We start from the raw sequence: 144,179 nt of genomic DNA, 5'->3' as shown, positions 1-144,179 counted from the left end.
GCCCTGCAAAGGGGAACAGTGCGGCTTGCATTCAGCACCTCTCTTTCAGGTTACATCCAACTAATGAGAAAATCAATTCTTAATGCTACACCACTGCTCAAGCTAGGATTTAAGCCTTGCCTCCGCCACCCCGGCAAAATAGCACAGGTGCCAAGACAATAATGAAGTGATTCAGAGAACCTGGTATGGAGGCTTAGTAACTTTTGTCATGCAGTCTTATATACATTTCATAAAATTAATGCTGCTTAATTGTTTTGGCTTCCTGCTGCCTAGCAGGGAACAAATTCTGGTGTATAACTCCGAATGAATCTGAAGTTGTCCTTCAGAAGAGCCCTGGTATTTATTCTGGATAAGGTATGGCTGTATACAGACCCACAGCGACTTTTTCTCTCTTTGTACATGAGCGCACCACTGATTTAAAGAACTATTATTTGTACATACGTTCCAAAACGATCAACCCTACATATACAGTTAGAAGTTAAATGCAGCACATCCTGCATTGTCCTTTGAGCTAACCTGAAAAATTAATGCAAAAGTCTCTTTACCTCTTCCCTCAACTTTCGAATGAGTTCTGTGTCATTGTGGTGAGTCTTGATTACTTCAGCTTTGCCGCTAGCAACAACAGAAGCACTTTCAATGAGGTCAGGCCTTAATGTTCCCTGAGCAAGGAAGACTTCTTCTGGTTTCAGGTTCATTTCTCCAATAACCTCATTTGCAATCTACAGGAGTGAGAAAAAAGAATGAGAGAGAGAGAGAGAGAGGGATGGGGTGGGGTGGAGAAAATACTTCTCTATAAATCAAGTCCCAAAACTTTATTACCAATTGCAAGCTTCAAAGTCGTTATCAATTGCAGCTTTCTACATGGTATGGGACATATATACTAAAATGCACCTGCCAGTTTAGAAAGAGAAAATCTGATCTGATTCGCCATTCATACTTCCCCCTTTTGCCAAACAAATTCCACCAAATTCATCAAAGCTATGGATTTTGTTACACTCTCCATGTTTCTACTCAGCACTGTAGTATAGTTTTGTTCATTTTTTGCTCCAGAAATTGTACTACAGAAGTATGCTTTTTCTGAGGGGAAAATTTGACACTATTATGGATTCATGCTTAGCACTGTTTTTTCCACCGTCCTTCTATCACCTTTTTCATATCACTGTCAACATTCATTTGTTCATGAGTTTTAGCTAAGTTGGCAGTACATCTATTTGAAGAATGTGTTGCAGCTGAAATACAAAGCTCTTTCTAAATTATAGAAGCATTCCTATCATAGAAATTTGAGAAATAAGGAGAATTGGACTCAGGCTTAGAAACATGCCTAATACCCTTTAACTACTACTGACTAACCTAACAGGGTTGTGTTAAGCTTACACAACGGAGTGGATGGTGAGTGACCTCTGCTGGACAAAATGGTGGGTTTTACTCAAGTGCATCTTTTGTTTCATCTATTTAGAGAAGCTGTGCACACAGGGAAGCCAATACGGGTTTATGAAGAAGAGAGCTGGACTGGTGGTAGCAAGCATGACTTACTTTATTGATTGATTATTAAATTTATATATCACCTTTCATTAAAACAATCCCAAGGCGGTTTACAGCAAAATTTAAAAACAAGATGGTAAGAAAAACACAATTACAATATTAAGTGAAAAATATAAAACAAATCTGATTAAAAATTTAAAACAAAAGCATAAAAGCAATACAGAGTACAAAGAGCAGCAGCAGAGACTCAAATAAATGTCTGGGCAAAAAGCCAAGATTTTACATTCTTTCTAAAAGCTGTGACGGAGGCCGAGGCGCGAGTAGCAACCAGGGGAGCATTCCAGAGTCTGGGGGCAGCAACAGAGATGGCCCTGTCCCACATACACAACAACCAAGCCTCCCTCATTGTCTGCACCTGGAGCAGAGCTCCCTCAGATGACCTCGTCAAGTGGGCAGTAACCCTTGGGAGCAGGCAGTCCCTCAGGTATCCCCTTAGCTAAGCAGGGTCCACCCTGGTTGCATATGAAGGGGGGACTAGAAGTGTGAGCACTGTCAGATATTCCCCTAGGGGATGGAGCCGCTCTGGGAAGAGCAGAAGGTTTCAAGTTCCTTTTCTGGCTTCTCCAAGACAGGGTTGAGAGAGATTCCAGCCTGCAACCTTGGAGTAGCCGCTGCCAGTCCGTGAAGACAATACTGAGCTAGATGGACCTACGGTCTGACTCAGTATATGGCAGCTTCCTATGTCCCTAACTACCGTACCATCTCTGTGTGGCAGCATGATACAGGCTGCTGTTAAGGCAGACAATGACGACAGAAAGATTAAATACCAGGAAGCCCAAAATGGTTCTGTTTAGGGAGGCTGTACAAATCACAGAATGGAGTGGGTAACCATGGTTCTCATAAGCAATTCCGTCTACTGGGGTTTAAAATCACAGTGGTAGTGTTTAGGTCATGCAGTGGTAATGTTTAGGTCATACAACAGGGATGCATCCAAAAGTGCTGAATTGCTGCATTAGTAGAAAAGCTTTTAAAGCTGCATGTAGAAACTTGGATTTGAAACTAAAATGTCCATTTCAACCAATAGGCTAGTGGTATAACAACAGAACTGGTGACTATGAAACATTAAAAAGAGTCACAATGTAATATCCTCTTCGTGAAGTCTAGAGGAGGAGCATGTTAAACATTTCATCTGAAAATGTCAAAACAGGTACCTTCACAAAGGTGTCGCCGATAATTTTTCTTTTTTCCTCAGGACTTGTAGTCATATTCAGTGTTTTACTGATCCTTTTTCGTGGAGTTCTGTCTTCTTCAGAGATAGGCAGAGTTGTGGTGCCATTGTAGAATGAATGAGCTGCATTTACCACTGTATAGCATACAATAATTTTTTTGTTGAAAGAAAGTTTCCAAAATGATTTCAAAGCCAACACACACTGGCATTTTCTCACCCACATTCAGAATCTGGAACCGGAAAATTAATTCTAAATCAAAACACCTCTTTTCCCCTTCAGTGATCAAAACCTTTCCTTTATTGTCTTGAATATTTATAAGCCTTACTTACTAAAAATTCAGTTAACACTGGGTACTAAGCACAAAGAATTTGGAAATATAGTGCAAGAAGAAAAATTACATTACACAAGTTCTTATATTCACTTCTTTATAGATTAAAAAATATTAAGTAAGCACCGCAACAGGCCATTACAAACTACAGGGCTGACATGACATGCAGCCTCTCAAATGGTCCACTCCGGGGCTGCTGCAGACTTCAAACACAGCCCCAATGCTATTTTGAAGCTTCAAAAGCTATTTTGAAGCGGCAACTGCAGAAGCTGCAATGCATTTTTTACTTGATTCCCTATTCACAACCAGTCCTTCCAAACAGTGTTGGGGCAGCCTTTGGATGCTGCACATCATGTCAGACATTAGTATTTGTGTTCTTGGCACTTTTTGCAGTAACATAACTAATAGACAGATCCCAATTTTGAAGATCTTACAGTAAATTTAAACATGGCACAAGAGATGACAACGCAGAAGGGGGAGCAGGGAGGGCAGGATTAATAGGGGACACAAATAAATTTACATGCACTTAAGATCATTGCAGCCAGGGATAAGGGCTAAATCAAAATTTCACAGGAGAGGTTGGTTCTGAAGAGGAATGTGAAAGGAGAAACAGATTTGATTTCTTAAGGAACTTCCAGGAATTAGTGACAGAAAGGGAATCTCTCAAGTGATGAGGGGTGGTACTGTAGCTTTTAATATCATGCTAAGAACAACCTTGGTTGGTAATCACTGGACAGCAGACTATTTAAAGTTTCAGAACACTTAAAAAAGGAGAATAATCCCCAAGGGTTAAAAGGAACCCTATTTCTTGGGTTAGGTGACCAGATAACAAGCGTGAAATCAAGTGTCCACTTGAGTTTACTCTAGTTTTTAATGTCATGAAACAAATGCAGAAATGCATTTTATGAAGCTCCTTGGGAGAGTTAGTGAAGTTAGTGATTTTACAAAGCTTAGATTAATATAAAAAGGATTAATGTAGTACCTTTGACTTGAATCCCCAATTTCTTGAGTGCCTCCTCCACAGATTGACTTTCTCTCTTGCGCATGAATCCGTTATCTATGTGCACTGCTATCACCTGGTCTTGGTTTAAAGCACGGTTCAGTAAAGCAGTACAGACTGTTGAGTCCACACCTCCGCTAAGTAAAACCTGAAAGAATTGAAAGAGAGAGGGAAAGCATTAAATGCACTTAGTAAATACAGGAGTGTCATAATCTCAACACTGCATTCCGTTTGCTTAACTAATTTTCATTGTTTGTTACCACAACCAAGTAACAAAGCACTGAAATCACTGAGGAAGAAGGTAGAAGAGCATTCCTCTTTTTAAAAAGAACAACTAATATCACAACTAACAAAGCAGATGCACCTCTTACAACTCCTCAATCTCCTTGAGTGTATGCTGTCGCGCTGGAGTCCTTAGAGTACAGCACGTCTCCTTTACTCTGGAAGGATTCAACAAGATCATAAACACGTCGCTAAGGGTGAGCAATGTATCCCCAATCATTGTATTCCCGAATACATTCCCAATGTTGTATTCCCAATGTTGTATTCCCAATGTTGTATTCCCAATGTTGTATTCCCAATGTTGTATTCCCTTCTGGGTGTGGGGAGTGCTCGGCACTCTAAGGGCTTCAGGACGGGAGGAGTTTCACGAGGGCTCCTGGAACATCCAAACTGTCCTTTGAAATGCACTTGCTTCATTAGTCGGGATGTCAGCCAACTTATGTTAACACAAGAAGATAGGAAAGCATTCCCCTTTTTAAAAAAGAACATATGCTAGAACAAGTGATATCACATGCTGTCCCTAATAAGAATGACAGACGATCAAACTTTCAACCCTTACCAGGACTTTTGAAGACCCTACTTTCTCTTTGATATCTTGAATGCACTCCAATTCTCTGTTTTGAACTGTGAAGGTGCCGCTGCACCCAGCAATATCATAGAGGAAGTTTTTCAGCATTGCTTTTCCATTCACTGTAAGGCTAACTTCAGGATGGAATTGTGCACCGTACAGTTTTTTAGATTCATTTGCTATAGCTTGGAGAATATTAACACAAAAAAGATTACATCAGTATGAAAAAAGATTAAGTTTCATCATACAGAAATAACAGATGTATAGAATAAGGTATTGATGAGAGTACTGTTAGATTTTGTGTCTGACAAGCCCTAAGCACACTACTCTTATCAAAACATTCCCTACCAGAAACAAGCCAAGAGGATCAGATGAAGCTAGCCCAAGTAATTCTTTACGTTAAGATGGCAAACTGTTATACCTTTGTGTTCCAGAACACCTTATTTGTTTCATTTCCTCATGTCAGAGATACACACATGGAAAAATTTGTTGGTACCCTTACACCCTTACAGCTCACTGAAAGAGTGTTTTATGCCTCCTGAAAAGCGATTAAGTGAAAAGCAATTGTCTCATGTATACCTGCATGCCTTTGATAGGTCATCGAGTAAAGCAAAGCAAGTGTGAAAAGAGATAAAGTATTGCTTATTCTACAAAGATATTCTAAAGTGGCCTGGACACATTTGTTGGTACCCCTGGAAAAGATCATAGATAACTGGATTAGAGTTATCTTTCAAATTAGCTGTTTTCTTTAATTAGTATCACACATGTCTCCAATCGTGCAATCAGTCATTCAGCCTACTGAAATGGAGAAAAGTAGTCACTCTGCTGTTTGGTATCATCGTGTGTCCCACAATGAACATGGACCAGAGAAAGCAAAGGAGAGAGTTGTCTTGAGGAGATCAGAAAGAAAATTATAGACAAGCATGTTAAAGGCAAAGGCTATAAGACCATCTCCAAGCAGTTTGATGTTCCTGTGACAACCGTTGCAAATATTATTAAGAAGTTCAAGGTCCATGGGACTGTAGCCAACCTCCGTGGACGCAGCCGCAAGAGGAAAATCGACCCCAGAATAGGTAGAAGGATAGTGAGAATAGCAGACAAAAAGCCAAGGACAACTTCCAAAGAGATACAAGCTGAACTCCAAGGTCAAGGTCCATCAGTGTCTGATCGCACCATCCGTCACTTTTTGAGTGACAGTGGACTCAATGGAAGAAGACCCAGGAGGACTACACTGTTGAAAGAAAAACATTAAAAAGCCAGACTGCAATTTGCTAAAATGCATACTGACAGGCTACAGTGCTTCTGGGAGAATGTCCTTTGGACAGATGAGACAAAACTGGAGCTTTTTGACAAGTCACATCAGCTCTATGTCCACAGACGAAAAAAATGAAGCTTTTACAGAAAAGATCACCATACCTACTGTGAAACATGGAAGAGGCTCAGTTATATTTGGGGGCTGCTTTGCTGCGTCTGGCACGGGGTGCCTTGAGTCTGTGCAGGGAACAATGAAATCTCAAGACTATCAAGACATTCTGGAGCGAAACTTACTGCCCAGTGTCAGAAAGCTCTGTCTCAGTCACAGGTCATGGATCCTCCAACAGGATAATGACCCAAAACACACAACTAAAAGCACCCAAGAATGGCTAAGAACAAAACAGTGGACTATTCTGAAGTGGCCTTCTATGAGGCCTGATTTGAATCCTATCAAACATCTATGGAAAGAACTGAAACATGCAGTTTGGAGAAGGCCCCCTTCAAACCTGACACAGCTGGAGCAGTTTGCTCAGGAAGAGTGGGCCAAACTACCTGTTGACAGGTGCAGAGGTCTCATTGAGAGCTACAGGAATCACTTGTTTGCAGTGATTGCCTCTAAGATTGTGCAACAAAATATTAGGTTAGGGGTCCCATCATTTTTGTCCATGCCATTTTCATTTGTGTTATTTGAAATATTCTGTTGCATCAAAACTCGAAAGCAAAGTCTGATTTTTGTTAAATGCGGAATAAACGATGGGTGCCAATTACTTTTGTCAGTTTCAAATTATTTCAGAGACAATTGTGGGTTCTTCCTTTTTTGTGGAGGAGTACCAACACATTTGTCCACGTGTGTATGGGCCTGGAGTCAAACGGCCATCCATGTACTAAAGAGAAACAACTGCTTGCACATTCTGCATGCAAATGTACAAGAACAAGGAACTGAACTATGCAAGGCTTAAAATCTATTCCATCTGAGGCAATGAAGCAGAACAGCTGCCACATGAGCAGAATGAGCTGGCACATGCTGAACAAAATCTCTGGATAAGACTTATTTTTTGAGTGTAAGGTTCTATTGAACACTCCTAAGAAAGCACTTCCATGAGTGATTGCTACCATAAGCAGAACTTCATTATAACAATGTATGTTGATTATCCCTTTTCTATGACACTGGAAAGTGTCACTCCAAACTTGCTTAAAATTTAAAACTATCCTTAAGATTTCTACAAAATGTGAAAATTTAAATACATGCAGCTTTACTGAAAGTTAAATCAAGTCTTTCAAAGTTTTTTTAAAAAGTTAAATATTGCATATTCAAAACAAATCTCAAGTAACAGGTAGCTTGCCTGTAACTTTAGCACTTCTAGTGGTCTTCTGTGCTCTTACACAATTGGGCTTTGCGCCTGTGCAGAGACCACATCGGAAACTCTCCAAGCTGATAATCACGCCTCAAGGTTATTCATTATTTAATAAATTTTTATGCCAGCCACAACCGAAGTCTCTAGGCGGTTTACAACATAAAACAAACCAAGAATTTAACAGTTAAAATATAAAAATCTGATTTCCTTCCATCCATCTGATATCCATTAAAATACCAACTAAAAAGTTTGGCTGAAAAGGTGTGTCTTTGTTTCCTAAAAACCAACAGGGATGAAGCAGCTCTAATCTCAGCAGGAAGTGCATTCCACAGTACTGGGGCAACTACAGAGAAGGCATGCCTTTGAGTCGCCACCAGACAGCTGGTGGCACCCTCATACAAACCTCCCCTGAAGATCTAAGCAGCAGGGTTCAGAACGAAGGCGGCGTTGTCAAATACTGTGGGCACAAGCCATTAAGGGCTTTATAGGAAATAACCAGCACTCTGTATTTTTCCCAGAAACCTATTGGTAACCAGTATAGAAATTTTAGAATCTGAGTAATGTGGTCTCTACGGGATGTCCCAGAGACCAATCTGGCAGCAGCATTCTGCACCAATTGCAGCTTCTGGACTACATGCAAAGGCAGCCCCACAGAGAGTGCATTGAAGTAGTCAAGCCCGGAGATTGCCAGCATGTGCACCACTTTCTTAAGGTCACTCAGTTTCAGGAAAGGGCGCAGTTGGTGAACCAGTTGAAGCTGATAGAAAGCAATGCTGGCCACTGCCTTCACCTGACGTTTCAGAGAGAGGATTGAATTTAGAGGTACTCCCAAACTGCGAACAGTTCCTTCTAGGGAAGTGTAACCCCAACCAGAACAGGCAGATCTATCCCATTTCCCAAACTACAGCTTCCTACAGTGAGTACTTCCGTCTTGTTCGTATTCAATCGCAATCTCTCATCCAGCCCATTACTGCCTCAAGGCAAGCGTTTAAAGAAGTTAAGCAGCTGCCTGATGAAGCTGACATGGAGAAGTAGATTTGGGTGTCACCAGCGTACTGATAACACCCTGCACCAAATCCCCTGATGACTTCTCCCAGCGGTTTCATGTAGATGTTAAAAACCATTGGAGACAAAATGTAGCCCTGAGAAATACCATATTAAAACTTTCACTTTGAAGAGCAGCCGTTTCCAAGTAACACCTTCTGAAATCTGCCCAAGATATGTGAGCAGAACCACTGCAAAGCATTGCCTCCTACAACCAGTCCCCGCAGGCGACCCAGAAGGACACCATGGACAATAGTATCGAAAGCCTCAGAGAGATCCAAAAGGAGTGACCGTGTCACACTCTCTTTGTCAATTCCCCTTTGGAGATTCCAACAGGCCGACCAAAGGAGGCTCCACCCCATAACTTGCCCAAAAGCCAGTTTGAAATGTGTCTATTTATTAGATTTATAGACCGCCCCATCCAAAAACTCTGGGCAGTGCACAAGAAGTTTTTTAAGACATAAAACACCATCCAAAACATACTGCTTAAAACAATTTTAACACAATTCAAAACCATTTAAAACCAATTAAGATGCCAAAAAACTATTTCAAAACCTGGGAACGTCAGGCCAAACAAGCAAGTTTTCAGGGCTCTCTTAAAGGGCACAGTGAGCCTAAACTGCGGATATCTGCCGGGAGTGCATTCTATACATGTGTGGATTGCGAACTGGTTGAAAGACAGGAAACAGAGGATAGGTATAAATTGAGAGTTTCCACAATGGAGGAAAGTAAGAAGTGGGGTCCCTTGGGGAGCTGTACTGGGACTGGTGCTTTTTAATGTATTCATAAATGATCTAGAAATAGGGGTAAGCAGCAAGCTGGCCAAATTTGCAGATGATACCAAACTCTTTCGGGTAGTGAAATCCAAAACGGAATGTGAGGAGCTCCAGGATCTCTCTAAACTGGGGGAGTGGGAGACAAAGTGGCAAATGCGGTTCAATGTTGGCAAGTGTAAGGTGATGCACACTGGGACGAAAAACCCCAACTTCATGTATACGCTGATGGGATCTGAGCTGTCGGTGACTGACCAGGAGAGGGATCTTGGGGTCATGGTGCACAGCTCGTTGAAAGTGTTGACTCAATGTCAACTCAATGTTGACTCAATTCCATGCTAGGGATCGTTAGGAAGGGGATTGAAAATTAAAAACTGTTCATATTATAATGCCCTTATACAAAACTATGGTGCATCCACACTTGGAATACTGAGTACAATTCTGGCCACCACATCTAAAAAAGGACATTGTAGAACTGGAAAAGGTGCAGAAGAGGGCAACCAAGATGATCAGGGGCCTAGAGCACCTTTCTTATGAGGCAAGGCTACAACACCTGGGGCTTTTTAGTTTAGAAAAAAGACTGTGGTGAGACAAGATAGAGGTCTATAAAATCATGCATGATGTGGAGAAAGTGGACAGAGAGAAATTCTTCTCTCTCTCCCATAACACTAGAACCAGGGGTCACTCCATGAAATTGATTGCCAGGAAATCTAGGACCAACAAACGGATGTACTTTTTCACAAAACACATAATACACTTGTGGAATTCTCTGCCACAAGATGTGGTGATAGTCAACGACCTGGATGGCTTTAAGAAGGGTTTGGATAACTTCATGGAGGAGAGGTCTATCAACGGCTACTAGTTGGAGGGCTGTGGGCCACCTCCAGCCTCAAAGGCAGGATGCCTCTGAGTACCAGTTGCAGGGGAGTAACAGAAGGAGAGAGGGGATGCCCTCAACTCCTGCCTGTGGCTTCTGGCGGCATCTGGTGGGCCACTGTGCGAAACAGGATGCTGGACTAGATGGGCCTTGGGCCTGATCCAGCAGGGCTGTTCTTATAGGCCAGGAGCAGCTACAGAGAAGGCCCAGTTCCAAGTCGCTACTAGACATATCGGTAGTAACTGGACATGGACCGCCCCAGATGCATGGGGAGGTCATGGACATGGACCTCCCCAGATGCATGCCATGGGGATCATACAGAAAAAGGAGCTCTCTAAGGTAGCCCAGACCCAAGCCGGTCAGGGCTACAAAACACTTGGTATTTTGCCAGCACTTTGTATTTTGCCCAGAAACATATCAGCAGCCAGTGCAACAGTTTTAAAACAGGCATGATATGGTGTCTCTGGACTACCCCAGAGACCAGTCGGGCTGCCACCTTTTGAACTAACTGAAGTTTTCGAACAACATACAAAGGCAGCCCCACATAGAGCACATTTCACTAGTCAATCCTGGAGATTACCAGCTGATGCAACACTGTTTTGAGACCATTCTCTTCAAGAAATGTACGCAGCTGTCAAGTCAGCCGAAGTTGATAGAAAGCACTCCTGGCCATTGCCTCCACCTGAAATACCAGGGTGAGGCCTGGATCCAAGAGCACTCCCAAGCTGTGTACCTGTTCCATCTGGGGGAGTGTAACCCCATCCAGCACAGAAAGATCTAACTCATCCCTCAAGTTCAACTCCCCCACAATGGGCACCTCCATCTTGCTTGGATTCAGCTTCAATTTGTTATCCGCCATCCAGCCCAATACTGCCTGTAGGCAGGCATTTAGGGAGTGAATGCCATTTCCTGATGATGATGATGATCATCATCATCATCAGGGATGTGCACAGACCTGTTTGAAGGCCCTTTTAGGGGCCGCTGAACAAGTTTGAAAGACCGGCAGTTCGGCTGGTTCGAAGGTGGGGGGGGGGACACCTTTAAGGCCAGGGAAGGGTGCTCTTACCTCTCTCACTGCATTTCCCCTGCCAGCACTGCACTTTAAAAGGCCCATTACCTCAAACATGAACTGACTGGAAGTACCCGGTGTGCATGCACGCGCACCCACCCAACGTGCACGTGAGCCGAGTACTTCTGGTCCGAGACAACGGGGTGGTAGGGAGTTACACAGTCAAGACATGTTGGGGCAATAGGGAATGGAATGGGGTTCCTACAGTCAAATGGTGACTCTGTGTCCACCAGTATGCTGATTGGCGGACAGTGTCGCAGCAAATCGAGTCATTTTGTGGGTTGAAGTGATAGAGAAACCAGTGGAGGATGATCAGGGATTGTAGGTGTACGTAAGGAACGACATGGGTCGTGGGTATAGCCTAGCAGTTGTTGGATTATCCGGGCCTGTTGATGGTGTTCTTGAGCCACTCTGCTGGCTGGGGAAGATATGGTCTGGATCCTTCTTTGTGGCAGGTAGATCTCGGCATGAGTAGAGTGGAACAGGAGTCCTATGAACTCTATTCACATAGGCGCTGTGTGTGAAGTTGGATGTTTTGTAATTGCTCCAGAGACCCAGGCAAGCGAATAGGTGGTAACAAGGGCTGTTTCAGTTTTCCTGTACACCCCCTGTATCTGAAGTTTTCCTGTACACCCCCTGCAGGGTATTTCCAACTATCAGCCAGTCGTCCAAAGACGAAAATATTTCGATGTCCTTTTGTTAAAGGAAGGCCAACACCTGATGGTGGAAGTCATGCCGAAGGGTAGGGATTTGAATTGATATTTATTTATTTTTATTGTTAAATTTATATACCACCTTTCATTAAAAACAATCCCAAGGTGGTTTACAACAGGTAAAAAACATAATAAAAATGACAGTTAAAAGTATTAAGTTAAAAATATAAAAACAAGTCTGATTTAAAATATATAATATACAAACATAAAAACTGTACATGGGTAAAAACACACAGAAGCAGCAATAAATCATATACAATAACAATCATGTAAAGGCCTGGATAAAAGGCCAAGATTTAACAAGCGGTGATGGAGTCCGAGGAGCGAATGGCCACTGCGAGAGCATTCCAAAGTCTGGGGGCAGCAACAGAGAAGGCCCTGTCCCGCCTGCATAGCAACCAAGCCTCCCTCATTGTCGGCACCCGGAGCAGAGCCCCCTCAGACGATCTCGTGATGTGGGCAGCAACCCTTGGGAGCAGGTGGTCCCTCAGGTATCCTGGGCCCAAACTGTTAAGGTCTTTAAAGGTCAAAAATAGCACCTTGAATTGGACCCGGAAACACACTGGTAGCCAGTGCAGCTCTTTCAAAATAGGTGTGATATGATCACATCGGGCAGCTCCAGATAGAACCCTAGCTGCCGCATTTTGTACAAGCTGCAGTTTCCGGGTATTCTTCAAGGGCAGCCCCATGTAGAGCGCATTACAATAATCCAGCCGTGACGTGACTAAGGCATGGGTAACTGTGGCCAGATCTGCCTTCTTAAGAGACACAGCTGGCGCACCAGCCGAAGCTGTGCAAAGGCACCCCTGGCCACTGCCTCCACCTGAACCTCCAAAAGCAAAGCTGGGTCCAGTAATACCGCCAAGCTGCATACCTGCTCCTTCAAGGGGAGTACAATCCCATTTACAACAGGTAGAATCACCTCATCCCGATTGGCTCTCCTACTGACCAACAGTACCTCCATCTTGTCCGGATTCATTCCCAGTTTACTAGCCCAAATCCAACCCATCACGACCTCCAGTCCCCGACTCAGGACATCCACCGCCTCCCTAGGATCAGGTGACAAGGAGAGATAGAGCTGAGTGTAATCTGCATATTGCTGACAACTCAGTCCAAGTCTCAGGATGACCTCTCCCAGTGGCTTCATGTAGATGTTAAACAGCATGGGGGACAAGACCGAACCCTGAGGGACCCCACAGACCAATGGCCACGGGGCCAAGCAGTAGTCCCCCAGCACCACCTTCTGGACCCTCCCCTCAAGAAAGGAACGGAGCCACTCCAACACAGTACCTCCAATGTCTCCATCCCAACACTTTGAGATATTTTCAATGTAGAGGCCAGATAGATAGGTGGTAGTATGAATCTTGGAGGTCTAATGAGGCAAATCACATTGTTTTCTGAAGGGCAAGGATGGTTGGTACCCATGATGATCCGGAAACGTTTGTAGATGATTCAATGGTTCAGGTCTCTGATGTCTAGAACGTGCTGAAGGTCCCCATCGTTTTTGCAGATGGCAAAATAGGGAGATAAGAAATCGTCACCTGCCATCTCTGGTACCTGTTCTATGGCATCCTTCTCCAGTAGGGAGACGACTTCTTCCCTCAAGATGTGGGTAGGGGTGGTGGTGGTGGTGGTGGAGGGTAGGGATACAGGGGGTGTACAGGAAAACTCCAGTGCGTAGTAAATACTTGCTAGCCGACTCAGCACAGGCCACCTGTGCGGTGCTTTGGGGCCGGCTGTCTCCCCCTACCTCTTCCTCCTGCCCCAGTCTCTCCTCTCTTTCCCTTCCCTCTGGCCCCACGCTCTCCGGCGCTCCTCCCCCCCCACAGAGCCGCACCAGGTGGCCAAGAAGGGCACCAGGTGGCCAAGAAGGGCACCGCCGCCGATCCCTCCCGTCTGCCTGCCGCCACAGCTTTGCCCTCCCACCGCCGCTGCTTTTCTCTCCCCCCTGCCCGCTGTCGCCACCTTCTTTCTCTCCCCCCCTTCTCCCCCCCCCCCCCACCGCAGCCCGACGCCACATTTCTCTCCCCACCGCCGGCCAGCTTCCCCCTCTTCTCCTCACTCTGCCGGAACTCTCGCAGCATGTTGCGAGAGTTCCGCCGCCAAATTCTGGGCATGCATGTCCCAAGAGAATTAAATATATAGATGGTGAGGACTCACAAATCGGAAGTAATGTTTCCCCATGCATGTAGGAATGGGAGTATTTGGGTTGCTATACGTTCGAAATACTGCAGTCATTGTTTTTGGAGAGAAGGGGGTAGATGGCTTGTGTTTCGGCACTGAAGTCCTCTGTGTGTTGTAAGTTTGCCTTTTGCCATAATGGGTGAATCTTTGGCCTCAAAAGGAGCAATCAGAAGGTGAGAATTGGGTAGTGTCTCTTGGTCTCTTTCAGTTCTCTTGGTTGGCTGTGCCAACACATTTTTGCCATTTCCATGAGTGCAGTATTTATAGACAGGGAAATTGGGGGATGAGAGACTGAAAAGTGGGTCTAGTACACTCTTATTTTGTTGTGTTAACTGGACTCCCAGGGAGGCCACCATCCTGGAGATGTAATTGGGATAAAATTTATAATCCTCTGAAGGAGAGCCTGGCTTGGGGTCAACCAGCAGATTGTTGGGTAATGCTAAATGGGTGGATTGTACCTTGACTTCCTTGCACTCAAGTCCTGCTCCACACTGGAGCCACCCTCACTCTGGTCAGGCTGAGTGTTCAGTTGCGGTTGTTGTGGTCCGAGTGATTTCAGGGCCAACAACAGGGGATGCCTCTTTTGACCTGATGACTTTGTAACTGATGGCTGTGGTATTCAAGGCCGCTGAGTTGTCAGCGTTGGGTTCGATTGTGGGACTGCCGCTTGTCTCTGTAGGAACGATGCGTTCCCTGGAAGCTGTTATGGTGGTTTCCTGGGATCCTGTAATGTATTCGCTAGATGCCAGGCCGGTGATCTCGAGCGAGGTGTTAGTCTCTACTGGGAACCCTAGTGGTCCAGATGAGGTTGTCTTTGTTGATTTGGGTACAGCTCTCAGTACCAATATGTGGACTTGTACCAGTCTCGGTCATATCTTCCTTGCTTGGGTTCATAACAATGTTAGTACAGGCCCATGTCATGGTAGCATCTGTAGTCTGTGTGTCTGTCCCAATTTCTGTAATATTGTTCTTGATATTAACCCAGTCTAGGATCTGGGTAATAGTCTGGCCCAGGATAGGTGGAATGGGATCGATGGTAAGATTTGTGTCTCAGTTCTGGACTAAGTTCCTTGAGTTCAGAGCCCCAGCTCTTCAGTTCCGAGTTGACTTCTTCCTGTTCGCAGCAGGTCTCCTCTAGGGAAAGTTCCTCAAGTTCAGAGCAACTGTTGGGCTGTGAATCCCCGAGGATGGGTTGTAGACAACCCTCCATATCAGATTGGAAATCCGGGACTGGATGCACCAATCTGGGAGAGTCTGGTTCCAAAGGGTAGCTCTCTGGAGGCAGAGAGGTCCAGAGGAAGCAACTCTTGGTGTGAACGACAGAGACTGCTTGGCTGGAGTGGTTTGCATTGAGTGTGCAAGCTTTTTCTTCTTTTGTTTAGATGGAGCCATGAGGTCTTCCAGTTGTGGCCACTTTGGGGGGATTTTCAGAAGAGTGGTGCCCGCTGTGCGTGCGGGATCAGGCAAGGTCTCCGAGCCCAAGGGGCAAAATCACTTTCTCTTTTTCTTCTTGAATATGGTGCCCTGCGTAGTCGGGACTGATGTGTCTAGTATCCTTTTCTTTTGTGAGTGTGGCAGCCAAAGCTGATGGTACTGAGGTGTCTTGTGTTGACGTGGAAGCTATTGGAGCCATAGGCTCTAAAGAAGAGGAACAGGATGGAACTGGGAGTCCACAGTGGAGACTATGGCAATCAGAAAGATGACCAGTGTCAGGGGCAAACCTGAGGATGCAGTCCAAGAGTTCCCTGGAGTCTCCTCCGCCAAGCACTGCATTGTAGCAGCAGGGTTCGTATCGGTTTGTGAGGATCATAATACCTGCTCCTATAACCAACAGTGCAATAATAAGAACTGTCCTGCTGGATCAGACCCAAGACCCATCCAGTCCAGCATCCTGTTTCACAGTGGCCTACCAGATGCCTCTGAGAATTCCACAGGCAATAGGTGATGGCAGGCCCTCTCTCTTGCTATTGCTCCCCCGCAACTGGTATTTAGAGGCATCTTGCCTCTTAGGCTGGAGGTGGCCTATCTGGAGACTCTGTTCTTGCACGCCTGTTTGGTAAATTTCAAGCAGTGTGGTCACATGCCCACAATATGGGCCTTGCCAAACCAAAACAGGTCGCAGGTCCATCTGTGGAGGGCAGTGTGGTTCTGCACCGTGAGCGCTTCTTGAATGTGACTTTGAGGGGCATACACCAAGATATGGTGATTCCCCCGACTGCCCCGGGAAGTGGGATGCGTTGGCGTGAAAGAAACTAAAATGCAAAACGTGGAAGTACACTAAATTAAGTAAAGTAAAGAGAGTGAGAGAGAAAGGAGAAAAGGGAATAAAGAAATTATGAGGGGTACAGCTCAGAAAGACTGAAGGGAAAGCAGACACAGGCACATATCAACGGAGGAGGCAGGGCTCCTGCCAAAAACCCTTGAGGGAGATATCAGCTTGGAGAGTTTCCGATGTAGTCTCTGTGCAGGCGCAAAGCCCAATCGTGTAAAGCACAGAGAACTTATATAAACATAAAATAGGAAAAGCACACGCATAGAATATGTGACACAACAGTAATTTATACATATAGTAAATGAAATAATGCCACATAGATCCACACTCTTTAAATATTCAATGATTAATAAAACTATGTATGCATAAACTATACAGAAGCTCTTTGATTTAAATTAGCAAGCTACTGAAGCACTATCAAATTTGTTAGTATCTGGGGTGTGTTTATTGGACAATAACGCAGCAAACGGTAAGCAGTTTTTCTAAAAGTTTGCAACTGTCTATAATCCCTCACTAACTTGTGAAGAGGTGAAGTTTTCTAAAAACTCAGAAACAAAATTCAATTCCGTGTTTTCCAACACATCTTTTGAGTCAGTCTTTTAGAACCACGCAAAAAACCTGAAATTGAACATGTGATCAAGAGCATCGAAAATGGAAAACTCAAATTCCAAATACATTATATGGCTTGGACACACACCTAACTTTTTAAAGAGCCATCTTGGATGCAACCATCTTGCAGAAAGCACAACACGTGTGCTTCCTCTTTATAACATTTAAAACACACTTAAAACCATCTAACTCCTTGTAATCTACTGCTGAACATTCAAATAACCATAACACAGTCTGCTTCAACTGAATCATGCACACGCATGTTTACAAAATAGTATTTTGTCTGGAATCCAAGATGAGACTTGTTTAGAGTTATACATGTACAATATACATTTTTGCACATCTGTTCTATTTCCTGGTTGACAGGTTCTCTATGATCAAGTTAAATGCTAACAGTGTGGAAACTACATACCTGCTATAACATTTCCAGATTGCGCAACAACTTTGAATCCATCTGCTACTTTATCAACACTATCTCCATGAGTGAGGAGCACAATCTCTTCCTTCTGAAGCCCCCTAAGTAGGAACATGAGAACAAGCGTTTCAGAACAAAATGGGAGGAAGTGAACCAAATAGTTCCCTTGAACTCCATTTTTCATCCCCCCCCCCGGACAAATAGAAGGGTCTCAATAGAACAAATGTTATGTATGCCATTCGTGCCTTTTTCAGAACTCGGAGGAGGGAAGCAGCAGAGGGCACTCATCTTGTAGTACAGCAGAACAAGGGGGGCTTTCCTACTATTTTTTTTTTTAATCATCTAAAACTGAAAGGGTGGCAAAACACCTTTTGGCAGCTGTCATGATTTTATTCCCATTATGCTTTGGATGCTGCATTGATCTAGGGCAGGGCTACAGATCTTTGGCATACTGTAGATGTTAGGTTACAATTCCCATATTCCCTGACTATTGGCCATTGTGGCTGGGGATGATGGAAGATGTAGTCTAAAAACAACTGGAGGATAAGAATTGTGCAGTCCTGACCAAGGACATTGGTGGCGTGGAATAAGGCACTCTGACATGTCTTAAATTCAAACTCTTAAGTAGAGTGTGGGGAAGATAAATGGATTCTTTTTTTTTTAAGCACTGCACTGCCATACTATGAAAAATTCCCTGTTCTGAATAAGAATTTGATTGATTGATTAAGTCCCGTCAAGTTGGTGTCGACTCTTAGCGACCACATAGATAGATTCTCTCCAGGATGATCTGTCTTCAATTTGGTCCTTAAGGTCTTTCAGTGGTGCATTCATTGCTGTTGTAATCCAGAGTCCATCCACTTTGCTGCTGATTGTCCCCTTCTTCTCTTTCCTTCAACTTTGCCCAGCATTATGGACTTCTCCAGGGAGCTGGGTCTTCGCATAATGTGTCTGAAGTATGATAGTTTGAGCCTGGTCATTTGTGGTTCTAGTAAAAATTTTGAATTGCTTTGTTCTATGATCCATTTGTTTGTTTTCCTGGTTGTCCATGGTATCCTCAAAAGTCTTCTCCAGCACCAAAGTTCAAAAGCATCCATACTTTTCCTATCTTGCTTTATTACATTTATAGACCGTGCCATCCAAAGGCTCTGGGCAGTACACAAGTTTAAAAGGACATTAAAACAAACACCATTTAAAACACACTGCTTAAAATATAAACATAATTTTAAAACAATTCAAATCCATTTAAAACCAATTTAAAAACACAATTTTAAAACCTTGGAAGGCCAGGGCAAACAAGCAAGGTTTTAGGGCTCTCTTAAAGGCCAACAGTGAGCCTGTTGAGGATATCTACAAGCCTAAACTGAAGATATCTGCCAGGAGTGCATTCCATAGGCCAGGAGCAGCTACAGAGAAAGCCTGGTTCAGAGTCACCACCAGACATACCAATGGTAACTGGAAATGGACCTCTCCAGATGACCTCAACATGCGATGGAGATCATACAGAAGAAGGTGCTCTCTAAGGTAGCCCCAGACCCAAGTTGTTCATGGCTTTAAATTTAATAACTAGCACTTTGTATTTTGCCCGGAAACATATCATTGTAGTACTGCTCCTTGTCACTTCTAACAATTTTCTGAAATTCCCTATTAGGTTTCTTCCTAAGGTCTTTTTCTTGACTTTGACTTCTCTCCTCTTCTTGGCAATTTCCACCGTCTGTTCTGACATCCATTTTGCTTTCTTCTGTTTCTTGATCTTTGGCAGTCTCTTTTCACATTCATCCTTCTTTGATTTCATTCCACAGTTCCTCTGGTTCCCTATCAATGAGGTTCAGAACTTCAAAGAGGTTCCTGATGTTCTCCTAGAAAATGGTGGGTACATTCTCAAGATCATATCATGGAAGCTGGCTGAATAGCTTTGTTTTTCTGCTTTAGCTTGACTTGGAACTTGCACATGAGCAGTTTGTGATCTGTTCCACAATTGGACCCTGGCCACGTCTTTGCTGTTATAACTGAGCTCTTCCACCTCGTTGCACCAATAAAGTTTCATTTCTGTGTACTCCATCTGGTGATGTCCATGTGTATAGGTGCCGCTTCAGTTGTTTGAAGAATGTGTTAGCAATGAAGAGATCATTGGATTGGCAGAAACTAAGAAGTCGTTCTCCTGCTTCGTTTCTGTTTCCTAGTCCATACAGTCCAACTGTGTTTTCCTCCTTACCATTTCCAACTTTTGCATTCCAGTCTCCAACCACCAGCAGCACATCTTGCTTGCATGTTCTGTCAATTTCAGACTGGACTTGAGCATAAAACTCATCCACTTCCTCTTCTTCTGCATCAGTTGTTGGGGCATAGACTTGAAGAACTGTCATGTTAAAGGGTTGTTCACAAAGTCTAATTGACATTAGCTGGTTACAGATCACATTGTACCCAAGTACTGTCATCGCTATATCCTTCCTGACTATGAAAGCAAGACCGTCCCTTCTTTGTTTTTCGTGTCCTAAATAGTAAACAGCATTATTTTCTGACTGAAAGTGTCCCATTCCAGTCTATTTTAATTCACTGATGCCCCAGGTGTCAATCTGTAGTCGATTCATTTCATCTTTCACTGTGTCAAGCTTCCCCATATTCATGCTTCTTACGTTTCACGTTCCCATTGTAATTCTGTCTTTGCAGCTTCAGATTTTCTTTTCTCTCACGACAACATCAGCCACTAGAAGTCCAAAAGGCTTTAGCTTCAACGCATCATAAACACCATCGATACTCAGAGATCCTCAGCTCTTCCTCAGTAGCATGTTGGTTACCATCCAACCTGAAGGGCCCATCATCTGGCATTACATCAACAATCATTCTATCTTGTCTGTCCCTGTGGTTTTCTTGGTAAAATACAGGAGTGGTTTACCATTGCCTTTTTCTGCACAGTATAAAATGATGCCTTTGTCACTGTCACTAAAGTTACCGTTCTTACAATATCACGGCTGCCCAATATAGGCGCCTTACTTTAGCAGGGCAGCTGGGATGACCTTCACACTTTGGGTGACCCTACTGGAGTATACCTCCTGGCGTACTTCGCTCATCCCTCCCAGGAACACCACCCTCTGCCACGTTGAGGGAGCATAGCAGGACCCGCGGAGGTGGGCGTGGGAGATAAGAATAGGGAAATGGAAAAAAGCTGCCATTTGTTACCCATTTAATACCTTTTTAACCCAACTAACCTAGATGGCTCTAGGCAGTTCTGATGAATTTAAAAAAAATCAACAACTCATTAACAAAATTAAAAATTAAAACTATTTAAAAGTCACTGAAGGCCAGGCTAAAAAAAAAAGTGTGTTTTTAGGACTCTTTGAAAGGTTGCTAATGATCATAAGCCTTGGACTTCTATACGGAGCACACTCCACAGCCCAGGAATGACTACAAAGGTAGTCTTATGGAGAAAATGAATGGCAGATGCAACGAACAAACACTGAAATGAGGACTAATTGTTTTAAGTTGATGACAGTCACGTAATTATGCAAAAGATTTTGTGACAATATTTTTTAAATCATTTGAAAATCTGACACATTAAATTTCAGTTTTTAAAACTGCTCCTTATCTTATCTCCAAGAATCCCCAATTCATCCCCCCAACACTGGGTTCTGTTCTGACAAACGTATCTGCATACCTGAACAGTGAGCATGTGTTATCCAGAGTAATACTGAAGACTCCATCTTCTCGAACGTCTTTTTTGTGTACTGTACCTCCAAATACCTTATTCATCATCTGTCACAAAAAGAAAAGCTAATGAGTTATCACAGTTCACTGTTATTCTCATCATACTATTCTCCTTTGCACTAGTATAATTATGCACAGATGAGCCAGGGATTGGACAATTTGTTCAGTATACCAGAAACCCAGAGAGCTGCAACTAATTTGCATATTTTAGTTCAGCACTGCAAATAATGATCCTAAGGTTGGTCAGTCACTCACACTCACACACTTGCATTGCTTCTCCCACTTATGGTGCTACAACTAGTTCCCCCATTCTTTCTCATACCCTCAAAGGGTTTCTGGTTCTTTAATGCTGGTGGGGGAGGGGGGAGGCAGCAGGGGAGAGAAAGTGCAGTATGTGCAGTCTTCATAGCATTGTGCCTTTCTCCAGGTATCTAATTTAAGGCATTCTTCAGAACAGAAGGGTTATTTAAATAGCTACCAATAATAGTTCCTCTGCTTCCATTTCTGGGAGAGAAAAAACTAGGTTTAAATGAGTCATTTTTCTTTTGTCTTAGTTACTCCTGAGGAGCCTCAAGCAGCTTGCTTCTTTACTGGGTGAGATTTACTAGTACTACAAGAACCACTGATGAAGCCTATAATCTTCAGCCTCCAATTGAAGCTGCAATATTATGCCCATTTACCTGAGAGCGAATCACACTGAACTCAGCATGCCTGCTTGGCAGCAAACTATGCTATAGACTGAGCTGTGCAACAGCCTGGAATGTCACAGCATGGTTATAATTTTGGTAGTGTTTCCACTAAAGGATAATACAGAATATATGTCTTCAGTTTCTCCAAGATGCCAAGAACAATTCACATTACTGTATTAAACAGCGCTATATGGTTAATTATCTAGCCTCAACTTTGGCAGCAGGCTTGGCAATACAAATACATGCATGCCTAGAAATTTTATATGCCCTAGTTAGCTCTTTTACATTTGATCCCATTCTTGGATGTCTCTTTGGCATATTTCAATACATGTTGATAGAATGCATTCCAAAACTGCAAAAATCTTAATAGGGATTTCAACAGAGTTAGATCCACACATACAATGGTGTACATTCTGAACAGCTGTAAAGCACATAATTGCCACACACTCCTTACAGATATTCAGAATACTATTATGTAGACTGTGTACGGATCAGGGAACAGCAGACACCCCCATTTTAGAACCAAGACCAAATCATAGGCACTCCTGCCTCAGCTGAGATTGAAATCTAGGATCATGATCTACAGACTAATCTACTTTGCTAATTTCTCCAACAACTGCCCATCGAGCTTCCAAACTTTTAAAAACTCCTGAGTTGGGGATTTGAGTGTGAAAACTGATTTAAAGCAGAACTCTCAGGAAAACCAGTCAGGAGCCATATCTTGAGCCATCAGATAGCCATGGAGCCTAAATATTTTTACTTATATACATTTATGCCTAGCATTTACATACAGCAGATGAAACAGTAAATCTGTTTCTTAATTGTACCACTTTAGAGTGCAAGTGAGGGTTGACATGCTTGATTTTCCACACCAACAAAACTCATTCAATGAGTTGCCTGGTATTAGTATGCAGGTAATTCTTTACTTAGAGGAACATGCAGACTTGTAAATCCCCCCTTGCAATCTCAACACTACAACCCCAAAACAGGTTTTCTACTCCATCTGTGAGATCCAGGCATCAGTTATGAGTGTAGTTAAACCCAGGTATCCAAACAGTCACAGAAATAATGCAAAATGTATGATTGCTCTGGACATAAATAAACAAATAATTGTTATGCCTGGCTTTGGAGATCCAACTCCCTTAGTGATCAGTATTATAAGGAAACAGGATAACACTATCCCACTTTTATTATAGTGTTCAGCCAGATGTGAAAAAGACATTAATTATTCTTTCACTATCACATCAAAGTGGAAGATTATCTGTCCCACTCAGGCCACTAGTAGGCCAATTTTTATCTTGGATTACAGGCTTCACAACACAGCAGACTTTGCCTTGTACACATAAACATGATGACGACAGTCAGCAATTTAAGCACTTTATTATTTCTCACTATACTATGGTTGATCTTTCATGCAGCCTTGCTGTTGGAGGGAGTTCTGTTTTGACATGGCATTTATTGCACTCAACATTTTCTGCATTGCTACAGCAAACTTTAAGCGATAGTATTTTATTTTTGCATAGAAGCTGCACAGTGTTGTGCAAGTTCACTCAGGTTCAGTCCTGCGTCTGACCTTGAATGGGTGCTCCTCATGAGGGCAATACAACTCTGGGACAGTTCCATTTATCAGAGCAACATATTTGCCCATATTGATACAAAAAGAAGATACCTTTCGCTTCCCAAAACTTAGTCAAGCCTTTGCGGTGAATTCCTGGGATCACAGTTCACACTTTGACAGAAGCGAAATGAATTTAGGATTGAAACCGTCAGCCATACTGCACAAACTCTGTTTCCTGGCCTAAAAGAAAGCTGGATTCTTCCAGCAGACCCTGCTACACTCTTATGGCTCACAAACGTTTTCACGTTCCCTCCATCCTGCAGGATACATGGTAGGGGTATTCTCATCTTGCCAATTCCAAGTGCTCTCTTCTCCTACCTCCCATTTGTACTCTAGTTTCAAAGTTTATGTTCGGGTTCCCTAGCTACTTTTAATTTATGGATTGTTGCGATACATAATCCTCTTAGTTCCTGTTCACTCTTTAAGCCCCTTCCTTCTTTCCTGCGCTCACTCTACAGATTTCAATACTGATATTGACTTATATTTTGAATCTTCCATTCATCATTCTCTCTCTTCTTCCACTCATTCTGCTGGGTCAAGTGGCCTTGTCACTTATTCATGTGGCTTCATTCCTATTCTGTTTTCTTCTCCCCATTGAGATCACTACATTTGCCTTGATATTTCACTTGTTCTTCCCCTTGAGTTTCCAAAATCTTCATTCTTTAGACTCTGATCAGTTCTCAAGCTACTCTTCTTACAAAGCTTTCTTCATCTCTTCTCTCACAATTTCCCAAGTCTGCTGCTGAATCTTTTTGTCCTGCTCTCTCATATGTGACACTCCTTCACTCTGCTTTCATCATTCCTCCTCAACTTTGGTGATCTCACATATGCCATTTTAATTCTTGAATCAGAGCTGCTGAATGTCTCTGGAACAAATCTCACAGTCTTACTTGATTCAGAAGTTTCATCCTATTATATATTTAATTTTCTGCAAAGGAAGATTACTTCTCTCTTCATTCAATTTTCCTCTTCCCAGTACCTATTAGTTACATCCCTCAATTTTTCCTGATACTTTGTCCAATATTTTATTGTTACTTATTCCTTACTTCTCTTTCTAATGGTAATATTTCAATTAATGGCTTTTCCTTCTCCTCCTTTTTGTTGGTTTTTTTCAGAGCTGAATTCTTGCCCTTTTTTCTTGTTATACCCTTCCTCTTTGCAGTGCAATTTCCTTTTACCCTGCAATTTCATTATGTTCACAATATCCAGTTCTATCTTTCTCTTCCCTCCTCCTGTTGTTCTTTCTCCAACTGTCTTACAGCTATTTCTGCTTGAATATTGGAACAGTGCCCCAAATGCAACATGCAAGAATCTACTATATTTTCCCCTAAACCTTCACTTTCTCTCTAAGTTGGCAAAGATCTCTCTTTGGTCTTCTTAGCAAGTTAAGAGTCAGAGTGTTGGGCTTTTTTTAGCCTTCCTTCTTGCCTCACATTACTGCTTTGTTCAGATCTAACAGTACTTTTGCCACTATTTTACTAAAAACATTACTAGACTCTCATTCCATCTTGTGTTGATTATTGTAAATATTTTGCTTACCAGTTTCCTAAGAAAAGGAGGAAAAGCACCCACACAGGAATCAAGAAAGAGGGAAATCTCTAACGTACATAAAGTATCAATTTACTCTGCCCAGTGCATTTCGGTTTTTTAAAAATCTTCATCAAGACACAGTAAAAAATAAGAACTATGTTCTCCACAGGCTGTGTTGCAAAACTAGCATCACTTTGTCATTTGCAATCAAGGTTGTGGAGAACACAGAATGACTTATTTCTGCAGTGCCCCAATGAAGACTAACCATCAAAATGCACTGGGCAGAATAAATCAATACTTTGTGCACTCTAGAGGTTTCCCCTCTTTCTTTTAAGCCTACTCTGCTTTCTCTCTTGTGGTTCTTTATACGTATATCAAAATATTCAGAAGTCTATTTTGTCTTTTAATAAGCACAGATTTTTCATCTCCTGCATTTCCCCTGTGATTATGTCTTATTTTGATTTCTTTGAGTATTTTCTTATTGTTCAACATATGGTATACATTTTCTGTAATTTTTCTTCCTTTCAGCTTCACCCAACTAGGCTAACAGGTGCAAATTTCCCTGTTCCAAATCACCTCTTTTGTTTCATCTTTTTACTGATATTGTGAGCCTGCAAGAAGGTAAATATAATATCTATCTATCTACTGTAAATAACAGAGAAGGATAATGCTGAGAAAATGGGGGGGGGATGGAAGGCCCCAACTTTTGTGTGCGTAAACCACTAATGGTACCTTTAGTCATAGTCCCAGATTAACTCATGTGAAGGCTATAAATATCAGAGCTAAAATTGGAACACAAACACTACCCATTCAATATAACTGATAAGCCATAGCAATCCAGTTTTTAAATTTATGCCTTTTTCCTCCATAGTGATGGCCCCCAAATACTCATGCATGAATCATACATATTGCTAACAACAGTCTTCTATGTACCGAGAACAGCAGACCTGCCTGCAGACATCTTGTACCCACGCGTGGACTGTATGATCAGAGGAATAAATAAATGAAGAGGAGGATCTACCGCACATAATACCTGTGGAGGTTTCTTTAAAAAGGATTTTGTCTACATTTGCTGAAGTCTACTTTCATAAATTTCAGACATAGTATTACTGAACTATGCATGGAAACAGCAGTTTATTCTTAGCCAAGTCTATGATACAGTCAGCTACAATACAAAACAATATTTGTAGAAGATGTGACTGCCACCTGCATGCCATAGCAGATTCCAAGAACTGGTTTGCCTATTGTAAATATTGCTGGGTCAAACCAAGGAGCATCTTCTGCATAAACAGAATTTGGTCCTCCAGATATGATGATAGCCCTGCAAAGGAAAGGAGGGGGAAAAAGTTAAAGAATAAAGATTGGTCGTTCCACAGCTTACAAAAATATAGTTATAAAAAACCTATTTGCACAAAATCTGCTTGAACAAGTTACCCAGGCTGGCATATTATCTGGATTTAATAAAAACAGACCAACTTTTTTTAAAAAATGAACAAGTGAATGCAAAACACAATACAACTGTATTTCTAGTGTACCATTTAAAGATGATTCTTAATTTCATTTAAGCAGCTAGCTAGGGATATGCTCAAATCATTTTGGCTCCTTATTACAGAGGCACCGAAGCTATTCAAGCTGCCACAGCCTAATCATTTCAGTGGGAGTGAGCGATAGCTTTAAAAAGGAAAGCATGCAGGTCTTACCTGCTCCTTCACCACGGTGCTGTCAATTCTAAAAAGCTGCACTGTGTGGCTGCAGTGCTGCTCCTAGCAGCCCACGCATGGTGTCTCCATGCGCGGTGGCCATGTGCGTGCCAACACCATGTGTGGGCTGCTGGGAGCAGCACCACAGCAGGAGGCAGCAGCAGAGCAGGTAAGACTTGCATGCCTCCTTTTAAAGCTACTGCTCCCCACTCCCACCTGCATGAAACGCTTCGTGCATATCCCTACAGCTAGCAGAATTTTTTTTAAATTCAGATTTCAATATCTTACTCTCCTAGGTGGTGGAGGTGGTTGTTAAGGACAGTCACAGGAAACATTTGGATTTTGGGAAACTTTTGTTTCAAGACTCTGAAACGTTGGAACACTAAATATGTGACAATTCAATATAGTTTCACTGTAGCATTATTGTTATTTGGGCTGATGTTTAATGTCTGGGAATAAGCATGTAAGGGAAATTAAATCCCGATACTCTACTTTCATGTTTAGTGCATTTTATTTGTGGGCTCTGGAAAATTCAGTAGAATGGGATGAGCTAGAAATCTAACTTTAGTAAGCAGAAATATTAGCAAGTTTACAGAGATCTGCAGTTCCTTCAGCTACTGCTGACTCTCTTCCATTTCCCTGACTGAGGCGCATATAATACGGTTCCTCAAGCAGCACAGTTGCTAAGGTGTAGCAACTCCCAGTAATGACTATAGTCTTGTTTAGGTGTTGATCCTCCACAAAAGACTAATACATGGAGAAGGCTGCTAACCATGTGTTGGGACTCCAATTACCTGACTCAGCGGGGCCCGACATGACCAGCCATTTGGCCTCAACCCATGCCGAGGGAGCTCCCAGAGCCAGTGGGCACCTTCCCAAGTGCAGCAGGGCAAGACCGCCACACTCCTGACAGTGTTAGGACCTGCAGGGAGTGGCAGCCAGCTGGGAGCAGCACACACGTGCTACCTGATTCCTTCATGGGACTGTTCCCTGAACCAGAAGTAGTCAGGGATAACAGGGGAGGGGAGGGGAGGAGCCACAGACTGTCAGGGAAGCCGGGCACCAGAAGGGGGCATGCCTTGCAGTCAAGGGCCAGGGAATGGGAGAGAGGGGCAAAAGGGGGAAGAACACCAGGGATGGAGGGGTGGGATTTGGAAGCTTGATGGGACTGCGCACAACTATTTTAAAGACAGTCAACTGCCACCAAAGAGGGTGGCTGTGGATGGAGAGTGGGGAGGCTGGGAAATCACTGCAAGCCACATGGAGGAGGAACAGGGTGCCTGAACCCTCTCCCCAGCACTCTGAGACACCAACCACCACCAACAGGATGTCACACCATGCCCCCACCATGCCATTGCACTCCCCAGCATCCTTACATTCAGCAGTTGTCTGCAGAGGGCAGGCACAGAACATGGGGGAGGTTCTCCCAGTGATTAAGAAATATAGGGGGGGCGCGGTTCCCTGTCTCCTACCACCAGACCCAGACATATTGGAAGTTCTTGGGGGAATGAAAGAACCTCTTACGAAATATTTTCTCTCTTCAAATTATGCATGAAATTGTTTAAGGCACGGTTTTAAACTACTGTTATCCCTTCCTGCACAATGCTTTTTCAAAACACTAATCACTGTGGAATATGAAGATGTTTTATGTAAGATTAAAAAACCACTAATTACAATTCTAATCTCAGGACTTCTGGCCTCTTTTGAGATGCTGTACTCAGGTACAACTTCTCTTACCTCAAAAAACTGTAACACAGTGGGGCCATTCACACAACTGGGTGGGTGGGGGGCGGTGGGGGAGAAGGCTGGTCCAACTCACCTTTCCCCTACAGACAATCAAAGAAATGTTGCTGGGAGCTTATGTTCCATAAGCGCGGTACATTGAAGGGATACCCCGGGAGACAGGCACTCTGGAAAACCAGCTCTGTGTCTGTTCAGGCTGAACATAGCCAGAGCTGGGGTTAATGGTGTGCTTGCTCCCTTAAACCCGGCTAAAAGCTGAGATAAAAAGCTGGGCTAGGTGATGCTGTCCCGCCGGGATCGAGCCCAATCCTCGTAGTTCTCACATGCAGCCTAACCAGGCTCGGCATCACTATTTCACCCTCTTACAGGAAAATAAGCCCTACCTGTGTCTGTGAAGAAACTTAAAGAGACAGTGAAAGGGGGAAGATGCTGAAAGTAACTTGTTTTGACTGCAAAGCTCAGGAGAATGGGTGCCTAGTACTAGGGCAATTCTCCCCGAATTGAACCAACCCCATTAAATTCAATGAGGCATACTCCCAGGTAAGTTGGTATAGGATTGCAGACTTTGCCCCTTCCCCCAAAAAGTCTGTGGACTCCCATGCTCAGGAGAAACCTGTTCAGATACCGCCAGCTGTAGCAGGTTAAATGTTGAGCTCTAACAGTGTATATAGTTATAAATATTATGAAGAGCATAAATATCTTAGTTTTATTTTTTAAGGCTTAATATGCTAACCTGTATATTAGTTGCTAGTCATGTTGTGTATTTACAACAGTAAAGTTTAAATATTTTAAAATAATAGTGTATATATTTCCATTTCTCTCCCAAAAGGGGGGGGGGGATATTTTGTCCATGACTTCAAAACTTAGAGAAATTTTACATCTCTATTCTTAATAGTAGAATACTATTCGGAATTCTTAATCAGAGGGAAATTTCTACCCACATTCAGCACGTGCACACACTGCAGACAAGTGCCAACACAAAGATACCCAGGGATATGACCAGTGGAAATTGGAGTGTATCATTGTTGGGAGTATGACTAGCCAGCACACTCAAACTTACCCTCTTTATGTATTGGTCCTCCAAGGAAGACTAACACCTGAATAAAGCTTAGCTCTTCTGCCTATGTGGCTAAGGCAGATCACACAATTAAATTCTACGGAAGCAACATATCCTCCAATAAAGCAAGCACATAATCATGCAATCTGTCTTAACCTCTTGGGTGGAAGGCATCGATGTTACCAGCTGCAGCCACAAAGGAACCAGCAATTATGCTTTTTTAGGTAATGCATAATCAGGGCCTGAGGAACATGATTATTAACTGGTATAATTTATATTCCACAATTCAGACATGCACTCAAGATGGCTTATAGAAAGAACAATGAAGAAAACATAATATACAACTGAAAAACTAAAATAGCAACATAAAATCATTAAACCATCATCACTAGTTTTATGTCACATTGAGGACAACCTTTCACCCAATTATAACACAGCCTGGGCCTGAACAAGATGAAAAAACACCAGTCTCACCATACTTCATGAGATGTTTACATATGGAGCCATTTTGCCAAGTAATTCTTGGCAATACTACACAACTATTGGCTTGTCCTAATAAAGATATTGTTTTTCTCTGGACATCCATTGTGCTATTTGGTATCCATTTGTTAGGTTACCTCAGAGCTTGTGAAAAATTATAGTTTGCATATCTCTATTTATACAAGTCAACAAGATCAAGTAGTATAGTTTTTCTTGGACAGCACTACTTCAGAAGTACGGAGGGATGTGGAGAGAGAGATTATATGCTTGAGTGCTCCCCCATGAGGGGAAAATTCCCTGTACTATACATCGAAAAACAGCATGTCAGGGAGAAGAATTAAAACAGCCTTCTCATAAGCTAATTTCAAGCATGCAACCTCAACTTTAGATCACTAGACTGCTGACTGCATAAATTGGTCCTTCAGAGCCTTCTGGATGTGCCCTATGAAAACTCACAATTCCACTACGGCTGCCTCCTGAGTCCATTCCTACCTACTGAAATTCTCTCAAATTGAAATTTCAAGCTCTAGAAGCCGACATACAACTGACTGAATCACATGGCAACTTTCCTGCCTGGAAATGACAGCTTCAAGCTCCAGGTAGAAAAAATAGCAGGTCTGAATGTTTACTATAGTCCTTAACTATAAGTGTAGGAAACTGCTGTCTGAATGAACCTTAGGCAGACAAGGAAGCTAAAATAGATTAGAGGAGTTTTGGTTAGGTAATATATTCATTTTCCTGTCTTTCCTTTGAATCTGGGAAGAAAAATGAATTCTAGTCTCCACATTTCTTTTGTAAATTTTAGTAAGGCTGTGCCAAGTGTTTACATGCAAATATTTTTAGCAAAAAAACACAAAAAACCGGGGCGGAGGAAGCTTTTGGGAATGAAACATTCTGCCTGTTGCTCACCTGTCTATAGCTCCTTTATTGTTTTTAAAAAACTGGAGCAGAGCTTTTTTCTGATTGGCTGAGATCATGTAATCGGGGATCAAACTGTCAGCAAAACACCGCAATGAAGCCAATCCAATTTGGCTACATGACAATATCACAAAGCCTATTTAGCATAAGAATAAGAAGCATCATCCTCACTCTGAAGGGGCAATATCATATGTCAAGTTGTAGCTCCCCACAAGATTGCCAAAAGTGAGGAGGATGTATTTCTTGGAGGCTATGAATATTTATGAGCAACCTTCTCAGCTCAAAATTTTACATTTTCACCTGAACAGCCTTATTTTATAGTAAATATAAAACTATCAATTAATCAAGAGGTCCTGGGAAAGAGTGCCTTACAAATAAAATTTAACTGACTAATCTGGTTATGATTTTAGATGGGGATCATGCCAAGTTCTTAAGTTCCATTGCCCAACCTTTTCTAATTTCAAGAACTGCAAAGGCTGCACATTTCATACACAAACTGATATTCAACCACCACTTATGCCCATCACCTTTGACAAAAATAATTGGATGAAATCTATTCAATGAAATTTAAAAAATACTATATTTGCCATCTCCAAGTTTGTTACACAAATGTGATGTTTATACAACCATAATCCAAGATCTGCAGGAGTCATTTGTTTGGATTAGTAGCACAACTGGAACAGCAATATGAATTTTCCTTCACGAGGAAGGCATACAAAAGACATCTTCTCCTATATAATCAGCAGTGAAAACATTTGTGTTATACAATCTTTCTGAATAGAAGTAGACATGCTTTAAATAACAATTTAAAATTTTTTTAAGCTACTCTAGATACACACAACTTCTAAGACAAAGAGTAGTTTGAACAGAACATGTTATTGTGCTAAGCCCATTACTATATGCAGGAACCGATCCCCGCTAACCTTTGCTTCTGTCACAGCAACAGACTAGTAAGGTTAGAAGGATCTGTAAGTTTTAAATAAACTGAGGGCGAAAGTGTAAGGGGGTTGTTGTTCCTACCTCATCCTACCACCACCACCCCCCCCCCCACTTAAGGGCATCCTAAGCCATTTTAGAGAAAGTTGACTGCATTTCACACTTCTCTGGAGAAAGTCACCATGATTACCATTCTATTGATGGCCTGGTTGAACAAGGGAATAATATGGTCATCTACTTGCCCAACTATGCCACTTTCACGAGAGAGGCCCCCTAAATAAAGGCTTGAAATTTGTGAATCCAGGCTGTCTCTAATCAGATGTCGGGTCATCCTGTGCATGCAGTCTTACAAACTAATGTGTTTGAATCCAGCTCCTTTGTACAGTCTCTAGTTCAGATGCACCAAATAATTATTAAGGAGTTGCGAGACCACATGCTGTCCTGACCAATAACCTTTCCTTTGACAGGTTGCAATTTGTTCTGTGAATATTGTTATATTTTTCTAACAATACTACAGTGATGGCATCTTAGTGATGCAACTGAGACACCTGGTGGGTGTCCCCAGAGTTGTTCGGGAAATTGTGCTTATTCTTAAATAGAGTGGCCACCAACAAGGGCCCGATAAGCACTGGCTCGTAATCTTCCCTCAGGTTTCCTAAAGGATGACAAATGTTATCCTATCCAATATACATTTACACCATAATACTGGCAAAAATGGTACTGAGACTTGTAATTAAAAATGTCATTACTATGTTAATAATGCTGAAGGCAACTCAGACTTGCCCTTTGGGCTGACATTTTGGTAACCTCTGTCAAGTCACCCTGGAGTGGTCTTTTAGTATTTCTTAGGGCTTAAGAGACTTATTCCAGTACAGCCAAATTAACCAATTGCTATGATGGTGTTACTCCGATGAGTTGGGCTAAAAATAAATGTTATATTTATTATTACAAACAAGCATTCCAGTAGTCACTAGTTAATATTTGGCACACAGATTAAAGGTAGGCTTGAAGTACACAACTCAGAGCCATACTACAAGTGTGTTGTACAGTCCTGTATCCCCTCAGAAGGCAGGATGGGCACTGAATGTTTGAATCCCTCCTATTAAAAAAAGAGTCCTTGCACACAAAATTAGCACATTAGGGTGAAGGTTGCCTTCTTCCCAAAATACCAGTTTTCTATATGCAGGGAGTTCTTTACACAGGAAAGCAAAAACACAAACCCCTATTTGAATCCTTTAAAGGTTTCATCCCCGGAGGTGTGCACTACATGGCTTTTCTTAGCTGTGTAAATCACTTCTTACTCAAGAACCCCACAATATGAACTCACCTTAGGAAATTAAAACATTTTAATATTAAATTGTCCTAAAGTACAAGGCCAGGTATTTTAGGGTACAAGGGGGTACTAGGCAAGTCCTTGTTCTAGGTTCTCAATTAAAAATCAGTCCCTTTAAAAGCAAACAAACAAAATCACACAATGATCATTCTTACCGGAATCCCTGTTCTTTGATGGCAAAGGCTGGAGTTTCCAAAGGGAAGATTTCTGATTGGACAAACAGTTCTCTGACGCGACGATCTATGACTTTGCCATACTGAGCTCCAGCATCAAGTATCACTACTGCTCCCTCATAGCGGCACAGACCATCCTTGAGATCTCCTCCAGTATTCTCCAACTGTGAACATTATTTACATAAGCACTTTACCATAAACAGATCATCAGTGCAAAGCAAGGACAGAAAATCAAAGCAAGTATTTTTAAACAAACACTAGCTAGAAAGTTAATTACTACATTTATTACATTTACTTGCAGTATCTTGGTATGAGAAGTCTCTCAAAACAAATTAAGAGCACACTGCATACACTAAACATGAAATTGAAATAAAAAGTCAAAATACACAAAATCCATCAACTACAGCTTTATAGTATATTTAAGAAAAAGTGAAGTTTAGCAGACACTATGAGGCTGTTCTCAAGAACAGGCAAGCACGGATCTTGTGGTAGCAAGCATGACTTGTCCCTTTAGCTAAGCAGGGTCCACCCTGGTTGCATATGAATGGGAGACTTGGTGTGTGAGCACTAAGATATTCCCCTCAGGAGATGGAGCTGCTCTGGGAAGAGCAGAAGGTTCCAAATTCTCTCCCTGGCATCTCCAAGATAGGGCTGAGATAGATTCCTGCCTGCAGCCTTGGAGAAGCCGCTGCCAGTCTGTGAAGGCAATACTGAGCTAGATAGACCAATGGTCTGACTCAGTATATGGCAGCTTCCTATGTTCCTATCTTTGGTGCTAAAGACAGCCAAGGTTAAGGGTGCAAATGAGCCCTTCACCCGGCTCCCAAAAGCATATGTCAGCACAAGCTGCTTGCAGCTCACACTGACACAGAGATGGACACACAAAGCGCTTAGAGCTTTGTGGGATTCACAGAGACCAAGACAATGAGTCTCAGCCTCTGTTTACCTGAGTTGCCAGAGGTTGTGTGGGCACATGGCTTGCACACCACAAGGGCTCGGAGCAGTTGTCTGGGGGAACACTGAACCTTGTCTCCACCCCCTACCACTTGCCGATGCACGGTTGTATGAACAGCCCCTATATGTTGTTAATATAGATCTAAAGCTTCTTGCCACATGGTTAGGGCTTCAGCACCATCTCCCCAATTACTTGCCAAAAGCCCTTAGGAAATGGAAGCCTAGCATTTACACAAGTCATGTACATCAAGTCTGAAGATCATGCTTGCCTCTTAGTACTAGAGTATGGACTAATTCCAGATAGTTCCTCACTACAATATGTTCTAGCAACCAAACTTTTAGAGCCTCATACAGAAACTACCAGCAGTTATCAATGCAATGAAGAGGGGTATCAACTACGAGTGTGCTCAAAACCTGTTCGCCCAGTTCAGCTCGAGTCCAAACTAGACCCGAACCAGACTGGGCATGTTTGATTTTGTCACCCTGAATGAGGGTCCGGGCATGGCTTCGAGCTGGTTCAGGGGTTCTAGAGTTTGAGGTATTTTTAAGATAACCACTGGGTTTGGGGGGGTGCTGCCGCGGCCACTGAGGTTGTCTCTGGTTCCCGCTCCCCCCTCTGGCCTCCGAAGGACCGTTTCGGCCCTTTCTGGAGGTGACGGCAGCCATTTTGGAGGCCGCTGCACATGCACCCTGGCCATTTGCATGGTTGTGTCATGACCTGGCCACACAAATGGCCAGGGCGCATGCGCGGCATCCAAAATGGCCACTACCACCTCAGAAAGGGCCAAAACGGAAATGGCCCTTCAGAGACTGGGGCGGGGGGGATCGGAGATGACCCACCACAACCACCACATGGCAGCACACACATACACCAGCCACCGCCAAACCCAGTGGTAAGTTTTTTTTAAAAAAAGTTTAACACACATGAATCCCCGAACCAGCCTGGGGGTTCAGCTCGACCTCGAGCCAGACCAGTTCGATGTCGAACCGGCTCAAGCTCAAGCCAGTTCACACATCCCTAGTATCAACTTCTGCTTAGTGGTTGGTAAAGACTGGGTGACCATGAATTCAGCCACTATGCAGCAGATTACTGCATCTTAGATCTTGACAAGCTTTACCCCAGTCAAAAACATACTGGAGATGTACAAGCAGCAGGGTTAGGTGGTATATTTTTGGTGCTGCAAGAGAGGGTATTTTCATGCGAGGGAATAAGAAGAGTCAGCTGAGAGCAGTATTGTAAAATAGCTACTCATTTTTGGTATTTTTGAGTCAACTGGGGTGGTTGGTACCATCCGGAAGACAAAACCTCATTGTGATTTTTGACAAGGTTTCCACCCCTAGAGATGGAAAATAGATGATAGCATTGCAAGAGTTTCAGCTTTCAGTGGGTTCATGCTTTTATTGTCCTGACCATCAGGCCTGCAGTGGCCAAATTTACAACAGTGTTTAAAAGCTTTAACATGTATTAAACACAAAAAAACTACTATCCAATTTTATCAATGTTGTTAGAGAAATGGACATTTGCAGGAATGTCCCCCAAAGGTTACTCCATGGAGAGAGTATAACAATTTTTTCCACTGTTACCCTCTTTCCTCTGTGGGGAAAAATTACTGTAGTGTTACCTCAATTGGTTTGGGGCAGGGTGGATTTGATTTAAATCAAACTGATTTAAATCACGATTTAAATCACTAGCAGGGTGGATAAAAATCAAAAAAATCCGATTTAAATTAAAAAAAACGATTTAAATCAAAAAAATCCAATTTTTTTTATTTAAATCGGATTTTTTTTATTTTTATCCACCCTGCTAGTGATTTAAATCGTGATTTAAATCAGTTTGATTTAAATCAAATCCACCCTGGTTTGGGGGTAGGGATAAAGGAGGATTGTTAACATACAGAAAGCTGTAAGTGCAACAACGCTATGATCTATTTTCTACCTCTAAGAGGGATACTCACTGCCAAAAGTCACTATGAGCATTCATCCTCTGAGAACGTACTGATGGCCAAAATTTCTGAGCCTGAGTCATAGATTGAGATGAGCAGGTAGAAAACTGATGCCCCCCCCCCATCTAAGGATATGTCCACAAATGATTTACAGCTGATATGCATATACAAGTGGGCTAGTAAAAATGTTTGTGTTCTAGCAACTTGTAGGCTTATTTGCAAGCCTTTCTGAAAAAATATCATCTGACCATAATTGCGCCCACACTACCAAAAAAAAAGTGGAGCCTGCACAAAGAAAATCTGCGAGACTATATCAAAATAGATAGCCCTGCTTATGCTTTTTTATTTATTAGAAAAACATATACAACCATCACTTCAACTAATTTCACATACAGGTGTATCCACAAATCTTGGTCACGCCTTGGTTGATCAGGTTATAATTCAGGAATACTTTGCCTCACACGGATGATGTTATAGCAAGTTCAAACATTGATAATAAAAAACACTTTAAAAAAGCATTTATGGGAGATACAACAGCCTCCATAATTTTCACCATGTCTTTGATAGAAGCCTGCCCATATTTTATTTCATCCCTATATGGCATGGATGGGATGTGCTACAAAAACTAGAGCAGGTTGTACATGTTCCACAATTCCCACCCATGCAGCAAGATGCTGTTATGCTTCAAATAATGTGAGAACTGTATCCTAAAGCCTTTCAGAACTTGTATGGACTCCTGGTATAACTGAAAAAAGGAACATAAAAACATCAATACTGCTCTTCAGCATGCAAGTTATTTGCACAAACAACTTCAGGACAAATTAAAATTTAACAGGAACTCAGGTTGTGAACACAAGATAATCAATATTATCTTCTCTACCCAACACAACACCAATATTTTTTCCTAGAGACTAAACATGGTACAGTTCAGTTTTCACCCCTATAATTCAATTGCACATTGGTTGTTGATGGAAAAGGAGCAATAGTTCACACTGATCCTTCCCTGTATCATTTCCTGGGTCATGTAATGGCAAAATTGTTTGTAGCATCTCGTATTCAGAGATAGCACCAGCCTAACAGAATACTAGAGCCAGGGGCTGAACCCAGATATGGACATGGACATGCTTTATTTCATGGCTGAATACTTACAACAGCCATATACTGCAGACAATATTCTCCCCATACTGTAGCCTACCTAGGTGGGGGCTTAGAAAACAGTGGCAGACCTAAGGCTGCTTAATGAATTAGTTACAGAGAAGTTTCAGCTCACACTTAGCCACTACATAGTGCCCACTTACACACATGCATACTGTTGAACTGTTCACATATGAAAGCCCAGGAAGTCCTAACAGAATAGGGAATTCAGTTAACACATATATTGCTCACGTATTTCATATGCCAACATCTCAGCAGACCCCTACGTAAGATAATTGTCCCAGGCTGAGGTAGACAACCTTTGGCACTCCAGCTGACATTGAACTCCAACTCCCATAATCGCCAGCCAATTGTAGAATTGTACAATTGTAGAATTGTAGTTCAACAATACCTGGAGTGCCAAAGGTTGCCTACCCTTGGCCTAGGCCATGGCTAGCTAACTCGTTACGTCAGCACAAAAGGTAAACAAATGCCAGCCAAAGAAAGCCAGGACAAATTTGCAAAGTAAGGGTCATTGAGTCATCAAAAGTGGGAGTTTAAATATTCAATGAAACTGCAAGAGTAAAGCTCACTGACACTTGTGGTGCTGCAAAATGAGATGCCTTCTGCAAAATTTGGTTAAGGTTGGACTCACAGTCACACTGCACCTTCACAGGGGCGAGGGACACATTAGAATGGTCCACCCGAGAAGGTTATTGGGGTCCAAGAAGCCTTGGAGGGATTTAGTGTTGGCTCTGCCAGTGATCCTGTTAATGCCCTGGTGGAGAACTGGAACAGCAAGCTCACCAAGGCAGTAGACATGATTGCACCTAAGTGTCCTCTCTGACCCACTTCAAAATTGGCCACTTGGTATACGAAGAACTACAGGGGCTGAAGCGGTGAGGTAGACAACTTGAGTGCAAGTGGAGGATGACTCGACTCGAATCTGACAGATTACAACATAGAGCACATTTGAAGATCTATGCTCTGGCAATACGGGCGGCAAAGTAGCGATTCTTTTCAGCCCGTACTGCATCCGCAAGTTCACATCTGGCAGAGTTGTCCAGGGTTGTGAGAGGGCTAGTATGTGCCCTTCCTCCCTTGAATCAGAATTTGGAACCATCTATTACCTGCTGTGATGTGTTTAATGATTTCTTTGTGGATAAGATCTCTCATATTCGGGCCGACTTGGATTCAAACTCCACAATTACTGAAGTGTCTGAATTGGAGGTGTCCAGAGACTCCTCTTATGTGGTTAGGCTGGATCCGTTTCCATTTGTGACTCGTGAGGATGTGGACAAGCTGCCTGGAGTGATGTGGCCTGCCACCTGTTCTCTTGACCCTTGCCTGACATGGCTAATACTATCTGGCAGAGAGGTTGTTGTAGAAGGCCTGGTAGAGAACATAAACGCTTCTCTGAGGGAGGGCAGGATGCCTCCTTGTCTTAAGGAGACAATTACCACTTCTGAAGAAGCCAGCCCTGGATTCCTCAGAGTTGAGCAACTATACAGGTGAAACTCGAAAAATTAGAATATCGTGCAAAAGTTCATTAATTTCAGTAATGCAAATTAAAAGGTGAAACTGATATATGAGATAGACACATTACATGCAAAGCGAGATAAGTCAAGCCTTAATTTGTTATCATTGTGATGATCATGGTGTACAGCTCATGAGAACCCCAAATCCACAATCCCAGAAAATTAGAATATTGTGAAAAGGTTCAACAGTCTAGGCTCCAGGTGTCCCACTCCAATCAGCTAATCAATCCATAACACCTGCAAAGGGTTCCTGAGCCTTTAAATGGTCTCTCAGTCTGGTTCATTAGGAATCACAATCATGGGAAAGACTGCTGACTTGACAGTTGTGCAGAAAACCATCATTGACACCCTCCATAAGGAGGGAAAGCCTCAAAAGGTAATTGCAAAAGAAGTTGGATGTTCCCAAAGTGCTGTATCAAAGCACATTAATAGAAAGTTATGTGGAAGGGAAAAATGTGGAAGAAAAAGGTGCACAAGCAGCAGGGATGACCGCAGCCTGGAGAGGATTGTCAGGAAAAGGCCATTCAAAAGTGTTGGGGACTTTCACAAGGAGTGGACTGAGGCTGGAGTTAGTGCAGCAAGAGCCACCACACACAGACGGATCCTGGACATGGGCTTCAAATGTCGTATTCCTCTTGTCAAGCCGCTCCTGAACAACAAACAACGTCAGAAGCGTCTTACCTGGGCTCAAGAAAAAAAGAACTGGTCTGTTGCTCAGTGGTCCAAAGTCCTCTTTTCTGATGAGAGCAACTTTTGCATCTCATTTGGAAACCAAGGACCCAGAGTCTGGAGGAAGAATGGAGAGGCACACAATGCAAGATGCTTGAAGTCCAGTGTGAAGTTTCCACAGTCTGTGTTGATTTGGGGAGCCATGTCATCTGCTGGTGTTGGTCCACTGTGCTTCATTAAGTCCAGGGTCAACGCAGCCGTCTATCAGGAGATTTTGGAGCACTTCATGCTTCCTTCCGCAGACGAGCTGTATGGGGATGCTGACTTCATTTTCCAGCAGGACTTGGCACCTGCCCACACTGCCAAAAGTACCAAAACCTGGTTCAATGACCATGGGATTACCGTGCTTGATTGGCCAGCAAACTCGCCTGACCTGAACCCCAGAGAGAATCTATGGGGCATTGCCAAGAGAAGGATGAGAGACATGAGGCCAAACAATGCAGAAGAGCTGAAGGCCGCTATTGAAGCATCCTGGTCTTCCATAACACCTCAGCAGTGCCACAGGCTGATAGCATCCATGCCACGCCGCATTGAGGCAGTAATTGCTGCAAAAGGGGCCCAAACCAAGTACTGAATACATATGCATGCTTATACTTTTCAGAGGTCAGATATTGTTCTATTTACAATCCTTGTTTTATTGGTTTCATGTAATATTCTAATTTTCTGGGATTGTGGATTTGGGGTTCTCATGAGCTGTACGCCATGATCATCACAATTATAACAAATTAAGGCTTGACTTATCTCGCTTTGCATGTAATGCGTCTATCTCATATCAGTTTCACCTTTTAATTTGCATTACTGAAATTAATGAACTTTTGCACGATATTCTAATTTTTCGAGTTTCACCTGTAGGCCTGTCTCCAACCTTCCATGGCTGGGCAAGGTAATTGAGAGGGTGGTGGCCTCCCAACTCCAGGCAGTCTTGGATGAAACTGATTATCTAGACCCGTTTCAGACTGGCTTTTGGGTGGGCTATGGGGTGGAGACTCCCTTGGTCGGCCTGATGGATGATCTCCAATTGGCAATTGACAGAGGAAGTGTGACTCTGATGGTCTTTTTGGACTTCTCGGTGGCTTTCGATACTATCAACCATAGTATCCTTCTGGAGCTTCTGAGGGGGTTGAGGGTGGGAGGCACTGCTTTGCGGTGGTTCCACTCCTATCTCTCAGACAGATTCTAGATGGTGTCTCTCGGGGACTGTTCTTCAAAAACTGAACTTCGGTGTGGTGTCCCTCAGGGCTCCATATTGTCTCCGATGTACATGGGAACATGCCATATACTGTGTCAGACCATAGGTCCATCTAGCTCAATATTTTCTTCACAGACTAGCAGCAAAAACATCTACATGAAACCACTGGGAGAGATCATCAGATTTGGTGCAGGGTGTTATCAGTATGCTGACGACACTCAAATCTATTTCTCCATGTCAACGTCATCAGGAGAAGGCATAACCTCCCTAAATGCCTGTCTGGAGGCAGTGATGGGCTGGATGAGAGATAACAATCTGAGACTGAATCCAGATAAGATGGAGGTACTTATTGTGCGGGGTCGGAACTCGGGAGATGATTTTGATCTGCCTGTTCTGGATGGGGTCACACTTCCCCAGAAGGAACAGGTACGCTGTCTGGGGATGCTTCTGGACACAAAACTCTCCCTGGTGTCCCAGGTTGAGGAAGTGGCCAGAGGTGCCTTTCACCAGCTTCGTCCATTTCTTGAGATAAATGACCTCAGAACAGTAGTACAGCTGCTGGTCACCTCCAGACTTGACTACTGCAATGCACTATGTGGGGCTGCCTTTGTATGTAGTCCGGAAACTGCAGTTAGTCCAGAAGGCAGCGGCCAGATTGGTCTCTGGGTCATCTCGGAGAGACCATATCACTCCTATCTTAAAACATCTACACTGGCTGCCGGTAAGTTTCCGGGCAGAGTACAAGGTTTGGGTTATAACCTGTAAAGCCCTAAACAGCTTGGGCCATGGGTATTTAAGAGAACGTCTTCTTCGCTATGAACCACACTGCCCATTGAGATCATCTGGAGAGGTTCATCTGCAGTTGCCACTGGCTCGTCTGGGGGCTACTCAGGGATGGGCCTTCTCCACTGCTACCCCGAGACTTTGGAACACACTTCCTGCTGAAATAAGATCCTCCCCATCTCCTGCAACTTTTAAAAGGGCAGTCAAGACACATTTGCTCACCTAGGCTTTTAATTAGATACTGTTTTAATTGTGATTTAATAGTTTTAACTTTTTTAAATTTTAATTGTTGAAATGTTTTAATCTTTTATTGGCTGTTTTTACTGTTTTGTAAACTGCCCAGAGAACTTGCGTTTTGGGCGGTATTGAATGAATGAATGAATGGGTAGGTAGGTAGCACATATAGTTGTCCGTATGCATGATTAATGGGTATTCAATTGCTTGTTGAACAGCTTGTAAAGTTGGGGGTACACAGTGAAAGAGGTTATAAAAACAGTTGTGCTATTACACACACAGCGCAAATTCTTTCCCCATTTTGTCTTGTGCATTTTTCCCATGCAAATTCTCCCTTCCCTCTTCAGTGCTAATTATGGTTAATGTTATATCTTCAATAAGCTGAACCATAAGAAGCTATATAAGCTGGAATTTGAAGCGGTTTGCAGTTCTGGTTTAAAGTTAATTAAGGCTAGCATTAACTCAGTGCAGACATAAAGCTAACCATGATTTTTTTTAAAAAAGGGGAGAGCAAAGTTTGAGTAGGAGAGTTGAGGAGAAGAGGACTTTAGCAAAAAAAAAAAAGGGGGGGGTCGTCTGCAAAACTGAGGTATACGCCTGACCTCTTTGCCATGGATAAGAAATCAGGAAAGTTACGTCTGCCCTGAGCCTCAAAAGAACATCAGCGTGAATGCCCATGATCAGACTCCAGCAAGGACATCTTACCATTAAATTCTATGAGGAAGGGAATCCCTTTTACCCTGTGATTCAATTCCATTTCTTTTCTTACAACTTTGTGTTTAGGGACGTTCCCCTCTTTCCCAAAGAGACCTATCCCAATCAGGAGAGCCCTGCAGGGTGAACCTTTAAACCTCTCTTTAAATTCTCAGACTTAAAAACCATCTGGGAATTTGTCTCTAAAACTGCTAAAAGATAAATTCACTGAAAAACTGTGTGTATTGCTTTCCGTAACAGCAGCTTGGTGCAAATGCCATTCTTAACCTCAGAGTTTCAAGAGTGGAGGCCAGCTCACTAAAGCAATTGCTGACTTAGAAATAACTATGATGGGATGCATCTGTGAACTCCTGAATAGCACCGTACTTCATGAACCTATACCATCTATGTCACTGGTGAAGTAGTTCTCTAATCCAGGCTACTAGGTATCACCAATGATTAAAAAGGGGAGAGAGACTCTTCAACCCAAACAAAAGGGAAATAAATGTGGAGTGTGAAGATTCAGGCGGAGAGCATTACTACACACTCACTCACTAGCAAATCTCCTTTCTCCCCTCTGGCAAACATGAAGTTGAGGGCGATAGGGATAAGCCTACACTTTGGCTCAGAGCTGCTGGGTTTTGAAGAACAGAATCTTATTTCTGCATTTGCACTCTGCTTCATAGGTACTCCAGACATTTAGGGAAGGGCAGAGTGAGCACAAAGTCTAAGCTAGTCAAAATGTGTGGAGCCCTCAAAATCACATGCTCTCACAGCAGCCACTATGCCAGTCTAAAGACAGATAACTCAAGGAGAGGCACACAATGGGGCCATAGGGGATAGGTCCATAACTCAGTGGGAGAGAATCTGCTTTACATGAAGAAGGTCCCAGGTTCACTCCAGGTAAGCCTCCAAATGACTCCTGCCTGAAATCTTGGAGAGTTGCTGCTAATTAGTATAGACAATACTGAGCTAGATGGATCTGACAATGTGTAAAGCAGCTTCCTATGCTCCTTATCAGCTGACATAGTAGGACAATTCTGCACTTAATAAGCTTCAGTAAATTACAAGCTAAAGACTCATCAATATGACACCCATACTGACACACTGTGCTTTATAATGTGATCTCTTCCCTCTTGGAATCTTCCATAACCACCACTCTTTACGTTTTGTCTCTTCCATCAGCCCTGTCCTTTCTACTTGTCCCTTTTTGCCAAATGGAACATTGGCAGGTCAGTTTCAATGGCACAATAAGCCTATGAAAGCAAGAGAGTCATTGCCCTGTGGCTTAGCCATTTGCTGGTCTGCCTTGGTCCAGTCAACTGCTTAGGGGCTTAGAGTCAATTTTTAAGGTGTATAAGCACCTGTGTGATATTGAACTCCATCCCTTGTAGTTGTACATCATGGGGTTTCTAATCACACCTTGTGTGTGCAGACTGGTTAAATAAGTTTGGGGCTTCTCACTATAAACAAGACATTTTTTTTAAAAAAGGAAGAAGGACTGCTTGCATGGAGCCTTTAGCAGGGGTTGTTCTTATGTGCACAGGAAATGCACATAAATGAGCAGTTACCAATTACTGTGGTTCATCACATAGAAAACGGTTCCTGTCATGTTATGATCATGTGAATGCACCCTAAATGCATTCACAGAGTATCATGAGCAGTAGCTACCACTGCTGGATTCTGAAATTAGATAAAGGGAAAATCATTAACAAGCTAAGAACACTTTGGCATTTGACTCAGAAAAACTTCATTCAGGAAAGAACACTGTGATGGTGAAGGAGGAGGTCAGAGCAAAACTACAACAGGCCCTTTTCATGCCTTTCAGACTACCAGATTGTGTACATTAATATAAATCACAAGAGTCTATGTTGAAAGAAATCATTTCATTCATGAAAATTCTGCTGTTATCTATGGTTGATCAACCAAGTAAACCAATTACATGACAAAATATTTCAGGATCATCTCATGATTTGGCTTGCTAGCAGTTTCTAAGAACTGTGTAGGTTTTAAGGATCTTGAATACCAACAACTGAATAAAGATTAGCGCTCAATACTTAATCAGCCTTCCAGGACAAGGGAACACCTTCCTTGCTCTGATGCTGAAACACTGAACACCCCTGCATTGGGTCAGCAGCAGACATTGGCACTGTTCAACTGGAGACACAAAGGGGCCAGGAAAAGGCATCTCATCCTAAAAAACTGTAGATGAGGCTGCTTCAGTAGGCTTATCCTCCTACATAACTTGGTGCTGAAAGACTGGCATTATGAGTTTAAATATCACTTCAGTTGTGGTGATGATGCCACAACAGAAGCAGCAGACAAGATACAATTGCTCAATGAAAATTGAATTTCTTTAACGTCAGCTACAGAACTGTGAAAGTCAGATATAGTTTGGCATGGATCTTCCCTTCCCCCCCCCCCCCAAATATGCTCACAATACTCAGAACTGATTATCAATTTAAGACAAATGCATTCCCACATCAATCAAATTCTTTGCCGCATGCTTTAGACCCAGGCTGCACAACTTTGTCCCTCCAGCTGTTTTTGGACTACAACTCCCATCATCTCCCACCATAGTGAACAATAGTCCGGCAAGGTGGAAATTGTAGTGCAAAATCTGCAGGAGGACCAAAGTTCAGCAGGCCTACCTTAGATTAAGGTTTCCTAACCAGTGTGCTGCAGTAGGCTGGCCTGTGTGCCACAGCTGACTTGTTCCAAGTCAGCTCCAAGCATAATGGAGTATAAATTCTCCATTTTTGAAGCTGACTTGTTCCATAATGCACCAGGGAGGATGTATACTCCCTTTCCAATGCATAAGGGAGTGAGTTTATCTCTCTACTTTTGGAACTGGCTCCCTCATGCAACAGGAGTGCATTATGCACTGGATAATCCTTCCTGGTGCAATATGGTGCAAAATCAGCTCCAGGAGGAACTGTTACAAATTCGAATAAAACTATATGAGGAAGCTAAAATACATACATTTTAGAAGCTTTGCCAGCACATAAGAAAAAAGGTATGTGTGTTGGGGAGGGGCAGTGTGCCCCAATGTATTAATATAAGTGTGCCTTGGGGCAAAAAAGGTTGAGAAACACTGCATTAGCCATATACTCACTCACCCCAATCCAGTAAAGGACTGTGGATTCAAGACTACCATTGTGCAGAGATTTCCCCCACTTGGAACAGCTTTCCCAACAAAGAGTATATTAACCCAGGGATAAAACAGGGGATAGCCCATCTATACAGGAGCAGCTATCTTTATTTAATGTACCTCCTTTCAGCCCAGTTCCCACAATCACTTTTGATATGGCAAATTCATAAGATTATTTTACTTAATTGATATCATGTGGAGAACATTTCTTTTACATCCCCTACATACTGACAGCTATATATTTTCCTCATTAAGAAGATTGTCAGTTGCCAAACCTTTTGCCCTACAAGCTTGCTCAAAACAAATATATACCACCACCACCCTGCACTACCATCCAAAGTAGAACTGATAAAATAAAAATCTCTCAATGATTCTGTCCGATTAATATAAGGCAAAGGGTGGGGGAGAATGTCCACGTCTCCCTGAGTGTGGAAAGATGCTCTTCTTTCCCTCATGGGCACAGGTTTCTCTGGGACTACAGTGGATTAGGAAAGATTGAACTGAGTTTCCCTAACTTAGGGGGACACTTGGGGAATAAAGTGGGGGCAGGTAAGACTGCAGGTCATCTTCATCTGTACACATTTCGCAGACTGGACACGCAAGCTGATTTACCACAAAGGACAAAGAAGAACAGGTAGGTGAAATATAATAAAAGCTCCTACAAGAGACTTATCTCTCACTAAGGCTTACAAATTACAGAGTGGGGGAACTCTCTCCCTGCCTAAAATTCTGAAAGAGTAGGTCTTGCAAGTGACTGTGAACATTGCAGGTTTAGAAAAAGTACAGTAGAGAACACTTTGTCAGCTCTCATTCTCCCAGAAAGCATTCAGAAGATTCCAACATTACCAGACGTGCATTTGGCAGCAGACTGGTTTTATATTACATATATATTTCAAAGGGAGAAATTATAAGGCTGCACTCTTATGCAGAACTGGGCACACTTAAGCCTATTGATTTCAATAAGATTAGGCTTACCTAACTTTACACAGGATTGGGCTGCAGAAAACCTAGCTGAGACAACAGAAGCACCTGAAAAAACTATTCCAAAAGAAACAAAAAAGGAAGACTAACCAAACACTCAATACCCATAAAGTCAACATGATTCTGAAAATGTGTGAAGTAAGCAGTTCAAAGCTGCCTTATACAGACACAGGCAGCGGGAGCAGAAGGAGAAGGAATCTACCCCCACCACACTGGGGATAGGGCCACAGCTAGGGATAGGTAGAGCACATGCTTTGCATGTCAAAGATGCCAGGTTCAATCCCTAGCATCTTCAAGCAGAGGTGGGGAAAGACTCCTGCCTGGAAGAGAGTGGGCTTGGTTCTTTCCTCAGTCTCCTGGCAGACAACACTGAGGTATAGGGACCAATGGTCTAACTCAGTATTACACAATTTCATATGTTCACTTTTCTTCAAGAGCAGCATATAGATATTTTAATAATATACTAAGAAAATAGGATCATAATTTTGAGGAAATGTTTTGAAAATTGAACAGCTTTTCAGAAGTAGCTGAAGCTCCAATTCTAAGCTCCAATTACTAAGAGCCATCGTGAGCTGAGCATCCTCAAGAACAGAGAGCACAAATAAAAAGAGTAGCTGAAACCAGGAAATTATCTTTAAGGCAATATTTGTGTGGAGAAATAAGAAGCAGATCTAAATCATTCAGAAAATCCAACAGCAATTGTACACTTGACCATAGTTGATGCTAGCTAGTGCAGCACGATGTACTCTACATGTGCACACTTACACCACTCATTCAACAGGAAGCTAAACCACCAAGTGGCCTGTTTCCTCTCAGCCTGCCAAAATTACCATCTAGATCAGAGCTGCACAACTTCAGTCCTCCTGCAGATGTTGGACTACAACTACCAGCATCCCAGACTATTGACCATGGTGGCCAGGGATGATGTGGGTTGTAGTTCATAAACAGTTGGAGGGCCCAAGCCGTGAAGCCCTGATCTAGATTAATTGCTTTCAGTGGAGAAGACAACAGTAGGCAAAGCACATCAGAGAAGCCAGTATGTGGGGCATATGTCTCCTTTATACAATACATTCATACAATAAATGTCTTTGAGACATTTTTCCACACCCAACCAGGGTAGATAAAAATAGATGTTTTTAAAAAACATAAAATAAAAATCAGATTTTTAAAATTTAATTTGGATTTTTTTAAAAAAATCCATAAAGAACCAGATCAAAGATATCATCATGAATATTAATCATAACTTCTAATTATATTCTATGAACAGGTTAACAACAGCATATGGGGATGAGAGAACAGACTTGATCAGTCCTATTCTGCAGGTGTTACACATGTAGCGCACACACACACAAACGCAAGCTCTTGCACACACACCCCGCCCGCCATAAGTGCAACAACAAAGAAGGTCAATGAATGAAGAGAGAATGGAGCAGATCTGAGCAAGGAGGAGGAGTCTGGATATAAATCCACAGGATGGAGAGCGGAAGGGAATAGAAAGTGAAACCAAAAATGAACAGAACATAATTCAGGCAGTCCTGAGGAGGCTTTTTCCAAGTGTATCCTCCATTTTAGAAGGGAAACACCTATATTGGCAGCAAGCTGTAAAAGAGATCCTACTGAGGAGAGGAGAGCTGGTCTTGTGGTAGCAAGCATGACTTGTCCTCATAGCTAAGCAGGGTCTGCCCTGGGTTGCATATGAATGGGAAACTTGATGTGTGAGCACTGCAAGATATTCCCCTCAGGGGATGAAGCCGCTCTGGGAAGAGCAGAAGGTTTCAAGTTCCCTCCCTGGCTTCTCCAAGATAGGGCTGAGAGAGATTCCTGCCTGTAACCTTGGAGAAGCTGCTGCCAGTCTGTGAAGACAATACTGAGCTAGATAGACCAATGGTCTGACTCAGTATATGGCAGCTTCCTATGTACTTGTGAATACTTTAATGAAGTTCCTGTACCTGTGGGTACACAGGATACATGGGACAGAAAGCCACAGTCCAGATGGATCATGGTGAAACAGACTGGTTCCAGATCAGCAAAGGAGTCACACAAGGCTGTATACTTTCTCCTTATTTATTCAATTTATATGCTGAATATATACTGAAAGAAGCTGGACTGGAAGAAGATGAGCGTGGTTTTAAAGATGGAGAAAGAAACATCAATAACCTGTGCTACACTGATGACACCACTCTGATAGCTGAGAATCAGGATGATCTGCAAGCTCTAGTAATGAAACTCAAGGAGCACTGTGAAAAAATGGGACTACAATTAAATGTAAAGACTAAACTAATGACAACGGGTAAAACAACCAGCCTCAGAATTGATAATGAAGACACTGAAGTGGCAGATAGTTTCTGCCTTTTCGGATCGATCATCAACAGTAAAGAATCCAGCAGTCAAGAAATACGCCGCAGACTAGCACTTGGCAGGGTTGCAATGAAGGCCTTGAAAAGGATATTTAGATGCTGTGACGTGTCTATATCTACAAAGATTAGAATCAAGACAATGGTTTTTCCCATGACACTCTATGGATGCGAAAGCTGGATTTTGAAGAAGATAGAAAAAGTACGGACGCTTTTGAACTTTGGTGCTGGACAGTGGTGTGCACGAACCGGTCTGCAGGCCATGTTAGAGGCCTGAGAGCCAGTTCACATGTCCGGCACCGGGCGAGGGGTCTCGCTTTAAGGGCAGGGGGTAGTACTTACCCCTCCCGCCGCTTTCCCCCCTCAGGCGCTCCATTTTTCAGAGAAATTTTCGGGGCGGCAGTGTTTCTCCCTGCCACTCATGCACCCTTGTTGACCGGTAAAGCAGAAGTAACTTCTGAACATGCACCCGCCACTGACATGAGCAGCGTGCGCATGCAATGTGTGAGGCAGGTGCACGCATCAGCGGCAGGAACATGTGCGGAAATTACTTCCGCTTTTACCAGTCAACAAGGGGGTGGGGCAGCAGGGAGAAACACTGCCGCCCCAAAAACTTTTCTGAAAAATGGAGTGGCGGAGGGGGGAAAGCGGCAGGAGGGGTAACTACAACACACACACCCTGCCCTTAAAGTGACACACACACACACACCCCGGCGTCGGAACGCGCCTCCGCGGTCCATGCACATCCCTAGTGCTGGAGAAGGCTTTTGTGGATACCATGGACAGCCAGGAAAACAAACCAAATGGATTATAGAACAAATCAATCCAGAATTTTCAGTCGAGGCACAAATGACCAGGCTCAAACTATCATGCTTTGGACACATTATGCGAAGATGCAGATTCCTTGAGAAGTCCATAATGCTGGGGAATGTTGAAGGAAAGAGAAGAAGAGAACGACCAGCAGCAAGGTGGACGAACTCGATTACGACAGCAATGAATGTACCACTGAGAGACCTTGAAGGCCAAGTTGAAGACAGATCATCCTGGAGAAAATCTATCTATATGGTCGCTAGGAGTAACTTAACGGCACTTAACCAATCAATCAGCTGTGGGTAAGAAAGGTGTGCGCGCGAAATACAAACAGTGCAACAATGAAATGCAGGGCCTGGTTGCCCGAATGAAACAGCATTATGAGAAGTGTGTACCTACCTACCTTCTAAAAAAGAAACCTACATCTTTCTAAATATGTATTAATGTTATACTGGATTGGACAACAAGAATGTACTTTTATAGAAAATGATGATTAAATATAATCTTCCTGACTAGTAATTTAAATCATTAAAATTGAGTCCTTCTGTGAAGTGATTTAACACCAATCAACCTTGTCCCCAACTGTGTTGCACACAAACTATTCTGGTTACCCTTAAATTCCCAATGTATAAAGGCCAAGAAAGCAAGGAAAGAATTACCAATCTCCATGCAATACTTCAGGAAAGACTAGTTTAACTCCAACAGGATACCTCTTTTTGATCTACTGTTGCTCCCAACAATTTGGAGGTTATTCGTATGCAGCACATATATATATCCAAGGTGTTTGGTTCAGCAACAGATTCCAAGAACTTGGCAGGGGGAGTATTCCAAGGAACAGAGTTTGTTCTCCCACAACTCAGTTTAGTCTGAGTAGATACAAATGCTGCTAGAGCTGAATGGGTGGCTCAAACAGCAGCAAATATACTTTTTCATTTGCTGCTGTTTCACCCCACCCATTCACATCTAGTACATATTTGTTGAGAAGTCAAATGAACAATGTTTCCTCTAGTACTAAGACAAGAAGAGTAGTGCAAAAGCTGTGTAAATAATAGCCATCACCCTACTAATCACTTTACCATGTTTTACCCCTCCAAGAGTTCTGAATTTGTGCACAATACTAGAGAATACCATCTCTCTGAACGTATTTAGCAGGTAGAATATGAACATTTGATCTTTGCAAATCAGATCTCACTTTGTCTAAATATACAAGACTTTGAAATTCTGAAAATATCTGGCAGCTAGATGTATCTATATTAAGTATTAAAATGGTGTTCCATGCAGTTGGTAGGAGAAAGTGAGTTTTACTTTGGGGGGGGGGAGAGAGAGATGGAAACCAACCATCAGACACCATAGAAGCAATTTGGTCATGCAGCTTCTTTGACTATCCAAAGGATGAATCCTGACCCTTGCCCCATTCCACCCACTCCATTTCAAAGTCAGTAAGCAAGAGGTATGCAAGTACCTTTAAAATTCTATGTGGTACCCACACAAAATTCACACTTTTGTTTCAGAAGCAGCACTCTTACAAACCTTCCTGTTAGAATTGTTCACACAGATTAGGATTCACACTCTACAGATAAGCACACATTCAAAACTATGTGGGGAATAATCTTCTCATACTGCATCATAATCTTAAGCACGGTACCAGAAACCTAATTGGGGACCCCTAAAACATGATCTGGAGAAGACGTCTATTCCTTTAAGTTGTGGATACAAACAGATTTAGGGTGCTAAATGCGGAGTAACTAACCCCTAAGGAGCACCGGGTTTCTCTAAGCTGATCAGCGAAGAAGCTTCTCAAGAATGGGGCTATAACAACTCTTTTGTCCCCCACCCCCGAGCCGCTGCCGCCTGTCCTGGTGACATAGGAACTGATCGCACCTCTCGATCATCTTCGTTTCGCCAGGGGAGAAAAGCAGGGCCCTCGCTTTGCCCAAGAAGGCAGGCGGCGGCGGCAGCAGCAACTCATGTGGGACGCGGGGCAGGGGGATGTGCTGGAAGGGGAGGGACTAGCAAGCGGCAGACTTCGGGGCCGGGCGCTCGCTGGCTCGCTCGGTGCCCGCGCTGGGGGAGGCGAGTGCCAGCCACCCTTCCTTCCCCTTCCCCCCCCCACGTGCCCGGCATGTGAAGCCTCAGCGCCACCTCCTCCCCCTACGAAAGGAGGAGCCTGAACCGAGAAGGGCCAAGAGGGAACGCCGGGCGCGGGGGGGGGGGGGGCAGCGGGAAGATCCTGCTGCTGCTGCTCTTGCAGGCGAAGCCCAGCCAGACCCCTGAAGGGAGGCGAAGCGGGCTGTGGAGGGGAAACGGGGATAGCCCGGCCCAGATGGCTCGCATCTCCAGCGCGCGCGCACACAGTCAGAAACACACACACACACAAAGCCCCCCGGAGGAAGGTGGCAGGCCGGGAGCGGAGGGAGCGGGGAGCAGCGCCGCTTGTCCGGGGCTCTTTCCTTCCTTCCCGCCCGCCCACCCGCCGCTCTCCCTTCTTCCTTTCGCTCCCTCGTCTTTCCGTCCCTCCCGCCGGCGCGACACTGACCTTGGCGTCTCCATTGCACAGAGCCATAGAGCCGGCCGCGTAAACACAGGAGGGGGACGGCAGGGGAGCAAAACAATAAAAGGAAAGGAAAGCGCTCCGTGCCGGCCCTGAGGAGAAAGGGGCGCCGCGAAACAGCCCGGAACGAGACGGGGAGAGAATCGCGCTGCTGCTGCTGCCGCTCTGCCTCCACCAGCGAGATGAGCTAATCCTGCCGCCCGCCCCGCCAATACGCGCCTCCTGCGAGGAGGAGTCGGGTTCCGGCAGCCCGCCTTCCTGGGGCCGAGTGGGCGGGCGGCGACGCGCATAGCCCGCCCACTGACAGCAGGCTGAGGCGCCGAGAGGCCGCTGGAGAAGGGAGGGGGCTGCTGAGGCGGAGTGAAGAGGAAGCAAATTAATATGCTAATAATATAATAAATAATACTAATAAGGGGTGCGTTCAAAGCAGAGAAGGCGAAGGCAGATGAGATGGAGTCTCAGTCCCTCTCTTTCTTTCTTGAGGAGGGCGGTCCTGAGAGGAGGGGCTGCAAAGTTAATAAAGAAGCTGCTCTCCTTTCCCCTCTCCCTCCCGCCCCACCTCCAGAAAGGGAAGAGGGGGCTGGAAAGGTCCCCCCTTCGCAAGGAAGGGAGCAGGGCCCCGCGGTGTTAAAAAAAAAAAAAAAAGGTAGTTGCTGTGGTCGGGACAGAGGCTTGAAACGAGAGCAAAATCCTGATCGCCTCTTTCTGCTTTCCACTAAAGGAAACTTAACACGCCGCGTCCCGAATTCCGGATCAAATTTCTCATCTCTCCAACCTGTTATAATTGAACCAAATACAGGTTTTTCTTTAGTTGCCTTTAGGCCCCTGAAGTTAGGACAAGATGTTGGGGGTGTAACATATTTTAATAAAAAAATTAATATACTATTATTATTACTATTATTATTATTACGCATGGATGCCAGAAAATATGAAAGGGTAACACCTCTCCTGCAGTCATTGCACTGGTTGCCTATTCGCTTCCGAGTTCAATTTAAGGTCCTGGTTTTTACCTTCAAAGCCTTGCGGGGTTTGGCGCCTGCCTACCGACAAACCCGCTCTCCCATCCAGTTACATCCCATCCGCTCAGATCATCTCTGCCCTTTTGTCGGTCCCTGATTTCCAAGAGATTTGGGGCGCTAGGACCCGTGAAAGAGCCTTTTTGGTTGCTGCCACACTTCTCTGGAATTCCCTTCTCCTCCAGATTCGTTTAGTCCCTTTCTTACTGATTTTTAAATCTCTATTGAAGACTTTTCTTTTTCTCCAGGCTTTTGCCCTTTAGTTTACCTATTTGGTTTTTTCTTTTTTGTTAGTTACTTTAGTTTTAAATTTAGAATGTAATTTTAATGTTGTCTTGCTTTGCATGTTTTTGTACACCGCCCAGAGTCTTCGGAGAGGGCGGTATATTAAATGTTTCAAATAAATAAATAACCATTATTATTATTATTATTATTATTATTATTACTACTACCAAGGTTATTCAGAAGTTTAAACTACTGTTTTGTTGCTTCGCTTGTGAAAAACCCTCATAACTGTAGGTGTCGTTTTACCCTCAAAATAACTTGGCCCCAAACTCCATCCAAAAGTGAGTGTAGGAAGTCATCCTCAAAAGATTTGAAATAACAAAGAAGGAGATGTGTGTTGCATCCTTTTACTTCACATTCAGTGAAAACTACCACCCCACTTTAGGTATTCACAATCAGAGAGGCCGGCTTCATGCATAGTGCTGAACCTGCGGTTGGCGCAAGCTGCCACAGTCCCAGGAACACAAAGGAACCCCACTCCTGGTCTTGATAATGATATGCCAAGATTGGATATGTTGTATGAACCCACCCACCCCCATTCTCAGCATATCCATCCTGCCCCCAAAGGCACTCTTACCCCGGGACTTTGGGGCCAAATTCCAGGGCCTCCACAGCTCCTGCCCCCACCCCTGCAAATCCTCTTTAGTCTGTCCGGGTTGTGTGGTCACCCCACAGAGAGACCCCCAATATCACACCTGCCCCTGGACCCATTAATTCTCTGGGTGGCCCTGCCCTTGCATGAAGCCAGCCAGAGTGTGCTTCTATCTATGCTCCCACACCATGGTAGTTGACTCCAACAGGGGATAAGTACTTCACCTTGGATGCGATTGATCTGAATAAGAAAAAGGAAACCATTTCTCTACCAGTATAGGCACAGTTGTGCCCCTGCTCCAAAGATGGTTCACAAAAGCAGCTGTTTAGGCTTGGTCTACAAATTCAGCCGCAGCAGGTGGTAAAGTTCTGAGGGGGCATAATGGACTGTACCACTTCAGACTGCAGGTGGAGGGTGTCGTTTTTGAAAACCCAAGGTTAAAAAAACAAACCTCCCTGAAAGTACAAAACTAGTACAATAAGGAGCAAGCTGAGCTAGAAACTTTCTCTCTCACCCTTTACTATATGAGGGGAGCATTCAAAAATGGCACCCCTCCAACTGCTCTCTGAAGTGGCACAATCAGTTCTTCTACCTCAGGATGCTACCACTTTGTAAGCCAGGCCTTACCTTCTACCCCAGAAGAGGAGTACCAGGGGTCCCATTCAGGGGTGGCCCTCTCATGAGGTGGGGGTGAAGCCATCGCCTCAGGTACAGATGGGGAGAGGCACATAAGGCAGTGAGGGCTGTTTCCTCGCCACCACGGAGAGCTCCCTGCCATCTACTGATTTGCCCTTCCTTGCCCCATTGGGACATGCTGTTCATCTTCTCTTCCATGCTCCACTGGGGTGCACCTCTTCTTTCCTCCCTCCTCACTTGAGTAAGGAATGCGCCTACCACCACTGCCTAGCTTGATGGCATTGCCTGAGATTGAATGCTTGTGTGTCACCACTGCTGTCTTAGCAGCATGGACAAGGAATGTTGAATGACCACAGATGCATCAAGGGGTGGCTGGGTGGGCAACACATTGTATTTTGCCTCCGGGGGCAAAATGTCTTGGACCATCCCTGCTACCAGCAGCTGCCAGCCATTATATTATACCTCCAGGTTTAGAAGCAGTATGCCAATAAATATCAGTTGCGGAGGAGGAATTGCAGTATGCCAATAAATATCAGTTGCGGAGAGGGCTAGTGCTTTCGTGTCTTATTTGAGAACTTCCTGGAAAGTTCTGGTTGTTTTCTGTGGGAAGCAGGATAATGGACTAGACAGACCTTTGGTGTGTCCAGAAGGGCTCCTATGTGAATTGGCTCCATTAACTTCTATGGCAGAGAATTACCTGAATCAAGAAAGGGGAGCCAGGCCACATTGGAGAGAGGAGCCTTCATGCACATAGCTTAGCCTTTCCATTTGTTGTTTGTGAGGGATGCAATCTGCCCCCTTCCATCTTGCCTGGTTCTCTCTACTTCCCTGTCTTGGTGGCAGGTCCCAAGCAATGCTAGGAGAAAAGAAGCAGAGAGATTCAAGCCTCTCCCCCTTTTCTTCCTGCAGCAATAGCCCTTAGAAAGCTGCTCTCTCTGCTGAGGAAGGCAGGCTTAAAAGAGGTTCTCAGAGCTACTTTTGAGACTCAAGAACCAGTTGCCCCAGTACATCTGGGGGCCACTGATTCTTTGGTCTTGTGAGAGTATGATTGTTATGGGACAGCAAATAAAGTAGTAGGTGGTGGTGGTGGTGGTGGTGGTTATTGCTGTTACTTCTTTACAGCCTCAGTTTCTATCTGTATAGCCCTATTCATGTCTAAGTCATAAAGAGTGAAAGTTGTTTGGACATTTGTATAATGATTGAGTGCCATCAAGTTGATTAAGTGCTGACACGTGCTGGTACATTTCCGGGCAAAATACAAGGTGCTGGTTATTACCTATAAAGCCCTAAACAGCTTAGGCCCTGGGTATTTAAGAGAACATCTTCGCCATGTGTGCAACCGCCTGTTAAGATCAACTGGAGAGGTTAGTCTGCGGTTGCTACAACTCTTCTGCGGGCTACTCGGTAACGGGCCTTCTCCATTGCAGCCCCTAGACTTTGGAATATGCTCCCTGTTGAACATGCCTCCCCATCACTGACAGCTTTTAAAAAGGCATTGAAGAGACATTTATTCACCCAGGCTTTTAGTTAGATTTATAGTTTTAATATTTTTAATACTGGGTTTTAAATGTTTTAAATGTTTTTAATGATTTTAATTGTTAATTGATTTAATGTTTTAAATGATTTTAATTGTAAACTGCCCAGAGAAACAAGTTTTGAGTGGTACAGAAATGTTATAAATAAATAAATAAATAAAGTCGGTGATGACTCTTAGCAACCACATAGATAGCGTTTGAGCCTGGTCATTTGTGCTTCAAGTGAAAATTCTGGATTGATTTTTTTCTATGGTTCATTTGTTTGTTTTCCTGGTTGTCCATGGTACCCTCAAAAGTATTCTCCAGCACCAAAGTTCAAAAGCGTCCATACTTTTTCTATATTGCTTCTTCAAAGTCCAGCTTTTGCATCCATAGAATGTCACGGGGAAAACCATTGTCCGAATGATTCTAATCTTTGTAGGTATAGACACATTGTAGCATCACCTTCATTGCAGCCCTACAAAGTGCTAGTCTGCGGTATATTTCTTGACTGCTGGATCCCTTACTGTTGATGGTCGATCCTAAAAGGCAGAAGCTCTCCATCACTTCAGTGTCTTCATTATCAATTCTGGGGCTGGTTGCTGAACCTGTTATTAGTTTAGTCTTCTTTACATTTAGTCGTCGTCCCATTTTCTCTCTGTGCTCCGTGACTTTCACTACTAGAGCTTGTAGATCATCTGCATTCTCAGTTATCAGTTTAGTATCATCACTGTAGCACAGGTTATTGGTGTTTCTTCCTCTAACTTTAAAACCACATTCACCTTCTTCCAATCCAGCTTCCCTCAGCATATGTTCAGCATACAAGTTTAATAAACAAGGAAAAAAATACACAGCCTTGTCTTACTCCTTTGCCAATCTGGAACCAGTCAGTTTCACCATGTTCCATCTGGACTGCAGCTTCCTGTCCTGTGTATGGGTTTCTCATTAGAACAATGAGATGTTCTGGGACGCCCATTTCCCTAAGGATATTCTACAACTTGACATGATCGATGCAATCTAATGCTTTTCTGTAGTCAATGAAGCACATATATTATTATTAATTTTATTTTTACATTTTATATCCTGCTCTTCCTCCAAGGAGCCCAGAGTGGTGTACTACATACTTAGGTTTCTCCTCAAAACAACCCTGTGAAGAAGGTTAGGCAGAGAGAGAAGTGACTGGCCCAGAGTCACCCAGCAAGTATCAGGCCGAATGGGGATTTGAACTTGAGTCTTCCCAGTCCTAGTCCAGCACTCTAACCACTACACCACGCTGGCTCTCTTTATTGACTTTGACTTTTGATATTGACTTTTTGGGTATTCTTTGGCTTTCTCAATTATCCAGGGTGCATCAGCAATAATGTCTTTTGTTCCTCAGCCTTTTCTGAAACCAGCTTGAACATCCTGCATTTCCCTTCCCATCTAGGGCTCTAATATGCATTGGATGATCCTGAGCATTATTTTGCTAGCATGTGAAATTAAGGATATTGTGTGATGGTTTGCGCAATCTGTTAAGTCTCCTTTCTTTGTTATTGGTATGTATACTGACCTCTTCCAGTCTTCTGGTTATTATGCCGTTCTAATTTGATGCCATAGTTTGTTTGTTTACATTTATATCCTGCTCTTTCTCCAAGGAGCCCAGAGCGGTGTACTACATACTTAAGTTTTTTCTCACAACAACCTTGTGAAGTAGGCTGAGAGAGAAGTGACTGGCCCAGAGTCACCTAGCAAGTATCATGGCTGAATGGGGATTTGAACTCGGGTCTCCCCGGTCCTAGTCCAGCACTCTAACCACTACACCACACTGGCTCCGTGACTTTTAGAGCCTTGATTGATTCTTCTTCTGTTGCCTGACATATTTCTATAGCTATTTCATCAATTTCTGTAGCCCTCCAACTTGATAATAACCGGAGTGCTGTTCTAACTTCATCTTCCCATACTAGAGGTTCTTACAAGTAGAGGCTGTCTTCTAGAGCAGGATTTCTTAACCTTGCCCGCCCCCAGGTGTTGTTGGACTACAACTCCCATAATCCCCAAGCAAAAACCATTGCAGCTGAGGATTCTGGGAGTTGTAGTCCAACAACATCTGGGGGTCCAAGGTTAAGAAACTCTGTTCTAGAGCATCTTGGATGCTGATGTCTCTGCTGTACAGATTTTCAGTAGTCCCCTTTTTATTTTCTCTTACAATGTTCCTAGGTCATGTGATACAATTACCTTGCTGAAGCTAAGCAGGTCTAGGTCTGGTCAATGCCTGGAACCCCATGCATATCACCTTGAGATGGAAGAAAGATAGGATATAAATGTGATACATGTTCCTAAAATATTTACTCCTCAGTGTTAAGGCTGAAATAATGTACAGTGATTTTTTGATTGATGAAAGTCATTCAGATTTGTTTCAATTGGGTCCTCAAGTTCTACCTAAGTACACAAACATCTTTGATTTCATTAAGTTGGTTTGATTTTTAACAAACTGAAAGTTCAAGCATGAGTAATTTGGCAGGTTAACAAAGCTGCAGTTCAAGGTTGATTGGTTCCTTGAGCAATCAAACCTAAAATGTAACTTTGCAAAACAGCTGAACTTATCAAAGGCAAATCAGGTATTGCAGCTGTAGTTCTGGAAATATATTCAGTTGGCATACCTGCCAACATGTCCCTTTTCCCCCGTGAATGGGAAAATAGAGACATGTTGGCAGGTATGCATCCTTAGTTCACTCAACAGATAATCCAAGCAATGTCATGGCCAGTTTGTTGCATCCCTGTTGCACTCCGAAATGTTTCCTCTCATTTTGTGGCAGTTTAAAAAAACTTTAAAACAATTATACCACCAGCTTGTCCACTGTGGAGCAGCAAAGTACTGTTGAGGTTTTTCAGGGCGACTGTGTCTTAAAACAGTAACTTCTCCCTTGCAGCTTCTGTCTCTTGTATTATGAAGCACAACAGCAGCATTACTGATGACTAACCTCTTAGCTGAACTTTAATTATCTATCTATCTGATTTGTACACTGTCCCAAACTTTCATCTCTGAGCAGTTTACAGTGACATAAAACAGGTTAAAACACAGGAAATAAAAACCTTAAAACAATTTAAAACTGGAGTCAGGTTAAAAAGCTTGGGTGAAGAGGTACATCCTCAAGTGCTTTTAAAAAGTTATCAGAGATGTGGAGGCTCGCATTTCAGTAGGGAGTGTATTCCACAGTTTCGGGGCAGCAACAGAGAAGGCCCATCCCTGTGTGGCCGCCAGATGAGCTGGTGACAACTGGAGACGAACCTCTCCAGATGATCTCAATGGGGGATGGGGCTCATAATGAAGAAGATGTTCTCTTAAATATCCAGGGCCTAAGCCATTTAGGGCTTTGGTTGTAACCAGCATTTTGTATTTTGCCCGGAAACTTATCAGCAGCCAGTGTAGCTCTTTCAACACAGGAGTAATGTGGTCTCTCTGAGATGACCCAGAGACCAACCTGGCTGCTGCATTCTGTAACAACTGCAGTTTCCGGACTACGTACAAAGGTAGCCCCATGTAGAGCGCATTGCAGAAGTCAAGTCTGGAGGTTACCAGCATATGTACCACCGTTCTGAGGTGGCACGGATGCAGCTGGCGTATTAGCCAAAGCTAATAGAAAGCCCCTCTGGCCACCATCTCAACCTGAGATACCAGGGAGAGGTATGGATCCAGAAGCACTCCCAGACTGCGTATCTGTTCTTTTTGGGGAAGTTTGACCCCCATCTAGAAGAAGCAGATCAAAATCATCTCCTGAGTTCCGACCCCTCCCAATAAGTACCTTCATCTTATCTAGATTCAGCCTCAATTTATTATCCCTCATCCAGCTCATTACTCCCTCCAGGCATACGTTTAGGGAAGTTATGCCTTTTCCTGACAACACTGACATGGAGAAATAGATCTGAGTGTCATCAGCATACTGATAACACCCCACACCAAATCTCCTGATGATCTCTCCCAGCAGTATCATGTAGATGTTAAAAAGCATTGGAGAAAGTATGAAGTCCTCAGGGACACCATACATAAGTTCACATTTTGAAGAGCAGCAGTCTCCAAGTGACACCATCTAGAATCTGTCTGAGAGGTAGAAGCAGAACCACTGTAAAACAAAGCCTCCCACCCCCAACATTCTCAGATGTTACAGAAGGATACTATGGTTGATAGTATCGAAAATCGCCGAGAGATCCAAAAGGACCAACAGAGTCACACTTCATCTGTCAATTAGTCAGTTCTTGTTATCCATGGGGGTGGGTGTTAGTCATTGTTTTACTCTCCTTATTTCTTATTTTAAAATTGCAAAATAGTGTTTTATTGCTATTAAAAAGTGAGAACAAAAATAATTAGAGGAAATTGTAATGAAAGCCCCCACCCAGGAACAAGAACTGACTAATTAAGGTACAGTTAAGAGGCTATTCACCAGAAATGGTACTTTGGTGCTAACAGGAAATAATAGAAGGTACAGAAGCTACAAGGAGGAAACTACTAATTAACATTGCAGGAAACCTTTGCTGAACAGGATGTCTTAGTAAACATTACTGAAGGATCTTGGCCATGGCAATGAGCACTGCTGATAATTTAGTGCTATATTAAGTCCTGAGTGGAAGAACTCTGCTTGCAGTTGATTGTGGAAAAGCAATTCTACAGCAGCACTAAAATGCCCTAGTGTGAAACAACTTCACTCCACCTCAGATCATCATCTGCAATATAGTGATTATAATACTAAAATCCCTATCCAAGATGGCAGATGCATGAATGTTTGAGGCACAAGAGGGCTATCTTTGTGAATCGCCTAATCAATTTGTATCAGATTTGGTACAGTTGTAGTGAGTGACACACAGAGACACCTCAAGGGCCTAGTTTGTGATAATGTCATCCACCCCAATTCAAGATGGCAGATGCATGAACATTTGAGGTTCAACTGGGCTAACTTTTGAACTGTCTAAACCATCTGGATCAAATTTAGTCCAGTTGTAGGTATAGTGAAAGGAAAGTAGGCAGATTAGTTCTTACTAGAACAACTTTATTTATTATTTATTATTATTATATTAGGCTTGGAATGTAAAAATAGCAGTACTTCATGCTACACATTGTTTAAAAAGCTGAGCAACAAAAACAAAAATGAATTCTAAGCAATGCACAATTTGTGTCTTTGACATTATTTAGCTGTCAAAGTTCTTATAAAGAACAGAACTATGAGATTCCTTCAAAGAAAATGAGCAAAGTGCTTCCTAAGGACCAGGGGCGTAGCAAGGTTGGAGTGGGCCCAGAGACAAGATTTTAAATGCCACCCCTGCCCCCATTGAAGCTCAGCTCATGAAGTAAAGAAATCTTAAATCTGAATAGTGGTAACAAAAAGCATAGTGATAGATAGATAGATAGATAGATAGATAGATAGATAGATAGATAGATAGATAGATCCTATGTGCCATAATAGAACATCATCCTAAATTACTTTTTAAAGGTTTTGTAAATTGTGGACGATGTAAGTTATTTAATGGTACTAGAGAAAAACATGCTGTTCTGGTAGCTCCAGGTCTTAACACTCACAGCAATTTTGGAGGATGAATACAACTGAAGGAAGCCCGGGCAGGTGCGCGGCTGGGGGAGTCGGGCAGGTGCGCCGCTTGGGGAGTCAGTCATGTGACTTGCCTCTGGGAGGCCCCCAAGGCAGGGGGCCCCCAGACAACTGTCTCCCCTTGCCCTATTATAGTTACGCCCCTGCTAAGGACTGTGAATCCTTTTGGGACAAGGGACCATTTTATTCTTTTTTTAAAAAATGTAAACTAGTACATAAAACTTCATAATAATAAACAGAACTGCCAAATTTAACAAAACAATTGGTTCCATTTTATGAATCTATAAGGCCTCAGAAGAAGTCTGCTCCAGGCTATTGGGTATCAAGGGAGCTGGCTGTCAGCGTAGGGAGGGAGACAGGAAGGTGGCAAGGTCAAGCCCTTATACAAAACTATGGTGCTGCCACACTTGGAGTACTGCATACAATTCTGGTCACATCTAAAGAAGGACATTTTAAAACTGGGGAAAGTGAAGAAGAGGGCAACCAAGATGATCAGGGGCCTAGAGCACCTTCCTTATGAGGCAAGGCTACAACACCTGGGGTTGTTTAGTTTAGGGGGAAAAATGACTGCAGGGAGACATGAGAGAGGTCTATAAAATCATGCATGGTGTGGAGAAAGTGGATAGAGAGAAATTCTTCTCCCTCTCCTATAACACTAGAACCAGGGGTCATCCCATGAAATTGATTGCCAGGAAATTTAGGACCAACAAACAGAAGTACTTTTTCACACAACACATAATCCACTTGTGGAATTCTCTGCCACAAGATGTGGTGACAGCCAACAACCAGGATGGCTTTAAGAGGGGTTTGGATAACTTCATGGAGGAGAGGTCTATCAACGGCTACTAGTCGGAGGGCTATAGGCCATCTCCAGCCTCAGAGTCAGGATGCCTCTGAGTACCAGTTGCAGGGGAGTAACAGCAGGAGAGAGGGCATGCCCTCAACTCCCGCCTGTAGGCTCCCAGTGGCATCTGGTGGGCCACTGTGTGAAACAGGATGCTGGACTAGATGGGCCACGGGCCTGATCCAGCAGGGCTGTTCTTATGTTCTTAAGTTCTTGGAAATGGCAAGTCTGAGGAATCAGCAGAAAGACCATAAACAGGTATGAAGTCAATTCAAACAAAGGCAACAATTCGAGAGGGCAGGTGTTTCTCCTCACAGTGCCAACAAGCTGCCCAGACTGAGGAGCTAGCACTCAAGTCCAGGCTTTATAGAGCCTGATGTTCTGGGATTGGCCTTTCAGATCAGCTGATTGGCACTGTGACCTGAATGGTGCAACTGAAGCTCAGAGCTCAATCTTCCAGGCCTGCAGTCAAAACAAAATGTGTTAGTAGCACAGGAGATATGGTGATGGAGCCTGACTGGTCAGAGTACCAGTCCTCCTGAGATGCCTCCTCCCTGACTTGTTCTAGAAGCCCACTGTCCCCAGATGCTATCTCCCTTAAGAATCCTGTGAAAAGAGAAAACTGGCTTTAATCAATAGTATATAATTGGTTCCCTGCTTTCATTTAAAAGTTCTGGATACAATTCAAGCCTACAATAAAAAAGTTTAGCAAGCTAAATTAAGGCTTCTTCTACATAGTTATGTTCCAATATGGTTGGGCTGAATATAGAATTTCCATGAGAGCAAAAGCTAGAGTTGTCTGCTTTCAGTAGAGTCCATTTAAGCCAGATATTATGAAAGGCAGAGACTAGATGTCATGATCCATCGGTCTGGCCTCTCTTCACCTGAGACAGACCTTGGGACAGAGTCTGACAATGCAGAGGAGGAAGCAGTCTGAGAAGCCCCCACCCCCCCCCCAGGTCACAGGGGATGTTATAGCCCTTGAACCAGTAGTGGCTGGTGGGCATTGGAGCAGGGGAGAACCTGGTTACCGAGGCAGAAGCCCCCCCCTCCCATTTTCCTCCATGCCAGTGGGTTTGGGTATTTACCCAAGCTTAACAGCACTGAGGGAAACAGAAAGAGATACAAAGCAGATAAGCAGGGGCAAATGTAGAAAACATAAATGGGGGTGGGGGGAGAGAGAGAAGGCAGAAAGCAAAAAAGCCAGAAGGGAGAAAGGCAGAAAACAGAAGGAAGGGCAAAAGGCAGAAAGAGAGACAGAAGGGAGAAAGCAGGGATTGCATTCCCCCTCACACCAAACAAACAAGCTAGTAAAAGATCAGACTTACCAGCACCCAGGGAATCCACCAGAGCAGGGAGCTTCCTCCACCCCCTCCTCCACTGCCTGCAATGTCCTCTTTTGGTCTTACTGGCTGGAACAGCTGCTACTCAAGCTGCTCCAGCCAATCTGATTCCTAGGGGGCTCCTCCTGGCACTGCCCCCAGGAAGAAGGGGAAAATGTATTAAAAATATACTCCCTGAGGCAACCAGGAGGTGCATTTTTAACCCATTATTTTAATTCTTCCTGCGGGCAGTGCCTGGAGGAGCCCCCTAGGAATCAGATTGGCTGGAACAGCTTGAGTAGCAGCTTGTTTTTGTTGGGGGGGGCACTCCCCCTCCTGCCCTTACTGACCAGCCACCACTGCCTTGAACTCCCTCTTCAGCCTGAAGGTACCCTCCAGGGCTTGAAGCAGCATATATCTCCTGCACCTCCCCTTTGACCTGAGGATGTCCCACTGCCCTCTCCTTCCTCTTCAGAAGAGGAGGCAGAAACCACATATTGTATTCTATCTAGCACTCTTTTATGTTTTGTTAATTAGAAGTTTGTCCCTGTGGGAATCCTGTAGAAAGAGTGGGGTAGAGTCAGAAATGAAAGGGAGGGAAAGGAGAAGGAGGGAAAATAGAGTTGTTTCTTGAATAAAGGGTTAGTTAAACAAATATAAGATTACTCTGTGTTTATGAGAGAAGCGGCTGTAAAACATTTGGCGAAGGGATTTTGAACCAACTAAGCATGTGAGCCTGCAAAGCTGTGAAGATTCCTGCATATTCATTTCATTGTGTTACTATGCCTACATTCCTGAACTTTTGCATTCTATTTCTGTTGCTGATGGTGACCTGCACAACCCCTGAAGGTACTTTTTCCTTCTCAATCCTGGACTCTGTTGTTCATCATGGCTTATATGCCGCCGCCACCTTTTTTCTTGACCGCCGCAGGAGAACCTGCTATTCCCTGGAAACAACTGAGGTCCTATTTCTGCAATTACCTCTTTACTGTACAGACCCCTGATTTTACTCTGGCAAAGCAGAAGGCTATACAGGAAAACCTCGCTATTTGCGGACTCACCATACGCGTTTTCACGTATCTGCAGGTGTCTAAATGATACCCAGTTTCATTATCCGCAGATACTAAAAGGTTAAAACCCATGTATCCGTGGTTCTAGTGGGCCAGAAGTGACCAAAAGATCACTTCCTGCTGCCATTTTGTATGGTATGGTACAGCATGGTACAGTTGGTTTATTGCCCATTTTTCACGCCTCCCTCCCCCTGCTTTGCCCTATTTTAGCTATTTGGGGGGCATTTCACAGTTTGGGGGCATTGCTGGGCACATGGAGGGCACAAGGAGCCTCCACGGAGCAGTAGTGTGCAGTAGGTTTTTCCCCCCTTCACCTTTTTTTGGGACTCCCCCCGCCCCTTTTTAATCAATCAAGGAACCTAACCCTCCTTTCCCCATAGGCATAATGCCTCGTTACATGTGGTTTTGTTACTCGCGGTTGTAGGCGAGGAATGAAACCCTCGCGAGTAACAAGGTTTGCCTGTATTGCTTCACTGCCTGGGCCCTGAAAGCCAAAGAATATACTCATATGCTGTTTCCTACCAACTTGGAAGGGGATGCCAACCCTCATGAAGCTTCTCTTCAAGCCTTAGATGATCATTTCAACCCTACTTTGAATGTGATTGCTGAATGTTACAAGTTCTGTTCTAGTTTCCAACTGCCTGGTGAATCTATTGATTCACAGCATTGCATGCCTTAAGTGCAACCTGTGATTTTGCCAACTTTACTGATGAAATTTTCATGAAATTTACACTGTCATGAAAACAAACTGCTCTAAACTGTGTGAAAAACTGCTACTGGAGTGGAAACTTATCTTGGTTAAAATTATAGAGCTGGCTAGGAGGGTGGAAAATGCTCTTCATTGTACTCTTTTTGGTACCCCAAAACCAACTTCCTGAAATCCAGACTGTTCAGTCTACGTCCTTCCAATCTCTATCTTCTCATATGGCACTGTCCCCAAAAGTGGAAGAGCTACCAATGTGAAGACTCTGCCCACAAAGCCAATCTTATTCACTGTTCTGCACAGAAGGTCTCTTGCAACAGCTGCAAAAAAGGGGACACTTTGCTAAGGTTAGCAAGTCTGCTGTCCACTCCATTACTGATTCACCATATGATAAGGATGAGGCAGATGAACCGCTTCCTGACAGCATTTTACGTGTTAAAATCACAACCCAACAGATCCAATGATACACTAAATGCAAAAAACACATAAGAAATGAAATATATTAACCTTGACTGTATTATAAATCATAGAATCATATAGAAATAGTAATAGTAATTGATCATACAAAGTAAAAATATGAACAACATCAGATACACTGAACAACATCCAAGCAAAAGAAAACTATATAGCCCATAATATGTGCCAAAACGACAGCAACCCAGTGATAAGCTGTTTCAAACCGCTTCATCAAGTGTCCATGTATATGTTCATATTGTCTCCCATGAACATCAACCATATCTTAATTTAACTGTGCTTCCAGAACCATGTTGGAAAAAACTTTTGAAGACATGGAATAAATCCTCTTCACAAGGAACTTCAAAATCTTCTCTTTTGATTCAACACATCCAGATTCGTTGGCAACCTTACTCTTAAGAAGTATCTGGGATAGGTTCTCGATATGGTGTGCTGATGGAGGTGAGGCTGGCTCTGTGGCAGGTTTGGGTTCCACAAGTGCCGCCTCAGGGGCCTCTGACCCTGAATGGGCTTCCTCAAGGGTTTCCTGTCCCAGGGCTTCCTCAGCTCAGTGGCCTCCCTACTCTCCGTTATGTTAGTCGGATCCAGGATGGGGACCGCTGACACCAGTTCCACCTTCTCAATCTCTGATTCTGAGTCGCTACAGAAGGAGATAGGGTGGCAACAGGCGAGGCCATGACATTGTATCCCCTGTAGTGTTTAGTTCTGGTCTGGGGCTCATATCCAAGTTGAATGCCCTTCCAATGAAGTCTTTTTAGAGGACATATCTTCTTGCATTTTCTAAGAAAGGGACTCACCCCTTGTGGAATATTTCTTCTTTTCCTTGGATAGGGAGGTCTGTTGAATTACTGTCATATATGCAGAAATATATTGCATTTCATGTGAAGGACAGCTGTGCCACATAGTGATATAAGCCGCTTGTCAAAGTTTTCCCATGCTATAAACTATAAAGAGAATGAAAATAGAGAGATTAGCAAAAGAAAAATGAAAAGAGAACAATGAAACTGACAACTGCTTTATACTCAAGTTAAAAGAAAAAGATATATTGTGTATGTTATTTGAGCAGAAGAGCCTTAGAAGCAATGAAATTGAACACCCAGTCAAAACAAATGCAGAAAGATAAATTAGATGCTGTTATCCAGGATAATTGAAACAATTGCCTACTTAAAAAAAAATAAAGCTGTTTATGACTTTAGTACGCTACAATCAATCTTCATTTCATTTGCAAGAGACTATGCAAGACTTCATTCACTTTCTGAGGGCTACTTCATACGTTTCTTTTTTACAAAATAGGTATCCCTAGAGAGGTAATGGCCACGTTACAACATTTCCTTTCTCAGGCTCTGTTCCCAGGGTTCTTTCTCACTTCAAAATGACCCAAGCCACCTTTTTATGTTATTTTGGTGGTAGGACATGCATTGCAGTTCCAGGGCTGTGCAGGTGAGGGAGCAATGTGTTCCCATTCAAAAATCTAGAAGCTGGGTTGGGGAAGAGCCAAAATGGAGTACTGCCTCTTTCCCATCCCCTTCCAAAATACAGCCTGTTCCTAAATTTCATGTGAATCCAATCTCCTTCCTAAAACAACATAAAGGTAAAGTGTGCCATCAAGTCGATTTCAACTCCTGGCGCCCACAGAGCCCTGTGGTCTTTCTTTGGTAGAATACAGGAGGGGTTTACCATTGCCATCTCCTACACAGTATGAGATGATGCCTTTCAGCATCTTCCTATATCTCTGTTGCCCAATATAGGTGTTTCCCATAGTCTGGGAAACATGTCAGTGGGGATTTGAACCAACAACCTTCTGCTTGCTTGTTACTTGAGTATTTCCCCTCTGCGCCACTTAACAACGTAATTCTTGTTTAAGAGGTACTCATTTATTTTACTGTCCTAAGATCTTATATATCCCAGAATTGTCTGTCATTTATCATGCACTTATAGTACTTCTTAAGTGCTGTACAAAGAGATGCAAGTCCCCTCCATATGCAACTGACCCAAACCAGGAGGGCAGATTTGGTAAACATTATCATGTCCTTGGAAAGTACTGCTCATCATATCCAACAAATGTTCACCACGTGGGGAGAATTTCCAATTTTTAAAAAGGATCTAAGTATTTATATATGTTAATATCCAGCAACAGACTCTTTAAAAAAGTGATTTAATTGTGCCATTAAAAAAAAAAAAAGAAGAACCGAGGCATTTGTGCACATCAGTTTTTGAAAAGTGTGGTGACAGTGTCATGACAAGTTTTGGGTTTTTTTTAATGGCTCCAAGCAACAAGTTTGGGAAACAATGCCTGTAAAGAGCTGTGAAAAATTCACATATGTGTGTAATTTAGCCTGAACTTTTACAGACCTGTTTCTCACCTCTCCTTTTTGGGCAAGGTGATAGAGTGTGTGGTGGCGTCTCAGCTGCAGAGAGTCTTGGATGATACGGATTATTCAGATCCCTTTCAATCTGGCTTCCATCCTGGATATGGGACTGAAACTGCCTTGGTTGCTCTAGTGAATAACCTATGACAAGGGAAGTGTGTCCCTCCCTGTTGGTTCTGCTGGACCTCTCAGTGGTGTTCAATACCATCAGCCTGTTGGAGATGAACTTCCAGTGCATCGACCTTTTGCACCAACTGTCCTAATGACCACGAGGGGCATTGGGAGTAGAGACAGTGAGTCAGGGTCTCCCTATCTGTCCCTACTCTATGACCCCTGAACTGACTCTGCAGCACTTCCTGTGCTGAGTCACAATCCTTCCTTTCCTCCTAGAGAGCAGATGGAAACATCTCTCTCTCTCCTTACCTATCCACTATATAGTCCTTTAGATTAGAGATAGGTCTTTCCTGTCTAAGTGTATTTAACCAATAAATATTTAGTGTTTAGTCATACAAGGATCTCCCTGTGTTTTCTCTAAACAGCTGCAATATCCAAACCATCCTCTTCTACCTACTCTGTAATTGGAGTGTGTGCTCATTCCTTAGTGCTCTGCTGTTTTACCTATTGTGGGTAAAAGTCAACAACCTCTAACACAGCCATGGTATCCTTCTGGGTTTACTCTAGAGCAGGCATCCCCAAACTGCGGCCCTCCAGATGTTGCTGAACTACAACTCCCAGCATCCCTAGACACAATTTTTTGTGGCTGGGTATGCTGGAAGTTGTAGTTCAGCAACATCTGGAGGGCTGCAGTTTGGGGATGCCTGCTTTAGAGTATGGGGATTAGAGATACTGCTTTGGAGTGGCTTTGGGGGGAGGATCCAGAAGGTGGTGCTGGGGGACTACTGCTTGGCTCCTTTACCAATGGTTTGTGGGGTCCTGCAGTGTTCGGTTTTGTCCCCCATGCTGTTCAACATCTACATGAAACCACTGGGTGAGGTCATCTAGGGACTTGGACTGTGTTGTCAGCAATATGCAGGTGACACTCAGCTCTAGCTCTCCTTATCAACTGATCCTAGGGAGGCAGTAGATGACCTGAATTGGGGCTTGGAGGTTGTGATGGGCTCGATGTGGGCTAGTAAGCTGAGATTGAATCCAAATGGAGGTGCCAATCGGGATGAAGGGATTTGACTGGCTCTGGATGGGGTTGTACTCCCCTTGAAAGAGCAAGTGTGCAGCTTGGGAGTACTGCTCTTCTTTTGGATGTTCTGGTGGAGGTCGTGGCCAGGGGTTAGGGATGTGCAAACTGGTTCAAATTTGAACTGGTTTGGTTCAATGGTTCGAATTCAAAATTAATCAGGCACTGGGTTCGACCTGCTGGTTTGAATTCGAACCGAACTGAGCCTCGTTCATTTTGAACCAGTTCAAGCTTGTTCAAGCTTCCAAAACTGGGTTGGGTGGTAGGCACCCATGGATGCCAACTACCACTAATACTCCAAAACAATCGGACACTCCTACGATTTTTAATGAATTTTTGAAATTTGTATTATTATTGCCCATTATTCCCTATGTGTAGTACCTAGGGGCACTGAATGGCAAAGCAATTGGAGACTCTTGCAATTATTTGTGGATTTTTGAAATTTTTTTCATATTTTATTCCTCCCAAAGGGAATAATGGGGATTCCAGCAAATGTATCACTTCATGTCAGGGGGAAAGGGGTAGAGCAGAGTGTGGTGGGTGGTAGTGCCCAATGGGGGCAAGGAAGCTACCAGAATTATTTCAAAGGAACTGGGCAAAGGGCTGATTTTTTGTTATTTGTTGAAGTTTATGCCTCTTTAAGGTTTTCCCATAGGGAATAGTGGAGGTTTCAGCAAATGTATCACTTCACATCGGGGGGAAAGGGGTGGCCCAGAGCAGAGTGTGGTGAGTGGTAGTGCCCAATGGGGGCAAGGAAGCTACCAGAATTATTTCAAAGGAATTGGGCAAAGGGCTGATTTTTTGTGATTTGTAGAAGTTCACACGTCTTTAAGGTTTTTCTCCATAGGAAATAATGGAGGTCTCAGCAGCCCCATAACTGCACTTGGGGGGTGCTAGGGTGGCCCAGAGCAAGTGGTGGTGTAGTGCACAGAGGGTGCCAACCACCTCCATGGGTTGCTAACCCATGGGGTACTGGGTTTTGTTGTTTCTGAGGTGTTCTGACAGCATATGAGATTTTCAATGACAAACCATGAATCCACTCTCATTTGCTACCCGGGAATCTACAATTTATCCAGAGTTGCCTGATGGGATCATATTACACCCATTCTGAAAGAGCTACACTGGGTACCGATTTGTTTTCAGCTCCAATTTAAGGTGCTGTTTTTGACCTTTAAAGCCCTTAACAGTTTGGGCCCTGGATATCTGAAGGAGCACCTGCTCCCAAGGGTTTATGCTTCCATATGAGGTGAGAGAGGTTCAGCTATCGATCGCATGGGACAGGGCCTTCTCAGTCATTGCCTCCGGGCTTTGGAATGCTCTCCTGGCTGATATCCATCCTCCGCCTCCATCCCAGTTCGTAGAGAACAAGTAAAAACGTGGAGCTTCACCCAGGCTTTTTATACTGGAGTACAGTTTTTACTACTGCCGCTTTGTGTTTCGTGTGTTTCAGTTTTATATAGATTTTTAAACTTTTAAATAGAGATATATTATTTTTATATTTAATATTTGCCTGTTTAATTTGTATTTTAATTGTGCATTGTTTTAATTCTATTGTAAACCACTTTGGGATTATTTTAATGAAAAGTGATATAGAAATGGAACAATCAACCAATCAATAAAATTGGAAGCTAGGGTTTGTTTGTTTTTTAGGGATGTGCACGAAATACTTCGGCAACATCCCGGGGTGGGGGAGGGGTGCCTATAAAAGGAGGCGGCCAGGTCTTACCTGCCTCTCCCTCAATCCTCCATCGCCCCGTGCCACCCCATCGCGGCGCTCTTCTCAGCAAAACTACCCCGTCAAAGTGGCAGCCCGTGCCACCGACTCCTTTAAAGCACCACGCTGCAGTGATGGGATGCTCGTCCCAGCATTTCTCGTGTGGCATTGTCACACAAATGGCGTTGATGTGTGCGCTGAAGATGCTATTTGCGGGGCCGGCCTCACAAATGGCGTTGGCGCATGCATCGATGCCATTTGCATGCCAACGCCACATGAGTGATGCGGGGAGCAGCATGGCACTTTCAAGGAGCCGGTGGCATGGGCTGCCACTTTCACGGGGCAGTTGTGCTTAGAAGAGCACCGCGATGGGGTGGCCTGGGGCGATGGAGGATTGAGGGAGAGGCAGGTAAGACCTGCCTGCCTCCTTTTTTGAGACAGTAGCTTTCCTCATCAAAAAGTGAACATGACAACAATTCAGGGCAGCACTATATTCAATAAACATGATACAAAAAGAAAAAGGGATGGAAGGGAAATGGAAAATATTTCTTTAAGGTACCAGCTCTTATATTCACAATGACAAGGTGGAATAGCAACTATGGGAGACAGTTCTGTGAACATAGGAACTTCATAACCCTATCTAGCTCAGTACTGTCTACACCAAGGACACACAACTCAAATGCTGCGGTGGGCGAGAACCAACCATTACTTGGTATGTGGGGGCTAAGGTCAATTTTCAGCACATTAATTATTATATCAAAATTATTTAAAATATTAATAAAAGCAGTTGTTAGTTACTTGTCCATCCCCCCTCCTCCTTCAAGGGACCTACAGTTTTTAACCAAGGATACTGGCCAGAAAATAGGCCCTGTCCCTGCTGAGTCAGTGGGGCACCTGGAGTATATGGCAGCCCCAAAGAAATGCCAAGTCCTCTCCTCTCCCTAAATTGTGGTTGCTTTCAAGCTGAAATCCTAGGCATGTTTAATGTTAATGTTAAGCTTCACTGGGTACACTGTGGGACATATTTCCAAGTAAGCATACATAGGATGGCACTGTAAGGCAGTTTTCCTGCTGCCATGTTGCTGCAGGATATTCCTATAAAATGTCCCTGTGGGCCATGTCTGGCCTCTGGGCCTTATATTGTGCAGGTCTGGTCTACACTGACTGGCAGGAGCTCTCCAGATTTACTGGCAGGAGTCTCTCCCAGCCCTACCTGGAGATGCCAGGGAAAGAACCTAGAACCTCAGATGCTTTCCCACTGAGCTATGGTCCCATCCCCTAATACCTTAGAGCGTTCACATGTAGTCTCCCATTCAAATGCAAACCAAAGCAGACCTTGCTTAGTAAAGGGGACAGCTTGTGCTCACCTCCACATGACCAGCTTTCCTCCACAGGGATGAATGAATGTTGGTTCCACCAGGCTGAAAGATAGGCTCTGGCTACTTTCCCCTCTCTCCCTGACATTCAAACTAGGGTTGTGCATTTTGTTTTGTTTTTGGCCCGAATCTGAAACACCCCCATTTTGTGCTTTGTTCGAAATTTCAAAATCCAAATCCGAAACATTTTGGATTTAAAAAAACAGCCCCGGGGCAAAATTAGTGGGTAAACGTGGTAGTGCCCAATGGGTGGAAGCTACCACCCACATTTCAGAGGAATTGGGCAAAGGGCTGATTTTTGGTGAATTTTTGAAGTTTAAGATTTTTTCCATAGGGAATAATGGAGGTTTCAGCAAAAGTATAGCTTCACGTCGGGGGGGAAAGGGGTGGGCCCAGGCAGAGTAGGTTGGGTGCCCAGTGTGGGCAAGGAAGCTGCCAGAATTATTTCAAAGGAATTGGGCAGAGGGCTGATTTTTAAAGATTTAATGGAGTTTACGCATCTTTAAAGTTCTTAACCATAGGGAATGATGGAGGTTTCAGCAGCCCCATAACTCCACCTGGGAGGCACTGGGGTGGCCGGGAGAGAGTGGTAGTGTAGTGCACATAGGGTGCCAACCACCCCCATGGGTTGCTAACCCATGGGGTACTGGGTTCTGTTATTTTTGAGATGTTTTGAGTGTAGATTATCTGGTAGCATATGACAGTGGATTCATGGTTTGTCGTTGAAAATCTCATATACTACCAGAGAATCTGCACTCAAAAAATCACAGAAATAACAGAACCCAGTACCAGGGGCGTAGCAAGGTTGGAGTGGGCCCAGAGACAGGATTTTAAAATGCCAACCCCCGCTCCCCATTGAAGCTCAGCTCATGAAGTAAAGAAATCTTAAGTCTGAATAGTAGTAACAAAAAGCATAGTGATAGATAGATAGATAGATAGATAGATAGATAGATAGATAGATAGACAGATAGAACCTATGTGCCATAATAGAACATCATCCTAAATTACTTTTTAAAGGTTTTGTAAATTGTGGACGATGCAAGTCATTTAATGGTACTAGAGAAAGACATGCTGTTCTGGTAGCTCCAGGTCTTAACACTCACATCAATTTCGGAGGATGAATACAACTGAAGGAAGCCCGGGTGGGTGTGGGACCTGGGGGAGTCAGTCATATGACTTGCCTCTGGGGGACCCCCAAGGCAGTGGTCCCCCAAACAACTGTCTCCCCTTGCCCTATTATAGTTATGCCCCTGCCCAGTACCCCAGGGGTTAGCAACACTCAGAACTATACTCAGAACACCTCAGAAACAACAGAACCCAGCTCCCCATGGGTTAGTAACCTATGGGGGTGGTTGGCACCCTATATACACTACACCACCACTCACTCCCGGCCCAGGGCCCCCAGGTGGAGTTATGGGTCTGCTGAAACCTCCATTATTCCCTATGGGGAAAAACCTTAAAGATGTGTAAACTTCAACAATTCCTAAGAAATCAGCCCTTTGCCCTTTTCCTTTCGAATCTGGGTTGTGGCAGGCACCCCTTAGGGCACTACCACTCAACCCACTGTTTTGCCCCTTTGACCCCCTTTCTGCCCCAAATGTGCCCCAAAGACATGTAAACTTCAGAAATTATTTTAAAGTCAGCCCTTTTCCCAATTCCTTTGGAATCTGGGTGGCAGCAGGCACCCATTGGGGCACTACAACCAGACCCACTCTTCTGCCCCCAAAGCCCCCTTTCTGCCCCAAATAATATCAACATCACACATCATCAACAGCAGAGCTTTGCAAAGAACCAGGCAGATTTCCAAAGGTCATGCACATCCACATCCCACTGAGAAATGCAATTGATCTACACACAACAGTGTGAAACAACAACAATGCAGTGTGCACACTGCCCCACTGGCCAATGAGGGTAAATGCACACTGCCCCACTGGCGAATGAGAGTAAATTTTACCCTTAAATTTCCTTAAAAGGAATAAGGAGGCAATTGCCAGCGGATCAGCCCATGTTTTGGCTGGCCAATCTGCAGGCTGGAAGGGCCGGAAATTCAAACAGATGTCAAAACTCAAAATGGAGACTGAAGGAGAAAGACTTTTCACGATTGCAAAATGGAGTTCTGAAACAGCCAAAACAACAACACGTTTTGTATCCGGAACAGGAACGTTTTGTTTCAGCTACAAAATTTTCTGTTTTGAACATTGGATGTTTTGTTTCGGCTACAAAACAGCCAAAATGGCCTGTTTGGGGCACAAAACATTTTGTATCTGAAACGAAAGGCACACCCCTAATTCTTCAAACTAGACCAGATGAGAAATTCATCACGGCATTTCCATGTTTTTGATCATTAGGGACGGGGAGGAAAAAACTGCGATGGATGGGAAGTTTTCCAGATTCGTACTGTAGCACACGGAGGAGGGTTTAACACTTTCCCCACATCCAATTATTCGATTAAAATCACCCAACAGAACGGTGATTTGTCCTAGGAGGAAAAACATTTCGGCACCCATATGTTTTTCCTCCATGGATATATACAAGTTTTGGAGAGGAGAGCTGGTCTTGTGGTAGCAAGCATGACTTGTCCCCATAGCTAAGCGGGGTCCGACCTGGTTACATACGAATGGGAGACTAGAAGTGTGAGCACTGTCAGATATTCCCCTCAGGGGATCAAGAGCATCTGAGGTTCCAAGTTCCCTCCCTGGCATCTCCAAAATAGGGCTGAGAGAGACTCCTGCCTGCAACCTTGAAGAAGCCACTGCCAGTCTGTGTAGACATTACTGAGCTAGATGGACCTATGGTCTGACTCAGTATAAGGCAGCTGGCATTTGTAAGGTTGGGGACTTCATTAATTTAATATGTTATGAAGCTTTGTTTATAAGTATGGGTCATTCATAAGTCAGGGAGTGCCTACACAATAAATAAATAAATAAATAAATGCCCACTTGAACGTTGTCATACCCAGCAGTTTGTGTGTGTGGGGGTGGGGGTGGGTGGGGGGATATATGCTGACATGTCAAATAATGCTGTGTGCATGCTTGTAACAGCAATGTGCCTATAGCACTAGCTCCAGTGCTAGTTCCCATGCTTCCAAAGGTGCAAGTGCTCTTGCAAAAGAGCATGACTGTTTTTGGTGCTCTCCTCCCCCTCCAGAAGTGCTTTTTTAAAGTAGAAAAGAGATCAAGATCACATCTGTCGATGCTGATACGTAACTGTCCTACTTACACTTTTGTAGGACAGGGTCTCAACATTTGTATGATCTTATTTTAAGCAAAAGATATTTTTTTAAAAAATGCAGTTCTATATTCTACTCACTAGAGGTTGCTAGTTGCTCAATTTTTAAGAGATGAAAATACTTTTATAATCAAGTTCACATTATCTTTGAGATGTGAATGAATCAAAGTTACATTAAGAAAAACTAACTTTTTAATTCCATGTAAGCAGGGTGGCAATGTTAGTTTAAAACTTTTAATTGGCTAACAAGTCTTAATTGGACTGTAGTTCCTCTTGAAACCAATGTGTTACTTTTAATATACTAAACATAATAAAAATTGCAGGTGTCAAGCCCCATCTTAAAGATGAATTCCCCTTCTTTCTCACACAGGGCAAATGCCTTCTCTAAGATGTTGTCTACTAACATATCATCTAAAATCAAAGAGAAAGTATGTTTCTTGCTTCCTACTTTCTTTTTACACACATGTGGACTTAATAATTCAATTTTTATAACTGACGGACTCATATTGATGATTAATAAATAAAGTTTTCTTTATTCAGTTTACAGAGCTATCTTCAGGGAAAATTTGGACAGGGACCTGCAAAGCAATGACGCAAATATTTCCTCAGTTACTAAAACTTGTAGCGGATCCTTTCCTTTATGGTAGCATCTTCTGTACACAGAAACAGCACAAGTATTCTGGGAGCATCTAGCAAATGCAACAAGATTCACTGATTCACACACATACTCTAAATCTCACAAAAATGAAATGCATCAATTTCAGTTTGTGACTCCTGATGATGTGGACAAGTTGCTTGGAACGGTGAGGCCTACCACTTGTCCTCTTGATCCTTGTCCAACATGGCTTGTTCTATCTAGCAGGGAGGCTGTTGTAGGTGGCCTGGTAAAAATCATAAATGCTTCTCTGAAGGAGGGCAGGATGCCTCCTTGTCTTAAGAAGGCAATTATTAGACCTCTTCTAAAGAAGCCTGCATTAGATCCCTCAGAGTTGAGCAATTATAGGCCTGTTTCCAATCTCCCATGGCTGGGCAAGGTAATTGAGAGGGTGGTGGCCTCTCAGCTCCAGGCCGTCTTGGAGGAAACTGATTATCTAGACCCATTTCAAACTGGTTTTGGGGCGGGCTATGGGGTGGAGACTGCCTTGGTCGGCCTGAGGGATGATCTCCAATTGGCAATGGACAGAGGAAGTGTGACTCTGTTGGTCCTCTTGGATCTCTCGGCGGCTTTCGATACTATCGACCATAGTATCCTTCTGGAACGTCTGAGGGGGTTGGGGGTGGGAGGCACTGTTTTACAGTGGTTCCGCTCCTACCTTTCGGACAGGTTCCAGATGGTGTCGATTGGAGATTGTTGCTCTTCAAAATCTGAGCTTAAGTATGGTGTTCCTCAAGGCTCCATACTCTCTCCAATGCTTTTTAACATCTACATGAAACTGCTGGGAGAGATCATCAGGGGATTTGGAGCTGGGTATTACCAGTATGCTGATGACAGCCAGATCTACTTCTCCATGTCAACTTCTTCAGGAGTTGGCATATCCTCCCTAAATGCCTGCCTGGAAGCAGTAATGGGCTGGATGATGGAGAATAAACTGAAGCTGAATCCAGACAAGATGGAGGTACTTATTGTGCGGGGTTGGAACTCTAGAGACGTTTTTGATCTGCCTGTTCTAGACGGGGTCACGCTTCCCCAAAAGTAACAGGTTCGCAGTCTGGGAGTACTTCTGGATCAACATCTCTCCTTGGTTTCTCAGGTTGAGGCGGTGGCCAGGAGCGATTTCTATTAGCTCCGGCTGATACGCCAGCTGCGCCCGTTTCTCGAGACCAATGACCTCAAAACAGTGGTACATTTGTTGGTAACCTCCAGACTGGACTTCTGTAATGCGCTCTAAGTGGGGCTGCCTTTGTACATAGTCCGGAAACTTCAGTTGGTTCAGAATGCAGCAGCCAGGTTGGTCTCTGGGTCATCTCGGAGAGACCACATTACTCCTTTGTTGATTGAGTTACACTGGCTGCCAATAGGTTTCCGGGCAAAATACAAAGTGCTAGTCATAACTTATAAAGCCCTAAACGGCTTAGGCCCTGGGTATTTAAGAGAGCGTCTTCTTCGCTATGAGCCCCACCGGCTGCTGAGGTCACTTGAGGAGGTCCGTCTCCAGTTGCCACCAACTCGTTTGGTGGCTACACAGAGACGGGCCTTCTCGGCTGCTGCCCCGAGATTGTGGAATGCGCTCCCTGCTGAGATACGATCCTCCCCATCTCTGGCAATTTTCAGAAAACACCTGAAAACACATCTCTTCAACCAGGTTTTCTCAGCTTTTAAAAACTTGTTTTTAAATTGTTCTGATTATTTAATTGTTGTTTTATGATGTTTTTAATTGTTAATCATTGTTTTATGCTTATAATTTTTGTTTAATTATTAATTGATTTTAATGGTGTTTTAATGTAAACCGCCCTGAGCCTTTTGGAAAGGCGGTATAAAAGTTTTAATAATAAATAAATAAATAAATTAAATAAAATGTGCACATTATCATATGGCTTTCTTTACCACTACCACTTGAGAAATTACACCACTTCTACTCAGTTTATATTAGGATAGCTTTCTTTGTCAAATCCAGGCGCGTAACTATAATAGGGCAAGGGGAGACAGTTTTCTGGGGGCCCACTGCCTTGGCCCCCCCCAGAGGCAAGTCACATGACTGACTCCCCCAGCCACACACCCGCCCAGGCTTCCTTCAGTTGTATTCATCCTCCAAAACTGATGTGAGTGTTAAAACCTGGAGCTACCAGAGCAGCGGGGGGGGGGGGGGGGCATTTAAAAATCTTGTCTCTGGGCCCACTCGAACCTTGCTATGCCCCTGGTCAAATCATATCTTTTGGCTGGATCTTTGGTAAAATCAAGGACTAGATCCATTGTAGAGTCAATAGTAAATGCCTGATATTGTTCTTAATTTAAATTATTAGATAAGCCTATAATCAGAGTTGATAGCTGGGTTGGACATACACATTATTGCTATGTATAGTGGTTTTTATCCGGATCATGGAACAAGTGGGAACTTTTGGGCTTTCACCTTATCTGTTTTTAAGTTCTGTAGGCTAACAAGCAAAGATACAACCACAGGGTTTAAGCAAAACCTATTTGCACATATATGGGAGTTAATCATATTTAAAAAAATAAGAGAAGGGCTGTGGCGTAATAGGCTCTGAAGGACCCCATGTGTACCAATTGTGTTTGGCAGGTAGACCAACCCTCCTCTCTCAACTTAGTGCTCCAGCCCACCTCGGAGAGCTCGTCTACCCAGGGAGACCAGATCTCCAAGGCACCAAGCTCTCTGACACACCAGGTCTGGAGCAGAGGGTTGGTCTCCCAACTCAACCCAATTGGTAGACCAGCTCTCCCTGGAAATATGTGCCATTTTCCCAGCAAAATGGGCCTCAAATTCACCAGAATTGATCCAGGATGAATCTAGGTGATTAGTATAGGCAGCGGCCAAGCCAGCAGCTTTCGATGAATCAATGGGGGGGGGGGTCTGTGATTCAACTCAACCTCAAATTGAATAGCAGATATCGATTTGTGCACACCCCTATAGCAGAGGCTCCCCTCAAAATATTTATTTAAGATATTTATATCCTGCACCCCCAGCACACTGCTACTTGAGGTGACTTATAATAAATATAAAATTCATGATAAAAGAATAAAAGACAATAAAATACAATGAATCATCCTAAAACAAATAAAAGAGCAGGATAAGACAAGTAGAATATCAGCCAGGATTGAAACTAGATTAAAATCACAGTCCATCTTTAAAAAGCTTTAAAAGTACTTTTTAACAAAACAGAGGGACATAAGAACATAAGAACAGCCCTGCTGGATTAGGCCCAAGGCCCATCTAGTCCAGCATCCTGTTTCGCACACTGGCTCACCAGATGCCACTGGAAACCACAGAAAGGAGTTGAGGGCATGCCCTCTCTCCTGCTATTACTCCCCTGCAACTGGTACTCAGAGGCATCCTGCCTTTGAGGCTGGAGGTGGCCTGTAGCCCTCCGACTAGTAGCCGATGATACACCTCTCCTCCATGAAGTTATCCAAACCCTTCTTAAAGCCATCCAGGTTGTTGGCTGTCACCACATCTTGTGGCACAGAATTCCACACGCTGATTATGCATTGTGTTAAAAAAAGTACTTCTGTTTGTTGGTCCTAGATTTCCCGGCAATCAATTTCATGGGATGAACCCTGGTTCTAGTGTTATATGAGAGGGAGAAGAATTTCTCTCTATCCACTTTCTCCACACCATGCATTATTTTATAGACCTCTATCATGTCTCCACACAGTCCTTTTTCTAAACTAAAAAGCCTCAGGTGTTGTAGTCTTGCCTCATAAGGAAGATGCTCTAGGCCCCTGATCATCTTGGTTGCCCTCTCCTGCACCTTTTCCAGTTCTACCATGTCCTTTTTTAGATGTGGTGACCATAATTGTACGCAGTACTCCAGGTGTGGCCGCACCATAGTTTTGTATAAGGGCATTATAATATTAGCCATTTTATTTTCAATCCCCTTCCTAATGATCCCTAGCATGGAATTGGCCTTTTTCACAGCTGCCACACATTGAGTCAACACTTTTAACGAGCTGTCCACCATGACCCCAAGATCCCTCTCCTGGTCAGTCACCAACAGCTCAGATCCCATCAGCATATACTTGGAATTTTTCATCCCAATGTTCATCACCTTACACTTGCCAACACTGAACTGCATTTGCCACTTTGTCGCCCACTCCTCCAGTTTGGAGAGATCCTTTTGGAGCTCCTCACAATCTGTTGTGGATTTCACTACCCAAAAGAGATTGGTATCATCTGCAAATTTGGCCACCTCACTGCTTACCCCTGCTTCTAGATATGTTTGTTTGTTTGTTTGTTTGTTTATAAACCGCTCCATCCAGAGGCTCTGGGCGGTGTACAACAACTTTTTAAAAAACATAAAACTCACAATTAAAACAATGCTAAAAACAATATAAAAACAATTCAAAAATGATTAAAACTATTTAAAACCAATTAAAATACATTTTAAAACAACAACACTTTACAAGCCTTGGAAGGCCAGGCCAAATAAATAGGTTTTTAGGGCTCTCTTAAAGGCCGACAGCGAGCCTAAACTGCAGATATCTGCTGGGAGTACATTCCATAGACCAGGAGCAGCTGCAGAAAAGGCCCAGTTACGAGTCGCCACCAGAAGTACCGGTGGTAACTCGAGACGGACCTCTCCAGATGACCTCAACGAGCGATGGAGATCATACCAAAGAAGGCACTCTCTAAGGTAACCCGGACCAAAGCCGTTCAGAGCTTTAAAGTTAATAACCAGCACTTTGTATTTTGCCCGGAAACATATTGGCAGCCAGTGCAGCTTTTTTAAGACAGGCATAATATGGTCTCTCCGGGTTACCACAGAGACCAATCTGGCTACCGCATTTTGAACTAACTGAAGTTTCTGAACTACGTACAAAGGCAGCCCCACATAGAGCACATTGCAATAGTCAAGCTGGGAGGTTACCAGCTGATACACCACTGTTTTGAGATCATTCTTTTCAAGGAATAGATGCAGCTGTCAAATCAGCTGAAGCTGATAGAAAGCACTCCGGGCCATAGCCTCCACCTGAGATACCATGGTGAGGTCTGGATCCAAGAGCACTCCCAAGCTGCGTACCTGTTCCTTCTGGGGGAGTGTAATCCCATCCAGATCTAACTCATCCCTTAAATTCTGATCCCCCACAATGAGCACCTCCGTCTTGCTTGGATTCAGCTTCAATTTGTTATCCCTCATCCAGCCCATTACTGCCTGTAGGCAGGCATTTAGGGAGTGAATGCCATTTCCTGATGATGAAGATGAAGATGATAAGGAGAAATAGATTTGGGTGTCATCAGCATACTGACAACACCCTGCACCAAATCTCCTGATTTATTTTTATTTTTATTTTTACATTTCTATACCGCCTTTCATTAAAAGAAAACCCCAAGGCGGTTTGATGACCTCACCCAGTAGTTTCATGTAAATATTAAAAAGCATTGGTGACAAAATGGAGCCCTGAAGGACTCCATATAATAGCTCCTGTTTAAAAGAAGAACTGTCACCAAGCTCCACCATCTGGAATCTGCCTGAGAGATAGGTGCAAAGAAAGGGTGCAAAGCAAACCACTGCAAAGCTGTGCCTCCTATCTCCAATTCCCCCAGGCGATTCAGAAGGATACCATGGTCGATGTTATTGAATGCCGCCGAGAGATCCAAAAGAACCAACAGAGTCACACTCCCTCTGTCAATTCCCCGCTAAAGATCATCCATCAGGCCAACCAAGGCAGACTCAACCCCATAGCCTGCTCTAAAGCCAGTTTGAAATGGGTCTAGATAATCGGTTTCCTCCAAAACCGCCTGGAGCTGGTTAGCCACCACTCTCTCAATCACCTTACCCAACCATGGGAGATTGGCCTATGAATGTCCATCAATGTGGGATCTAGGGAAGGCTTCTTAAGAAGTGGTCTAATAATTGCCTCCTTCAAACAAGGAGGAATTCTACCCTCCCTCAGCAATGAGTTAATGATATTAACTAAGCCATCCCTAACAATCTCCCTGCTAGATAAAAGCAGTCAACTTGGGCAAGGATCCAGAGAACAAGTGGTAGGCCGCACTGCCCCAAGCAGCTTGTCCCCATCATCAGACATCACAGTTTGAAACTGATTCAATCTAATACTGCAAGAGGAATTGCTGGACACCACCTTAATAGACTCTGAAGAAACAGTGGAATCCAAGTTGGCCCGAATACAGGAGATTTTGTCCGCAAAGAACCCATTAAAAGCATCACAGCATTCATGAATAAATTAAAAAGCATCGGTCCCAGTACAGATTCCTGGGGGACCCCACTTCTTACTTCCCTCCATTGTGAAAATTCTCCATTTATATCTACCCTCTGTTTCCTGTCCTTCAACAAGTTAGCAATCCACACATGTACTTGTCCCCTTATCCCATGACCACTAAGTTTCCTCAGGAGTCTTTGATGAGGAACTTTGTCAAAAGCTTTTTGGAAGTCCAGGTAGACTATGTCAACTGGATCACCTTGATCCACACACTCGTCGACACTCTCAAAGAAGTCCAAAAGGTTGGTGAGGCAAGATTTACCTTTGCGGAAGCCATGATGGTTCACTCCCAGCAGGGCCTGTTCTTCTAGGTGCTTTACAATTTTATCCTTGAGGATGCTTTCCATCAATTTGCCTGGAACAGATGTTAAGCTAACCGGCCTGTAATTTCCCAGATTGCCCCTGGATTCCTTTTTGAAAATTGGTGTTACATTTGCTACTCTCCAGTCCTCTGGTACAGAGCCCGATTGCAGGGATAAGTTATATATTTTAGCAAGGAGGTTGGCAATTTCACATTTGAGTTCTTTGAGGACTCTTAGATGGAAGCCATCTGGTCCTGGTGATTTGTTAGTTTTCAGTTTTTCCAGACAGTTTAGAACATCATGTCTCGTCACTTCTAGCTGACTCAGTTCTTTAGCCTCCATCCCTAAAAAGCCTGGTTCAGAAACAGGTATATTTCGTTAAGGTCATCTGAGGAGATCCATCTCCAGTTGCCACCAGTTCGTCTGGTGGCAACGCAGAGGCGGGCCTTCTCTGTAGCTGCTCCTGGGCTATGGAATGCACTCCCCGCAGAAATTCATAATTTGAGATCATTGTTGTCCTTCAAGAGAGCCCTTAAAATGTACTTATTTGGCCTGGCCTTCTAGAGTTTTAAATGATTAATTGTTTTAAACTGTTGCCCTGATTTTCAGGGCTTTTAGCTGTTTTATTGGTTTTATTGTGTTTTAATAGTTTGATTTTAATTGTTAATTTGTTTTAATTGGTTTTATCATGTTGTGAACCGCCCTGAGCCATTTTGGAAGGGCGGTATATAAATCTAATAAATAAATAAATAAAGACTGCCAATCAAGGTAAGGGCGTAATTGGCCAACCAGATGAAGTTGGGCAAAAGCACTTCTGGCCACAGCCCCCACCTGCTGTTCTAATTATGGTCTTAATAGCTTGAATTAATTTGTTTAAAAGGCCTCCATTGTTCAAAGAACTCCATTAATTCACTCCACTCTTCCAGAACAAGCAGTAGGGATGGGCCCGGACCGGTCCAGAGGCCATTGAAAAAGCCTCCAGACCAGTCCGGACCTGGGCGGTCCGGTTCAGGTGGGGGGGTACCTTTAAGAGCGGCTGGAGGGTTTACTTACCCTCCCACCGCTTTCCCGCTCTGGCGCCGTAATCCTAAGAGTAATTGGGGTGGCAGGACACCTCCCTGCCGCCCCTTCCCCGAAGTTGCTTGAAAAAACTCCCAGCAGTCCTTTGCGCGTGCGTACACACGTCACAGAGACGTCACCAGAGCGGGAAAGAGGCAGGAGGGGTAAGTAAACCCTCCCGCTCCTCTTAAGGGTACCCCCCACCCCAGTTTGCAGTTCCGTGCACACCCCTAACAAGCAGCAAAAGCCATTGAAGCCAGGTAGGTAGAAGAGTACTCCAGCATCCCAGGAGACAGGCTTCCTTCCCGACCAGGAACTGGACTGAGACCATGTGTGAAGAGTGATCTCCCATGAAGATTTCAGCTGGCCTGGTATTGACTTCTCTCTCCCCAACCCAGTATTTCCTTCTACATGGTTTTGGACAAGAGAAAACTACCATGTAAAGCAGACTGGAAGGTCTGGTCCAATCCAAAAAGGCAGTATTTTCTAAGAGGAATCTGGCCCATATTCTGAATTAGTTTGAAAATGTCAGGCAAACTTCATTAAAATAAACAAACTAACAGCATTAATTACATAGGAAGCTGCCCTATACTGAGTCAGACCATTGGTCTATCTAATTCAGTATTGTCTTCACAGACTGGCAGCGGCTTCTCCAAGGTTGAAGGCAGGAATCTCTCTCAGCCCTATCTTGGAGAAGCCAGGGAGGGAACTTGGAAACCTTATGCTCTTCCCAGAGCGGCTCCATCCCCTAAGGGGAATATCTGACAGTGCTCACACTTCTAGTCTCCTTTCATATGCAGCCAGGGTGGACTCTGCTTAGCTAAGGGGACAAGTCATGCTTGCTACCACAAGACCAGCTTACCTCACCCCTACAAATATTTAGAGCCACCTAGTAGCACAGCAGGGAAATGACATGACTAGCAAGCAAGAGATTGCCGGTTCAAATCCCCACTGGTATGTTTCCCAGACTATGGGAAACATAGGTGTTTTCCCAGACTATAGGAAACACCTATATCAGGCAGAAGTGATATAGGAAGGTGCTGAAAGGCATCATCTCATACTGCGTGGGAGATGGCAGTGGTAAACCCACTGCCATATTGTGGAATGAGGGGAAAATGCCTTTTCTGAAAGCTGCTTTGTAATCACTTTGTTCTCATGGAATGGGAAAGTGTCTTTGCACTGGTCAAGAAATGGTTAATAGAGTCTGCAAGTTGCCTTGCCAAATTGCGAGCTGTAAAGCCATAAATTTGCTGACAAGCTAGAGGGGGAAGAGCCCCCCTTCTCCTTGTATCTCCTGAAAGCAAGAGCCAGAACACTTCAAGGCCATCTGAAGAAGACAGTTTCGCTTATCAATATGCAGTAGAAATGTTTCTTTGTACTAGGGAATGCTTGTCTAACTAGCAATGATTATAATATTTGTAATATGATGGACAATGATGTTAACCAATGAACTAATTGGTTCTTTGGGGCTGAATGTTGATGCCCAGCTATGTAGTTATGCCAAAGTATAAAAACTTGTGACCCAGGCAGCTGCGTGCGTCTCTCTGACTAGCTGTAATAAATGGTGATTATTGCTTCCTTTAATCATCCTTGTTTGTTTTGGTTTGTGGTAACTGGGCCTCCCAGGTAACAGTATCTTAGAGAGCGTCTTCTTTTACATGATCCCCACCACACGTTAAGGTCATCTGGGGAGGTCCGTCTCCAGTTACCACCAGTTCGTTTGGCGACTCAGAGGCGGGCCTTCTCTGTAGCTGCTCCTGGGCTGTGGAATGCACTCCCAGCAGAAATTCGTAATCTTAATTCTTCACTGACTTTCAAGAGAGCCCTTAAAACCCATCTGTTTGGCCTGGCCTTTCAGGGTTTTTAATTAGTTTTAATGTTAACCTGGTTTTCAGGGTTTTAATGGTTTAATTGTTTTTTAAGATGTTTTTAGATTGGTGTCTATATTTGTATTTCTGTTTTAATTGTTTTTAATGATTTCTGTTTTTTAATTGTAAACCGCCCTGAGCCAGCTCGGAAGGGTGGTATAAAAATCGAATGAATGAATGAATAAATAATAAATCCCTCCTGTATTCTACAAAAGACAACCACAGGGCTCTGTCGTCACCAGGAATCAACATCGACATCATGGCACCCTTTACCTTTACAAGTATTTATCATACAGCAAAATCTTCACTCCACTAATGATGTTTAGTGGATCTTCGCTCCACTAATGATGTTTTTGCTCCCTCAAACTAGTTGTTCTAGTCACCTGCCTGGAATTTCCAGGAAAACAGCAAAAAGGTTGTAGTCTTATGCACACTTACTTAGCAGTAAGAACAAAAAATATTTCTATACCAGTTTCCAACAAAAGTTTCCAAAGCGGTTTACATAGAGAAATAATAACAAACAAACAAGATGTCTCTCTGTGGCCAAAGAGATCACGATCTAAAAAGAACACCAGCAACAGTCACTGGAAGTACTGTGCTGGGGGTGAATAGGGCCAGTTAATCTCCCCCTGCTAAATAAAGAGAATCACCACGTTAAAAGATGCCTCTTTCCCCAGTTAGCAGTAAGCCCCACTGAATTCAAATCGATTTGTTTCTGAGTAAACTTGTAAAATATCAGACTGAAGGAAACTTGTAGGAACGAGAAACAAATCGGAGAAAGTCGTTTCAGTGAAAATTGGACTGGAGTATTGTGTGTAGTAGTTTTTCTTCTTTTGTCTTTCGGCTGCTGGATTTCTCTTGCTAGAGGACGGTTCGTGGGATACTGGCAATCTTTCGACACTCTGAGCAGCAGCTGCTGTTCTCGTAGCCTGAAGGAGAGTGTTGGAGATCTCGAAAGTTTGCTGCTTACTTTGGGATAGTTTAGTTGGTTTTAATAAAAGTATTAGCCTGCTATGCCTTTTGGATTTTTTTTCTCCTCCTAATGGAAGACTACGGCTTTTTCCAGGCACCGGCACCACGCAATGTCAGGAAACTGTGCTGATTTATAACAAGCGGCCGCTCTACCACAACATCTCCATGGTACTCTCTGTTTCCGTGTATTGGTTTTCTCACACGCTTCACGGGGAGTCGGAAGCGCTGCTAGAATTCCTTTGCCCAACAGAGCCGCTCTAGAGTCTAGCAGATCCTCCTTTTGGTTCCTCCCCCAGCCGGCTGCCTTTCTCCGACACGGCTGTTTCTTTGTGACGTAGGCTTCGTCTTGCCCAGTAGGATAGAACCACGGCTGCCTGGAGTTTGGGCCGCCTCGGCGGACCTTTTGAGCCAGCTCGTGTTTCCGGGCGGGAAGCTTTTACGGCTGTACCGAACCGGGCGAGGAGCAGAAAATAATTAAAAATCTGCGATTGATTTGGAGAACCAGCCGCCGGGCCGAGGGAAAGTGTGTGTCAGTGACACAGCGACGAGGAAGAAGCCGACTCGGCTTTCCAGCATGCTTTGTTTCGCGTCGAAGAACTGGTGGGGCGAACTTTCGGTTTGGCAAAAGTGACTAAGGAGTGGAGAGAGTTGGCACCTTGATTCTCCTTTCGCCTCTCTGCATTTTCTTTGAAGTTCCAGGGCTGAGGTCGCCTCGCTGACTTGGACTCAGCCATAGGGGCTAGTGATCAAAGAGCTGGCTGGGCTAGATCTAGGAGCTGAATTGACAAGCCTTCCCTTTCTCCAGGTGATCTGCCTTGGACAGAGCCAGACGCCTCCTGTGGCCTCTCTGTGTTGCCGGGGAACGCCTGCGCTGCTGTAAAGGAGCTGCTGCGGGGAACAGCTCTCTTCACCATCCCAGGACGGCAGCGGCAGACTTTGTGTGTGAAATGTCCCCAACTATCACCTGCAAGGACAGCAGCCGGCAGCGCCGGCCTGGCAGCTACCAGAACTCTCTGGATGCCATGAAGACTGACCCTCCACCCTTGGACCTCTATGAGGATGGCCATTCAGAGGTTGTTGGGGGCGATGATAGAGAGGCTCTGCTTCAAGTGCCACGTTCAAAATCTGCTGGGTCTCCCCAAGGTTATCGAGCAGAGCTGGGCAATATCTTGCTGCTCCTCTTCCTCTATGTGCTGCAGGGTATTCCTCTGGGGCTTGCAGGCAGCATCCCACTCATCTTGCAAAGCAAGAATGTGAGCTACACAGACCAGGCTTTTTTCAGCTTTGTGTTCTGGCCCTTCAGCCTCAAACTGCTTTGGGCCCCTATGGTGGATGCGGTGTATTTCAAGAGCTTTGGACGCCGCAAGTCTTGGCTTGTGCCCACTCAGTACACCTTAGGCCTTTTTATGATGTACCTGTCTGTGCAGGTGGACTCTTTGCTTGGGGAAGAGGAAGGCAAAAGCCCAGATGTGCTGGCCCTTACTGTGACTTTCTTCTTGTTTGAGTTCCTGGCAGCCACTCAGGATGTAGCTGTAGATGGCTGGGCATTGACTATGCTGTCCCGGGAGAATGTGGGATATGCTTCCACTTGTAACTCTGTGGGCCAAACAGCTGGCTACTTCCTAGGAAATGTCTTGTTCCTGGCTCTTGAATCGGCTTCCTTTTGTAACAAGTATTTACGCTTCCAGCCTCAGCCCAAGGGAATTGTCACACTTTCAGGTATCATTTTGTTGAAGTGGACATAATGTGTTTGGATATTGTTGGGAGTGCCTTATATCTGTTTTGCAAGTTTAAAGTTGAACATTAGACACTTGTATCAGGAATGATGGGAGATGTAGTCCAGCACAGTGTTCTTTCTAACAGGGATTTCCAGATGTTCACTACAACTCCCAGCATTTCTAGCTGCAATGGCTTTTCACTGGGGATTATGGGAGTTGTAGTCAACAACATCTGGGAATTCGTGTTAGAGGGAACACTGGTCCAGCAATGTCTGGGGGTACAAGTTTGAGAACACCTCACTTGTAAGATAGTGAAAAGTGGTGAGGGATTTATTCTAACTTGGGTTGTTCCAAATAGGCCTTCTTTGCTGAACTGAGTTAGATCGTATGGCAATCCTGAAGGTTCGCCATACTGGACTTTAATATGTTTTCTACTAGTATGTGTACTCACCAGCTTGCTATCAATATGGAAAACAATATGTTGCTGTGTTAGCACAATATAACATTACTCTGCTGAAGTGTTGGCATCTTCATCATGCCACCATAAGGCTTTGAGAAAATTTTAAATAATAATTCTTTGCTCTTTTTGGTCCAGATCATCTTGACAGAAAATGCTGCAACTGTTACGTAAACATTCATTGTTAAGCTAAACTAAACTGGTTACACTTATCCAAGCAGGCTAAGTCCTTGATAATGAGAGAAACAAAATATTTCTGATACATATGGTCTGGAACAGAAAAAGCAAAACATGAGACTTGTGATAAAAAATGATGCTAAAGTGTAGACACAGGAATAACTAATGTTGATATCGAATTAGCTAGAGGCCTGTCAAGTTTCACAAGCCAGAGAATGGAGAAGGAGAGTTCCAGTCCTTTCTCCAGCCTCCCTCACCTATTTGTCCCCACTTTCTCATTCATCATGGAAGCTACTGCATCAGGGAAAATAAGGGATGTGGCCGGGATAACTCTTCCAAAACTGGCCTTGCTTTCTGGTTTTCTAAGTGGAACTCCAGTAATAAGAAATGCTCCCTACTTGCAGAAGCTGTGCTTGGAATAGGGATAGAGGAATAATCTGCATTGCTTCCTTTGCAAACCAGGAGTCTATTTCCAGGAGTCTAGTACAGCTAATTTAGGTATTATAAAATCACAATATACAAGAAACTCACTATTCTGATAGTGGAAGAGTTCCCAAAGTTTTTTTGACAAGTGTACCCTTGTATCACAAACATTCAGCTCAGGTGTGTGTGCGTGTGTGCGCACGCGTGCACGTGTGTGTGCTGTACTATTAATTTCAATGCTAGTTTTCTGAAGCCTGTCAGTCAAGCTGAGGAGATGGGTATGCTGAGCTTCAGCACATAGCTATCCAGTCAGTAGCAGAGGAGGAGGTCATAGCTGAGAACATATTGGTTTCAAACTGGTGTTCCTTGGGTGGGTGGGAACAAATAGTGCAACTGTAGTGTGGGGAGGCAGGAGGGCTCTGAGTACTCCCTGGGAGCCCTTCAAGTACCTAGGGTTACTAGTACCCCCTGTTGGGAATACCCATCTTAATGGGATGAAAAATCAGGATTTTGTTTGATCTGAGAGGTGGGGAAGAGAAGCACTGGAAACACTGTTTCTCTTCCAGAAGGCACTGGGACATCATGAGCTCCCTGTCAGTAGTAGCAAGACCACCCAATGTCAGGGTGACATCCTCCACTCACTAAAATGTTGTCCATAATATGCTGTATATACCTTACTTTAATAAAAGTATATACCTTTTCCCCATATGAATGAATGGCTGGCAGCCATTCTCTTATCTGAGGAAGAGTAAAGGCATGCATTCTGGGATATCCAGGAGGTTATACCTGTTTCCTGGCCAAAAACTGTGATGCGAAATCAGTTTTGCATCTTCTTTATTGTGCACTTAGCTGCGGCCTGTTTACTTTGTCCTTTAGAATGCAACGGGAGGTACTGAGAACCAAGTTTTATAGTCCGGCTCTGGTTCTGATTCTTGGTCAATGGTCATGCTGGGTGATGGACTGTTCAGAACTGGCTTTTAAAATATATTGTTATTTTCATATAATTTCCTACAACTACTTACAGTGATCAGTGGCTTATGTTATGGTTGATAGCTGGACAAAGTTTAATGATTATTATAACATTCACAGCTTGAGGTTGAACCCAAAGAAGTGCATGACTAGTTCTCTTCACCCAAAGAAGATTTGGCTTGGTGTTTCTTGAATAGCAGACTCTCATGCAGCATGGCATCCCTCTTTTGAGCCTGAGGAATGTATGAAATGTGGCGTTTGATAAGGTGTGGGGATCCGCCATTCAAAAGGGAGAAGGCAGAGACACTGCTGGGCAAGCCCACACTGCTTTTTGGATCCCAGCCATAGTCCTTGCACTTTATATCTCTATGCTCTGAAGTAAGCCCTGCTGAATTAACTGATGCTTAGGACTGATGCCTTATTATTATTTACACACCACTTTTCAATGAAAAAGTTATCTATGTGGCTTAATAGAACTCATAATAATACATAATAATAAGATTTTGTTTATTTATTGTTAAATTTATATACTGCCTTTCATTAAAAACAATCCCAAGGCAGTTCCCTGATGGTTCCCTGTCCCCAGAAGTCACACAATTTTAAAAGAAACACAAGGTAGACACCAGCAACAACCACTGGGCAAATGATATGCTGGGTTTGAATAGGGTAAATTGCTCCCCCCCTCCTCAAAAAAAAAAAATTAAAAAAAAATCACCACTTTGAAAGGTGCCTCTTTGCCCAGTCAGTAGGGGCAAAGAAGCACCTGTTTGTCACTTCATTTCACTGGTTTATCGACTTGAAACATATCGGCTTCCCTCCTTTACTGGTTTCATTAGCAGAGGTATCTTAATATGAAAAGGTGAGCCTTCTCTGTAGTTGCCCCAGAGCTGTGGAACACATTTCCTGCTGAGATTAGAGCTGCTCCATCCCTGTTGGCCTTTAGGGAATAACTGAAGACACATTTCTTCAGCCAAGGTTTTTAGGTATTTAGTAGTTTTTAATTATTTTAATTTGAACTTTTAAATGTTTTAAATTGTTTTGTAAACCGCCTAGAGACTTCGGTAGTGGGCACTATACAAATATGCCAGATAAATAGAAGTTAGAGCTGTATCAAAGTTTAAAATCTTTTCATCATTAAATTTAGTGATGTAACCTTATGCCTAGCTAATTTAATGTTTTGAAAACTCAATAGCTATCAGATGCAGGGCTGCTCAACTTTGGCCCTCCTGCAGATGTTGGCCTACAGCTCCCATAATCCCTGGCTCTTGGCCACTGTGTCTGGGCATTATGGGAGTTGTAGTCCAAAAACAGCTGGAGGGCCAAAGCTGAGCAGGCCTAATTGTCAAAGCACTACTGCAATATCATAATACTAGCTCTGAATACTGTCTTAACCCTGACAAATCTGATCTGCACCCTGTAACCCTCCCGTTGGAAGAATGCAGTGCAGCTAGTGTAGGTGCTATCAAATTGCAGTACAGTATACACAAAACCCATAGCTATCTCAACAGAATGAAAAAGAATGTCCTCCTCCTTGGGGAGGAAAAGAAAAACCCCAAATATTGAAACAAATCTAAATAGGATTAGTGTTGTAATTCCTTTCTGAGGGCCAACAAAATACTGCAAATCAGTCAGCCTATTTTAAGTTTCACAGAATTAAATAATTAAACGTTAAGAGAGCATTAACATTAAGGTTTTATGTTTTAAAAGTAAAAGAGAGAAGAATTATTTTTTTAAGTTAATACAAATAATTTGAATACAAATTAAGTTAATACAAATAATCTTGGGCAGAAACTCCAGATCCTGTAGTGGACAGAATTTATCACATTTATATCCTGCCTTTTTGCTAAACAGCTCAGGATTATGTCCATGGGGGGGAACTCATGGCAGGGGTGTAGCTATAATTGAGTGGATGGGTTCAAAGAACCTGGACCCCCAGCTCCTGAGAGCCCCCCAGCAACACTCCTCCCTATTTTCTTCATTATCTCCCTTGCTTCGAGGGGTCACTGGAGAGCAGAGCAAACACAGGCCCCCTCTCCCCTAGCTTCGCCCCTGACTTGTGTCTTTCAGGCCAAGTGCAAGATTCTATTCATTATACCACCTTTATTGCTTACATCCCTACTTGGGTGTTTTGCTGAATCCTTGTAATACCCAAACTTGTGATCTTGCACTGTCACTAAGACCTATTGTGTCCAGTTCTATACAGTTTTTTTTTAAAAAAAAATCACCATTGAGGTATGCTTCACACAGTGGACCATAAAACTGGATTGTAATGTTGTGGATTGTGTCTAGTTAAATTATCTTTCACACCTCCATATTTAGATAGTCTTAAGCTACATCAGGAAATGGTAGTGTGCAGGGGTCCAATGCAGAGCATATGCAGCTATGTGGGTTCATGTTCACAAGGGTATGTACAGCCAGTAATAAATATATGAAAAGCACTCAAGAGAAAAAGCTGCTGTAAAAATACTAGTTTACTTGCATAACTTCTAGTACAGCATATATAGAACATAAAACCTAGACAAAGCATAAGACATAACCAAAACATAGTTCATTACAATGGGCTTTATGTGAAAAGTGATGTTAAGGAGCTTAGTTCCTAATTCTTAATTACCTCAGTCGTACTTACAGTTGCCCAGAAGAATCAAGAGAGGTGCTAAAAGCAATCTAGAATCCATCTAAATTTACACTTCTCTTATTCTAAAAATTTTCATGACTATACAGAATCATAACTTTGAGAAATATGTTAGCATTCCAATCCTCACTTAATAGGAAACTTCTTGCTATGTAAAACTTTGAGTGCTGCTGCTTCTTTGATCTATTGTTTCTTTAACGCAGATTTATGATTAACCTTTATTGTAGATTTAAATCCCATCTCTAATCCTAATGTTTGAAAAGCAAACTAGATTAATTAACTTTACAAAATCTGCAAACCCTGAAACACAAACTTGAGGTTTCAGGTGAAAAGACTACGTAGATCATAGTGTCTTAGGCCTAGATGAATCAAACAAAATAAGGACAGATGGGGTGATTTATTTTGTTATCCATGGCAGCAAAACAGTAGTTTATGCTTATTAATTGGAAGGACATCTGTAACAGAAAATAATTTCAGTGATTTCAGTTTCTTTACATAGCTGTGGTTATTTATATGTGGCTAATCGAGTAGTCATAGGACAGTGGACTAGGCCAGTCTCTCGTCTGCATTTTTCTGGGAAGCAAAATGCAAAGCTTTTCTCTCCTGCCATTTGTCTCCTGACAATTCTGGCTGCTGTCATAAAAAAGTGCACTGAACAGAAACTTAGAGGTGAATGCTTGACATGTACTTTGGGTTTTGGTGCAATATGTTCTAGATGCCACTGCACCGTAAACACTGCACTAACTAGCGATCTCTTTTGGAAAATTGTAAACTGTGGTTTCATCAAATAGAAACAACAAACAAACATTAGAAACATGAGTAAGTTCAGAATGGCTGCACTTAAATTTCACTTTAAGAATACATTTGCATTTTGTTTATTATGCTTCCAAATTAATTTTCATTTATCATAATGCTGCTAGTAATTCAGGGTTGGGAGTGAGGAAGTCTTTAACATTTCTATAAGGCCCAAAACTTGCGTCTCTGGGCGATTTACAATTAAAATCATTTCAACATTAAAATAATTAACATTACATTGATTTAAAACCCAACATTAAAAATATTAAAACTATAAATCTGATTAAAAGCTTGGGTGAATAAATGTGTCTTCAGTGCCTTTTTAAAAGTTGCCAGAGATGGGGAGGCTCTTATTTCAACAAGGAGCACATTCCAAAGTCCAGAGGTAGCAATGGAGAAGGCCCATCCCCAAGTAGCCGCCAGGGGAGTTGGCGCCAACCGCAGATGAACCTCTCCAGATGATCTTAACAGGCGATGGGACTCATGGCAAAGACGACGTTCTCTTAAATATCCAGGGCCTAAGTTGTTTAGGGCTTTATAGGTAATAACCAGCTCCTTGTATTTTGCCCAGAAACATATTGGCAGCCAGTGTAGTTTTATTGATTGATTGTTAAATTTATATACCGCCTTTCATTAAAAATTTTTTTTTGCTGTAAACCACCTTGAGATTGCTTTAACACAAGATGGTAAAAAAGACACAATTAAAATATTAGGTGGGGGAAAATATTAAACAAATTTGATTAAAAAATTTAAAAACAAAAGCATAAAAGCAATAAAGACTATAAAGAGCAGCAGCAGCAGAGAATCAAATAAATACCTTGGCAAAAAGCCAAGATTTCACACTTTTTCTAAACGCTGTGATGGAGACCAAGGAGCGAATAGCCACTGGGAGAGCATTCCAGAGTCTGGGGGTAGCAACAGAGAAGGCCCTGTCCCGCGTGCACGAGAACCGAGCCTCACTCATTGTCGGCACCTGGAGCAGAACCCTCTCAGATGACCTTGTCAAGCGGGCAGCAACCCTTGGGAGCAGGCGGTCCCTTAGGTATCCTGGGCCCAAACCATTTAGGGCTTTAAAGGAGTAATATGGTTTCTCCAAAGACCAACCTGGCTCCCACATTCTGGACCAACTGTAGTTTCCGGACTATGTACAAAGGCAGCCCCACATGGAGTATATTGCAGTTTTATTATTGTAAAATAAAAGTGAATATTGAAGTCCACCACAAGCCAGGGAGATTCCAAGCCCAAGTCCATCAGCTCAGTTAGGGATTCCATTGGGCAGGAGGGTGAACAGTACACCAAGAGAAGTCCCAGTCTATCCCTGGTCCCCAAATGTAGGTACACACATTCAGTATGGTCAGACACTTCAACAGAGATTCTGGTCAGGGAGAGGTTATTCTTATAGACCATAACCACTCCACCTACCCGTCCACGTCCCCTCCCCTGCTTCTCAACAGAGTACCCTGGAGGGAGAAGCTGGGACCAGACTGGGCCACCAGCCTCCCCCAGCCAAGTCTCTGTAATACATACCAGATCAACTCACCCAGGATTTTCAACATAAGCTGAATTAAAATACTCACCCACCTTTACACACCCACGAGGGATCCTGGGCTAAACAGCCTGGCCCTCGCCTTAGTTATCCCCTGAAGTGATTCTCCCAAAGGGCGACCCCTCTCCTCTGAAGCAAATGGGCTCTTCCTCTCCTCTCCTCTGCTGGGCTTCTAGCAGACTGGGAAATAGGCAGTGTTCCTATAAAAGGCCCAGAGCTGGGCAGATGGTACCAGAAGGAACTACTGAGTCACTCACCCCTGGCCCCAGTCCTGCACACACTCCCCACAGATGTTACACAGAGGTAGCAGGCTGCAGTCTCACAGGGGAAACAGGAGCAGGCAGGTAGCAGCAGAAGGGCCAACAGCACACACTTGGTCTCTCACCCCAGGCAGCACTGGGTGGGAAGCAGATGGGCTCTTCCTCTCCTGTGCTTCTAGCAGGTAAGTGAGTTCATAAAATGCTGCTGTTTCATCTTTACTTGAATCATTGTTTCTCACTAGGGTCCCCAAATATATTCCTATAGAAATTGATGTAGCAGCTTTGCTTCTAATAATGAGTTAGGCTACAACACACAGACCACTTTCTCTGATATAAAAGTTACAAAATAATCTTTTAAATGTGCAAAACCAGAATATATTAAAATAAACTTACAAACACGTAAGTGAGGCAAGCATTTCTGTGTAAAACACCATCATGAGTGCTCTTTCCAGCTGGTAATATTTCAAGTCTCAAATACATTAGCCAAACCAAACTTAGAAACAACTGAGAAGCAAATGAGTGAACTCTCCCTTCTCAGTTGTTTCTGCTTTCGGTTTGGCTACTGTATTTTAAGGCTGGAAGTGTTACCAGCTGGTATGCCAAAAAGAGCACCTCTGATGATGGCAATAAAATCACTGATTATTTTTACACAGAAACGTTTGCTTTGCACATTTAATTTAACATCCTGCTTTTTTATATTAAAGAGGCTGTTTGGTGAAGTGTTGTCATGTGCATTTCATCGCTATTACATCGTTTTCTCAGGTAAAGTCCTGTTTTAATAAGCTGCTGCAGAGTAAAAGGGGTGGAGATTAGGGGTGTGCCCAAACTGTGGTTCAAAGTGCAGTTCGAGTACTTTTTAGGAAACGGGATTGGGAACGTTAAGAAAAAGGAGAGCAGATCCTTACCTGCTCTCCACTGCCCCATGCAGCTTCCTGCTGGGCGGCCCATGTCCCAGTAACCCCCACATGGCACCAGCACATACATGGTACCCGTGCATGTGCAGGCACCATGTGCGTTCTAGTGCAGCGTGGGGGTTTATTGGGATTTGCACCACCCCAGCAGGAAACTGCACAGGGTGGCAGAGAACAGGTAAGGACCTGCTCTTCTTTTCCTTAAAGTTTCCAATCCCATTTCCTAAAAAGTGCTCTTGAGTACATCTCTAGTGGAGATGGATTAAAGCCTAGAATAAAAAGTTAGCTGGAAATAGGAAGCCTTTAAGAAAAGCTTTTTCCATCTTTACACGGAACATTAATGGTTTTTTGCAGCTCAAAGCTAGTCACAATATTGGTGTATGCTATTAGTGTGAAGTGTCTTTATACTGGGGAAAATTTTTGAATTATGAGTGAAAATAAATGTGTGTCTTTTCAGATTTCCTGTTTTTCTGGGGTACTGTCTTCTTAATAACTACCACCTTGGTTGCTCTCTTGAAAAAAGAAAATAAGGAAGTGATTCCAGCAAAAGAAGAAACAAAGGGCATCATGGATACATATAAGCTGCTTTTCTCAATAATCAAAATGCCAGCCGTCCTAACGTTCTGTGCCCTGATTTTAACGGCAAAAGTGAGTGAGGGGTTTGTCATTACCGGCTGAGAATATGTGCTGTCTTTACTTGTGTTACTATATTTCATTTACATTGAGACTTTTGGTTCAGTTCTGCGGGCCACTGTGCTGGCAAATAAATAATTAGGATGGGGCACTGTGGTGCCACTACACATTATAACCTGTGATGTTGCACTCATGTAATAGCTTGGTAGAGGATGCTACACTGGTGCAGTTGTACAGTTGCCAGAGTCATTGTACATATGAAGTGCATTATATTACGTCAGACTATTAGTCCATCTTGCCCAGTATTGTCTACTCTGACTAGCAGCAGTTAACTTGAGTGCCAACGAGTAGTCTTTCCCAGTGCTTTCTCTCTGATAACTTTAACTGGAGATCCTGGGAATTGGAGTGTATGGGCTCAGCAAGGGTTTGTTGGATTTTGTGAACTGGGCCTCTCTCTTTCTAGATTGTTGCCTGGATCATTGCTCTGGACTTCTGAATCTAGAGGTCTGTTCCATATAATATTTCATATCTGCCCTGAGAATGGCTACTAAATTTATATGAATCGTTGGCACTTACCTGAAAGGTCATTTTCCTCAGATGTATGGGTTGTATCTGCAAAGGATGCTGGGTTGTCTCGACCTCCTGCTCCTAGACAGGGCCAGTCAAGAGCTTTGGCTCATCTCAGGAGGGAGGGGCAATCGCCTGGAACTCCAGTTTGTAGCCAGCTCTGAGAAATGCTCCAGAAGAATAAAGAGAGGAAACAAGAAAACAGGCAAGCAAAGAACAAATGCGCCATAACAAACACTGAAACTCGGCACAAAAAAATCAGTTCTGGTAGGTTACACGGACTAACTAAGCCTTCCACCTCCTCAGGGAGAGAAAACTACCCCCCCCCCGGAGGGAAACCACCCCACATGAATATAGGGGACAGTAGGGTGCAGGATTTCAGGACAGAAGAAGATTAGGAACCGGACGAACAAGCAGGTGGGGGCGGATACAACCCATACCTCCGAGAAAAATGACCTTTCAGGTAAGTGCCAACGATTCATTTTCCCTCAGAGGAGGGTTGTATCAGCAAAGGATGCTGGGACCTACCATAGCCCCTATGACCCACAGGACGGGAGCTGTGAAGTCCGGCCTCAAGGAGAAACCATCTGCTGCAAGACTCTCCTCCCAAAGGCTGCATCTGCCGAAGTCCAATCATGGATTTTATAATGCCTCACGAAGGTGGAAAGTGAGGCCCACGTGGCAGCTCGACAGATATCCACCAAGGGAGCCAAGGTGACAAGAGCAGCAGAGGAGGCCGCACTCCTGGCAGAGTGGGCTGTAATCCCCTCTGTAGCTGGAGTATCTGAAGCAGCATAGGCTAGTTGGATGCACTGACAGATCCAGCGTGACAGAGTAGATGTCGAAACCTTCTTACCCAAGGAACAGTCCCTGAAATAAATAAATAGGGATACTGAAACTCGATAAGCCTTAGAGTGCCTTAGGTAAATCTTTATTGCCCTATGCACGTCCAAGGTGTGCCATTCCCGTTCCTTAGGTGAAGAGGGGTTGGGGCAAAAGGAGGGCAGCATAAGCTCCTGAGCCCTACGGAAAAGTGAGTTAACTTTGGGAAGGAAAGTTGGATCAGTATGCAACAAAACATAGTCTAGATAAACCAGACATAATTCCTTCCGCACAGACAATGCGCGCAGATCTGAAACCCGCCTGGTGGAAGTAATGGCAACCAAAAACAAAACTTTAAATGAAAGTAAGCGCAAAGGCACAGACCTCAAAGGTTCGAACGGAGCCTTGGTAAGAGCCCGAAGGACCAAATTAAGGTTCCAAGTTGGGAACCTGTGCAATATAGGAGGCCTAAGGACAGAAGCCCCCTTGAGGAATCTCTGAATGTGCGGATGCTGGGACAAAGAAGACCCTGGCGATTGTAAGACAGAAGAAATAGCAAAGACCTGGTGACACAGCGTATTAGGGCGGAGCCCCTTATCCAGACCACTTTGGAGAAAACCTAGCACTTGAACCACAGATGCGGAGAGTGGCTCGACTGCCTGAGAGCTACACCAGGACGTGAAGGACTTCCAGGTCGACTGATAAACCCTGACTGTAGAAGGCCTCCGGGAAGCCAAAATCGTATCCTGGACAGGACTAGGATAGCCACAAGATGCTAAAGAGCCCCGCTCAATCTCCAAGCGAAGAGATTGAGCCACTCTGGATCCGGGTGGAATACCGGACCCTGGTGCAAAAGATGACTGTGAGACCCCAGTGGGAGAGGTGGTTGGCTTGACAACTCCACCAGATCCGAAAACCATGGTCTGCGTGGCCAGTGTGGCGCCACCAGAATGATCTCTGCCCTCAACATGCGGATCCGTCGAAAGGTCTGAGGAATTATGGCAAATGGCGGAAAGGCATATGACAGGCCTGGAGGCCATGGGAATGTCAGAGCATCCACTCCCTCCGCCCTGGGGGAGCGATACCTGGAAAGAAAACACCCCAGCTTGGCATTTCCTGGAGTCGCGAATAGGTCCATGACTGGTAGCCCGAACCTCAGAACGATCTGCTGGAAGACCTCAGGATCCAGAGACCACTCTGCTGGGTCTATCTATGACTGACTTAGCCAGTCCGCAACCTTGTTTAGCACTCCGCTGACATGATCGGCCTATAAGGACAGAAAATGCTGCTCTGCCCAGTCCAGTAGGAGCGATGCCTCGCACATCAGCGCTCGGGACCTTGACCCACCCTGCCGGTTGACATGAACCTTGGCAGTGGCGAAACTCTGCTAGCGACAATCAAATTGCTCGCAGCTCCAACCAAGTGATGGAATTGGTGCATTCGGCCTCGATCCAACAACCTTGTGCCACTAGGCAATGACAGTGCCCTCACCAGCCCAGGAGGCTGGCATCTGTGGTGACCTGAACCCGATCCACAGGAAGGAACCAGATCCCTTTCTTCGTGGCTGGTGACACCCACCAGTGCAGGGACCGCACTACTCGAGGCGGTAGATTGACGCGTCTCCTGGACCTGCACATCACCTGGTCCTGATATTTGGTGAGAAACCACTGGAACGGACAGGAATGGAAGCGACTCCAGGGAACTTTGCCCAAGGTGGATACCATGCGCCCCTGCAATTGAGACAGGGACAGGACATCGGACCTGGGACGAGAGATCAGGCCACAACAGCAAGCCATCAGAGATTTCCTGCATTCCGAGGTTAAACAAACCGTCCCCTGAACCGTATTGATCACCGCACCGAGGTGGAGAACCTCGGTTTGGGGAATAAGTGCACTCTTGGGGCCATTTACTATGAATACGTGTGCCTCCAGGACGGAGAGTCAGCTGGACATCCTGTTGACCTCTGAGGAGGGAGGGGGACCTGATCAACAGATTGTCCAGATACAGCTAAAGATGGATGCCCTTGGTCCTCAAATGTGCCACAAGTGCCACCATGAGTTTGGTATACACCCAAGGCACAGTCGAAAGACCGAATGGGAGCACCCTGTACTGAAAGTGGTGGGACCGGTAAGCAAACCTCAGGAAACGTCGGTCCTGCTCGTGGATGGGCACGTGAAGATAGGCCTCCTTCAAATCCACTGATGCCAGGAAGTTCCCCTCCTGGAGGGCCATCAATATCAAGCGAAGAGTTTCCATGCGGAAACTCCTCCTCCGGAGGAACCTGTTCACGAACTTGAGGTCTAGGATAGCTCTCCACTCTCTGTTCTTCTTGGGAACTAGGAACAGGATGGAATAGACCCCCTTCCCCTGCTCCCCCAGAGGGACGGGTTTGATCGCCTGAATGGACAGAAGGTGACAAATGGCCTCCCATCATCAAGCGGTGCTTGGATTCCTTGCGGGACCTTGGTGATGGTAGGAATCGGTCTGGGGGTTGCACAGCAAACTCCAGGGAGTGCCCCGATGCGACCATCTGTAGGATCCATGAGTCGGTACAAGTCTGAGCCCAGACGTACGCAAATTCCCCCAGCCTGCCCCCCACTGGAGAAAGAGCTTGAGCCTGGTGGAGAGGAGCCTGAGGACAGTCATTGGGTCTGATTGCGTTTGAAACCGGGCTTGGCAGGTTGGTTAGCTTGCTGGTTTTTCTGAAATGAATTGTCCCGAAAGGAAGACTGATTCTTAGGCCAGTTCAACCTGTCAGGCCTGTTCTGGTGAAAACGAAAGGAAGGTTTGTATCCCTTGAAGCCAGACGTGGTTGAAGAGAAGGACCACCGATCCTAGCACTGAGATGCCACAGCGGATGGCATTGCCTTCTTATTGTTCTTTGTTTGAATCAAGATGGGTTCCAGCACTTCACCGAAGAGCTTGCCCCCTTTAAACGCTGGATTAGCAAGATTAGACCGGGACTTTTGGTCAACCTTCCAATTTTTTAACCACAAGTGGCGCCTTACAGTAACGTCGGATGCTAGGGCCCTGGGAGACAACTGAGCAGCGTCCAAGGATGAATCCGCCATGAACTTGACTGCCTTCCTCAATTCATTGAGGCCCTGCTGGAGACTGGTTAGCTCTGGGGGGACCAGGGGAGTGAGGTTCTTGACCCAGACGACAGCGGCCCTAGCGAAGATAGAAGTAGCATTAGAGGCCCTGAGGGAAAGTGCTGTCGCCTCGTGGGACCTGCGGAGGGCAGCGTCACACTTCTTGCCCTCCACATTCTTTAAGGCACCCTCCCCCTCCTTTGGAAGCACTGCCCCTGTGACGAGGGTGGCCACCTCAGCATCAACCAGAGGCACCTTCAGCTTATTCATGAGTATAGTACTGGAGTTCTACATGCGCCTTACTGCAGGAGGGGGGCCCTTGCCCTCGGTAGGCCTATCCCATTCACTTTGGAACACGTCTAAAAACAATTGGGGACATGGGACGGTGACCTCCTGTGAGTGCAAAGAGGGGAGAACAACAGGATCTCCTTCAGTGCCTTCAGGCACGGTTTGGGCCACCCCCTCCAACCACAACGTTTTCCTGACCTTATTCAGGAGAACCTGGAAATCGGCTTGGGGAAACAGGCGGTAGTTGGTCTGCTAAGCAGAAGCAGGCTCATCCTCATTCCCAGAGAGCTCCCCTTCCTCACGGTCCAACTCGGAGGCTTCAGAGGGATCAGGGAACTCTACGGGGAGGGCGCAGCGCCCCCCCCCGGCAGCCAGCAAAACATTCGGGGGGCAGGAAGGCAGGGCGGGAAGCCCACCATCAAGAGCGGGAGAGGACTGAGGATCGGTGCGGCTCAAAATGGTGGACGCCTGGGTTTGCGCGGGAAACGGTGGAGTGGTGAGCGGCGCGGTAACAGGCAGAGGCGGCCAGGGGAGCTTTTGGAACTCCCCGGCCACCACGCGCCTCAGTAAGGCTGAAAATTTTGGAGGAATGTCGTCGTCATCCTCATCCATGCCTGCCCCCGGAGGAGAAGCGGCCGCCGCCGCCACAGAACAAAAGCGCTTGGCGGGAGGGGCTGACTGGGGATCCCCGCGCCTGGCGACCCCACCAAAACCACCGACTGCTCACCTGCTGAGTCCCCCATCGCCACAGACTCTCGCTGCAACACCGGAGGATCGGTGTCTGCGGCAGCTTCACCCCCACCATCCTGGAGGAGCTCTCCTAGGGCGGAGCTATGGGGCACAGCTGGACTGCCAGCCGATCTGGCCACAGCTAACTCCTTTTCACGCTTCTTAGCCTTCTTAGAGGCTTTGGCGGCTTTGCAGACCTGAGGGGGGGTATGGGAGCAGAGGCCGCTACCCACTGGGCCTGGCACACAGAGTGCGCCACAGAATCTCGGAGAGAGAAGGAGACACCTCTCTCTCACTACGCTGAGTCTCCGTTGCCATATCAAGGATGCCTCGGAGCTGCGTTAGAGGACTGAATTCTCCTCCCCCACTTCTCCCTGCTATCCCTCCCTAGTGCCAAGGGAGAGAGAAGAAGCAGGCAGAAAACTCAAATAGAATAACCATAGACCTTAAGACGGAGCAACGGTAAAGACAGCCCTTCTGGAGCGAGACAGGGCGAAGAACTGGAGTTCCAGGGGATTGCCCCTCCCTTCTGAGATGAGCCAAAGCTCTTGATTGGCTCTGTCTAGGAGCAGGAGGTTGAGACAACCCAGCATCCTTTGCGGATACATCCCTCCTCTGAGGGAAAATTGCTGCTTCCAAAATGACCTTAATCTTCCAGGAAGCTGACTGACATCTGGGTACAAGAGACTAAAGGAAACTGTACTAGAGTATCTCTCCAAACTGCAGTATTTCAAGCAGTATTTGTGTGCAGGGTTTAGCATAATATTCAAGGCTTGCTTGACTTGTATCTGTGGTTGTTGGCAATAGTGACTACCAATTTACTAGCATTTAAGTAGTGAGCACCGATGGACCAGCATTTTAGTTAGCCACTTGCCCAGGGCAACTAGCTGCCTAGAGTCTTCTATTGAAATATACTCTCACATACATGCAGGCAAGATTCCAGTTAGCAGGGAAATGTTTTGTCCTTATCCGCAAATCTAGGCCAGATTGTTATACTTGGACCTGGGTACAGATCCTCAATAACTCATGGATGGGTCTACCAGCAAGTCCTTGTATATAATTGGTACAATAGGAAAAATAAGGATATATTTCAAACCTTGCTGTGAGAGAAGTTGGGCCAGTTTAGACACTGTACAGAGCCAAGATTAAACCTTGGCCTTGCACAATGCTTCAGAGCCGCAGAAGTGTTTGTACATTCTCCCCCACCCCTGAGTACACAATAGCCTTGGAATAATTCACTTTCCAATTGTGGTTAGAAACAAGCCAGGATTGGATGTAATGTGCTGAACTGACAGATCCTGGCTTTTTCTAACTAGTGGTCTTAAATCAAACCATGATCTGAAGCCAACATTTGAAGATGGGTTCAGATCATGGTTTAATTTGAGACCTCCAGTGGGAATAGGCCAGATTGGTTTAGATGTCACAACTGATCCTGACTCCTTTTTAACCACTGTTGGAATTCTTCTGAGGTTTGCCCTTGAAGGGGTTGGGGGAATGTGTGCTGCCAAGGCTTTGGGACATTGTGTGAAGCCAAGGCTTAATCATGGCTCTGTGTGATGTCCGAACCAGCCCACTGTAAAATGTTTTGTATGCTAGTAATGTCTTTAGTATTAACTGTATAAGATCTCTTGTATTGCAGATTGGCTTCTCAGCAGCAGATGCAGTGACGGGACTCAAACTGGTAGAAGAAGGAGTACCTAAAGAACACTTAGCTCTGCTTGCTGTTCCCATGGTTCCACTGCAGATCATATTGCCTCTGATTATCAGCAAATACACAGCAGGTCCACAGCCTCTAAACACATTTTACAAAGCCATGCCGTTTAGGTAAATGCCTTGATTGTTAGACTTGTTATATATTCTGAGTAATTTGTTAACATGGAACTATAGCATTATAACCATTAAAAGTAATGAGATATGCATGTCGAGATTTTAACTGGCGAACTTTATAGTGATTATGCAGCCTTGAACTCCTTCCTGCTGTTCATGGTGCAGTTTATTGTGAAGTGAGGTAGTCTTGCTGAACCAAACTGTAGTTGGATCGTTAGAATTTAATCGGTGACAGCACAAATTCTTATCTTCCTTCTTCCGCGGGCTAAATTACACTTTATAGTAAGCCTGTTATTAGGGTTCAGGTGCTTTCTTTCCCCCACTCCATAAACAGCACCCATGGGGGTCTGATTCCAGTCTGTGACTACAGCATGGTGGGAAGGAGACTTTAAGCCTTTGCCCCCACTGTGCTCTTAAGCCAGATGCCCCCTGCTCACCCCCTATTTGTCCCAGAAAAACAAGCTCTAATTGGCATCAATAGGACAATTTCTTCTGGGACAAATAGCAGCAGATGGAGCAGTGATCCAGATCACAACCATGGTAGGTGCAGAGAGTTAAAGCTCTGTTTCCCCCATGCCACAGTCCCAATCCAGAATCCCTTTCCCCGGACATGTTGCTTATTGCAAGGAGAAACAGGCACATTATCTCTGTTATTTGTTGGTTGGCCCTGCATCAACTGCAGAGGAGTTGCCTTTTTTCCTGTAATAACATTATCTGTATTGGGAGTTACTTGGAGCTTCTGGGCCCTTTCTGTCTGGAAACTAATTCTGAATCTGATTCTGTGGCTTTTATTGATGTAGCCTATGTGGACCTATCAACCTTTCTTTCCAGCCTTTATAGTCTAGGAAAAGTCTAGTGGTTTAGCTATCTCTGTATGAGCTGGACTATTTGTGTCAGCTGTTGGTTAAAAAGTAGAATCCCCGTGATTCACTGATGCTTGTGAACATTACAAAACATTTGTACGTTTTGGGTTTCCTTACCAGTTATGTGAGCCTTGTTTATGCTTTCTTGCTTAAGAAAACAAGAAGGATCAGCTAAAGTGCACTGAGATTAGCATTCTCCAAAACTAGCGTGCGCTAAGTAAAGGTAAAGTTGAGTCGGTGTCGACTCCTGGTGACCACAGAGCCCTGTGGTCATCTTTGGTAGAATACAGGAGGGGGTTACCATTGCCATCTCCAGGGCAGTATGAGATGATGCCTTTCAGCATCGTTCCATATCTCTGCTGCCTGATACAGGTGTTCCCCATAGTCTGGGAAACAAACCAGCGGGGATTTGAACTGGCAACTTCTGGCTTGCTAGTCAAGTCATTTCCTGTTGTGCCGTTAGGTGGCTGCACACTAAGTGGCTGACCAGAAGATAGTGAATAGTTCTACCAGTAGACCTTAAGCTGCCTTCCCATCCGATAATTACTTGTCATAAATCTTGGATTGGGCTTGTTAGCTCCTGTTGGTGTGATGATGTTGTAGGATGATCCCCTACAGGATTGACTCAAGCTTTCCCCTCCATCTCTTTTTTTCTTACAGGTTACTATTTGGGTTGGAATTTGCTTTCTTGGTTTGGTGGACTCCAAAAGTAAAATATGATGGAGGATTTCCTATCTATTTCTATATTATTTTGTTGCTGAGTTATGCTTTGCATCAGGTAATCAGTTGCTATATATTTTTTATTTTATGTAAGTGGAGTCTTTGGCTTAAGTGAAATTTAGCCTTTTCTCCCCCGCCCAGCCCTTCTATATTGGAGCAATGTGTAGTGCTACCAGTTCAGGCATACATGATTTCTTATTATACACCTGTCTGCTCCTTTATGAATTTGTAATTGTTGCTGTTAATTTCAATCTTATTTTAAGGGTTGAAATATGTACCTTCCATAGTATGCTCAACAAAGAAATACAGCAAAGAAAATCTGCATGATGGAAATTCCTACATCTGGGTATATTATTGTTCTTTTAGCTGTGCAAAAATTGAATGTGGCATCTAAACCTTTGGTTTAAACACATCACATCTAAGCACTTTGTCGTCAAAAGATCCTTGGGTTCACGTAATGAGAGTTGTGTTGACACAAGGACCCTTGTGTAACTTTCCTTCCATCGATGGAGGGATCTTCCAATAAGAGGATACTACTTTAAGTGCTTGCTTTTGAAATTCTATGTAATTTTAAAAGAAAAAACTGAGTGTTACACGGATTGTCAAAACCAGTGATAGAAACCCGATACTTCTGGATTGCTGTGAAGTTGTCTACGCAATGCATATTAATGTGTGTGTTTGTTTTTTATAGCCTTTTAGGATAAATTAAGCCTTCTTAAGTGAGTCTGTACAGGAGCTTAAACTGCTAGGTGATATTGGCAAAAATCCAAGGTCAAGACTGTGAGTCCGTCTAAGGTCTGTTAGGGTGCAGGGTAGCTGGCAAAAGTCTTGTCTCTGGACTCCCACAGTAGGTACACTAATTCAGAATTGGGGCCACTAAGCAGCAGATATCCTTATAGAAACCATTCACCCTGCTGTGGGCTAGTGATGCTCTTGAGTACCTGCTATCAACTGAGTCTGTATTGACCTTGTAGCAGCATCTAGTCAGACCTCAGCAACACAAGGTGGGACAATCTTATCCAGAATTGCATTTTGCATTATTACTACATTATAAATCACCAACATGGTTTAAACACCTTCAGCTCTAGTTAGGAAGATCAGCTTCTGCATTCCCAGGGCTGGAGGAAATGCAGGATAAGGGAGGACAGCTTTTTTAAATTTTAAATTACTCCAAAACAAATTATATTTTCTCTCTTTGGAGAATATTTCCTTCCATGTCACATTCTGTCAGCCTCCTCACAATCTACCCCTCACACACGAATGATGCAGGCCCCATAATCCTTGAGCATGCTTTCCAGCAAAACCTTCCTGATTATTCATCCCTCAAACATTCTTTTCTGATGGTGCAAACTGAATAGGGAGGTTCACTTTATACAAATTTCCTTTCTCTCAGTCATTTCTCCCCCAAGTTCCATGCTAACATCCTCCTCCTCCATTTCTCACAGAGTCACCTTTCCAGCTGTGACAACTGGCACTTTGCATCTCTCTAGGAGTGACCTTCCTTCTTTGCAGGAGGTGGGGCTCTCAAGCAGATTGGGGGTAACACTAATCCGAAAATTATAATTGTCTCAACCTTACCTGCCCAATTCTGACAGCTTGTTCCCACCATTCACTCTTCTAAAGAGTAGATACTAAAGCTATATTTAAAAAAGTCTAGTCCAGCTAATCTAGGTTAGTGCCTTGTCCATATGACCTAACCTGGACCTTAAGATCTTCATCAGAGACCCTGTTCTTAGAGTTCAAATGAGGTGAGATGGTTGGCTCCTAGGGAGAGGATCTTTTCAGTGGTGGTACCCCATTTATGGTATAGCTCCCCAGTGAGGCTTGCCTGTTGTCACTTTTATCTTCTTAGATGCCAGGTGAAGACCTTTTTGTTCACTCAGGCCTTTTAAAATAGGTTTTTAAAAATGTTTTTGTATTTTAATTGTATATCTTATTCTGTTCTATTCGGAGCAGCCCAGAGAACTATTTATTATGGGGCAGCTAACAAAGTTGTTTTTAATCTGTGTAGGAAAAGAAAGCCCAGGTGTCCCCTTCTCAATCTTTACAACTGATTCTGTTATCTTATCTGTTCCTGTGTTGGATATGCCTAAGGATTGAACTAAACATGGTGTGGTTTATAGTGTTCCCACCCAAAACAGCAGCCCTGCATCCAGTTACCCTTCTCTTCTTGTAATGTTTAATCAGGGAAATGTGCTTTTGGCTGCTGCTAGGATAGGGATGAGGAAGGGGAAACACACTGAGGTGATTCTCACGATTGCCAAAAAGCGGGCTAAGGGAGCCTAGCCCGCTTTTTGGTGATCATGTGCTGCCTCGGGAGCTGTGCGGCTCCTGGCAGCAAACTGCCAAAACGACCCTTAGCTGAGGTTAATGGAGAGAGTGCTCCATTAACCTCGGTGTTGTGCTCATGTGTCGCTGTGGAGTGAGGTGGCACACGAGTAGACCCCTGACTGGGAGGCTGCAAGCAGCCTCCTGGGCTCGGGGGTCCCTCCAGGATGCTCCATGTGCTCGCGTGGGGCATCCTGGGACTTCCGGGGGTTGCACGGCCTCCAATCCCTGCTGGCTCCTTGATGGAGCTGGCAGTCGTGTGGGCGGTTGATCTGGCTGCCCAGGACTGCAGGCTTGCTCGTCTGCGGGCAGAGTGGGCTAAGCCCGCTCTCTCTGCCTAATGACATCTGGCGAGTCTCATTGATCGTGAGACTCGCCTCATCATGTGATGTGACGATGACATGTTAGATGTTGCCCTTACTAAACATTTTGAGGAGAGGAGGATCTGAACTCAAGGCTGTATCTTTTTCCACGTCTCACTTACATTGCCCTAATAAGATGGCTGCAAAACTGGTGCTCTTTTATTTCTCCCTATGATGATTGTAAAAAAAGATGTGCATAACCTTCAGACTTCCTACTGAGCCCCCCCCCCCCCCCCCCCCCCGCCGGCATCCATTGTCAGTAAGCAAGCTCAGGAATATTGGATGTTTCATTAGCTCCAAAGTAATGCAGTTGCTTTAATTCTTTCCCCCCCACCCCCGGTTGATTTTGCTTGTATTGGTTGTTTTTCCCCAGGTCACACTTTACAGCATGTATGTTGCTATAATGGCTTTCAATGCCAAAGTTAGCGATCCACTCATTGGAGGAACCTACATGACTCTCCTTAACACAGTGTCAAATCTGGGAGGAAACTGGCCTGCTACGGTAGCTCTTTGGCTTGTGGATCCGCTCACGGTGAAGGAATGTGTAGGAGTTCATGGACACAACTGTGGAACTCCAGCTGCTACAGAAGTAAGTTTGGTGCACGAGAAGTTTTCCATTCTTCAGCTAGTTTAAATACAGTGACACTGCCTTTCTGAAGTTATTTTTTCTATATTTAAAGGCTTTAGAAGGCCTTTTAAGGGTCTGCTCTAGTTTTTGCATATTACCAAAATTTACATTATGCTGTATCTAGTATTGAAATAATTTGCACTTCTCCTGTGTGAGCCTTTTTAATCTTTTCACTGTGTATTAAACTTCTCATAACGGCACTCTCATTGCTACACAGGCCTTTTTCTCTGTTTATCTTATTGGGTCCTCTGGCATTTCTGAGTTCTGAAGAGAACTTAGTATATTGTTGGCCAAGCTGCCACCACTTCTCTCTCTCTCTCTCGCCAATAGCCACATCAGTTTTCATTATCATTTATAAGTATCTTGTAGGGGTTTTTCGGAATTGTGAAGTTCTAAGCAATGCAAAGCTGCCCAACAAATCAGGAAAACGTATTTTTAATATAATGACTCTTACATTAAATGCAGCTTGTTCATCCATAATGCTCAATGTACTTTTAACTTGAGGTGTGTGTGTATGTGAATATAACACTTTTTCTTCTCCTTTCTCGCAGCTGTGTACAAAAGCAGGTGGCTCTTGCGTCATTACCCTTGATGGTTATTACGTGGAGTCCATTGTATGTGTTGCTTTGGGATTTGCTTGGTGGCTCTTCCTTGGACCAAAACTCAAAAAGCTGCAGGACGAGAGATCATCTTCATGGAAATGCAGGAGAACCAGTTAATGGAACTTAAAGACCTGGGACATTTGGGAAGTTATTACAGCTTAGTCCTGGGACAAACCTGTGTCTCATAATAAGTATATAAGAATACAAAACACTTAGAAAAATTGTCAGTTTACACATGCCAAATTACTGAACAAAAATGTAAAGCCAGGAAAGTAGTATATGAATCTCACGTTTGCCCTTTTGATGCACCATTCTTGGAGAAAAATTACACTTGAAAAACAGCATTTCTAGACTACACTGCTGTTCTGCTCACTTGCAGCAGCTGTCTGCCTTCTGATTTGAGTTATTTTAATGTTTCTAAACAAGGATCTGTGGATATGATACTCTGTCAGCTTAAAATAATTTTGATTCAATATAAACACTAGATGTGTTTTCTAAGAGACCTATAGAGGGGATAAAGGGTACAAGACAAAATTTCCCCTTCCAATTACTGTATTGCTGAGCATAACTACGCTTGAGGGGAGAAAACAATAACTATAAAAGTTTCTCACAAATGTATTTTCCTGGCTTCTATAAGCTTTAAAGGTTGATAAGAGGAATATTTTTATAATGGTGAATATTAGTTTTTTAAACATGTACACACATTATTTCAAGACACTTTAATTTGCAAATAGGAATGGTTTCTTCATTGCAAAATTAGTATGAGGGAATGGCTCACTGGACATCTTGATAATCACAGCCAGTAATGCATGGGTTACATTAACCAGTACTGAAGAGAGGGTTTCTTAAAAGGTTAGGCACTAGTGTGGGAACAGTGAATTCAGTTTGTGGACAAATAAGTAGATTGTGGCTTCGCCAAGAACGGAACATCTCTATTTTTGCTTTTTAATGTGTAGAGCCCAAAGAGGACCAAATAAAAGAAACTTGGTGCCTATCAAAAAGAGGTTGTGCAAGATAGTGACTGAATACTGTATTAAAACATGAACATACAGACACAGTCATACCGTTATAATTGAAGAAAGAATAGAATATTCATCCAGTTGTAATAGAAGATGGTTGTTCAATCATTCCTGGCTGATGCCACAGATCTATAGCAGGCAAAGTAATTTGTTGCAATGAAAATTAAGAGGAATCTCCTCTTTAGTGCCTTAATGATACACAACCTGTTGTATGTCACATAAAAAGGAGGCACTGTGTAGTATGTTTGATGTATTTTATACATCTTTTGTGATTATTAAAATACCTTTAAAAGGTATGGCAGGTTAGTGTCAGACTTCTGATGCTGAAATGCTGAAATAATAATATCAAAGGTATTTTCTGACTCTGTTCGACTGGTTATTTCAAGAGATTACTTCTTTCTGAAATGGCTTTCTTGATTGCAAGTGAATCTCTATCACTTATGGTATACCATTTTCTTCTAGAGCTCTCGTCAGAGTAGAACAGGAAGATAATGCATAGATCTTGAGCACACTTCCCTGAAAGTGAGTTCATTTGAAATTGGTGGGACTTCTTTCCAAGGAAATGGGAATAGGATCAGAGTATCGGAAGGCATTTTAATTATATCAACAGTAAATACCAATTAATAGTACTCTTACTTTGATGAATGCTCCTTCCCACCTGACACATTCATGTCCTGCCTGGAAAACAAAATGACCTTCCGTTAAACAACTTGTAACCTAACTTAGCAGGAAGTTGAGTACTAGCATCTGGATTTAGGTCCATGGATTCAATCGGAAAGTGTATGACTGTTTAATAGGCTTCTGATCATAATAATAGGCTACAATCTAAAGATTATATTTTATTTAAAGCATTTCCAAAGTTATCTTAAACTGATTTGGATGCTCTGGCAGTGCTCTAAATAAGTAGAATTTTAAGATTGTAGCCCATTATTGTGTTCAGAAACCCATTAAGTAGCAGTACTCCTACTGAATCCATATATTGATGTCTTATTTGCTCGTGACAAGTTGTTTAATTGGGGGTCACTTCTTGGATGTTCTTCAAGTAACTGGTTTCAGGTTCCTGGTATGTTGTGTTGGCTGAGCCCTACTGTCTTCATTTGGACTTGGTTGATAGAATATAGGGTTGCCAGTTGACTAGTTGCAGCTTCTGCATCTTTAATGCAGCTTGATGTGCAGACATTAGCAAGTGGCAATTCTGGTCTCCCTCTACAAAAAGCTTCAGTTGCTGATTTCTGCAGATCAAGCTGATGTTAAAGGCTTCCAAGTTAGATGGATCAGCTGGAATTTCTCATGGAGTTTTGAGCCTGAGTATACTTCAGATTAACAATAGCACATTATCTACTTTGTGACATAGTTCTGTTTGTATAATCAGATCTATTTACTTGAATGAAAAATCCATAGTGCTTTCACTAAACACTTTTTTTCGTTAATTGTTTACAATAACCTGATTTTGTTTGCCTTAAATTCAGTCTGCTTTCATTGACTGAATAAGCACAAATAAAATAATCTTGGTTTTATATTATATGCATATAATAGTTCGTTAGAAGATATCTAGTGGCATGAATGTATATTTTATTCTGGATCCATTTTGTTTTTAACATTAAAGAAAAGCCCATTGCATATTTTTTTAAAGGTTACTGTCTTTAGTGAGGGGCTACTTCTGGAAAAAGGTATGAGAGTTCTAGGAGACACACACTAAATATCTAGATCACCTTTTTATATTTTGCAATTCCGTATTACTGTTTATACCCTGTGCCAAGATAAAGTCTATGCATTTAAATTAGTTTGAGCTGGAGTAAGTTATGTGAATGGCTAAACTAAAATCCAGAATCAATAGCAAAGCAAAAAATAAAGCATTCATAAGTGGTGCTTAGTCATGACTAACTTAGTCTGGATCCTACCCAGTGACTGTGATGCGTGAACCATTCAGCTAGTTCAGCCTTAGACTTTGGGCTTGCGTTTCTCAAACACCAACTCCATGCCCGCATACTATATATAAAAATCACAGTTGAAACTTTCAAAACAGCTTGTCTACTGTTGAAGGAGAAAAAGGTAAGGAGTCCCACTGGGCTGGGGGGAGATTAGGTCTTTGACGCCTGACTTAACAGCAGCTCTCTCCTTGGTGGATTTATTTAGTTCTTTTTCATAGACTGGAAGATGTCTTAAATCTGGGCATGCGCATACACAAATCTGAGAGAGAGAATTAAGTGACCATTCTTCTACATTATAAGGTGTTTAGTAGCTCAGCATTGTCTCTTCACTAATATTTTAAAACTTCATTTTCTAGTCTTGGACACTGGTTGACATACTGACAAATTTTACTTTAGACATGAAGTTAGGCATGTCCGTTTTATTTCAGAGAGACATAAATTTTGTCAGGATGTCAGCCATTGATCATTGATGTGACCAACAAATTCCTACGGATTAAAACCATATAACAGAAAACAACCCTATATGTAATACATTTAAAACATTATCTAGTTACTACAAATGTCGCTATTCTTTAGTACTTGTTTTGTCTGTTTCAGAATGCAGACTGAAGCTGAGGTGTGAGTGTGTGTGTGAGAGAAAATATAAGGGAAGATGGTAGTATAGCTCCATATTGAATATAGTGACTGTTTCTCCCTATGTACCAGTAGAATATGAATAGACTAATTTTCCACAAAGTACAGAGGAAAATACTCAGTTCTTATGCAGAATCTTCACATCAGCATTTCATACATCAGAATCCACCATTTTGTACTATCTATAATTTCCACCCAGTGTACAGAGTTGAGAAAACTGCAACAAACAAAGTAGTTCATGAACTAAAGCCTCAGCCGCCTTGCTTTTAAAATATTGCCTGAACTGATATTAAATGAAGACAAAACCTAGGTTATTGAAAGTATCTGCATTGTGTGGGAAAGCAAACAAATTATGCCAATTGATATAACTTTCATTACACAGGACAAATGTACATCAGTGGGAGAAAGTTCTAATTAAAGTCTGATTTAGACTTTCACTGAAATTTGATTATAGAGGTTGTTCCCATCATTGGAATAAATGATAACAAGTAGTAATAGCCTCGGTACATATTTGCTTCCCATTTGGGGGGATAACGTGAGATTCCTGATAGCAGTTTTGAGCATTCAAGTAATCGAGTACACTCATATTATGAAAAGTGGAACACACACACCGTTCACAAGACAGGTGAGATAGTCATCTTATCACAAAGAGAGAGGCAGTATGGTGAGTACTGCATAAGAACTGCTGTATAAGAACTTGTTACTCAATGGCTTGTATCCTGCAAATACTATCCTTATTAAGTTTCCCAAGCTTTGCTATTGTTTCTGGGTTACATAGGAAGCTGCCTTATACCGAATCAAACCATTGGTCCATCTAGCTCAGTATTGTCTACACACAGACTGGCAGCGACTTCTCCAAGGTAGCAGGCAGTAGTCTCTCTCAGCCCTATCTTGGAGATGCCAGGGAGGGAACTTGGAACCTTCTGCATGTAAGCATGCAGCTGCTCTTCCTAGAGCAGCCCCATCCCCTGAGGTGAATATCTTATTGTGCTCACATATGTAGTCTCCCATTCAAATGCAAACCATGGGGGACACTTTTTAACAAAGGGGGCAATTCAGGCTTGTTACTACAAGAATTGTCCCCTTTGCTAAGCAGTGTCCATCCTGGTTTACATGTGAATGGGAGATTACATGTGAGCACTGTAAGGAATTCCCCTTAGAGGATGGGGCTGCTCTGGGAAGAGCATCTGCATGCCTGCATGCAGAAGGTTCCAAGTTCCCTCCCTGGCATCTCCAAGATAGGGCTGAGGGAGACTCCTGCCTGTAAGCTTGGAGAAACAGCTGCCAGTCTGTGCATACAATACTGAGCTAGATGGACCAATGGTTTGACTCTGTATAAGGCAGCTTCCTATGAGCGTGCCATTAACTATACATTTGTGATTTTAAGAATATTATTTGCTTTTACCTGAATTCTAGCTCCATGTGAATCTTCAAAAGTTCATCAGACATAGCCAGAGTGGTATTGTATAATATATAATAATTGCCTTCCTTTTGAACAAGCCTAAAACAAGTTACTCAAGGCAATCTAAGTTATATACAATCAAATCCATTTTTTATAACACTTGTGTGCTCACTTCTTGAAGAAAGACCAAATGGACTTCTTAAAAGGTGGTTTAGGAACTCAAAATTATTTCATACTTTGACTGTATATACTCTGACTGTATATAAAGGGGGAAAAGAGGTATAATGTATATATTGGAATAAGTTTGGTTTTTATCTATATAATATGCTGTAAATTAGGGCATTGCTATTTTAAAATACAAATAGTTCAATTTACTTTGATACTTTGAAGTGGTTGTTAATCATATTGAAGAACAGAATGAAATTATTGGCCCTTTGGTAATTAAAAATGGCCAAATGCAATATTACTGTTAAAATAAGGAAATGAACCAGAAGTGTTTGAGGTTTTCTTTCTCTTCACTTTAAAGCTTTTAAAATATTTAAGTCTTGTTACTTGCAAAGCATTAGTCCACACTATGATTTCCTTGTTATTGTTAAAGTGCTGGGTTTATGGAAACATCTCATTAGAAAATCCTGGAAGCTCTCTATTTTGTTTCAATAAAAACATTGTTCTAATTTTTTTCTTTTTGTTTATTGATCGAAAATATTGCTAAAAACAAGCGCTTTTGTTGGGGGGCATTTTCACCATTAATTAGTAATGGTGTTACAAACTGATCTGAATTTTGTGCTATAACTTCCCTCTCCTCCCTGCACCCCTTTTCCAGCATTGTACTTCTAAGACCATTTTTGCCAATCTGAGGTAGGAAAGATGATTGCTTCATTAAGGAATGTCTGAGTTACCTGTGTCTTCAGTTACCACTGAACTGAAAACAGCTGAAGCATTTAATAGTGGCGTATATATTGTCTTTTATATCATGCCCAATCAAAGATTATTTTGAAGCCCTAAAACATATAAAGAACCAATAAAACCCCACACAAAGATCATAAAAGGAGTGCAATAGTAAATAACACTGGCTAAAACCTTGGCCTGAAGTAGCAGCAAGAAAAACATCAGTAGCACTGAATTAAAATGCCTGGCAAATAAAATGGTTTTTACTTGATGCCAGGAACTCATGAGAATAGGCATTGGCTGTATGAACCTGAGGGCATTCTACAAAGGGGTCCCATCACTGAAAAGTCTCCGTCACCACTTGTGTAAGCTCAGCAGGGGAACCTGACCTCAATGCATGTGGTGGCAGCATGCCTCATCTACCTGTTGCACGGGAAAGGCAGCAAGATATACCTTCACCTTATGCTTGTGGCTTCCTAGAGGAATCTGGCTGGCCACTCTGAGAACAGGATGCTGGACGATATAGCCTTTGGCCTTCTTAAGCAGGGTTCTCCTTATGACTTAGCTATGATGGAACAAGGGGTAGGGGATGAATGTCCCTGGGCTCCTGAGGGAGAGCTGAAGGACAGCTTGCTCTTCATTCTCTAAAGCAAGGGTGGGAGGGCATCCATCTTCACTTTTGTCCAAGGGCCCAGTCCAACCTTGTTACACCCTGTCCTATGTTGATGAGTAGATGATACTTGTATGTCTAGTTAATGTAACAGTTGTGGAATAAACTAACCAATATTGTCAATGTGAATAGGGGAAAAGGCACACAAGAATGTCATTGTTGGGTATGACCTACATGCTTAACTTGATTGTGACAGGAGAGCTGTGCCCATCTTGTGTAATCCCATTTTAGCAGCAGCTTTGAACACCATAATCTGACTACAGAGAAGTCCCAGTTGTATGAGGGAAAACATGTGTTGTATGAAGTGTGGCATGAATGTATCTTCCGCACAGCACGATCCATATCTACAAGTAAGAAATCATGTGAAATGAACACAGGCTGCTTCTAGAGGGAGCTGCACCTGAATTTCTGGATTAAATCATAATTTCTCCATAAGAATCAATGGGGAACAGAAAATATTAATAACTCCCAAATGGCTGGGCAGAAAACTCTGAAATCTCACTCAGCTGCTCCTTGCCCATTGTGCTGCATAAGCGGCAATATTGAGTGGGGGGGGGGGACAGCGGAGCGGAGCAGAGTTGCGGGCTCGGGCTGAGAGACAAACATGCAGGCCACCATTTTAGTCCCCCAGCATGTGTCGCCGGTGGACCAATCGGAATTGAGGAGTGCCTGCATAAGCAGCCTGCTCCATCACTTTCCTTTCTGTTGCTCTGAGGGCAGGCACCCTCCTGCCCATCCCTTAACTCAGTGAGGGATACTCCAGTCGCCTTTTGGGGCCAAGTAGGAATTGTTTGGGTCGCAGCTGGCTGGCAATGGTTGTGGCCATATTTTGCCTACTTCTCTCTGATTTTGTTGAGGTTGTCACGGGGATTATTTGGCCACTTTGGAGACAAGTGTGGGTCAGGGTAGGTTAATTGCATTGGTGTTGGGCTGGAGGGCCGTTATGGTGAGTGGGGATATGGAGGAAGGCTTGGTGATCTTGTGACTCTCGGGCTGGATCCACTCCCATTCGGATGCATGCCAGAGAATGCTGCTCAGTGCCTTTGCCCTGAGTTGAGGTGTGGCATGCATCCCCTCATCGGGGTAACCTCGTGGTTAAGAAGAGGTTTAGTCTGGTACTGAGCCAAATCAAAGCCTGGTCCTTCACCCGCCTGTGAGTATACCTCCTATGAGATTGACCCACATAGGGGGTACCCACACTTTAGTTTAATTCCTCGTTGCAGGTTTTGTGTTCAATAAAGTGGTTTCTTCCAACTACACACCTCTTGTTATCTGGGTCTGGTTCGCAATGTATTCTTTCATGATTGCAGGATTGAATGTGGGTGTTCAAGGAGATCAATCTGCTTGTTGATTATTAATGAATTTATATTCTTTAATTAAATTTTTTTTAAATTAAAAATCAACAGCTGGATTGATTCCCTTGAACATCAACAAATTTAATGCTACCCTCATGTGCTACTCCCATATGAATTTTGAAAACTTTCTGCCCATCAATTCTGGAGCTATAATATACAATATAATATACAAATGGGGGTAACATTCCTTTTATATGAAGTTCAGGAACAGTTTCCTGCAAATGAGGCTTGAGTGATGGATAGAGTGGGGGATTCCATTCCAGAACGTTTTGTAATGTTCTGCTGCTAAACAAAGCAGTTATGACACAAACAGTTTTAGAAACTTAAAAAAAATTCATTTTTTAAAATCTACTAATTCCTTGGAAGTCTGCACACCTAGTCTTCATTGACTGTTCTGAAAAGACCAGTGGACTAAAAATGGAACCAAGCACCCACTTCTATTAGCAATACACGACTTGCTTCTTAAGGGTCTATTTCCACACTGGTGGTTTCACATGTCCTAAAGCTAAGCAACAATTTTGATGTTCCTTACCTCACAACAGACTTTCTGGTATGAGTTTGTTGCTTTTTTAGGCTTGTGGGAAACCATGAATTGCTTTATGCTTTTCAAGCCAAACCATTTCCTGCAAATAAAGAGGGATGGGGCATCCAGTTCTCTGCACAACTCTGTTCCCATGCAAGACAAAAGTATATTTTTTACTTACCTTGGAGAAGTATCTCTTTCTCTTGAGAGAACAGATAGATTGCAGTTCCTTGTAAACTGGAAAATTACCTTTCAGTCTGCAAAACAGTAGTCAAAATGGTCAGATCAATGTTTAATCATGATTGATGTCTTCTGTGATTGGTTTGAAAAGGCCACTGGGCCAGAAAAGAAACCAAGTAGCCATTTTCTTTGGCAAGAAAGGACTTCTCTCCATGTTAGTGGTGACCACCTGTGATCTTTTATACTTTACACATTGTGTCATGATTTTTGTTATGAGGTGATTTTCTTAAACGTGAAGAAATCTATGGGTTTTTGTTTTTGTTTGCTTTTCCTGATGATTCACAAAATGAAGGTTGTCTTATTGTTGTTCATTTGTCTGTAGTTTCCTTTTCAAGTTGATGTATTTCCAGGGTGAAGCTTCTTCTCCAGGCAATGTAGTATCTTTTCCCTTACTGTCTCTAGAATTAAGCCTTGACAAAGCTTATTTACAGAGCCAAATAAAGAAAGGAAGCGAAAGATTTTGGCATCTAAGAGTTGCTGAAATACACATCTGCTGGACTGCTCAGTTTCAAACTGCCTCCTGTAGTTACAAATTCCTGTTCGAGAACAGAAAGATACTTCTTACATTCATTTGTATATTTAAAGGGCATACACATGCTCACCCCATCTATTTTTGGGGAAACCAAGCTGGAAAATCAAGCTGCCCCAGAGAGATGCTGCTGCTCTTGTATCCTCCACACCTTGATGGCTAAAGCTTAGTGTTAAAGCTTTAACCATCACCAAGAAGACAATGAGCACATAACAACAGAGAAAACACAGGTGATGTCATAATTGTGCACTGCAGAGGTGGGGGCAAAGTGCTGAGTCTCATCACTGCTGAGACATGCAGCTGGAGAGCACCTATACACACTACAAACATATACATGATCATACTAGTCCTATCCTGGCAGTTCTAGCCTTGAAAGAGTGCTGATAATTCTCAGAGTGACTAAACTGTTTGAGTTTCCGATTAATCCCTATGGGGAAATTATCTGATTTCCCATGTTCAGCTGGGGAGAGAGCAGAGGTGTGCACGTAGATAATTTTGGAACCTGGACCGAAAAGCCTTTGTAGCCCCTCCGCCTCCCGCAAGTTTAGCATCATTCCCCCTACACACACACTGTGACAAACACAGTATTTTTAACGTGGGTTCTTGAGGGCACAGACAGCAAATGAACTCACAAGAATGTAAGAATATAAAACAGGTACATTTCAACAGGTCCAAATGACCAGGCTCAAGCTATCATACTTTGCACACATTATGCGAAGATCCAGCTCCCTTGAGAAGTCTATAACGCTGGGGAAAGTTGAAGGAAAGAGAAGAGGACGACTAGCAGCAAGGTGGATGGACTCGATTACGACTGCAATGAATGCACCACTGGGAGACCTTAAAGGCCAAGTTGAAGACAGATCATCCTGGAGAGAATCTATCTATGTGGTTGCTAAGCATTGACACTGACTTGATGGCACTTAATCAATCAAATTTCAACATGCAACTTAACATATCCCCATCACCCCACATATTTCTTCCCCACTCTTGTCTCTAAAGCAGCCAGTACCAATCATAATCAGTGGGGCTGCGGTGACCACACCACTCACCCCAGGCAGAAAAAGGAGGATTTGGGAGCCCCCAGGGGGTATGGAGAGGCCCTGGACTTCGGCCCCAAAGTCCAGGGGTAAAAGTGCCACTGGCAGAGATACTGGGAGATACTCTGGTGTGTAACCTTGGAGAAGCCAGCCGCTGCCAGTCTGTGTAGGCAGTTCTTAGCTAGATGGACCAATAGCCCGACTCAGTATAAGGCAGCTGAGCTCCTCACGCTCCGGCTCTTGCAGACACAGGCCCCTTCAGAGCTTCTTACGGCGCTACTGTGTAGAGATAATCTTCGTGCAAGAAAAAGTATAAGGGCAGCAAGGATGCTTAATCCACGCTGCCATGTAAACAAGCTACCTCGGCTTCTCATTCCCTTTTGAAGTGCTTGTTGCAGTGGTGGGTGTTGGGTTGGCCTGTTATGTCAAAGAATAAAAGGCGGCGGCAGCAGCAGCAGGGGGAGCGGGCGGGGGAAGCGCTGCTGCTCCTTTGAAACAGAGCGAGAGGCAATCAGGCAATGCAACCCCCACAGGCGACCAGCAGGCGGCGCTGCGGCCTGGTGCGGACGACGGAGGCGCGAGCGGAGGAGCCGCGGCTGCCATGGCGGGCCAGCCCGGCAGAGAGCCGGCGAACTATATCGCGCGCCTCTCCGAGTGGGCGGACGCGCATCTCACCCTCGTCAGGGTACGTAGCGGGACTAATGGCTCTGCGGCAGGAAGAGGCGTCTCAGTGCTGCTACACCGGGCGGGCACCGCGGCCAGAGCAGGGAGGGAAGGGACGCGCAGGCTCAGTGGAGGCAGCCGGGCTCCTCCGGGTCAGGGTGCAAACAGGCGCCTGTGCCACGAGCGAGCGCAGCGCAATGGTTCAGGGGTGCTTAATTTCCGCCGAGGCATCCTGCCCGCCACCTCCCAGTTCGTAACCCAGGGGTGCGGGCTTCGGTTCGTTTCTAGAGCTGGGTGGGCACTCCGTGTTGTACTCGGAGACACACCCAAAGAAAGAGCCCCTGCTGCTGTGCTGGATCAGACTGAAAGAGGTGGTCCATGAAGGGTCCAGCTCTCTGTTTTGCGCACTGGCCAGCCAGGCGCCCCTGGAAGCCCACAAGCTGGGCCTGAAGGCAATAGTCCCTCCTCCCTGTCCTCCCTTTTCAACTCTTTTTCGGAGGTATACTGCCTCTGGACGTGGAGGTTCCACATAGCCGCCGTGACTGTGCTGCAGTGATGCAGCAGGCCTCTCTTCCACGAGTATATTTCATTCCTTTTTAAAGCCATCTAGGCCAGTAGCTTTGTTCACCGCCTAGAGATGTACATAACAGGCAGAATGAAAGTTAAATAAATAATGATCACCGTTTTCCAAGGCAGCAAATGCCATGAATTAATTACTTGTGCTAAGAAGTACACACTCTTATTTATGATTAGTTTCACATTTTAAGATTGTACTTGGCACAAAAAAAACAGGTCCTGGATCTCTAAAGGTAAAGTTGTGCCATCTGGTGGCCACAGAGCCCTGTGGTTGTCTTTGGTAGAATACAGGAGGGGTTGCTTCCTCATATGAGATGATGCCTTTCAGCAGCTTCCTAAATAGCTGCCCGATATAGTACCAACAGAGATTCAAACCAGCAACCTTCTGCTTGTTAGTCAAGCATTTCCCTGCTGAGCCGCTTAAGGTGACAACAGTCACCAGTGCTACGTTAAATAAGTGGAAGCCCTTTATGCAGGAGGTGAGATATATTAACTGCCATATACCTAAGTGATTGACAGTGAAACCTAGATGTATTGGTTTTGCCATGGAGTTGAGGGTTTCATTGCATAGAATCAAATGCCACTTCTGTGGGGTCCCAGGACATTTTGAAATAACTTGTATAGTAAATGCATGGTCCTGGAAACATACTTTTGCATTTTGCAGTATACCACACACTAGCCCATTTTTAGCATCAAACATTTGACTCCCAAATTGCAAGCATTTTAGAATTCTGTATAGTTAGCAAATATTAGGGAAGTTGTGACAGCCGATTCTGACATTAATTTATTACATCTGTATATTTTCTGCCTGACCTCTCTCTGTCAGTGTGTGAGTCTGTGTCGACAATATTGCAAATGTTTGTTTGACAAGTCTGGACTGAAAGGCTTGCAAACCTACACCACTTACTTGGAAATAAGTCCCATTAAACAGTGAGATTTGCTTTGGAGTGAACATGCATAGGACTGCAAAAGAAGTTAAGGTCTTTTGATTGATTGATTAAGTGCCATCAAGTTGATGTCAACTCTTAGCAACCACATAAATAGATTCTCTCCAGGATGATCTGTCTTCAACTTGACCTTTAAGGTCTCTCAGTGGTGCATTTATTGCTGTTGTAATTGAATCCTTCCACCTTGCTGCTGGTCGTCCTCTTCTCTTTCTTTCAACTTTTCCTAGCGTTATGGACTTCTCAAGGGAGCTGGGTCTTCGCATAATGTTTCCAAAGTATGATAGTTTGAGCCTGGTCATTTGTGCCTCAACTGAAAATTCTGGATTGAATAGTTCTATGACCCATTTATTTTTTTTCCTGGTTGTCCATGGAATCCTCAAAAGTCTTCTCCAGCATCAAAGTTCAAAAGCGTCAATGCTTTTTCTATCTTGCTTCTTCAGTGTCCAGCTTTCACATCCATAGAGTGTCACGGGAAAAACCATTGTCCTAATGATTCTAATCTTTGTAGGTATAGACACGTCATGGCATTTAAATATCCTTTCCAAGGCCTTCATTGCAACCTTACCAAGTGCTGGTCTGTGGCGTATTTCTTGACTGCTGGATCCTTTACTGTTGATGGCCGATCCTAAAAGGCAGAAGCTATCCACTACTTCAATGTCTTCATTGTCAATTCTGAGACTGGTTGCTGTGCCCGTTGTCATTCGTTTAGTATTCTTTACATTTGGTCGTAGTCCCATTTTCTCACTGTGCTCCTTGACTTTCATTACTAGAACTTGCAGATCATCTGCACTCTCAGCTATCAGAGTGGTGTCATCAGCGTAGCGCAGGTTATTGATGTTTCTTCCTCCAACTTTAAAACTTGTCTTGAAATAACAAAAATTACTCAGCTGAAGAAATATGAATTGATTAGTTTTATTAGTTTTAAATCCATTGATCTGCAAATGAATGAAGCAGTAGCTCTCAAGAAAAAAGCATTTTTCTTTTATTTTTCAGATAATGCACCTGAGTCACAGCAGGTATCATCTCAGAAGAGGCATTTTCTCCTGTGTGAGAGAGGAGTACAAGGAGGAATGCTTCTTCTAAAAAGTGATCTGCATCCTTTGTTAAACCATCCATGTGAAAAATAGATTTGAAGTCTGCAGCCTGATTTTCTAGGAATAGCTTCATAATCACCCTTTCCCCACAGGCCTTCCATTAATGAGTATCTCTCCTCTGTTTTACCTTGATGGCGGGATGATTTCAGCATATTTCTAATAAAATTTTATTATTGTTTTATTTACTCTTTTGAATTTGTTGTTCACTACCCTGGGGTCCTAGGATGAAGGGTGGTATGCAAATATTAATTAATAAATACATGATCAGAATATTTTAAGCAGACTAATATTTTATTTATTATATTTATGCACTGTCCCAAACTTCCGTCTCTGGGTGGTTTACAGCAGTCTTAGTTTTAACCTTGGTAAATGTCCACTGAGATCAAAGAGCCTCAAGGAAATGTTCTTCAGGAATGCAACATTATCATGCATTTTTATTCACCATTTTTGGAGTCTTCCTTCCCCCTCAGCAGACATCTTAATTTAGAGCAGTGTGTGCACCTCACACAACATTTTCAACTTCAAGGTTGAAAAGAAGAAAGTTTGAGAATTCATCCCAGTAACTGCAAAGCTGTTACACAGACTAGAAGTTTGGCCTAGCCAAAACAAAAACCATTTCTGATCTCTGAGACTAATTCAATTACTTGGTATTTGATAGTTTTTGAAATTTTATCATTTCCATTTACTGAACTGCATTGCATATATTCCAATATATATATTGCAAGTATTGATTTCTTAAAATATATGTTAAATCATATAAAATCATATAGTTAAGACAGATGGGGTATTGGCAATGTACACATTGAGGACATTCACACAATCAAATATAGTGTTCTGCCCAGGTTTGTGAGTTGTGTGTGCTCCCAATTTTTGGTTGTGTGGAAGCAAGGTAGGAGGTAAACCTGGGTACAAGTGATTGTGTGGAAGCAAGGTAGCAGGAAAAGCTACCTAGATTTTCCTCCTAACTTACTTCCACACAAACGAAAATTGGGAACATACACAGCTCCCAAACCCAGGTAGAACACAGTTTTTGGTTGTGTGAATGACCTCATTATATTACCATAAAGTCCATGTGAGTTATTTATTTATTTGATTTAATTTATTTATTTTATTTGTATTTTTTGATTTAATTTTATATGAGTTCGGTGAGAATTAAAGGTTTTTATTTATTTTTTTAAATTTAAAATGTATTAACTGTCATTGATTACAAATTGCAATACATTACAAATGAAATCGGATGGCAGAAATGCTTGAAATCCTAATTGGCAACCACGTAACAGGGCCATCCTTTGAACTGAGCAAAGGCTGAAGGGCCACCCAAATTGGCTCTGCTCACACTGACACACTCTCACTAGCAGAAATGTGGGTAAAACCCCCTCTACCTGAACAGCAACAGAGACTTAGGTAATGTTCTTGTTTTACATGTCATGTTATTTCCCCCTGCCCCACACCCTCTGGCAAGGCTTAGGAGAGGTCCAAGGGAGCAAGTTGACTTGACATCATATGGAAACCCTAAGTACGTCTCCTAGTCTCCCATCTCCCTGCCTGGAAGCCCTAAAAAGGCAGCCTTCTGACCCAGAGTTTGGCACTCTTCCTCCATTCCCATCTGCTCCTGCTGAGCGTGTTGCTGGTATGCAGATATCAAGAACGTGATGATGTGGGAGAGGCTGGCCCTGTAACGGGCTCAGGTTGTGAGGGTGCTGCCCCAGGAAGCTCAGGACCTGAGAAAGCTACTTTGGGGGACTCCAGCTCTGGGGAACTCTCAGATTCTGGTCTGGGTCATAGGAACATAGGAAGCTGCCATATACTGAGTCAGACCATTGGTCTATCTAGCTCAGTATTGTCTTCACAGACTGGCAGCGGCTTCTCCCAAGGTTGAAGGTTGCAGGCAGGAATCTCTCTGAGCCCTATCTTGAAAAAGCGAGGGAGGGAACTTGGAGCCTAGCTGCTCTTGTTTTTGCTGTGGCTCATAGACAGAACCTGGTGCATAATGGAAGAATTATTGGCAGAGCTGAGCTTCCACTTGTGTTCTTACCAGGAGGGAGAGAGGAAGTGGCTGAAATGTATAATGGCATGATGGTGGGGTGGGTGCCTTGATGCCAGGGATTATGCTGGGGGCTGGATAGGAGCACTTAGGATCTCATTGGGCCCTGGGTCAGTGATAGCCTGAGCCTAGCTTAAAGGGTCAAAACCAAAAGGAAACAATGAAAAACAGACCAAATATATTGTCCATGTGTCACGTTTTTGAATAATTCTATTACCATTTTTCAAGGAGAACTACATTTCAGAATAATTAAATCGTGGGGTAAGCTCAGTGTGTCTGCCACCTGTAGTTTGGCATCCACAATGTTCGTGAAGATGATGTTCAAAGTACATCATCTTCTTTAATGATTTTTGAAACCTTTTCCCCCCCTGCAGAGCATCAGCACAGGAATGGCAATAGCTGGCCTGATTTTACTTGGGAAAAGCATTAAATTGGTAAGTTACAGACTGAGTTCAATAATACTTAATTTTTATCAAACACCTATAGCAGCTAGGTGTTGTATAGGGAGAAAGGGAAAGTTATAAGAAAGTAATTGCTCTCCATTTGCTTTGGTCAGTTAGAATTTCTGTTAAACTTCCCACTTGGAGACAGTCTCATCATGATAATTGTTAGGTCAGGTGCATGCTGTGAAAGCCCTCTTTACAAATATTTATATACCGCTCTTCAACCAAAGTTCTCAAAGCAGTTTACATAGATATACATAAATAAGGAACATAGGAAGCTGCCATATACTGAGTCAGACCATTGATCTATCTAGTTCAGTATTGTCTCCACAGACTGGCAGCAGCTTCTCCAAGGTTGCAGGTAGGAATGTCTCTCAGTGCTGTCTTGGAGAAACCAGAGGGGGGGGGGAAGTTGAAACCTTCTGCTCTTCCCAGAGCGGCTCCATGCCATAAAGGGAATATCTTACAGTGTTCACACTTTTAGTCTCCCATTCATATGCAACCAGGGTGGACCCTGCTTAGCTAAAGGGACAAGTCATGCTTTCTACCACAAAGGGCTCACAATCTAAAAATAAGCATAAAGGTAGGCACCAGCAATAGCCACTGGAGGGATGCTGAGCTGGGGATGAATAAGGCCAGTTGCTCTCCCCCTGCTAATTAAAGAGAATCACCACTGTCTGGCTCCACCTCTTGTATTAAATGGCTGCTTTCTCTAACTGAGGCCTGAACTCCCCCTGCAAGTGGAAGATGCCATTTCTGAATCCTCCCCCGTGCAATAAAGTCCTGCAAACAGCAAGCTAGCACATCAGGGGCGCTTTCCAGACTAGCTGCTCATTAGCAGCAAAATGCCTCTGTTTGGGCAAGTCGCATTGCAAACGTAAACAGCAGGGGGAGCAGTCTCGCAGCAACTAACAACCCGAAAAAACAGCAATTTTTCCATGCCGGATATACCACGCCCTAGCTCCATTTCGCAGTGATTGAATTCAAAAGAAGGCACTGGAAATGTGAACAGTACCCTGCTGTCTACGTAGGGACTGCGGTGTCAGGATGCAGGAAATGTGGAAGCACACTTCCGAAATATGTCCAGACCCCATTGTAGGGTCTACTCTGGAAAGCGCCAGGGAGAATGATTCTGGTCCAGCTGTTTGCCTGTTTTGCTGCTTTTCTATTTCTAGGACGTTTTGAAACATTTTAAGAGGGAGGATTAAAACATGTGAGCCCACCTGCAGCTTGAAATATTACCATACGACCATCGCAGTAGCTTTTGTTGCCACAAGCATTTCTTAACTTGTGCTCATATGGAAATATGCCTCTCTCTCTTTGTACATCTCTCTCTCTATGGTACGTCACATCCTTTGGATCGACCTTGGATTATTGAATTGAGCACATTCCCCAAACCTGTTTTATTCTGCTTATTTACAGAACCTCCAGGCATTGTTTGCAAGGTCTTCTATTTTTATGAAGAGACCTTGCAGGACAACAGGAGTGAAGGTTTGGTAAATATATCCTGGTGACCCAGCCTTCTCAGCAGTAGAGGCCAGTTGTGATTTGAGCAGCATATTCAAGGGCCAGTCTGGTGGGAAATTCCACTTTGAAAACAAGCTCTGCTCCACTCACCACTAGTTCTTGCGCTTCTCCCTCTGTATACTGTTCTTTCGAGTATAACATTGGCCCAAAGTGTACCGTTGGCCCTGTGATCCACATTTCTCCCCCTACTGTATTATTTTGTTTCCTTTATGAAACTGACTGGGACCAGAGCTGGTTTCAGGATTGAAGGAGCCCCAGGCAAGGTGACCTCTCATGCCCCCCCCCCTTAACATAATGGCAGACACTGGCGGGGGGGGGCATGGTGGATAGCACCTGCTGGCCAGAATGCTGCTGCTGCTGCTTCTGGAGCACTGAGAATGAAGGCAGCCGGTGTCCACTGCCATGGTAAGGGAGGGGCTCCACTTGGCTTCCAGTTGCTAGCTGGATCCAAACCTACCTGTGGTGTCAGTGCGGGTGTCAGCAGTGGTTTCCTGTAGGATGGTGGGCTCTCAGCAGCTGCCCAAGAATGCCTTGTTCTGATGGCGGCCCTGCCTGGAATTGAAGGGGAGCTGCTGAGTACTTTCCTTCCTTACCCGCAAGATGGAAAGTGTACCCATCTTGTGGTGGGTAGTAACACAGTATGTGCATCATGGGGCCATGGGTGCGTTAAGCTTTGAAAGGGCAATGTACAGGGCTAGCATTTGCCATTGCCACAGAAAGAGCAGAGCCAATTCTGCCTTATAATGGATGAGATTTTGAAAGATTTTGCTGGAGTTTTGTTGTGCACATTAAATTGTTGTCAAGGTCCACGTTCTGCATATGTTTTTGTAGTTTTTGTGCTTGAACCTTCTTCCCTTTCTCTCCTCTCCCGCAACCCACCCCTGCAATAGACAACCAAATTCAGCCATGCTTTGGATATTCCAGTAGAGTTTATAGAGAAGAATGTTAAGCTACGGGGGCGATTACACCGGATAACTGAGCGAGGATTAGAAATTGAACATGTCCCCATTATCCTTCCAATCATTTCATCCTTACAGAAGAGATGTAAGTAGTATGAGAAGGATGATTAAGCCAGTAATGACAAAGTTAAACATTCTCGAATGACTCTCAAACTTGATTTTTGAAAAAAAATAAATGAATTCCCTGGCATGCTTGAATAGCCATCTCTAGCATGCAAAACAAATAGAATATGTGCTGGGAAATTTTAGTAGAATGTTAATAAACTTTTTGAAAGGGAATCCAACAAAGGAAACATAGAATTCTAGGACCCAAAGAACTGTGCATTCAGTTCTGCCTGTCCTAATAGACTTTGGGCTGGCATTTCTGAAGGAGCCTCCCCAAGCATGCAAGTGTGCATGTGTGTGTGCCCTCCCCACCCCACCACCCCCACACTACATGGCAAATTGCTTTTGAAACTGAAAGGACTTTCAAAAGCCAATTGTGATGTGGCATGGGGATCTGTAAATCAAAGGAAACACATTAAAAATCCCATTGACTGAGCATATATTTGGGCCTAAAGTAGATCTTTAGTGAAATGTTCCTGGAAATTCAGCACTGGTTGTGGTTCTGTGTGCCCTATGCTTTTTCCCCTCAGCTGTGTCTGAACTGCAGTTCTCACATAGAGGCGCTCTTACTCCCGGAACTTGGGGGATCCAGTCTGGGGCCTCTGAGGCCCAGGGGGGCCTCCAAAGGCCTAGGGGGCCCTCCTGCTGCTAACCCACCCCACTGCTGCCCCACAGCATCAAACTGCAGCACAGAACACTTCTATGTGGCCAGGGTGTGGGGGTGAACTGAGCAGGCCTCCCCCACCCCTGTGGTGGCGGCGGATGGAGTGGGAGCGGCTGCTGGGCTCGACCATTTGGCCCATTGGCCCTTGAACTGCGAGGAAGCTCCGCCTGCTCACTGAGTAGACTGAACGGAGCTTCCTCGCTGTTCTCAAGGGCCACTGGGCTGAACAGTGGAGCCCAGCTGCTCCTCCCCCTCTGCCCACTGCCACCACAGGGGTGGGGGAGGCCTGCTCGCCTCACACCCCCCCACACACCCCCACACCTTTCGGCCCCGCACATGGCGTAGCTAGGATCATTGAATTTTTTGGCGCCGCAGGGCAGCGGGGTGGTGGCAGGAGGCCCCTCTGGGACTTTGGAGGCCCCACTGGACCTTTTGGCGCTGCCATAAAATGCAGGTTTGACTTCTCCCCCCCCCAAGACTTTTTAATTTTAACTTACGTTGGGGGTCTCCGAAGCCCTTCAGGGCCGGGCACCAAAATTACCTAGGTATGCCCCTGTTCTCACATTAATTATTATCATTGTTATTATTAAAATATGTATATACTGCTTTTCAACAAAAAATGTTCTCAGATAATTTACATAGACGAGCAAAAAAAAAAAAAAAAAAAAGGAAAAAATGACAGGCTTCCTGTCCAAAAGAAGCTCACAATCTGAAAATAAATACAAGGGAGATACCAGCAACAAGCAACAGTGTCCCGGAAGTATGCTCTGCTGAAATGAATTTGGACAGTTGCTCTCCCTCCACTAAATATTAGTATATAATGTAAATATATTCCACTCTACAGAAGGTGCCTCTATATCCAGTTAAAGGTAAAATGTGCCGAGTCGGTGTCGACTCCTGGCGCCCACAGAGCCCTGTGGTTGTCTTTGGTAGAATACAGGAGGGGTTTACCATTGCCATCTCCCGCGCAGTAAGAGATGATGCCTTTCAGCATCTTCCTATATCGCTGCTGCCCGATATACGTGTTTCCAGTGGGGATTCGAACCGGCAACCTCTGGCTTCCTAGTCAAGTCATTTCCCCACTGCGCCATTAGGTGGCAGTGCTAAATGTCATGTCCAGCTGCCTGTCTGGCACCTCTCCACTTGTGAGGAATGCACAAAAGGAAGCCACTTTTGTACAGGTGTTTGAAGGCAAAAGTTTTGGAAATGAAGCTACGGGAGGGTGACCAGAGACCAGAACCTATCGGGCGTTCCAGCACTCTGAGACAGATAAGCATTCCACAAACTTGGTTCTTTCCATAACATGTTGCAGTGACAGGAAGACCTGCCCCTGTTCCATGCAGGAATCCTGTCCCTTTTGTACTGTGGTCCTTCCTAGCTATAGGGTGCAAATGTCCTAAATGGAGGGCTGCTTCACACATTGCTGTTTGAATGGGAACACCTGCATTGTGTACTTACTAAAACTATGATGTTTGAGGTGCATTTCTTTCTTTTTGTTAGAGCCCTGTGTACCATGGAACATGTGCTGTCGAGCCAGAGTCCACTGTAGCTCCTTTTAGCAGGTTTCTGCACTGTACTTAGGTTGAAAAAGAAATAAGATATATGCACTGCAGATGTTCTGGCACAATGCAAGTCTCTAAACTGTACTGGTTCAAATAATTAACTAGGAAAGGTGACTTCTGGAAGTTTCCATTTCACCATGTCTCAGTCCTGACCATTTTTGAGACAGAAACTGAATTATTTATTTACAGCCCTTCCCCTAAGGAGCTCAAGGCAGCACACCTGGTTCTCCCCCCTACCCCGCCACCTTCCATTTATCCACACATCAATTCCGTGAGGCAGGTTAGGTTGAGAGACAATGTGACTGGCTCATCCAGTGAGCTTCATGGCTGAAAGAAGATTTAAACCGATATCTTGTCAGTCCTAGTCCAGCATGCTGCTATTAGTCTGATGGGGGATGTCTGTTCCTGATTTTTTTACTATTAGTACTAGTATTATTTATATGCTGCTTTTCAGTTAGAAATGCAAAATGGTTTACATAAAAAAATAATAAGATGGTTCACACTGTAATAATGCCGTTGACTTCTGCAATAGTTCTTGGCTCAATCAGAGCACAGAAATGTTAACAGTTTTGAAACATTAGCTGTAAAACCAAGAACATTCCCTCAAATTTGAAATCTTCTATGTAAAGTGGGGGACTTTAACCTCGCTGTATATCTGCTTAGGTTTATTAAGCCAATAAAGTGTCTCTGGTCGTGTATGTGTCTTTAGGGCATTCAGATGGTTTGTTGCTGATCAGGCTTGCTGGTGTGGAGCTGACACCAGATGGCACAATCTGGTTGAAAGAAAAGATGCAACCTTCACAAATGATGTGGTTCCAACTTCTGGGAAGGAAGGAATCAGCACTTGATTGCCTTGTGGTAATAAATAAGGTAAGTAAAGACACAAGAAATATTGACAACCTTCCTTAAACACTGTATATTAATATTTTTTAACTTGACAAAGTACTGCCAATGCTGTTGTTTTTTATTCTTATATAAGACACACAGTAATGCTGCTAATGTCCTTTCTGAACAGGGTAGATTTTCCAGTGTCTGCCTGAATGAAGAGATCCTGAGACAAGGCCTTGGCAAGACTGTTCGTGTTGAGGGACTGGCTCATGAATCGCACATATACTGGAAGCTTCACAAGAGGCTACTTCAAGCTGAACTGAAAGCTGTGAAGAAAAATAAAGGGATCTGGAAGGAAGAAACGTATATTGAGAAATTTAAGGGCCTTATGAGCAATAATAAATATGTGAAGAAGTTAAAACAGTTTGCCACCTGGCTAAGAATACGCTTCTGAAAGCAGAAGGTTTTGTTGGGGTGGCAGAGAGAGAACCACCACTAGATGGACATGGCTGCTACTTCTTGTTTTCCTTCCATCGCAGTGATATTATGATGTGGCCTTCTGTTGGTGGCCTCCTGCCTTAAGGGAAGAAAATGAAAATATCCAGAATTTTTTCTGAAGATAGTTGCATATATCACATTTATATAGTAGAATAAATGGAATACAAGCTTTTACAAATGTTTTAGACATAATCTATAATGGAACAGTGGCATACAAATAAAACAGTGAATGAGTGAAAATGTTCCTCTGCTCAGTGAGCCGTAGCATTTCTTCTCCTGCTGGGCAGTGATGCAGCTCAGCTTTGTGCTTTTCCTCAGAGCTGGGCTCTGTAATTGCTCATCAGGAGAAGAAATGTTAAGGCTCACTGAGCAGAGGAAAATTCACTCATTCATTGTTTTAGTTGTATGCTGCTGTTCCATTATAGATTATGTCGAAAGGGTCTTACAGGAGATAGAAATACTGATCATGGGACACCCAGATTAGATAGCAGAGAGAGTGGAACACCTTCTTCCCTACAAGGCTGTGAGTGAAATTTAGGCCCAATTCATATGACTCAGCTTGTGGCAGCCACATTTTTTAGTCAGGTAGTGCTGACTTTTGACTTCATCAGCCAATGGCATGATGGTAATGTACATGCTGTCACCATATGCTGAGCACAGCTTGGATTGGTAAAATAATTTCAGGTTTAAGTTCAGTGCATGGCAGTAGCATACACAAAGTTGTCTGCTGATGCTCCTTGAAATGGGCACTGCTTGGCTGAAATCCATGGCTACCATCCATGTGTCGTGAGATTTAGCCCATAGACATTATGGAATCTGTAGTCTCTGTCTTAAGGTTATCAAAAGTGTTTATCCATTGTACCACAGAAAAGCTATAAGCACCAAAGCATAGCAGTTGCAGTTCTTACTTTATCTTGAATATTCCCATTTGTGTTTCTGGGATTATAGAAGTGGTGATGACCGATCTATGTACATACTCACACAATTCCTGTGTACTAGCCGACCCCGCACAGCATCTGTGCGCTCTTTGGGGCCGGCAGTTGCCTCTCCCCCCCCTTCTGCCCCAGTCTCTGCTTCCGGGCCCAGCCACTTCTCTTCCCCATTGCCACTTCTGCCCCCCCTTTCTTTCCCCCCTCCTGGGCCTTGCCTCCGCAGCCAGGCTTGGTCTGCCACCTCTGGCCTTCACGGCCGGGCCGCTGCAGTGGCAACCAATCCTCCTGGGTGTGCCTCAGCCAATCAGGCGCGTCCACCGCCCAGCCAATCAGCTGGGCTCTGGGATGCACATTCCAAGGCACACCCAGGAGAATTAATATAATAGATTCTGAGGCTTGCTTCTAATGTAACTGAGTGGGCACTGCATCATCTTGAGATGTCATGACTGAAACCCATATGAGAAAATTGCTTTACACACAAATTGCTTCCAGTGTTATCCAGCACACATGTAGATACATTAGAAGTAGCCACCTATGTAGCTGCTGCTTGTGTGAATTGGTCCTTGAGTTCTTGTGGGGGCTAAATAGGTTTAAAATCAAATGCATCTGCTTAAGCGTTCTAAGGTTGTATTCCCACTCAAATTAAGGACTTGCCTTCCAAATAATGTGTATTGTACTGGAGTACAAGTTGCTGTACACCTTCATGGTGTACTCCTGCCAGAATTAATTGACTTGATCATAAGATCTGAGCACAAGTATTTATATATTTACTTTGGCAAAACATAGTGTGTGCCTGTTTGTTCTGAATCATTTATTTATATGCTTAACTTGAATTTTGAACCCAAATAATAAGGCTACAATTTCAATAATCTTGTCTAAAAATCTCAAAAGCAGTTATGGTCTACATGGCAGATTAAATATTCACTGTTTACATCAAAAGCAACTAATTCCAGTAATTCTGTTGCTGTTCTGCGTCTTTGCAAAAATCAGTCCTTTACAAAGGAAGATAAAGTATACATTGCTTAGAAACATATTAACATATTTAATCACTAGTTCTTCAGTAATTTGTAAAGTAGTTCACCCATTTCTTGTGGCTCAGCCTGTGACATTATCAGAGTAAAAGCATACAGCATGGAGCTCCTGTTGCGGCTATGACAGATGGAGTTCTGTGTTTACCCCAAGTGTGGGATTGGATGTCAGCAATGAGAGAGCCCTATTTGTGAGCCAGCATCTGAGGCCATAGCTTCTGTCTTGTCAAGGGAATAAACCAAAAACTAGTGCTTTGTGTTATCAAATTCTGTAATTATTGTTTATAACTCATAATAATTAGTATGTGACCTGGATACATCGACAAAACAGAGAAGGGTGAGGCATCGAGCTGGATCTTTTGTGAGCTAGAAGGTATTGAAGTGGCAAAAAAAATGTCTGGGTGAAGGGACTTGTTCTAGCACAGTAAGTCATAATGTGCTCCTTGACTAGCCTTTGGCTCTGCCATAATGCCTTTTAGCAGACCAAAAAAATGTAACACAGTTCATCTCTCATCTGCTCCATCTCTTCATAAGAAAAGTTGGAGCAGAGGCTGCTTGTGCAATATCAATGCAGATGGCTACGTATTGTGTGGAATGAGTTTATGTGCCTATGTAATATCTAAGCATCCTCTTTCTCCGTTGGGCCATTGTAAAGGAGAGGTCCCCATGACTTGAATAAACGACTGCTATGCAGAGAGGGGCAGGACAGCGAACTCTCATACCCATTCTGGGGAGGGGAACACATGTGGTGCTCCTCTACCAAACCACTGGCCAGTGGATCAGTGGGGTTGGCGGGGCTAGTCTAGCACCCCTTCCCACAGTTTCTCACCCACGCCCCAGGGTGAGCAGCATCGGTTCTGATTAGGCTATTCAAGCATAGAATTTCTGGATCGGGACCAGGGTATATTGTGTTTATTATTTATGTCAGAAATAACTCCATGTCTGTTCCATTTTCTCTTTTTTTCCTGTTAAAATAAAGTCATGTTTTATAATCATGCTGACTCATGCAATTCAAGCTAGATGAGACATCCCAAGTATTTGCTTCTGTTCCCATTTTACAGGTCGGAGTGCCTTTTTAAAAGATATATAAATAATGTTTTGCATACACTGCTCCCCTTAAATATTGGTGAAATGTAAATGCACACCCCGAAAATCTTTTATCTGCATACTGGGAGAGAAACCCTCTGAAAGAGAATGCTAATTAACTTGGCAACTTTCACATCAAATATCTTGTCTAGATCTAGGACAAGCATTATATGAGCTTCCATTATATTTGCTAGTAACATGTCAGTTATTAGACTTTAAACACTCCTGATGGCTCAAGGATCTGTACACAACAGCCACCTATGTGGCAGAGCGCAATGCATGTGACCCGCCCAGGGACATTTTTGTATGGGCCCAGATAAAAATGTAAGAAATTAAATACTCTGCCTCCACCACCTATGAGTGAGTAGAAGAGGAAAGGTCTGGTCTATGCCTTGCCTATAGTAGCACACATCAGCCAATTATATCAATTGTGCCTGCTCAGGCTGTGACCACCTTCTGCAAGCACACCATAAGGCAGTTCACACAATTGGTACTTGGGTAGGAAACATGTCCTACCCAAGTCCAGGAGCTCTGGTTGCTCCCATTTTGTGATCATCTGTGAGCCGCGAAAAGCTTACCTCCCCTTCAGATGATTCTGTCTATGTTGCATTGGCCACCCAGACAATTACCAGCTTCTGCCAGTAGCAGTGAGGTTGGGGGCCTGGAGGCCCCCGGAGCTTCCATAATGCACCGTGTGAATGTGTGGTCCAAAACCTGGGCTAAGCGACACGCTCCCTAAGTGGGCTTGCCACCGCATGGCCGCCAGGAGCCACATGGTCCCAAGCAGTACAAATGTGCACAAAAAACCAAGCTGGGCTTCCTTAGCCCAGTTTTTGGTGGTGAATAGCTTCTGTGCGTGTGAAACAAGGTAGGAAGTGGGAAGCGTGCTCATTTGCCAAGCCCCAGCTGAGTAGGGTGGTTTTTCCCTCCTACCTCATTCCAAAGCTGGGGATGGAATCTGGGGCTTAGCAAACAACCAGGAGCCAGCGTGGCGTAGTGGCTGGAGTGCTGGACTAGGACCAGGGAGACCCGAGTTCAAATCCCCATTCAGCCATGATACTAGCTGGGTGACTCTGGGCCAGTCACTTCTCTCTCAGCCTAACCTACTTCACAGGGTTGTTGTGAGGAGAAACCTAAGTATGTAGTATGCTGCTCTGGGCTTCTTGGAGGAAGAGCGGGATATAAAATGTAAATAAATAAATAAAATAGAAATAAAATAAAATCTCCTACCTTGCGGTACACTCACAAATGGTCACAAAATAGGAGGTGCACGTCTCCCAAAGTTGGGTAGGATGTGTTTCCTCCCCAAGTGCTGATCCTGTGAACTGCCCTATTGGTTGTTCCTGTACTGTAGCTCCCCATAAGTTAGTGGTGGCAGCTGATATGTCCACTGACCCTCTTCCCCACTCAACAGCCCCTGGCTGGTTAGACCATGGCTAATCACCACAACATACACTGACAAAGGGTCCTCTGTTGCCTATAAATCTCTCCCTTGCCCCATCCCTGCAAAGGAACACTACTGTCTCATATCTCTCTGTGTTTTTGTAAAGAGATGTTATAATCAGTAGATTGCATCTGGCATCTCTTGCAATGCTAATCTACCTGAGTGTTTCCTGTGCAACTCTCCAAGAAATGATTGAGTTTTGCTCTAGAGTGGGACCATGTTCTAAAATTAGAGTAGGCACACACATACTGCGCCCTGGTGGCGCAGTGGTAAAACTGCCGCCCTGTAACCAGAAGGTTACAAGTTCAATCCTGACCAGGGGCTCAAGGTTGACTCAGCCTTCCATCCTTCCGAGGTCGGTAAAATGAGTACCCAGAATGTTGGGGGGCAATATGCTAAATCATTGTAAAACCGCTTAGAGAGCTTCCAGCTATAGAGCGGTATATAAATGTAAGTGCTATTGCTATTGCTATTGCTATACTCTTTTCAGCAGATGCTGAAAGACACTCGAGTAGCAGGGTGACTGAGTGGTCTGCTGGCCCCGTGGCACAACACAACCACCCTTTTCCAGGAAGGCTGTGCTGTCGCAGGAGGGGACTTGTAGGAAGAAAGGACATAGGCAGATGGTGGTGGTACCAGGGATGAGATGGGACAGGTGCAACTGACCGTGCTAGAACCCAGTTATGGAAAATGAAGAGGTCCAAAAATGTTGATGGAAAAAGTAAAATGATACGCACTTGCACATGATCAGAAGGGGGTGGCTTGTGGCTTGGAAAAATCTTTATCTCTCTCAGACTCCCAGGGGACAAGGTGGACTCCTGGCCCTTCTTGAACTCCAGAATGACTCGGTAGGCACAGAAAAGGTCAGCCTCAGGAACAGCCAGGGGAGGAGGTTAGTTTGTTACCTGAATCCTCCTCCTGGCTTACTGCATTCAGCCAGTTCCCTCTCCTGGAGAACTCCTGGCTCCCATATGCAGAAGCAAGCAACCCCTCACTGTTGGCTGCCTTGTCTTTAAATGCCCCAGTGCAGAGCTGACAGAGCTTAAAGCTTACTCCCAGCCCCGCCCCTTCCTGACTTTGTTTCCTGTTTCCTGCTCCGCCCTGTCTAGCTGCCTCCCTGGAGCTGTTTTCTGCAGTTCTCCCTGCTTTGTCCTCTCAACCCCACCAGGACCCCACCAGGACCCAACCCCACCTGGACCCTTCTCACCCCTGCCACCCTCTGAAGGCAACAGAAGCCCCATGGCAACAGGAGGGATGCCATGCCCTCATCCAGACTCCATAGGGCCACGCAGGCAATCAGATAACATGGCATTCCAACAACCCCTATGCTGGACAGACAAGCAGAGCCTCCATTGGGCTCTACAACCCTCACTCCCAGACAAGTGCCACAGCAGTGAACTTGGAGCCGAGAAGGCCTCCGAGAACCAAGATAACCTTCCCACTGCATGGCCAGGAGGCAGGAAACATCAGCAGCCACATTCTGATTGGCCACGAGGGGGAAGGAAGCAGGGCAGGTTCATTTAAGCCAGTGATCGTAGAGGAGGCTGTGCAGATCGCCACATTCACAGATCACAGCCCCTCCTGCCACAATGCTTTCTAAAAATCATGGCAGCCAGCTGCCGGGACCTGAAAACACAATGGGAAGCATACACATGATCTTCCACAAACCCAGGTACCAGGGCCTCTGCTCTGCACTAACCTGGGTTATGAGTAAGGGTTAGGAGCAGGGTTATTTAGTTTTGGACAGCCTGGACTTGGGTTTTTTGCCCTGGTTCACGTGTGCATGCAAACCTGGTTTAGAAGCAGATAACCCAGATTTGGGTGATTGTATGAAGAGGCTTGATGTGTCTTGTTCCTAGCCATATGAAAATGTTGCCATCTGGCTCTTAGTTGAGTACTTTGTCCACGTATGACTGAGTGACCTTAGAAAATGCGTAGTTCTTAGCAATATTTTCTGCCATGGTGCAACCAAGTTACGTGTACTGTATGACAAGAAGGGTGGCCACTTTAGAAGGCTATTGCTGTGTTTTTCATCATAAAACACAGTATAAACAATTGGTGTATTTAATGGTCCAAATGGTTCTGAAACAAGATGCCAAGACTGGATACTTCCATCCAAAGCCGTGGAATACAGTTTGGCCTCTGGAGCTAATGTTTGGTGGAGCTGAGTTTGGTGGTCTAGAGTAGCATGAGTGGGTTTATCCCTATGGTTTTGCCTGATAAACTTGATGACCTAATAAAAGGCTTTAATGGTTATAATGGCCTTAACTCGCTCTCCTGACTGGGAAATGTGATAGCCATTAAAGTTCGGAGGGGAGATAGACCTATAGAAGGGTGCATTTTATTTTTAATTTCTTGGCCATTTTTAATTTTGAGATGGACAAAGAAAGTCAGTGAGCTTGGAGTTCTTAGGTGGAGTTGGCTAAGTTAAGTATCCTTGGGGTGCAGCTGTTTTCTTTGGAAACCTGATGCAGAAGTAGTGGTTGTGTTGGAGTCGACTCCTAAATAGACTTTAGGGGTTGATTTGCTTTCATTGCACTCTACATGTATATTTAGAAATAAGAGATATTTGCAAAGGTACCATAAGAATCCAATGCTCTTTTCTCCAAAGGAAACAAAATCCTTAGTGTTGCCCTTGGAACAGAGGCGTAACTAGGGAAAACGGCGCCCAGGGCAAGCACTGAAATGGCGCCCCCCCACTGCGCCCCCCCGCCCCCCAACATACTACATTATACTTAGGTTTTTCCTCACAAGCGCCCGCCGCCGCTGCCAAGCCAGGCCACTGACTGGCTGCCAGGCACCAGCAAAGCAATGCGGGGGGGGGCACAGGCGGCGCGGAAGGGACCGCTCGTGGGGAAGGGGGCACCGACGCGCTCCCTTGACTGCTGCAGCACTGCTGCACTGAGCAGGAAACATTTGTATTAACAAAAAATTTAAATAAATAAATAAATAAAAATTGGTCATGGCGGCGCCCCCCATGTGACCAGAAAAGATGGCGCCCGGGGCACGTGCCCCCCCTGCCCCCCCTATAGTTACGCCTCTGCCTTGGAAAGGGGCGGGGTGTATGACAATATTTAAAAATGCATGCCTCCTAGTTGCATATACTAGCAGCATATCACTCTAGCTCAAAGAGAAAGGTATTAGTCTGCCGGCTTAATCAAAGAAGGCATTTTTGTGTGCAAAGAACTTTTCTGCAGTTACAGCTTGGATGTCATGTAACATTCTTTCCCAGAGAGCTACAAAATGAAACCTCCAAAGGGATTTTGTACTTGTTTGCAGTCCAGCCATCTTCCGCTAAGCATGACCTGGCAATGAGATATCTCTGTTTCCCACCTGCCTAACCTCATTACCTATTTACATTCATCTTATGAAATTCACTGGTGAATTAAGGCGTACCAACACCTTTCTTATGGATCAGGAAACGTCCAGTTCTCTAACATTGTTGAAGCTAAGCAGATGCGGACCTGATCAGTGCTTGACCAGAACTTGCAAGGAAGCCATTCTGAGTTTTCTAAAGGGAGAGTATGACATACGCATAAGGAACAAATGGAGGGCAATACACAGGGAGACAACACACTTACGAGAGTGAAATAAGAGCCTCATTCGATGCTATGCTGTATAGCAGCTGGGTTCCTGGGCCTGGCACAAGGACACTGCTTATTGGGAGTTGGAAATAGATCCCAAACCATCAATGATTAATGTCTTATCTTCAAAATCATCCACTCTCAATATGTCTGCGATGATGGGATGTGGTGTAAATATGCAGGGGCGTAGCAAGGTTGGAGTGGGCCCAGAGACAAGATTTTAAAATGGGCCCCCCTGCTATTCTGGTAGCTCCGTGTCTTAACACTCACATCAATTTCGGAGGATGAATACAACTGAAGGAAGCCCGGGCGGGTGTGTGGCTGGGGGAGTCAGTCATGTGGCTTTCCTGGGGGGGGCAAGGCAGTGGGCCCCCAGAAAAGTGTCTCCCCTTGCCCTATTATAGTTATGCCCCTGTCAATATGTCTCTCTTCATTCCCTTCACTCAAGCAGACAACATTCTGATATTTTAACAGAGCCAGCATGGTGTAGTGGTTAGAGTGCTGGACTAGGACTGGGGAGACCCGAGTTCAAATCCCCATTCAGCCAGGATACTTGCTGGATCAGTCACTGGGCCAGTCACTTCTCTCTCAGCCTAACCTACTTCACAGGGTTGTTGTGAGTATGTAGTACACCACTCTGGGCTCTTTGGAGGAAGAGTGGGATATAAAATGTAAAATAATAATAATAATAACACAGTGTATGTTTGAGCTGCCACTCAAAGATGCCATTCACACAATCAAAAACTGTCTTCTGCCTGGGTTTGGGAGCTGTGTGTGCTCCCAATTTTCAGCTGGGTGGAAGCAAGGTAGGCGGAAAACCTGGGGAGAAGTGGTTGTGCGGAAGCAAAGTAGGAGGAAAGCCTGGGTAGTTTTTACTCCTACTTTGCTGAGCCATGGCCCAATAGAGCATAGCCCCACTGAGCTATGGCCCCATCCCCTAAGGGGGATGTCTTACAGTACTCACATGTAGTCTCCCATCCAAATGCAAACCAAGGTGGACCCTGCTTAGCAAAGGGGGACAATTCATGCTTGCTACCACAAAACCAGCTCTCCTCCCCTAACCTAATGACAACCTGCCTGGTGTTCTGACAGCAACAGAAGCAAACTCTTTGGAAAGGCTTGTGCTTGTCATAAAGGCTATTCAGACGATCACCAGAAAGTGGGCTAAGGGAGTCTAGCCTGCTTTCAAGGTGCTTGCTGGTGCCAAAGCAGCTAGCCCGCCTAAATCCCCCTCCCTTTAAACGAGGTTAATGGAGCGAGCACTCCGTTAACCTCGTTTATTTGCTCGTGTGCCGCCGCAGCGCACGATGACACACAAGTAGACCCCTGGCTGGGAGGCTACAAGCAGCCTCCCGGTTCCGGGAGCCACTTGCGTGGGGCATCCTGGGACTTCTGGGGGCGGAGTGGCCCCCGATCCCCACAGCCCCCACCAGCTCCATGACAGAGCCAGTAGTCATGTGGGCTGCCAATCCGGCTGCCCAGGGCTACGTGTTTGATTGTCTGCGGGGAGAGCAGGGTAAGCGCGCTCTCTCCGCAAACCACCGCAAGGCGCTTCACACGGTTCGTGTGAAGCGCCTCATGGTGTTCTTAAGAAGTAACTAAAAGAAAACTGAAAGAACAATTGTGGCATGCTGTGCTTGGAAACTTGCAGATTCATTCTAGGGAATATAGATTTCTATATCCTGAAATTAATGCACTTAAGAACGTAAGAGCAGCCCTGCTGGATCAGACCCAATGCTCATCTAGTCCAGCATCCTGTTTCACACAGTGGCCCACCAGATGCCTCTGGGGAGCCCATAGGCAAGAGGTATGTGCATGCCCCCTCTCCTGCTGCTGCTCCCCTGCAACTGGTATTTAGGGGCATCTTGCCTCTTAGCCTGGAGGTGGTCCACAGCCACCAAACTAATAGTTATTGACTTCCATGACATTGTCTAAAGTAAAGTAAAGTGTGCCATCAAGTTGGTGTCGTCTCCTGGTGACCACAGAGCCCTGTGGTTTCCTTTGGTAGAATACAGCAGGGGGTTATCATTGCCATCTCCTGTGCAGCATGAGATGATGCTTTTCAGCACCTTCCTATATCACTGCTGCCGTCTAAGCCTCCTTTAAAGCTATCCAAGCTGATGGCCATCACCACTTCTTGTGGCAGAGAATTCCATAGATTAATTATGCGCTGTGTGAAAAAGTACTTCCTTTTGTCGGTCCTAAATTTCCCAACCTTTAGTTTCGTGGGATGACCTCTGGTTCTAGAGTTGCAAGAGAGGGAGAAAAATTTCTTTCTGCCTACTCTCTCTACTCCATGCATAAATTTATACATCTCTATCATGTCCTCCTGTAGTCACCGCTTTTCCAACCTAAAGAGCCACAGATGCTGTAGCCTTGCCTCATAAGGAAGGCGCTCCAGGTCCCTGATCATCTTGCAGCGGAAGGTTGAGGGAACTGCTGAGATTGGGGGCTGGGGTGGGGAGAGACTTTACTGTGAATGGCTCATAACACAGCAGCATCTATATCTACTGTGTACCACTGTTTTCCATGGAATTGCTGAAGATTTCTTGCAGTAGATGCACCACTGGGTTAAAGATAACAGACAGCACGAAACAATGACATAGCCTTGGCAACCCTGCTTGTAAAAGTCTGGGAATGTTATTTTAATAATTTCCTGGCGGGTAACCACATTGCTAGGGGTGTGAGTTTGTGACTTGAGAGGTGTGTGTGAGGGGTAGTGGTGGAGTGGGAGATACGTCCACATTGCTAACTAAAAAGAGTCAGGCTTTCCATTGCCCTAGGGCTGAGCTTCTCAAACTTGGCTCCCCAGATGTTGTTAGACTACAACGTTCATCGTCCCAAATCCCAATGGCCATTGTGACTGGGGGTGATGGGTGTTGTAGTCCAACAACATCTGCAGACTCAAGTTTGAGGAGCCCTGCCCTGGAGGCTTCCAACCTTGGGCTTCCAGACATGGTTGGAATGGAATTCCCATTATCCCCCGACACAATGGCCTTTGACTATTGATGCTGAGGATGATGGGAATTGGAGAGGCTGTTCTCACACTCAGCCTAACCCAGACTAGGGAAGTTAGGCTGTGCATGAGAACTGCTGGGATTGGGCCCAATCCCAGCAGGGCAGCACTGCCTAGCCCAGCTGCTCCTTGGGGTTCAGGGAGTGAGTGCTCCCTTAACCTGGGCTCTGTGGTTGTGTGTCTCCTCAGGTTGCACGCAGTCCAAGGAGACACAGAGAT

At 44.0% G+C, this 144,179-nt stretch overlaps 3 protein-coding genes and 3 long non-coding RNA genes across 10 annotated transcripts in view; 2 read left to right on the top strand and 4 right to left on the bottom strand.

The window, feature by feature from the left end:
- Positions 1 to 54,548, bottom strand: part of GMPS (guanine monophosphate synthase) — a 66,025-nt gene extending 11,477 nt beyond the window's left edge. The window contains exons 1-10 of one of the 2 annotated variants that reach the window (XM_053308858.1): positions 54,495 to 54,548; positions 33,316 to 33,497; positions 26,200 to 26,314; positions 21,107 to 21,204; positions 17,452 to 17,555; positions 4,881 to 5,074; positions 4,022 to 4,187; positions 2,694 to 2,845; positions 546 to 719; positions 1 to 3 (exon numbers count right to left, since the gene is read on the bottom strand). The exon at positions 1 to 3 is cut by the window's left edge and continues 103 nt beyond it. In XM_053308858.1, the coding sequence (XP_053164833.1) occupies positions 1 to 3; positions 546 to 719; positions 2,694 to 2,845; positions 4,022 to 4,187; positions 4,881 to 5,074; positions 17,452 to 17,555; positions 21,107 to 21,204; positions 26,200 to 26,314; positions 33,316 to 33,497; positions 54,495 to 54,533 (1,227 nt within the window). In that variant the 5' untranslated portion in view covers positions 54,534 to 54,548. Of the gene's footprint in view, positions 4 to 545; positions 720 to 2,693; positions 2,846 to 4,021; positions 4,188 to 4,880; positions 5,075 to 17,451; positions 17,556 to 21,106; positions 21,205 to 26,199; positions 26,315 to 33,315; positions 33,498 to 52,362; positions 52,664 to 54,494 lie in introns of those variants that run through there. The other variant, XM_053308859.1, reaches the window with a different exon arrangement.
- An 11,871-nt stretch (positions 54,549 to 66,419) lies between these two features.
- LOC128349404 (uncharacterized) lies at positions 66,420 to 87,724 on the bottom strand. Its single transcript, XR_008318806.1, has 2 exons — positions 87,383 to 87,724; positions 66,420 to 67,353 (listed from the first exon to the last, which is right to left on the bottom strand). It is a non-coding gene; the product is annotated as an uncharacterized LOC128349404 (long non-coding RNA).
- SLC33A1 (solute carrier family 33 member 1) lies at positions 87,566 to 116,392 on the top strand. The gene is made up of 6 exons (XM_053305609.1): positions 87,566 to 89,103; positions 97,730 to 97,920; positions 105,043 to 105,227; positions 106,754 to 106,871; positions 109,877 to 110,092; positions 110,683 to 116,392. The coding sequence occupies exons 1-6, from the start codon at positions 88,332 to 88,334 to the stop codon at positions 110,848 to 110,850; spliced, it is 1,650 nt and encodes a 549-aa protein (XP_053161584.1). The 5' UTR covers positions 87,566 to 88,331; the 3' UTR covers positions 110,851 to 116,392.
- On the bottom strand, positions 110,551 to 121,677 carry LOC128349402 (uncharacterized). Of its 2 annotated transcripts, none has more exons than XR_008318804.1 (4): positions 120,973 to 121,677; positions 119,336 to 119,930; positions 112,389 to 112,430; positions 110,551 to 110,864 (listed from the first exon to the last, which is right to left on the bottom strand). It is a non-coding gene; the product is annotated as an uncharacterized LOC128349402 (long non-coding RNA). The 2 variants fall into 2 exon arrangements; XR_008318803.1 differs by lacking the exon at positions 120,973 to 121,677 and adding an exon at positions 119,997 to 120,959 and having other exon boundaries at positions 119,336 to 119,411.
- Positions 121,433 to 135,825, top strand: C3H3orf33 (chromosome 3 C3orf33 homolog). Of its 3 annotated transcripts, none has more exons than XM_053305610.1 (5): positions 121,433 to 121,645; positions 126,659 to 126,718; positions 129,145 to 129,298; positions 132,254 to 132,414; positions 132,560 to 135,825. In XM_053305610.1, exons 1-5 carry the CDS (start codon positions 121,562 to 121,564, stop codon positions 132,824 to 132,826), a joined length of 726 nt encoding a protein of 241 aa, XP_053161585.1. In that variant the 5' UTR covers positions 121,433 to 121,561; the 3' UTR covers positions 132,827 to 135,825. The 3 variants fall into 3 exon arrangements, with proteins under 3 accessions (XP_053161585.1, XP_053161586.1, XP_053161587.1); XM_053305611.1 differs by lacking the exon at positions 121,433 to 121,645 and adding an exon at positions 121,703 to 122,678; XM_053305612.1 differs by lacking the exon at positions 121,433 to 121,645 and adding an exon at positions 127,903 to 128,068.
- Positions 132,585 to 138,257, bottom strand: LOC128349403 (uncharacterized). The gene is made up of 3 exons (XR_008318805.1): positions 138,098 to 138,257; positions 132,805 to 132,949; positions 132,585 to 132,720 (listed from the first exon to the last, which is right to left on the bottom strand). It is a non-coding gene; the product is annotated as an uncharacterized LOC128349403 (long non-coding RNA).
- Between the last annotated feature and the right edge of the window lie 5,922 nt (positions 138,258 to 144,179).

The sequence above is a fragment of the Hemicordylus capensis genome, chromosome 3 (genome assembly GCF_027244095.1).
Source record: "Hemicordylus capensis ecotype Gifberg chromosome 3, rHemCap1.1.pri, whole genome shotgun sequence".
NCBI classification, from domain to species: domain Eukaryota; kingdom Metazoa; phylum Chordata; class Lepidosauria; order Squamata; family Cordylidae; genus Hemicordylus; species Hemicordylus capensis.
Note: the sequence above shows the minus strand (reverse complement) of the source record. Positions and strands in the feature narration are given on the sequence as shown.

Excerpts from the sequence above, each read along its gene's own strand:
- SLC33A1 (XM_053305609.1), top strand. The coding sequence starts at position 88,332 with ATGTCCCCAACTATCACCTGCAAGGACAGCAGCCGGCAGCGCCGGCCT. Across the intron at positions 89,104-97,729 it reads GGGAATTGTCACACTTTCAG|ATTTCCTGTTTTTCTGGGGT; the intron begins GTATCATTTTGT and ends GTGTCTTTTCAG. Across the intron at positions 110,093-110,682 it reads GAACTCCAGCTGCTACAGAA|CTGTGTACAAAAGCAGGTGG; the intron begins GTAAGTTTGGTG and ends CCTTTCTCGCAG.
- C3H3orf33 (XM_053305610.1), top strand. The coding sequence starts at position 121,562 with ATGGCGGGCCAGCCCGGCAGAGAGCCGGCGAACTATATCGCGCGCCTC. Across the intron at positions 121,646-126,658 it reads CGCATCTCACCCTCGTCAGG|AGCATCAGCACAGGAATGGC; the intron begins GTACGTAGCGGG and ends CCCCCCCTGCAG. Across the intron at positions 129,299-132,253 it reads TTCATCCTTACAGAAGAGAT|GGCATTCAGATGGTTTGTTG; the intron begins GTAAGTAGTATG and ends ATGTGTCTTTAG.